The sequence below is a fragment of the Triturus cristatus genome, chromosome 7, assembly GCF_964204655.1.
Source record: "Triturus cristatus chromosome 7, aTriCri1.1, whole genome shotgun sequence".
NCBI classification, from domain to species: Eukaryota; Metazoa; Chordata; class Amphibia; order Caudata; family Salamandridae; genus Triturus; species Triturus cristatus.
The window spans coordinates 1410982299-1411126477 of NC_140590.1; positions in this window are offsets into that span (position 1 = coordinate 1410982299).

The following is a 144179-nucleotide window of genomic DNA, read 5'->3' on the forward strand; positions in this document are numbered from 1 at the left end:
AACTGTTCGATCTGATCGCCTGGGAGCATTTAGCGGCCAATTGCTTTATAGAACTGCGCCAGCACCTCCTGGACAGTAAGCTTACCGACCCTCGGAAGCTGGCCGCTGAGGCTGATCGTTGGGTGAACACCCGGGCCACCCGGGGCCCCGTGGGGGACTACGGCCGCAACAGTCAGGGTCCCCCCCGCCAGAGGGGCGGAGGGAACCACGGCCGACCAAGAGACTTTGCCGGGGGGTCCTCCACCAGCCCCCCCAGCAGCCCACCAGCGGCGGGTTTGGCCCAGTCTCCCGCCAGCACCGGAGCCCCAGGACGACCAGGTCCACGAGCTAGGCTCACCTGCTTCCGCTGCCAGCAGCCCGGGCACTACGCCAATGACCCCCAGTGTCCCCAGTATCAGCGAACCACGACGACCAACCCCACGGCCCGGCAGATGGCCTCCGTGGCTCTGGGGGAAGAAATGGAAGACTCCGAGGAATGGGAACCGGCGGCCATGGCCCTGGTCTCCCTTGGTGATCGTGAAATGGTCCCCGGGACACCCTTGCCCGCCAACACAGAAAAGTACCGACAGCGGGTGACCATCAACGGCCACCGAGTCGAGGGCCTCCGCGACACCGGGGCGAGTGTCACCGCGGTCCACCGCAGCCTAATTTCGGAAGACCAGATCCTGGCCGGGGCCCTCTGTCCGGTCATATCCTCCGACAATTCTGAGAGCCTCTGCCAGATGGCCCTGGTGCCCTTCGAGTGGGGAGGGGTCTCCGGAGAACTGAAGGTAGCGGTCCGGACCTCGCAGCCCGTAGACTGCCTCCTGGGCAACGACCTGGAGAGTTCCCCGTGGGGGCAGGTAGAACGAAGAGCCCACCTGGAGATGATGGGCCTACCAGAGTGGGTCTGCGCCACCACACGCTCCATGACCGCACGATTGCCTCTCTCCAAGGGCGGGGAAGCCCTCTTACCGAACACTGTCCCCGAGAGCAGGGACCCCCTACCAGAAGCAGACCACCCTCCTTCCGAGGGGGAAGGAGACACTAACTCAGGGGAAGGACCGGAACCTTCCGCCCCAGAGGCCCCGCTGGAACTCGAAGAACTACCCGAGTTGGCCCAGTGGCGCTGCGAAGGGGGGCCCTCCCGCGAAGAGTTCTGCCAGGAACAGACCACTTGCCCCTCCCTCGAGGGACTTAGACAACAAGCCGCAGCCCAGGTCGCCGGTGACCAAACCGGAACCCATTGGGTCTATTGGGACAATGGCCTCCTCTACAGCGAGCAGAAGTCCGCAGAGCTAGGCGCAGCACGAGTACTGGTGGTACCCCTGCGGTTCCGGAGCCTCCTCCTGGGCCTGGCCCACGATGTACCCTTGGCCGGACACTTAGGCCAAGACAAGACATACCAGCGATTGGTGACCCACTTCTATTGGCCCAAGATGCGGGCGAATGTAGAAACACACTGCAAGTCCTGCCTCACGTGCCAGGGCAGTGGGAAGAGTGGCGGAAAACGCAAAGCCCCCTTACAACCATTCCCCGTTGTGAGTACCCCGTTCGAGCGGGTCGGCATCGACATAGTGGGACCCCTGGACCCGAAGACCGCCCAGGGCCACAGATTCATCCTTGTCCTGGTGGACCATGCCACCCGCTACCCCGAAGCCATCCCCCTCCGCACCGTGACGGCCCCCGTGGTGGGCCGGGCTCTCATGGGGATCTTCTCCCGTGTCGGATTTCCCCGCGAGGTGGTGAGTGATCGCGGCACGAACTTTATATCCCGCTACATGAAGTCCCTGTGGCAGCAGTGCGGAGTCACGTATAAGTTCACGACCCCCTACCACCCCCAGGGCAACGGCCTGGTGGAACGCTTCAACAGAACTCTAAAGGGAATGATCCTGGGCCTCGAAGAGCCCCTACGCCGGAAGTGGGACATCCTCCTCCCTTGCCTCCTGTTCGCATACCGGGAGGTTCCCCAAAAGTCTCTGGGGTTCAGCCCCTTCGAACTGCTGTACGGACATCCCGTCCGAGGGCCCCTGAGCCTGGTCAAGGAGGGCTGGGAGACAAGCCCCCGGGGGACACCCCCTGATGTGTTCCGCTACATCCTGGCACTCCGCAACCAGACGAGGAAGTTTAGAGAACTTGCAGAGGCTAACCTCGAGGCCAGCCAAGAAGAAATGAAGCGCTGGTATGACCAAAACGCAACCCTGGTCGAGTTCCAGCCGGGCCAGCAGGTTTGGGTCATGGCTCCGGTGAAACCCTGCGCCCTACAAGACAAATGGACTGGTCCCTTCAAGGTGGTCGAACGGAAGAGCCAGGTCACGTATCTGGTCGACGTACAGTCCCCACGGAACCCCCTCCGGGTCCTCCACGTAAACCGTCTCAAGCCCCACTTTGTACGGACAGAATTGAGTTTGCTACTGGCCACCGATGAGGGGGCAGAAGAAGACACCGAACCCCTGCCCGACCTCCTGTGCACGAAAGAGCTGGACGGGTCCGTGGAGGGAGTGAAACTGTCGGCCACCCTCACTCCCCGACAGGCCGACGACTGCCGCCAGCTGCTCGGACAATTCGCAGACCTCTTCTCCCTCATTCCAAGGGTGACCGACTGGTGTGTCCACGACGTGGACACTGGCGACTGCCCGCCTGTGAGACACCGAGCCTACCGGGTGCCTGACCGAGTCCGCACCTGCATCAAGACCGAAGTACAGAAAATGCTCACCCTAGGAGTCATCGAGCCCTCCGACAGCCCCTGGGCCAGCCCGGTGGTTCTGGTCCCGAAGGCGGCCTCCCCAGGGGCCGCCCCCGAACTAAGATTCTGTGTAGACTATCGGGGGCTCAACGCGGTCACCCGCGCAGACGCTCACCCTATTCCCCGAGCCGACGAGCTCATCGACCGCCTGGGGGCCGCCCAGTTCCTCAGCACTTTCGACCTGACCTGCGGATACTGGCAGATCGCTCTCACGGAAGGAGCGAAAGAGCGCTCTGCCTTCTCCACGCCAGATGGCCACTACCGCTTCAGGGTCATGCCGTTCGGAATGAAAAACGCCCCCGCCACGTTCCAGCGGTTGGTGAACAAGGTCCTGGCCGGACTCGAGGAGTTCAGCGCAGCGTACCTTGACGACATCGCCGTGTTCAGCTCTCAATGGCACGAGCATCTCCAGCACCTCCGACAAGTACTAATGGCCCTGCGCAAAGCAGGCCTAACAGTGAAAGCCAGCAAATGCCAGCTCGGGCAAGGCTCCGTGGTCTACCTGGGGCATCAGGTGGGCAGCGGCCAAGTCGCTCCTCTCCAGCCGAAGATCGAGGCCATCAAGTTCTGGGAGGCCCCCACCACGCAGACAGAGGTTCGAGCCTTCCTGGGCCTTACGGGATACTACCGGAGGTTCATTAAAAACTATGGTAGTATCGCAGGGCCCCTCACAGAGTTGACCTCCAAAAAGCTTCCGCAGAAGGTGCAGTGGGCCACCCAGTGCCAGCAGGCGTTCGACGCCTTGAAAACCGCCATGTGCACCGCTCCCGTACTCAAGGCCCCCGACTACTCCCAAGAGTTCGTGGTCCAGACCGACGCATCCGAACACGGCATCGGGGCCGTACTCTCACAGTTCGACGACAAGGGCATTGATCGGCCCATAGCCTTCATCAGCCGAAGGCTGCTGCCGAGGGAGCAGCGTTGGAGTACTATAGAGCGAGAGGCCTTTGCCGTAGTCTGGGCCCTCAAGAAACTGCGGCCCTACTTGTTCGGAACCCATTTTCGAGTACAGACGGACCACCGGCCCTTGCAATGGTTAATGCGGATGAGGGGGGAGAACCCCAAACTACTACGATGGTCCATCTCCCTCCAAGGAATGGATTTCACGGTCGAGCATCGCCCCGGGGCGGGTCATGCCAACGCCGACGGCCTGTCCCGATTCTTCCGCTTCGGCGAGGAGAACCCCCCAGTGGATGGGTAGTTCTCCACGCCTTTCAGCTGGGGGGGACGCGTGTGAGACCGGCCTCACGGCGTTGCCCTCTCCATCATCCAGCCAACCTGCAACCACCCTCAAGACACGACATCTCCGGCTCCGGACGCCCCAGCCACCCCCGCTCCGCGGGCCGGCCAGAGGCCTGACAGACTCAAACACCCTACCACGCATGTCCACCCGAGGGAGCGGGAACCCTCGAGCCAGACCCCGAGGCGCCAGCCCAGTCACACCTCGGGTCGCCTTCCCCGGGAGGACTCGATCGGCCACCAGGCCCCTGGGGAGCAGGCGCCTCCCCTGCCGAGCGTCTGGGGTCCCTCCCAGACCCACCTGAAAAGACTAAAAGACTGAGCGGCAGGAAATCCCGCCGACCCCCCTCCGTCACCCCAGTCCCCCCTCTGCGAGGACTCCGGACTTCAAAGAGCCAGCGGAGTATAACAAGGGGTGCCGGAGGAACGAAGAGCAAGAAAGACCTGGAACCATCTGAGCCTGCAGACGCTGTCGCGGCTCCCGAACGCTGAAATCACCTGGGCCTGCTGAGTGACTCGCGGCCTCTTGCTATTTGAACCATCTGAGCCCTGCGGACGAGGTCGCGGCTCCCGAACACTGAACCACCTAGGCCTGCTGAGTGACTCGCGGCCCCCAGCTACTGAACCATCTGAGCCCTGCTGACGGAATCGCGGCTCCTGAACTCCGACCACCTGTGCCTGCTGAGAGACTCGCGGCGCTCCCCTTGAGGACGACTCGGTAAGAGATCGCCCAGAGACACGACACCCTCCAGCTCGAGGATTGTGAGCTTCCGCAGGGTATTTCGCAGAGACACTATCTTGAAAGACTGTCCCGCTACCCCCATCCCCCACGACTAACTTGTGGTACGTTGTGCCACTGCTGTATCATTTGCCTTTTGGGTCATAAAGATCCCTTGAAATCATCGATAAAGAACCTATCGTCCTACAAAGCATACGTGTGGTGTACCTCTGTTCGCAGTGCCGTTCAGGGTGTGCGCGCCTGGTTCGGCTTACTTGGGAGAGGTGGGTCAAAGGGGTGGGCCAGACGTGTACCGAACCCCCCCTCCGGCGAACGCCTTTCCAACACTTATTCTCTTATAAAAGAGCGAGAAGTCTGAAGGATGCTTTGGTTCATACTCGCCCAAAAGCACTAAACAAAGATCAGCATCTGTCTATCACCAGTGCGTGGGGCCTTCCCCCTATTGTTGGCCACTACCCTTGTGGCTCATGCAGTGTTTGCCATCTGACTTCCCCTTCGAAGTATCTTGAACTTGAACAAGGAAAACAATGGGTGCAGAGAACTCATACCAACTGTAATTCTACAGATGTGGTCTACCTAATTACCTGCCCCTGCGGACTGAGATATGTCGGAATGACAGGCAGGAAAATTAAACAGCGCATCTGCGAACATCGCAGCACTATTCGCTGCCGCAAACTAAGCACAAAGCTGACAGAACATTTTCTAGTGGCCAACCACACAACAAATGACATGAAGTGGTCAATCATTGAGAAACTGAAACCTGGATCGAACACCCAGCAGTTACTCTTCGAGAAAGAACAACGATGGGTCTATCGCCTTTCGACTCACCTCTCTGGTCTAAACGACAATATTCCGTGGAACTCTGTCCTCAAAAACTGAAGTGCGGACCTAAGTTCACCAACCCAGGATAATACCCTGCTGGCCTCCGTGCAGCATAGTCTACAATCTCATTGTATCTCTCTGCCAATCACCCGCAAGATCAGGGGGTGTGTCTCTCTCTGTGTCTTTCACCATGATTATCTCTAAGACAGCTAACATATCGGTGATCTTCTTTTTGACATAAGATCTACTTTTGTTGACTTATGATCAATGAATGCTTTTTTATCACGACATTAACTACAATATACCATCCACAAGCAGATAGTTACTAGCAGCCAAAACGAGTTATCCCACATCGGGTCAGTGGTTTCGCTGTGAAAATGCACCACCCGACTTAATGTTTACGCATTTTTTCACATGCAGCAATCATATGTCACCACAGCCCTTAGTCTCTTTAGAATACGGCTCAGAAATCTAAAGAAAAATGTTCCCTTTCCCTTCACAAGAGCCGATTCCCTATTGACGTAGGCATGGGAGCACGTCCTTTTCAACACACCCCTTCCCATGACATCACACGCTGACGCACGTTGTTTTGATCACGTGACGGAATCCCGCTAGTACTTCTTCCGGGCTCGCTTTACACTCACCAATATCCGGGCCGAGTAGGACTGAACCAGGTATTTCGCGGGAGTGTGCGAGCATGGAAGTAAGTAGAAATCCTTTTCTGCCACATCCCCTTGGTCCCCTTGTAGTTTGCTTAATAGTATCTAGACAGATAGTGTTCTCCTGTTTATCTATCCCCACAGATACTATAGCTCACTACCCCCCTCTCGGACCCATGACGCAAACAGTTCCAACTTTCTGAGTAAGAGGTTCTTTTTTCCATGCTGTTGTTTTTATCATTCTTTTACTGCTAGTCATGCACTGGAGCAACGGCGCCTGGCAAACACTACGTGCGCTCGTTTCAGCATGCATTTCACTTGCACGAGTCTGCTACTCTTACGGCATACATAACGGCTAAATAGCCATTTTCGACTGCACATCGTTTGTCGATCTGTCAATATACTTATTGATTTCTTCGCAGGCACAACTAGTGCGTAGGACCTTAAGGATACATGTTGATATATTTATAGGTCCTCTGTTTCTCATAGAGCACTACACTCCACTGCGGGCGTTTCTTAAACCACAAATTCTTATTTGACACCCACCCCCGCTCCACAGCACGGGACTACCAAATTATGTGTTCACCTGAATCACGTAAAGTATAACAATTCAAGTGACAAAAAGTGTTTGTCTCTATATGTCTTTATGTGTGTTATGTCTGTTTTTCTTTTACAGGCGTTACTAGCCCCTGAATTGTAGGATGGCTTTGCGGTAGAACAGTGAGTTTTACCGCCTAAACACCACTGGTTAGGGTGCACCTTAGCGTGTGCATACCGCCGTGGTGTTCTATATGGTCCTGACAAATGCTTAGCCGACTGGGCATGTTAAGCAGAAACATGTTGACCACCCCTTAATTCGGACGAGCCCTGTCTTACCTAACTGGCCAGCTCCTGTCCAACTCACTTGTTTTTATTCGGTCTTTGGTTTACCAGGATTAAATTTGTTATTGGTTAAAACCATTCACCTTTTAAATTTCACTCCCTTTTCATCCAAAAACCAGCTCCGCTGTAGTTCAGGCGTTGCAGCACACCAGAGAGGCACTCGGCCTCTCTGGTGAGAACCCGATGATGAAGCATGTCACCAACTAGGTTGGTGAGTGAGGGTTCTTTTAACACATTATTTTGGTTTTTGCCCACGCTGTTACTCTTTGTTTGCTCCTTCCCCTGTTCACTCTTTTGTTGTTGATTTATTAAGCCAGGGGGATCAAGAGTGATTTTCCCTCACCCTCTCTTTGTTATCGTGTCAACAAGTCTGACCATCTATTCAGGTGTATCCAGCTACATGTAATGTGTCCCATGGTGATGCGACATGTCTGCAGAGGAACCAAACATCGACAGGGGCAGTGTGCACACATCGTAAACAACTGCCACACCCAATACACTCCTGATGCATCCCTTACCCTAAGGAGACTTCCAAACTTGTCCGTACGTGTAACGCTGAGTCAGCACACGATGACGTGTCCATGAGGAATAGCAGTGCCGCAACAATGCAACCAGCAGACGGCATGCGCAAGTACCTGGGGATGAGAGACACACAAGAAGTCAGCCACAAAAAGCACAGCCACTTGCATGTGCATGTACTCGACACATGTAAGGATGACAACGTGCTAGGTCACAAATATGACTGTGGAAATACACTCATCACTGGCACCATCACTCGAGTGACACATCCACACACACCTCTGACTCACGTGGCATACATGCAGATGGACACACACATGGCAACACATGCCACACGGGGACCAATGCGTGCACACTCAGACACTGGTACTCACCACTAAGCAAAGAAGCCGCGTATGAGCCGACTCCGGATGTCCTCTTGCGGAACCACATCCTCCACATCACTAGCCCCATTGCCAAGCCCTTCGTCCTCCACGGGTGGATGGTCCTGATCATCTTGATCCAGGATGAGTGGCACAGCTTTCTCAACTGCCATGTTGTGCAGCATGCAGCAGACCATGAAGATTTTGCAGACCTTCGCCGGGGCATATGGGAGGGCGCCGCCGTTCTTGTGTAGGCACCTGAATCGGCTCTTCAGGAGGCCAAATGTCCTCTCTATCACTCGCCTTGTCCGGCCATGGGCGGTGTTGTAGCGGAGCTGGGCCGGCGTGCTGGGGTTGCGGAGAGGTGTGATCAGCCATGGCATGTTGGGATAGCCAGCGTCCCCTACATGGAAACCACATGGACATAAGTAGGACAGGAGGAGCGGTCGTGCTGGAAGTCTATGCAAAATACAGGACAGACAGAGTGTACCCACCAACAACACATGCTCGTTCGTTGCTTAGCTGCGTCATCAATTCAGGCACCCTGCTACGCCTCATGATGTAGGCACCGTGTGCTGATCCTGGAAAACGAGCACAGACATGTGAAATCACCATGTTGGACAGACACACCACAAGGGCATTGATGGAGTGGTAGTGTTTGCGATTCCTGTACGCTACCTCCTGTGCCTGTGGTGGTACCAAAGCCACATGTGTCCCATCTATGGACCCAATGACATGGGGCATCCCTCCCAGGGCATAGAATCCATGCTTGACCCCAGTCAACTGTTCAGGAGTTGGGAAATGGATGAACTCATCCAGGTGAAGCAACATGCCCTCTAAGAAATCATGCAGCACACGGCTGAACATGCTCTGGGACATGCCACCAACATGAGCTATGGTATATTGAAAGGTACCCATGGCAAGAAAATGTAGGGCTGCCATTACCTTCAGCTTGGGTGTCAGTGCCGTAGGATACCTGTGCAGCGGTTGCAGGTGTGGTGCCAGCCTTGCCGTCAACTCCTCAATCAACGGTTGTGGGAAGCGGTAGCAGCGTATACAGTCATTCTCCCGCATGTCAGCCAAGTCCGGAATTGGTCGGGGAAGAGGCGGCGCTCTGCAGTAATTTGGAAGTGACAAGGAAGAGTGAGTGCACTTCAACAACAATTTATATGTACTGAGCACATGTTAATCTGTCAATACACATATGCTACATAGGGAGTCAGGTATGTGCTACATGCCCTGGACACGTATGGCTGCCAGGTGACACTCCTACCAAGACCCAGCTACACACGGAGATTGTGAACCTCCACATGCCATGGCATGGGACTAGATGTGTCCCAGTGTAAGTGAACAGCCAGACGCAACACAGGAGTGACATACATCAACATATCAGCAGAAGTAGGATGTTGATTGCAGAGACAGGTAGCGGAACACTGGAGCCACAGGTCACATGACATTACACTAGGACAGCCCACACACCTTGCCATGAAGGTGTACATGTCATGACTGACCACACATACATTGAGAGGATGCAGACAGGTCCTTGTTACGCTACTCCGTGTCCCATGCATACATACACACCTTACATCCGATACCACATGTGGCCTGGTGTGCGTAACAGTGTGCCATGGCCATCTACACACAGACACATGTTGGTTGCTGCAACAGCAGATGCTTTTGAGGGAACACCAACATCAAGCTAATGTGAACACACCACACATACATGACATAGACACATCGTGCACCGTGGGTAGTCACATGTCTGGTGTGGTAACCCCTGTAGCGGGCATCAGGGGACACTTGCGTGTGTTGTTGACTGTGCCATGCCAGTGACGCTCATCCCAAGTGTGTAGTACGACATGCACACATGTCAAAGGAGTTAAGGGCATGTCTGGCACATATTGCACCGTCACACATAACATCTGTACACATCTCATCATACATCTATTGCCTTCACAACTCAGGAGTAATGTGCCACATCACAGCCTTTCACACCTGTGCCCCACACATGTAGTACTGCCCAGACAATGCCTTGATGTCCATCCATGGACAAGTATGTCAGCTCTATTCCTTCCTGTATGCTGCCTGTCACCACTGTTATTTGTGAAAGGCACCGTACATTCGCTCTGAGGGCGTGTGTACGTTCCCTATCACTATGGGAGTGCTGCCGTAGGCCTACCCATAGTGATAGTGAGCGTACAGGCATGTGTACGGTCCGTATCACTATGGGTACGCATACGTGAGCATACCCATAGTGATAGTGAGCGTACAGGCGTGTGTACGGTCCGTATCACTATGGGTACACATACACGAGCACACCCATAGTGATAGTGAGCGTACGCGCGTGTGTACGGTCCGTATCACAATGGGTACGCATACGCGAGCACACCCATAGTGATAGTGAGCGTACGCGCGTGTGTACGGTCCGTATCACTATGGGTACGCATACTCGAGCACACCCATAGTGATAGTGAGCGTACGCGCGTGTGTACGGTCCGTATCACTATGGGTACGCATACGCGATCAAATGTGGACACTCTCAGTGTCTACAGCATAGGTTGTGCTCTGTGCCATTGTCCCCTGGCACCATGTATATTGACGTAAAATGTAGTACAAGTGTCCACTGTACAGCCTGACCTGATTTTCCTTGTTCATACTCACGGTGGGCAGTGCCTGTGTGTCTTGTTACAATCATCTGATGATGCCCATTTGTACATGATTATTTGGACAGGCGCACCTTGGGTATTTTGTGTCCAATCTTGCATTTTTCCAGCCCATGTGTATTTCACCCAGACTAAGAGATGTAAGTGCTTCCTGTGTCTCAACAAATTGTCTCATGTAGGGGGTGGTTGGTGCGGGCAAGGCCTACATGTCAAAACCTGAAATCTCCTTGCTAGGTCTGGCCAGTGTGTGATGTTTGTCTGGACATACACTCAAGGTGCAGTGAGCCAGTCATGGTGGGCATGTTTTCAGTATTACCTATGCAGCATGTGCCTCAAGTTCATGGATATGGTCCCTGCTCATCCCTATTTTCGGCAACGCTGTGTGGTGCAGATGCAGTGCTGGATTGTCCCCAGAGCCTGGCTCCTCTGTCAAAATCCATTTCATGTCATTTGCAATTGTGTCATGCTCTCCATAGTTTTTCAGTGGCATGGTGGGTCAACCAACTGTGTGTTGCAGGGCCTACATATGTACCTTGTATTGTAGATGTTACTCATCTTTCTTTTCAGGCTATGCACTGTAACCTATGTAGATTGGACTCATGTGACATATGTATACAGGTGTATGATTAATTCCTGTCTCTTCACCTTGCCCACAGCATCGTCGGGGGACACGGATGGAGACATCAGCACAGACCGTGCGGAGGGACCGAGCACCAGTGCCAGCAGGGACATCTTGGCTGGCACATCGAGTGGAACTGAGGCGGAGGGGAGTGAGGCGGAGGATCTGTCCAGTGCCACCACAGAATATGAAGCTGACGGGTCCGAGGCTGAGCTCTCCGAGTGGGCGGAGGCTGCACCACCAGCTGACAGCTGCAAAAATAACAATTGATGGACAGAATGTAGAACAATGTCATACATTCACCCCAGTACAGAGATCTGGGCCTAAATCCATCGTTTTTTTGCTCACCATGCCGTTCCAGTTTGAACCCAGCCATATGCAAATCAGTCTTGACCCTGTGCCTCATGGGATCAGTCCAGACCGAACTGCCAAGCCAGGTCCTCCCTGGACTGGAAACAAGCATCCTAGGACCGGTTTCTGGCATTTCAGCCGTCTTCAGCCAGGCTTGCTTGATTTTCAGTGTTATGGAGAGCAAGGGACCCACGTCTGGGCATACCCTTTCCACTCGGGGTGACAAATGCAAAAATAACAATTGATGGACAGAATGTAGAACAATGTCATACATTCACCCCAGTACAGAGATCTGGGCCTAAATCCATCGTTTTTTTGCTCACCATGCCGTTCCAGTTTGAACCCAGCCATATGCAAATCAGTCTTGACCCTGTGCCTCATGGGAACAGTCCAGACCGAACTGCCAAGCCAGGTCCTCCCTGGACTGGAAACAAGCATCCTAGGACCGGTTTCTGGCATTTCAGCCGTCTTCAGCCAGGCTTGCTTGATTTTCAGTGGCATGGAGAGCAAGGGACCCACGTCTGGGCATACCCTTTCCACTCGGGGTGACAAATGCAAAAATAACAATTGATGGACAGAATGTAGAACAATGTCATACATTCACCCCAGTACAGAGATCTGGGCCTAAATCCATCGTTTTTTTGCTCACCATGCCGTTCCAGTTTGAACCCAGCCATATGCAAATCAGTCTTGACCCTGTGCCTCATGGGAACAGTCCAGACCGAACTGCCAAGCCAGGTCCTCCCTGGACTGGAAACAAGCATCCTAGGACCGGTTTCTGGCATTTCAGCCGTCTTCAGCCAGGCTTGCTTGATTTTCAGTGGCATGGAGAGCAAGGGACCCACGTCTGGGCATACCCTTACCACTCGGGGTGACAAATGCAAAAATAACAATTGAGGGACAGAATGTAGAACAATGTCATACATTCACCCCAGTACAGAGATCTGGGCCTAAATCCATCGTTTTTTTGCTCACCATGCCGTTCCAGTTTGAACCCAGCCATATGCAAATCAGTCTTGACCCTGTGCCTCATGGGAACAGTCCAGACCGAACTGCCAAGCCAGGTCCTCCCTGGACTGGAAACAAGCATCCTAGGACCGGTTTCTGGCATTTCAGCCGTCTTCAGCCAGGCTTGCTTGATTTTCAGTGGCATGGAGAGCAAGGGACCCACGTTTGGGCATACCCTTTCCACTCGGGGTGACAAATGCAAAAATAACAATTGGTGGACAGAATGTAGAACAATGTCATACATTCACCCCAGTACAGAGATCTGGGCCTAAATCCATCGTTTTTTTGCTCACCATGCCGTTTCAGTTTGAACCCAGCCATATGCAAATCAGTCTTGACCCTGTGCCTCATGGGAACAGTCCAGACCGAACTGCCAAGCCAGGTCCTCCCTGGACTGGAAACAAGCATCCTAGGACCAGTTTCTGGCATTTCAGCCGTCTTCAGCCAGGCTTGCTTGATTTTCAGTGGCATGGAGAGCAAGGGACCCACGTCTGGGCATACCCTTTCCACTCGGGGTGACAAATGCAAAAATAACAATTGATGGACAGAATGTGGAACAATGTCATACATTCACCCCAGTACAGAGATCTGGGCCTAAATCCATCGTTTGCCGTTCCAGTTTGAACCCAGCCATATGCAAATCAGTCTTGACCCTGTGCCTCATGGGAACTGTCCAGACCGAACTGCCAAGCCAGGTCCTCCCTGGACTGGAAACAAGCATCCTAGGACCGGTTTCTGGCATTTCAGCCGTCTTCAGCCAGGCTTGCTTGATTTTCAGTGGCATGGAGAGCAAGGGACCCACGTCTGGGCATACCCTTTCCACTCGGGGTGACAAATGCAAAAATAACAATTGATGGACAGAATGTAGAACAATGTCATACATTCACCCCAGTACAGAGATCTGGGCCTAAATCCATCGTTTTTTTGCTCACCATGCCGTTCCAGTTTGAACCCAGCCATATGCAAATCAGTCTTGACCCTGTGCCTCATGGGAACAGTCCAGACCGAACTGCCAAGCCAGGTCCTCCCTGGACTGGAAACAAGCATCCTAGGACCGGTTTCTGGCATTTCAGCTGTCTTCAGCCAGGCTTGCTTGATTTTCAGTGGCATGGAGAGCAAGGGACCCACGTCTGGGCATACCCTTTCCACTCGGGGTGACAAATGCAAAAATAACAATTGATGGACAGAATGTAGAACAATGTCATACATTCACCCCAGTACAGAGATCTGGGCCTAAATCCATCGTTTTTTTGCTCACCATGCCGTTCCAGTTTGAACCCAGCCATATGCAAATCAGTCTTGACCCTGTGCCTCATGGGAACAGTCCAGACCGAACTGCCAAGCCAGGTCCTCCCTGGACTGGAAACAAGCATCCTAGGACCGGTTTCTGGCATTTCAGCCGTCTTCAGCCAGGCTTGCTTGATTTTCAGTGGCTTGGAGAGCAAGGGACCCACGTCTGGGCATACCCTTTCCACTCGGGGTGACAAATGCAAAAATAACAATTGAGGGACAGAATGTAGAACAATGTCATACATTCACCCCAGTACAGAGATCTGGGCCTAAATCCATCGTTTTTTTGCTCACCATGCCGTTCCAGTTTGAACCCAGCCATATGCAAATCAGTCTTGACCCTGTGCCTCATGGGAACAGTCCAGACCGAACTGCCAAGCCAGGTCCTCCGTGGACTGGAAACAAGCATCCTAGGACCGGTTTCTGGCATTTCAGCCATCTTCAGCCAGGCTTGCTTGATTTTCAGTGGCATGGAGAGCAAGGGACCCACGTCTGGGCATACCCTTTCCACTCGGGGTGGCAAATGCAAAAATAACAATTGATGGACAGAATGTGGAACAATGTCATACATTCACCCCAGTACAGAGATCTGGGCCTAAATCCATTGTTTGCCGTTCCAGTTTGAACCCAGCCATATGCAAATCAGTCTTGACCCTGTGCCTCATTGGAACAGTCCAGACCGAACTGCCAAGCCAGGTCCTCCCTGGACTGGAAACAAGCATCCTAGGACCGGTTTCTGGCATTTCAGCCGTCTTCAGCCAGGCTTGCTTGATTTTCAGTGGCATGGAGAGCAAGGGACCCACGTCTGGGCATACCCTTTCCACTCGGGGTGACAAATGCAAAAATAACAATTGATGGACAGAATGTAGAACAATGTCATACATTCACCCCAGTACAGAGATCTGGGCCTAAATCCATCGTTTTTTTGCTCACCATGCCGTTCCAGTTTGAACCCAGCCATATGCAAATCAGTCTTGACCCTGTGCCTCATGGGAACAGTCCAGACCGAACTGCCAAGCCAGGTCCTCCCTGGACTGGAAACAAGCATCCTAGGACCGGTTTCTGGCATTTCAGCCGTCTTCAGCCAGGCTTGCTTGATTTTCAGTGGCATGGAGAGCAAGGGACCCACGTCTGGGCATACCCTTTCCACTCGGGGTGACAAATGCAAAAATAACAATTGATGGACAGAATGTAGAACAATGTCATACATTCACCCCAGTACAGAGATCTGGGCCTAAATCCATCGTTTTTTTTGCTCACCATGCCGTTCCAGTTTGAACCCAGCCATATGCAAATCAGTCTTGACCCTGTGCCTCATGGGAACAGTCCAGACCGAACTGCCAAGCCAGGTCCTCCCTGGACTGGAAACAAGCATCCTAGGACCGGTTTCTGGCATTTCAGCCGTCTTCAGCCAGGCTTGCTTGATTTTCAGTGGCATGGAGAGCAAGGGACCCACATCTGGGCATACCCTTACCACTCGGGGTGACAAATGCAAAAATAACAATTGAGGGACAGAATGTAGAACAATGTCATACATTCACCCCAGTACAGAGATCTGGGCCTAAATCCATCGTTTTTTTGCTCACCATGCCGTTCCAGTTTGAACCCAGCCATATGCAAATCAGTCTTGACCCTGTGCCTCATGGGAACAGTCCAGACCGAACTGCCAAGCCAGGTCCTCCCTGGACTGGAAACAAGCATCCTAGGACCGGTTTCTGGCATTTCAGCCGTCTTCAGCCAGGCTTGCTTGATTTTCAGTGGCATGGAGAGCAAGGGACCCACGTCTGGGCATACCCTTTCCTCTCGGGGTGACAAATGCAAAAATAACAATTGATGGACAGAATGTAGAACAATGTCATACATTCACCCCAGTACAGAGATCTGGGCCTAAATCCATCGTTTTTTTGCTCACCATGCCGTTCCAGTTTGAACCCAGCCATATGCAAATCAGTCTTGACCCTGTGTCTCATGGGAACAGTCCAGACCGAACTGCCAAGCCAGGTCCTCCCTGGACTGGAAACAAGCATCCTAGGACCGGTTTCTGGCATTTCAGCCGTCTTCAGCCAGGCTTGCTTGATTTTCAGTGGCATGGAGAGCAAGGGACCCACGTCTGGGCATACCCTTTCCACTCGGGGTGACAAATGCAAAAATAACAATTGGTGGACAGAATGTAGAACAATGTCATACATTCACCCCAGTACAGAGATCTGGGCCTAAATCCATCGTTTTTTTGCTCACCATGCCGTTTCAGTTTGAACCCAGCCATATGCAAATCAGTCTTGACCCTGTGCCTCATGGGATCAGTCCAGACCGAACTGCCAAGCCAGGTCCTCCCTGGACTGGAAACAAGCATCCTAGGACCGGTTTCTGGCATTTCAGCCGTCTTCAGCCAGGCTTGCTTGATTTTCAGTGGCATGGAGAGCAAGGGACCCACGTCTGGGCATACCCTTTCCACTCGGGGTGACAAATGCAAAAATAACAATTGATGGACAGAATGTAGAACAATGTCATACATTCAACCCAGTACAGAGATCTGGGCCTAAATCCATCGTTTTTTTGCTCACCATGCCGTTCCAGTTTGAACCCAGCCATATGCAAATCAGTCTTGACCCTGTGCCTCATGGGAACAGTCCAGACCGAACTGCCAAGCCAGGTCCTCCCTGGACTGGAAACAAGCATCCTAGGACCGGTTTCTGGCATTTCAGCCGTCTTCAGCCAGGCTTGCTTGATTTTCAGTGGCATGGAGAGCAAGGGACCCACATCTGGGCATACCCTTTCCACTCGGGGTGACAAATGCAAAAATAACAATTGATGGACAGAATGTAGAACAATGTCATACATTCACCCCAGTACAGAGATCTGGGCCTAAATCCATCGTTTTTTTGCTCACCATGCCGTTCCAGTTTGAACCCAGCCATATGCAAATCAGTCTTGACCCTGTGCCTCATGGGAACAGTCCAGACCGAACTGCCAAGCCAGGTCCTCCCTGGACTGGAAACAAGCATCCTAGGACCGGTTTCTGGCATTTCAGCCGTCTTCAGCCAGGCTTGCTTGATTTTCAGTGACATGGAGAGCAAGGGACCCACGTCTGGGCATACCCTTTCCACTCGGGGTGACAAATGCAAAAATAACAATTGATGGACAGAATGTAGAACAATGTCATACATTCACCCCAGTACAGAGATCTGGGCCTAAATCTATCGTTTTTTTGCTCACCATGCCGTTCCAGTTTGAACCCAGCCATATGCAAATCAGTCGTGACCCTGTGCCTCATGGGAACAGTCCAGACCGAACTGCCAAGCCAGGTCCTCCCTGGACTGGAAACAAGCATCCTAGGACCGGTTTCTGGCATTTCAGCCGTCTTCAGCCAGGCTTGCTTGATTGAAAAGAACGATGGATTTAACCCAGATCTCTTGACTGGGGGAGAATGTCTGCATTGTCAGCATTCCGTCCATCATTTGTTTGTTGTAACGCTTTTCGCCCTAAGTGGGATGGGTATTCCCAGACGTGGGACCCGTGCTCACTACGCCACTGGAGTCAAGCTATCCTGGCTGATGACGGCTGATAGCCAGAAACCGGTCCTAGGATGCTTGATTCCGGTCCAGGGAAGACATGGCTTGGCAGTTCGGGCTGGACTGTTCCCATGAGGCACAGGGTCAAGACTGATTTGCATATGGCCATGTCTAAACTGGGGTGGTGTAGTGGGCAAAAGAACGATGGATTTAACCCAGATCTCTTGACTGGGGGAGAATGTCTGCATTGTCAGCATTCCGTCCATCATTTGTTTGTTGTAACGCTTTTCGCCCTAAGTGGGATGGGTATTCCCAGACGTGGGACCCGTGCTCACCACGCCACTGGAGTCAAGCTATCCTGGCTGATGACGGCTGATAGCCAGAAACCGGTCCTAGGATGATTGATTCCGGTCCAGGGAAGACATGGCTTGGCAGTTCGGGCTGGACTGTTCCCATGAGGCACAGGGTCAAGACTGATTTGCATATGGCTGTGTCTAAACTGGGGTGGTGTAGTGGGCAAAAGAACGATGGATTTAACCCAGATCTCTTGACTGGGGGAGAATGTCTGCATTGTCAGCATTCCGTCCATCATTTGTTTGTTGTAACGCTTTTCGCCCTAAGTGGGATGGGTATTCCCAGACGTGGGACCCGTGCTCACTACGCCACTGGAGTCAAGCTATCCTGGCTGATGACGGCTGATAGCCAGAAACCGGTCCTAGGATGCTTGATTCCGGTCCAGGGAAGACATGGCTTGGCAGTTCGGGCTGGACTGTTCCCATGAGGCACAGGGTCAAGACTGATTTGCATATGGCCATGTCTAAACTGGGGTGGTGTAGTGGGCAAAAGAACGATGGATTTAACCCAGATCTCTTGACTGGGGGAGAATGTCTGCATTGTCAGCATTCCGTCCATCATTTGTTTGTTGTAACGCTTTTCGCCCTAAGTGGGATGGGTATTCCCAGACGTGGGACCCGTGCTCACCACGCCACTGGAGTCAAGCTATCCTGGCTGATGACGGCTGATAGCCAGAAACCGGTCCTAGGATGATTGATTCCGGTCCAGGGAAGACATGGCTTGGCAGTTCGGGCTGGACTGTTCCCATGAGGCACAGGGTCAAGACTGATTTGCATATGGCTGTGTCTAAACTGGGGTGGTGTAGTGGGCAAAAGAACGATGGATTTAACCCAGATCTCTTGACTGGGGGAGAATGTCTGCATTGTCAGCATTCCGTCCATCATTTGTTTGTTGTAACGCTTTTCGCCCTAAGTGGGATGGGTATTCCCAGACGTGGGACCCGTGCTCACTACGCCACTGGAGTCAAGCTATCCTGGCTGATGACGGCTGATAGCCAGAAACCGGTCCTAGGATGCTTGATTCCGGTCCAGGGAAGACATGGCTTGGCAGTTCGGGCTGGACTGTTCCCATGAGGCACAGGGTCAAGACTGATTTGCATATGGCCATGTCTAAACTGGGGTGGTGTAGTGGGCAAAAGAACGATGGATTTAACCCAGATCTCTTGACTGGGGGAGAATGTCTGCATTGTCAGCATTCCGTCCATCATTTGTTTGTTGTAACGCCACCAGCTGACAGCGGCACAACATCTCTCCCCGCCCCCTCCATTGCCATCAGCCACCTCCCACTTGCTTGTGTCCCTTCCCAGCGGGCCCGGTCACCACATGTCTCCTTCCTGCCAGGCACCGCACCCCCTGCCCCTGTCTCCACTGCTGCCGCCAATGCCGAGTCTGTGGACATCCAGCGGCAGTTGCAGGTTGGTCAGGCTGCGATGCTTAATGTCCTCCATGGCCGCAGCCAAGTGCTAAACAACATGGAGGCATACTTGGAGGGCATTTTCTCATCGCAGGCTGACCAACGCAACTTGCTGAGGTCCATTGACTCGACACTGACTGCAGCAGTGGGTCTCCTGCAGCGCTTTGTCCAACCCCCTACCCCTGACCCATCCACTCTTCCCACTCCCATGCCTGTCCCACGTACACCCAGACGTCAGCATGCACCCACCACAGCAGACACAGGCACCACACCAGCAGGGAAGGTCAAACGCACACCTCCTGGCACGCACACACAGGGTGATGTAGGCACACCCACTGGGTCAGGGGGCAAACGTAAGACACGCAGCCAGAGTGGGAGTCCGCATTCCACAAAATCCACTCCCTCCAAATCCCCTCCCCTCAGCTCTCCTGGCCAAGAGTCGGATACAGGGTCAGTCCTGCCCAGTCTGTCCATCAGCCCCAGTGTGGCACCACCCCGAAAGCGGTGGAGGCAGGACACCGGCAGGGGAGTTGAGGCCCCCCCCTGTCCACACCCTCCCCCAGTGGCGCTGCGACCCATCCCTCCGACCCCCCCCATCCTTGGGGCCTGTGGTTCCTTCGGGTGCAGGGGAGACGCTGGGGACCTTGCTAAGGTGTGCAGCGCCATCCTGACCTCCACCTTTGGCGCTGCCCCACCCCCTGTGGTGGAGTCCTCCGTCCCTGCACCCACGACGCCTACCCTTCGCCCTCATGTCCCTGCGGTGCCTGGTCCTTCCCCCCCACATGATGCCCCCCCCCTCTGGAAGACAAAGGAGTCTGACTGTGCAGGCAAGCTAGGGGACACGCGTCCCACTGTGTCCCCCTTCCGGATTGGAGTCATGGACTGCCCTATGGGCCTTGTATATATTGACATTTATAAGGATTATTAGTTAGATCCTGCTGAATAAAGCATTTATTTATTTTTTATATAGAACACTACTGTTTATCTGGTATTGCTGTTGGTGGACCTGCTCCATTATTTTGGGTGGTGGTAATGTGCTGGGTGTGTGGGAATTGTAGTCTTGTGCTGGTCATAGGGTGGACCCTGGTATCTGTGTGCCATCACAAGCTGTTGGCTACATAACTTTGTTCATGTAAGCAGTTACTGCATGGTGACATCGTCCCAAGGTGTGTTCCTTCCCTGCAGGGTCATTCCAATATGTGGTGCTGAGCTGTGTCTACATTGGCTGGGTGTGTGACGGCCTCGTTAGACTTTGGCCATGCATGCTGAGCGATGTCTCCACCTGCATCATTCGTGGCATCCTTGGTGGTCACTGTACTTGTGTATGTAGACTGTTGACATGACTTCATGTGGACATGTTTTCTTTTCGGCGCTATGCATGTGTATACTCCCAGCCTCGCACACATGTGGTACATGTACTGCAGGATCTTTGTGCACCTGACTGACATTTGTGGCCATTGGATCTGTTGGTGCTCCACCCTTTTCTTTCCGGGGGCACTGCTGTGAGTGTTAGGCACCCACCCCTCCTGTATCTGGGCACTGCTGGGAGGAATCTGCACCCACCCCTCTTATGTCCGGGCACTGCTGGAAGTGTTAGGCACCCACCCCTCCTGTGTCTGGGCAATGCTGGGAGGACTCTGCACCCACCCCTCCTATGTGTGGGCACTGCTGGGAGGAATCTGCACCCACCCCTCCTGTATCTGGGCACTGCTGGGAGGACTCTGCACCCACCCCTCCTGTGTCTGGGCACTGCTGGGAGGAATCTGCACCCACCCCTCCTGCGTCTGGGCACTGCTGGGAGGACTCTGCACCCACCCCTCCTGTGTCTGGGCACTGCTGGGAGGAATCTGCACCCACCCCTCTTATGTCCGGGCACTGCTGGGAGGACTCTGCACCCAACCCTCCTATATCAGGATATGTACGCTTAGAACATACACGGGTGTGGGTTCGCTCCATGCATACGTGGGTGGGGGTACGGTCCGTACGTACACTGTTGGGGTGGGGGGTATGCTCCATACATACGGGGGTGGTGTTACGGTCCGTACATACACTGTTGTGGTGGGGGGTACGCTCCATACATACGGGGGTGGTACGGTCCGTACATACGCTGTTGTGGTGGGGGTTCGCTCCATGCATATGCGGCTGGGGGTACGGTCCGTACATACACAGTTGTGGTGGGGGGTATGCTCCATACATAGGGGGGTGGTACGGTCCGTACATACGCTGTTGTGGTAGGGGTTCGCTCCATGCATACGCGGGTGGGGGTACGGTCCGTACGTACACTGTTGGGGTGGGGGGTACGCTCCATACATACGGGGTGGTGTTACGGTCCGTACGTCCACTGTTGGGGTGGGGGGTATGCTCCATACATACGGGGGTGGTGTTACGGTCCGTACGTCCACTGTTGGGGTGGGGGGTATGCTCCATACATACGGGGGTGGTGTTACGGTCCGTACGTACACTGTTGGGGTGGGGGGTACGCTCCATACATACGGGGGTGGTGTTACGGTCCGTACGTACACTGTTGGGGTGGGGGGTATGCTCCATACATACGGGGGTGGTGTTACGGTCCGTACGTACACTGTTGGGGTGTGGGGTACGCTCCATGCATACGCGGGTGGGGGTACGGTCCGTACATATCCGTACCCACGCTGTGGAATGCTTGTGCGGGCCGTACCCAGGCCATTGCCACATGGGTACGAGCCGTCCCACCATTGTTGGGGTGACGTAGGTGTGGCCGTGGTACGACTCGTACCCATGCTCTTAAGGCGTGGGTACGGGACGCGTCGTCAACCACTTCCGTTGTTGCGGATGCTGGCTTTGCTGGACACGCCCCCACCCCCTCGTAGTGACCAGGGCCTGGGGGTCAGGTATGTCCAGGGCATGTGTGCTGTGTGACTTGGGTGGGGGTTTTGTGGCCTGCCCCTGCTCCCGCCCCCCACCCCACTTTCCCCCCTCCCTTTGTTGTTCTGACCTTCTGCGGCGTCTGCGTCGGAACCTGTAGAGGAGGTCGACTGCTATGAGGGCCGGGATGACACGTAGGTTCGGGTCCATGTCTGTCCGTCGCGTGCAGGTACTCCTTGTTCGCGTCGTCCTGATTTCCCGGCAGTTTTTGGCTGCCAGAAAATATTCTCCGTGCGGGATGACGTCGGTGCGAATCGTACTTCCTGGTTCGTGAAAGGCAGGCTGCGTGCGTCCCGACGTCACGTCGGCGCTTTCCCGGATCACATTTGTATGTATATTTTCGACGGTCGGTGTTTTGTACGAATCGTACGGAAATAGTATTTCCGTGCGAATCGTACTTCCATGTTTGTATATTGTTCCGACCGGGTACGCGTCGGACGGAGAATATGCTCCGTCCGACGGTTCGTACCTGGTTTTTCCAGGATTTTAATCGGCACCTAAGTCTTTTCTTCTTTTCCTGCAATATTGTGTCAAAATAGCCTCCTGCCTCTGTTTACGAAGCTGGTGTTAGAAACTGGCCGAGTACACTAATCCCTGTCTGGTTTTTCTAATCGCTGTCTTAACTATCTGTTGGTTCACACTATTCTCTCCTGATTTTATCTTATCTTCTGGCCTTCACTGTCCTCCGCTCGTACTCTCTCGTTTCACAACCGTCCTCCAAAACACACAAACGTATCTCGCTACCTGCAAGTCAGCTACAGACACGTTAATACCTTAACCTGTGGGAGGGGTGGCAAACATCTTTGGAGAAGAGGCTTCTTCGAGTTACTCGATATCTTTGTTTTTCAATCTTTTCTATTGGACATGTTCTGTTTTTAAACTTACCTTATTGGCTCTCGATGTGTGTAAGAGGTGTGTTTTCTGGTTAATGTATATGTCTTCTATACCAATATAGGATTGTGCGCCACGGAGTGAAGTGGCAGTCTCCTGAGAACATACCATGTGTACTTCTAGGACAACTGTACTAGCTGCAGCTAATAAAATCTGATCTTTTACGCCAACAGAGTGTCCCCGTGTCTCTGTTAGCTGAAGCAGGAGAACCCAGGAGATTAAGGCGTACCCTGCGCGCCAGACCCAAAAGGTTCTGGTTCTTCAACTGGCGCCCAACGTAGGGCGGTTTCAGAGGTAGTGGTTCTGCCTGAAGGTCGTGAGGAACCCCGCAAGAAAATTCTGGAGGAATCGCGAGCCACGTCAAGCGACCCCTCTATGTCAAAAGTGGTCCGAAGGTCTTTTGCAGCGTGGTTACTCCTTCCTGACGGCTACAGACGACTGCTGCCCTGACTGCTGCCCTGACTACCGCCCTGCCTTGGCCCTCTTTTTGATGATGTATGGTAAGGCGAGACGATAGACGGGGCCTCTGTTGGTGTAAGAAGACATCTTAGTTAAGTATTGGTGGGTCGCTCCCACATTGGTTCTTTGGTCCTTTGGTTCTTTGGTTCTTTGGTTCTTTGGTTCTTTGGTCCTTTGGTTCTTTGGTTCTTAGGTTCTTTGATTCGGGTATTGCAATAACCGAAGCTGAGGGGTAAGTACATTTGTGCTGTGTTAAACTGAATTTTAACCCCCTTGATGTTTGTGAACAGTCCAGTGAAATAACGATGCCTGGTCTGACTAAGTTTGAGAAACTTTGTTGTTTTGGTTGTAATAGGGATTCCCAGCTGGAGGACTCTTGTCCGATTCCTTCGGTTGGAACTCCCACTTATGAGCTCTATTCTAAACATGGTGTTGGCCCCATTGCCTTTAACGAGGCATGGATCCGATACACGAAGAATGATGGTGTTTTAAAATGGCCAGAAAATGGTAGCTTTGAGCCTGACATACTAGATAATTTGGCAGCTATTTTATTTAAAAGAAAAGCCCGGCCGGCAATGTTTGACTCTTTCCGCCTTTGGCATAAGGAAGCCAAACAGAGAAAAATTAAGCAAGAAAAACGAGATAGGAAAGCACAGGGTATGACAATTATACAAGCTGCTCAACAATTTAAAGATGATGAAGTTGATAATGCGAAGGAAATTTCAGAGAGACAGCATCGTATGGCAATAGATAAATGCTATCCGATGTTGCCAGCTTCCCCCTCTGATAAAAGAAAGGATTTAGAGGAAGATTCTTTGATGTCTCATCTATTGAGATTGCCTCCGCCCTATGTACAAGGTGCTAATGCACCCCCTTTGTTAGAGCCTGTTCAGCCGCCAGCTGCACCTCCGCTTGCTCCGGCTCTTCCACATTTGCCCCCTCAAGTATTGCCGCCTCTGCCGGCTTTGCCTTCGACTCCTTTGCCTTCATCTTCTTCGCCTTCTGCTCCCCCGGTAATTACCGACTCCTTTTCAATTAGTTCGCCTAATACTTTGTCCCCTATCCTTATGTCCAATTCGCCATCTATGCATAAACGACTCACAGATACGGTTTCTGGTCTTTTATCACCTTTCTTTGAGGCATTAAATGTGTCTCCGACTTTTTCTCGAAGACAGTCTCGCAGTCAGTTCCCAGCTTCCGGAGAACGAGAAATGTTGGACTCTCTCGCTCGTAAATGGATTGAAAAGGGTCCTCGGTATAGTGAACCCGACATTATGCCTACCTTCTCACAGTGGAATGTGCCTACGCAGAGATATGTTTTCAATGTTATATGTGATACTCTTATTAAAGGATGTGAGGATAGGGATTTGGGTTCGGTTCCCCAGGGTCTGTTAGATATTCAGGCTGATTTTGATAAGGGACTCATTGTGGGTTCTAAGGTTGAGTACGCTGTAAAGACACTTGTTTCCTATAGAACCTTATTTACCTCCCAGACTTTTCTAGATTCCGATCCCTCAGTTAGGTTGACACTGCAAAATTATCCAATGAGAGAGGTTCCTCCGGTATGGAGAGAAGAGGTTCCAGCAGCAGGTAATATTCCAGTTATTCCTGCTCACTTCCAGCGTATATGGGTACATGTTCCCTGGAAAACATCTGAAGTTTTGGCTCCTAAACAGTCTCTACCGGATCCTCATAAAAACCCTGCAGGTTATTATAAAGAATTGTCACAAACTGTTGAAGCCTGCATCATGAATTTAGCAGATATTGATATGTTGATGGGGAATGTAGTCCCACAAGCATTATGGGCCAGGATTCGTAAAGAGAATCATGCCCAAGAATTAGGTGGAAATTGGGATGCTATCATTGCCGCAGATAGAAACCAAGTGGGTGGTCAGAAGCCTGACGCTTTGATTTCAGAACTCCCTGGTAGGATTATTACATTAATGAAAACGATGATGCCTGCCTTGAGAGCTAACTGGGACAAACTAACTGCGTGTAAACAGAAGAAAGATGAGAGTGTCTCCGATTTCTTCACTTGTTTTGAAGAGACATTCATTGATCACAGTGGTCAGGACATGACTACAGAGGGTGGACAGCGATTATTGTAGATAAGTTCGTATTTAATTTGCTTCCCGAGCTGTCACATAAGCTGAAAGACTCCGAAAGTTAATGGGATGTTTCTTCTTCAGCTCAGATATTGGCTACTGCTTAATATTATGAAAATAGAGATAAAGAAGAAAAAGATAAGCAAGAGAAAAAGACTAAAGAATTAAAAACTAAAGTTCTCTTGCAACAGGCTTATCCACCTCGTTATGCTCAGTCCCAGTTTCAACAGCCTCCGCAGTTTCAGAGGGTGTATCAAAAGCCTGAGCCATATATTCCACGACCTTTGTTAGGTCCTAATCAATGTGCCTATTGTAGAGAGGAAGGTCATTTTAAGAATAGTTGTCCGGTTTTATTACTGCTTCACGAGGTCGTGCTGGCCTCCAGTCAGCAAACAGAGGTAGGGGTCGAGGTATGTTGACTCAATAACAGCGTTCCCTTCCTCCCTCTAATTCCGTGAACTACTTTGATCAGCAAAACGTTCGGTCTACACAGTATTACAGTGAGGACTATTATGTTGAAGACGGGAATGAAAGTCTTCATGCTAACTAGGACAGCCATGGACAAAGTAAGGGAGTTGTGTCGATTCCAGTAGATCAGAATGGACCTTATGTTAATGTCACTACAATGGGTGTTTCAGAGCCATTTCTTTTAGATACTGGTGCGATGAGAAGTTCTACCATTCATTCAAAACTCCCTGGGGCACCTTTGTCTGGCTTAACGAATGTATCTGTAGGCTTTTCTGGCGCCCCAGTTCGTAATCCGGTTTCTTGCCCTTTGCCTTTTTCAATTGGCCCTTATGATTTAGAAGTTCCGCTTCTCTTAACGAATGGTTGCGGCGAGGATCTATTGGGCTTAGATCTATTGAAAAGATTGCATGCAACAATATATTGTTCTCCTTCTGGTGTATATCTCACTTTAGGACAGAAAATGACTTCTCCAATGTACTTGTCGAAAGATCAATTTCCTCCTGAATTGCTCTCTCTTCCTACAACGCTTTGGGCTACGGGTCCAAATGATGTTGGTTGCCTTGAGATCCCACCGTATGTTGTTACTCTCAAGCCCAATGTTGAATTACCACGTGTTCCTCAATATATAATTTCCACTGATGGTGAAAAAGCGCTTTTGGAAATCATTCATGACTTGATTTGGAAGGATGTGGTTGAGGAAACGAGAGGTAACATATGTAATAGCCCTATTCTTCCTGTTCTCAAATGCACTGATCCTTCTCAGCCTCCTGTTTATCGTTTTGTAATTGATCTTCGGGAGGTAAACAAAATTGTTGTACCACAGTTTCCGGTTGTCCTAGATATCACTGCGCTGTTGACGATTATACCTTCCACAGTGGTTTGGTTTTCTGTAATCGATCTTAAAAATGCTTTCTTTAGTATTCCCATTGCCGAATAAAGTAGGGATATTTTTGGCTTCTCTCTTGGAGGCCGAAGCTTCCGGTTTAAGCGCGCACCCCAGGGCTATTGTGAAAGTCCTTCTATTTACAGTCAAGCTCTGAAATGTCATCTTGATGCTTTTTCCTTGCCGTCTGGTGCTGCTCTCATTCAATACATGGATGACTTGTTGATCGCTGCTGATTCAGAGGAAATATGTAAGAATGTGACGGTTGCATTGTTGCGACACTTGTCCGATCTTAATAATAAGGTTTCACCTTCCAAGCTACAATATGTTCATCGAGAGGTTACCTACTTGGGTCATATCTTGTCAAAAAGGGAAGACGATTAACCCCAGAACGTATCCAAGCTATTGTACAAATGTCTGTGCCAACCACACAGAGAGGTACGTGCCTTCCTGGGCATTACTTCCTATTGTAGGCAGTGGATCCCTAACTTCTCTCTGTTGGCCAAGCCTTTGTTGGCACTCACTTTGAAAGATACGCCTCAGCCCCTTCCATGGACTGACGAGTGTCAGAGGAGTTTTACTGACTTACGTACTGCTATGTGTTCCGCTCAAGTGCTAGGTACTCCCGATTACAGTAAGCCTTTTACGCTCTACGTTCATGAAAGAGAAGGTTGTGCGTTGTCAGTTTTAACGCAGCAATTCGGAGATAAACAGCGGCCATGTGCCTATTTCTCGGCTACGTTAGATCCAGTAACTAAAGCATTGCCTAGTTGTCTTAAAGCGACAGCAGCAGCAGCAATTTCTATTCGACAGTCTGCTGGAGTGGTGCTAGATAATACTCTCATTGTTATGGTGCCACATGCAGTGGATACTTTGCTAAACAGAACAAACACGCAGCATCTTACGAGTGCTCGTTTAACTGGATACGAGCTGACACTTTTGGCTAGTCACGTGCACATCAAACGATGTAATACTTTAAATCCAGCTACTTTATTGCCTCTTCCATAAGAGAAAGGTGTTCAGGAGCAACATGATTGTTTCTTTCGTACTGAGGAAGAGACAAAAGGTAGAATTGACTTAACAGATACGCCATTAGTGAATCCGGATGGAACGCTATGGGTAGATGGTTCTTGTTTTAAGCTTCCTAATGGAGAAGCAACTTCAGCCTATGCTGTTACTACCTTGCATACAGTCGTGGAAACAGCATGCGTCAGACATAACTCAGCTCAGGCAGCTGAACTGATAGCCCTAACCAGAGCGTGTGTGTTATCTAAAGGAAAAAGAGTGAATGTGTACACCGATAGCCAATACGCTTTTGGTGTAGCGTTCAATTTTGGGCGTCTGTGGAAAGAAAGGGGATTCCTTACTTCCCACGGCACTAAGATACAACATGGTCAGTTGGTGACTGATCTTCTTGAGTCACTTGCTTTGCCTACCCAAATAGCAATTGTGAAGTGTAGTGCACACAGGAAGATTACTGACGATGTTGGTCGCGGGAATGCATTTGCGGATGAGGTAGCGAAAAAGACAGCCAGAGATGCTACAAGTCGCATGTATGTTGCGGGCCCTGCAAATTGGGTCAGGGAAAGAGGAATGTATGAGGATACAGTAGAAAGTGTAAAATCAATTCAAGAAGAGGCTACAGAGAAAGAATTGAGCAGGTGGAAAGAAAGTACAGGAATGTTAGATGAGATGGGATGTTGGGTGGAATTGTCCGAGCACCAACGTTGGCTGTTACCAGACGCTTATGTACTACCTGTAGTTACTATGGCGCATGGTCCAGCCCACCTAAGTGCAAAAGGAATATGCAAGCTTCTGGCTCCAGTATGGCAGAATGAGGGAATACCGAAGTGTGCAGATAATGTAGTGAAACATTGCATTGTTTGTTTAATGTACAATCCGGGAAAGGGAACCCCAACTCCAGCAGGTCACTTTGCTCCTCCGACCTATCCATTTGATGTGTTGCAAATCGATTACATTCACATGGAACGATGCAACAATCTCAAGTCCCTTATGAGGCTGTTTTTGGACGCCCAGCTAATATATGGGGAGTCCCTCGCCCTAAAAAGTATTCAGACTTGCCATACCCAATGTTGATTGATTATTTGCATGACCTCACAACTAAATTGCGTGTTCTCCATCAACAGGTTCAGAGCGCTCTACCAGAGGCCTCCACAGACTCAGGTCATTCCATCCGACCAGGTGATTGGGTCTGCGTGAAGAATTTTCAAAGGACGAAGCATTTGGAGCCTCGCTGGAGGGAGCCCCGTCGGGTCCTCCTAGCAACCTGTACAGCAGTGAAGGTTGAAGGAAAGAAGAACTGGATTCACGGTGTACACTGCAAGAAGGTTCCTTTGCCTTTGCCCTTTGATCAGTGGGTCCGTAAGGGTATAAGAGACTCTGAAAGCGAGAAGGTCCCTCGTTTTGTACCCTTTAGTGATGCACGCTTGAATGGAACATTGTCAGAGAAAGAAAGCGACGACATTCTCCAAGAAGCTGTACCACCGCATCTTCGTCTGAACACCACAAATCCACGAACATTGTTTCAGGATCAGACTGTACCTGATAAGACCCATTATGATTTAAGACCCAGACTGACGAAGGAAATCTGAGAATCTCTCTTCTATGTAGTTTCTATCCCGGTTGCCGGGTCACCGTAAGAGTCTTGGTTGTGACCTGAGTAGTGGCAATAGGCCTGCAGGACTTGCAGTGTCATAGGACGGCAGACAATCATGACCAAGTGATTAAGGAAGATTGCCGTGAGCATCCATTTAGAAGATGGAAACTACATTACGCGAAAGAGAGAAAAGAAAAACAAAATGAAGACCCACTGTAAAATAATATATAGTCGTTGTGGTATAACCTTATGTATTTTCATATTATTGTGTATTTTAATGGCGTGTATTGGTTGGATTGTTTATGCTATGCAGCAGAAAGTTGTCCCTTCTTCTATTACTGTGCCTTCTTATTCCACTATCTCTCCGCATCTCTTTCATACACTTCCTCAACATGAACTCGTAAGAAGAATCGAATACTACAATAATTTGTTTATTCAATTATTACATCAACACCAATTAGTGATTAATACAACTGACTGTTGGGTATGTGGACTAATGCCTCATACCACAGAAAAAGGGATGCCATATTTAGTCCTTCCATTCTCTCATGAAGGTTCTGCTTGGGCTTATTTTGTAATTTTCTCTAACGCCTATCAAAGCCGATTCAAATGACCTGTCAGTTCTTATATTGGTGGACCAGATTTTAGTCATAGTTCATTGATAAAGGGAATGGTAGCTATGGCTAAAATCATGGAAAATAGTAAAATTGCTGTCGATGAGAGAAAAGCATACACCAATTGGAATGTCACTCATTATATCACAAGCCTTAGTGATAAAGTTAAACAAGGCAAATCTCCACCAATTTGGACTGTACCTCATCAAGGCAATTTCTGTTTGCAAATCAATGGTCAGACTACTAACCCCGAACAAAGTAAAAGTTTTTGCTCCCATACGTACATTCACTCCTCTCAGAATTCGCCGCCGTTAGTACCATCTCAGGGCACGTATTTCATCTGTCATGATAGAGCCTATACCTAGTTGCCGACTGGTTTTTCTGGAACTTGCTATATAGCTTTTCTTCTTCCCCCTACATACAATGCTTCTTCAAATTTTCATAAGAACAGATATGGCAGAGGAATTATTGATTCCAAAGACACAGCAGGTCAAGAGGGAGGAGACTTCCTAAAAGGATTTCTTCCTTTTTGGGGTCCTATGGCAAATAGCAGGAATATGAGGCAACTGGTTCGTGTCGTAGAGACTACCATAGACATCACTGTAGGAGCTTTAAGTAATATTACAGCGGAACTACAGGCGGATCGTCTTATGACTTTGCAGAACCGAGTTGCCCTAGATGTTATTCTTGCAGATCGTGGTGGAGTCTGCAAATTGATCAAATCGAGTTGCTGTATTTATATACCTGATGACGCTCCGACAGTATACCAGGCCATCTCTAAATTACATATAATCTCTGAGTCGATTCATCTGGACGAAGGAGATTGGTCGTTATTGGGATGGTTTTGGGAGTACTGTCCAAATGGGGTTGGAAAGTGCTAACATTCCTTGGTATGGTTTTAGCCATCGTATTATCTTGTTGTCTTTATATGCACTGTGGTCCCGCCATCTGCGACCTTTGTGCTACTATGTACATCCCAAAACCCAAGGCACAAAGAACAGAGAAAATTAAAATGTTACAGAAACAGCTTGATGACCTCATGGCCATCGACATCGACTCAGATTAACATGAGTCTATGTATCTTGCCTGAGTTCTGGCAAAAGGAGGGTCTGAGGAAATTCGATTTTTGATCTCGATCGTATTGACCCGCCATTTTGTAAATCGCCGCCATTTTGTGTTGCCCTCACTCAGGCAGCACGACGGACGAAGTCTTTTCTGCTTTTCCTGCAATATTGTGTCAAAATAGCCTTCTGCCTCTGTTTACGAAGCTGGTGTTAGAAACTGGCCGAGTACACTAATCCCTGTCTGGTTCTTCTAATCCCTGTCTTAACTATCTGTTGGTTCACACTATTCTCTCCTGATTTTATCTTATCTTCTGGCCTTCGCTGTCCTCTGCTCGTATTCTCTCGTTTCACAACTTTCCTCCAAAACACACAAATGTATCTCGCCACCTGCAAGTCAGCTACAGACACGTTAATACCTTAACCTGTGGGAGGGGTGGCAAACACGGTTGGAGGAGAGGCTTCTTCGAGTTACTCGATATCTTTGTTTTTCAATCTTTTCTATTAGACATGTTCTGTCTTTAAACTTACCTTATTGGCTCTCGATGTGTGTAAGAGGTGTGTTTTCTGGTTAATGTATATGTCTTCTATACCAATATAAGATTGTGCACCACGGAGTGAAGTGGCAGTCTCCTGAGAACATACCGTGTGTACTTCTAGGACAACTGTACTAGCTGCAGCTAATAAAATCTGATCTTTTACGCCGACAGAGTGTCCCCGTGTCTCTGTTAGCTGAAGCAGGAGAACCCAGGAGATTAAGGCGTACCCTGCGCCGCCAGACCCAATAGGTTCTGGTTCTTCAGCACTCTGGTGCAAGGGTGCCTGCATTGGCGCTAAGTTGCTAAACTTAGCGCCATCACAGGGGGAAACGCAGGGCTGCACCACATTCTTGTAAATATGGTGCAGCCTTGTGTTTCAGAAGTGGAGGAGAGAGGCATTAAGCCAGGAATGCTAACACCTCTCTCCTCCACTTCCTTATACATATCCCCCTATGTATGTGGGGCCCATGTGAACTGGCAAGAGAACATTAAAAAAAAAGCCTCTCTGCTTCCCCAGAGCCCGGCGCCAGGTTCTAAGAACTTGCACAAAAAACGGCAATATTTCTTTTTGCTCCCAGCAATGCCTCCGAAAACTTTCCAACTGCATCGGGCCATTTTTTCAAGCATACAATATATCCTTGGCGGCATCGCGCTCATGGGTAACAACATTGGGTGGTTTCACAGCAATGATAGGGGAAAATCTTGGTTCACACTAGGTTCGACATAAAAAAAAGCCAATAGCGGATTGGTATTGTAATTCGAGCTCAGAGAAACCATTGGAAATGCCAAGCTTGGATCTGCATTTCAAATCCACACGAATCTTGTTGCAACTGTCAGCCCCGAGTTGTTTTAAATTACATTGTTATTAGTGAAAACAATTCTCTACTGATGCTATTCTAACTAATACTGTCACCCCAATAAGGGCACATGGGCGTCCTTGGTGCACTGGACAACTATTGAGAAGGAACCGATAAGTAACTGTACTGGTGGTGCCAAACAGCCAACACTACACAGCCACAGAAAGGGTCAGTCAGTGGCTCGTAGCATGTACCAAAAAGTGAACCACTACCCCTTACTGGAGGAAACAGCGCAGTGAGTGTCCAAAAACGGGCAATACAACAAGACCCAAACCTACGCAGCAAAAACCCCCACAAAAAGGCACCAAACCAACAGCCTCCAGGGTGGGTATAACCCAACAGGCTTTTCATCATGGGGTAGACTTGGGCTCCAGTGATGGCAGCGGAGGCCACAAACACCCAACCGTCCTCTTCAAGGGTGACAGTTTAGACGTAACCCTAATCTCTGTTGATCACATCTCTTTTCAGAAATGCATAAAGATACATTTTCATAGGTTAAAAAAAATCCTCCCCCAGACAAGCACCATTTTGGGTGGGACTAGAAAACAGCAACCCCGTCATGGCCAAAGGAGAAATGGGTTAGGGGAATAACATTGAATAATGCAGCACACGGCAGCTGTTTAGGGGCTACTCACAAGCTGACATGTTATAGGGCCCTGTATGGTCTCAGAACCATTTTTCAGCTTCAAATCAGCAGAATTAAATGAAAATCCTCAAGTTGTTATTAACTCTGAATGGTAGCTGCAAAGATGGTCACGTTGTAGACATTAGCATAATTCACCTAGCAACTGTCGGATGCAGTGCACTGATTAGTTGAGATTAATTTTTTTTTTTTTTGCAAGCTCAAATTTAATCACTGTTTCGGTTATGGGAAGTACAATGTTTTCAAATATTAATTTACAAAACACTTTTATGCAACTTTTTTTATTTGTGACTCTCACTGTGAGGCAATGAAACATGAAACAGGTTACTGAAGTCATCTTATCCTGATGTAGTGACGGGCACGGAGCCCCTGTAATCTCAGAAAATAGGAATACAAAGGGTGCCAGGAAGATAGGGAGGGGTTGTCTACAAAGAAAACAAGTTAGGACCGGGTTGCAGCTGCAACATTCTGTGATTGTGGGCAAATCATTTATCTCTCTGTGCCTAACAAAACAACTCCGTTCCGCGGATCCACTGAAAACATCAAGCTCTTGTGTGAAATGATCTTAGAGAAAGGGAAAAGTAGTCCCTAAGCATATGCTAAGATGGGACAAGTGAATGGCTACAAGTAATGGGGCACTGCTCTGTGGGAGTGAAGAACTGAAAAGGAGGGACAAAAAGTAAAGATTGACCACTTGGAAGAAGGCTTTTTTAACAACATTAAAAGAAACCAATGGAAAACAATGGGTGGGCTCTAACCCACAAAGCATACACAAAATGCCTTGAAGAGACAGCACAAGCGCTGTCTAGACTCAACCTAAACAAGCATTTGCAATGCAATCGGTCTCGCCTTTGAGACCTTATAAACTATTAAGCCATGCATCACATTATCCTGGGTGCTGCCACATCTACTGTTCTTTAACATAGCAATGCATTGAGAAATACCTGCAGTTTATGGCAGGCTGTCATTTCTGCCAGAACGGGGTATCAAGGCCATAAACGCAGGCAGGAATGGGGTAAGATCTCCTGTAATCACAAGAAGCGTTTGTCTGTTTGCTGAAATGTTGGATCCTGTTTAAAGCACTGGATGGGACGGAAATCCATTCACGTGCTGAGGCATGCTGGGCAGCAAAAACCGGTTGTGTGCGTATGCACTGCTGGGCCGATACTGAGAAGGCATCCCTGTGTGATGAGGAAGATGTGCCAGGATGGCAGAGTCCATCAGCTGTGCTCACTGGGTGCATCATTCGTGAAAATGTACATCAGTATGTACCACTGTTGCCAACACAGTGAGGCAGGCTACACCCCGCCGTGTGCAACAGAACACCCTGCAAATCTGTGGGAAGACAGTCTGAGCCTGCAATGCAGAGGGCAACAAGAGGCACTTCCGGCATTACCTTAGGCACTCAGATGAAGCTCCCAGGAACTCGTGTAGCAGCTGCAGTGCAGAGCTACCAACTCTCTGAGTGTTGAGATGGTTATAACAACTAGTTTTTATTCATCTATATTTTATTCTTTCTATCAGCGCACAGTGTCAGGTTGTTTCTTGCACGAGAGCCAACCTGTAATGTCCTGAAAATAACATACAAACAAGCATCACATGATGCAAAAAAAGCTATCATATGTGCAGTGTAACTCACTACACGTCCTCCGCTCCACCCCGCCCATCCAGATACCCGAGCCACAACTAAGAGAACCGAAAACGAGAATTTCCCCTAAAAACATCGACATTAAAAAAAATAATAAAAAGTAAACGTGTTGTTTTGCCTCCGCTCCAGATTGTGTTGTATAGTACTGAAACTTCAATTGGATTTATATAGTGTTTACGACCCATGGTGAGGCGTTGTAGCGCTTCAGATGTTGCTCCCTGGTACCTGCAGGGCACCTAATGATTTGACACTGTGCCCCCTAACTCATGTGTCTCTGCGTGAGAATGGCACAGTGTGCTTCAGTGTACAGTGCTCTCAAGTTTTCAGAATTCGCAAGAGTGAAAGCTAATTAGCATGCTTGATGACATCATGGGAAGAAATGTCACAGAGATGTCGACATCAATAACACAGCACTGGACATTAGTTAAATGATAAAACAATCACAATTAATACAACATTAAAAGAACGCCACGATAGCTCACTAAGGTGGGTGGAAGAATAGCTGATGGAAGCTGTGGAGCACAACTCAGATTGTAGTGTCATACACCAATCCATTTGTTAACCATTTAATGTGTCTTATTTCCCATTTATTGTACCACCCTTGTCCTTCTTCCCTGTTCGTATACCTCCTGTGTCTGTGGAAGTGGCATCAGGACGATGCCAAGGGATTCAAAAACACGATGTACTGTCGACAGCTGGGCATCAACAAACTGTACAATACACCTCCCACATACATTCCTCGGTGTAAACATTACACATTACTCAAACCATGCTTCGTCCTTATTCCCACACAACACCAACGCTCACTCACCCAGGCACTGAAAACACATTGTGAAAAGCATCCAATAAAAGCCCTTATCAACAAGCATCATACCTGTTAGTAAAAGGGCTTACTTAGAACTGCTGCTAATTAGTCCTGCTTTGGAACACCTAAAAAAGTGCCTTTCACTGTTTTCAGTTGAACCCTCTCTAAAAACCGAGATATGAGCCAATTATGCCGAAATCTGCCGGGATAGCTGTTGAAAACTGGGACTGCCCCGGCAAATCCGGGAGGCCTGGTCACCCTATGATATTGTAATGCAGGATAGTGCGGGGGCAGCAGTCCTGCCACTCTCCTGCACCATGCCCCCACACATGACTCCTGTTAATGGTGTCTGTTCGCAGGAGGTGAACACCCCTTGTTTATACCGGGGTTGGAGGGTGGGGCGGTTATAATGCGGGGAATATAGTGCCGGGTCAGCAGTTCTGCCAGCCTCCTTGCACTGGTTGCCCCCGCACAACAAATTCAATATGTGAAGCGCTGCAACACTTTCCGGTAATGTCAGCGCTGTAATACATGAAACATGCTAAAAAGTCGGAAGTCTCAAGTAGACTTGACATACTTGGAAATAACACCAAAAAGACGTTGCACAGCCCTGTGCAGAAAATAGTTTTTCTCTGGGATCAAACAACTGTTAACTAAAAAGTACTCGTCACATACATAGAAATTGAATTAACAAAAAACATCACAAACTGATAATGTAAAAGGCAGCAGGTGAGTGCATTGTAATACGTTTCATATAAGATTTAAAATGCAGACTTTCAGGTTAGCGTCTCTCTTGCTGTTGATCTGCGTGGGATAATTCAGGCGGGGAGTCCGGCTACGCTCGCCGGTGAGAGGCCTTTTTCTGGGACGGAGTACTTTAACACAGCGCTCGCATTAGAAAAGTAAATAAACGGAGCGCAGTGTCCCTGAAGTGGGCACCCCGCTCCGAATCAAAGTAATAAAGTGCGGCAAGCTAATAATAAACCTACTGTGTCACGCTGCGGGTAAAAGATCCAATCCCGCTGGGCGTGGCTAAAAGGAGACAGGGTGGCAACAAGCAGCGATTGGCATGCCTTAGGTGCTATCATTGCACTGCCTTTGGCACACTTCGTGACGCATAACGACGCGCACGAATCAAAACTTAAGGCGGAGCTTGGACGAGGCTTCTGGAAACGTATCGATTCCAAAAAGCCTCGTATGACGAGGGCAGCGCATGCGCTGCTTACGTCAGGCTGAGACCTAAAAATAACACAAATACACCAATAACACTTTGTGTCCAATAATAACTTGACAATTAGAAGGGTGATTGAGACATTAATACCCATAATACAATTTGGGTAGAGTGGTATCTCAGGCTTGAATACTACTCTGCCCGTTGTGGCCAGGTGAGAGCCCAGGAGTTTTGCAAGGATTGTTGCTTCCACATTGATTAAAGTTATCGGTCTACAGGAACCTCCACAGTTAGCAAGTTAGCAGGTTTCCCCGGCTTACGAATAACAACAATAGAAGCCAGACATTGGTCTTCCGGCAGGACTCCTTTTTCATAACTTTCATTATACATTTCCCTTAAGTGGGGCACAACATGTGAGGCCGTTGTTTTGAGAAATTCAATAGGGATCCCATTCGGTCTCATCGCCTTCCCTGATTGTATGCTATTTATTGCCCTGCGGATTTCGTCATCCGTGAGATCCTCCTCCATTATGTCCCTCTCTTCAGCAGACAGGGTAGGCATATGAATGTCTGCTAGAAACTGGCTGCAGTCCTCTGCCGTATGACCAATCGAGGCAGTGTAGACCTTCTCCAGGTGATCTGCAAATGCCTCTGCAATATCTTGCGGATCTGAAATCTGCTGTGTTTCGCTAAGAGTTAATCTGGGTACCCAGCGCTCTTCTTTCTCTTTTTTTCCCACTATGCCAGCATTTTTCCAGCCCTATCTCCCACTTCATAAAGCTTGTGCTGTGTGTGAAGCAATCAGGCCCGCATCCGCTCTCCAGCCAGGGTTCTATATTCTAATTGTTTAATGGTTAATTGGTGTGTGGTGGCTTCGCTAGGTGATCGGGTTTGCTCTGTCTCAACCTGCTGGAGTTCCCTTTCAAGCTGTAGTAATTGCTGTTGTTTTTTAATGTACCCCACTTTAAGTGTCAGTGCCTGTCCCTTCAGCATAGCCTTGAAGGCCTCCCATATTATCTGTGCTGAGTCCACTGAGCCGACGTGTTCATTAAAATAATTTTTGGTTTGAGTTAATAAGCTCTCTTTTATATCCGGAATTTTAAGCAGCCAGGGGTTAAGGACTATTGTGGTACCCTGACGCTTATTATAGTAGGTGAGCTCTACCCACACCGGAGAGTTGTCCGAGATGCCCCGTGGTAGGCAGCGTGGGTTCCGAAAGTTGCCAATGTCTGCCAGGTGTGTCAGAAACTAATCTATACGGGATATACTTTTATGTGCATTCGAATAATAGGTCAAATGTGTCAGATCTGGCTGTAGAGAGCGCCAAACATCTGTGAGTCCCATGGCCTTCGTGAACTCGGACATATGTGTACTGGGGCGCATCTGGGGGCTTAATGGTTGTCTATCTATATGGTCGTCCAGGGTCATATTAAAATCCCCACCAAGAACAATGGTTCCTATTGGGAGATTTTCCCTCAGTCTATAAGCTCCTCTTTACCTAGCGCTGGTGGAAGGTATACTGAGATTACATTAAGCGCCTTTCCTTCCCAACTTGCCTCCAGAACAGCAAACCTTCCTTGGGGATCTGCCCATGTACATATTGGAATGAGTGCAAGACTTTTTTTTGACTAGGATACCTGTACCCCTAGATCCTGAGGTATATCCCAGAAGTCTATACCCCATCGCGCTAGGGCCTTACACTTATTTCCCTCCAAATGCATTTCCTGCAACAGGACCAAATCAGGGGCTTGTCTTTTAAGATATTGTAACTTAATGCCCTGTTTGATATTATCCCCCATCCTGTTGACGTTCCAGATCAGGACGGAGAGTGACGTTTCTACCAGACTTTCCACCATGGTTCTTGTAAATAGGTACTACGTGAGCCCTGGGACACACCGTATGAGCAGTGACTTCAAAAACCAATATTTCTCATGAAATTGTAGACGTTAAATGACAGTCAGGCATACAGGTCTTAAATAGCATCGTGACCTAATTCCCTGCAAGTGTGGAGAGAATATACGTGACTAAATCTATTTTTCTGAACTTCGTGACTTGAATACAGAAACAGAACATATCCCCCATCCCCCGTCCAACAACTCCCCCCTCCCTGCCCCCTGCCAGTGGATTTCAAACAACCCACTCCCCAACAAGGCAGAGTGCCTGTCACCCCTCCCCCTATTTGAAAGGTGCTTGGTTTACGGACCCTTGCCCCCCCGCCTAAATCTAAATATTTCAATAGATGAACTATAGTGTGGGGGTAGACCCCAGTCCCCTCTTGTGTTCTAAGCTCATATGTTTGAGCAGGGAAGTATCTTTTTGAGTTCCGTTGTGGCTTTTTCCACCTCTTTAACTCTTGTATCCATTTTTCTAAGGTCCGCCCTGCTGAGAGACACCTCAATGTTTACTGTGTCGTGACGGGATTCCAGAGAAGTTCTTACCCCCGTTATGGCCGCCATGATATCCTTAAGCATTGAGTCCTTTTGCGCCTGGAGGATTTGCATCTTATCTTGGACCTCCTGGTGGGTGACGTCCTGTTCATCTCCAGTATTCGTCCAGGCAAATTTGGCCAGTATATTTTGCACCGTTGTTTTGTTCCCTTTTCCACCTGCCATTGTCGGTCGTCACTGGAAAGACGAGACCCCGAGCAATGAGGGATAAATACCAGTAATCCCCGCTGCCAGCCCAGGGGGTACTTCCCTCCGGTGGCCTATCGAGTTTCCTGGTAGTTTTTCAACTTAGTAATTGCGAGGGTGGAGGACGAGGTGTTTTGTGGGGAGGGTGTGCATATACTTCACTTATTGACTCCTGTGATCTTGTTGTGGTGCCCCGGGTCTCCTCTCAGGTCCCCTTCATGTCTTCAGTAGAGATGGGCTTGGTATTTTAGGCGGTACTTGACGTATGGCAGATCTGCCCTTACAGTAGTCCGAACCCAAAAGCACCTCTTCATCTCTTAAGGATATTGTGCTCTATGAGCTGCCCTTCGACTATGAGCTGTACCAAGGGTCACAGAGCAGTGATTTAGATCAATGTTGTACCGCTGTTTATGTGTGGGCAGCCACTTTCAAGAGTCCCTATCTCCCACTGCATCGGTTAGCTGTGTCTTTCAGCGCTGGACAGCTCGCTCCTCTTCGGGGGTGCACCGCCACCCCCCTTGCACCAGGCCAGCCGCCCCTCTCCAGTCTTATATGCCCTCTCAGGCAATCACTCTCTGTGGTCCTCCCGGGGGGTGCCCCTCTGCTTCCAGCGCTCTGGGCCAGCCGCCCCTCTCCAGCTTTGTGTGCCTGGCCTGGCCGCCCGCCGCAACTATATTCTTCAGGGACCTCGCCTAGGGTTCGGCGATCAGCTGTTTCACTAACCGCCTCACAGCTATAATGGGTTGTTGTTAGCTCCCGGGCCGCCGGTGATAATCTCCTGCTGGGCCCTGCACGCCAGGGCCTCCGTTGTGATGCCAAGCCGGCTCGCTACCTCCCAGTCTGTCAGGCGGAGCCCACCTCCCCCACATAGGAATTCACAGGGTGTCGGCGCCCGATGAGTGCGCTGGTCTGCTTAGCGCCACTGGAGTTCTGCGGACGCCCCCAGATGGTACTGATGGTTACTCTGGTAGCCACACCCCACCGCCGCTTTCTAAGGCCTCATCTTGCAGCACAATACCTCTCTGCCATGTTGTGCAGATCTCCGGCCGCTCGATCCATTCCCCCCTGTCAGTCGCCTCTTCCCGCAGGAGATTGTACGCTTTTTACCACCCTGGAGATCGGGGGCTGGGGTCCCCAGAGTACGGGGTTATTTTTGCTGGATTATGTTTCCTGTCGGCTGCTAGCCACGCCCCCAATGTTCAAATTTAAAACCTGTGCTTTAAAGTTTGATGTCTCCATTTTTTTCTTAACCAAATATAAATCTTTATTTTATTTTTAATTAAAAGCATTCAAATAATTTTCAAAACATTAATTCATGTGTACCAGAATTAATGCTTAGACTGTCTCAAAATATCACATTAAAATTGATAACATTTTAAAAGCAGATAGAGCACAAATGCCATCATGCTAATACTACAGTGAAATAGCCCAAAACAATTTGCACTGAACTTGGTGTAAGGGGATCCAAGTTTAAAGTGATTAGTGCATGGTTCAAAATGTATAATGAACAATTAAATTCTTCCAAGGGTCTCTATTGGTCAGATCTTGCAGTGACTTTGCCCATGAACTTCACAAATGGACAAAAAGTCTACAGTTCTTGCCCTAGAAGCAGTGATCAATTGCATCCTGACAGACACAGACATTCATTTCTCTGAGTAAAGGCTTTAACCAAAATTGCATTTCCCACTCAAAACAAAAGCAGGTTACCAGGGTGTGGGCCAAATATTCCTTAGGAAAGGGAGAAAAGCAACAAGACCTGTCCTCACATGGGTGTTTCCATCTTTGGGCAACTTCCCCAACATATAATAAGCCCATCCTTAGTCTTACAGCCCTGAGCTTGTAGTTTCTTGACAGAGGCAAAAGCAGATAAGGTTGAGACTTGACCTCTATATAGGTTGCAACTGCATGTAGTTTGTAACATTTTGACTGTAGGGACAGATGATCATTTTTTACCCACAACATTTTAGTGCCTTTCGTAATAAAGCGATTCAAAGGCCCCATACATGATATTCAAGTCTCATTGATGGTTGATTTGAAGATCTTCCACCGACTTCCAAATGACCTCCTGTCAAGGCAATGCCGGTAAATTAAACAAGTCTTTACCCAGATTAAATTTAAGGCTTCCAGTTTCAGCCTTCTTTAGTTTAAACAAGAGTTTCAATAAATTGGTCCTCTCTGCCAATGTTTGTTCTATGAGACCAAATTATAGTCTTATCTGGGATTCTCTGGTGGAATTTGGGAGCCTAAATATTGGACGAAAGAGCCTTGATTTAACCAGCACCCAAATGTATCCAGGAAAGCTTTAAGACCATAGACCAATCATAGCAAAAGTTTGGCTTTTATTATTTGCAAGAGTGGTAAAAGTGAGGGTCCTGTAATATTAGTTGCAATTTTGCAAAGTCCTGTATCTATCCTTGCAGCCCGTTTTTTGTAGAAATTCCATGTGAATGCTTGAAGTGCGGGAGGACTGAAACTCAATGCCTAGATATTTGTATGAGTTGAACTTATGGATTTTATGTGCCCCTAATTTTCAGTACCAGGAATATCCTTGTAAAGGTGACTATTTTCATTTTTTCCTGGATTTATTTCTAATCCATTGATTTTATAGCAGGAGGACATATTATATCAATTAATCAATCAATCAGGGAATTATAAGCACGCTACTCACCCATGAGGGTCTCAAGGCGCTGAGGGGGGGCGGTGTACGCAGATTCCGTTCATCCGAAGAGCCAGGTCTTGAAAGTTTTCCTGTAGGTGTTCAGGGAGGGGGCGCGTCTGATGTCTGCCGGTAGCTCGTTCCAGGTTTTGGCTGCAATGTGAGAGAAAGATCTTCCGCCTGCCCTGGCTCTGCGGATACGCAGTGTTACAGCCAGAGCGAGGTTGGACGATTGCAGGTTTCGTTTGGGTACGTGGAAGTTTATTCTGTCGTTGAGGTATTTGGGTATGATGTTGTATAGGCATTTGTAGGGGTGGGTTAGGTTTATGAAGGTGACTCTCTTCTTCACGGGGAGCCAGTGGAGTCTCCGCAGGTGTTGGCTGATGTTCATGCTGGGGGATGCTGAGGACAAGTCTGGCCGCGGTGTTCTGCATTGTTTGGAGTTTGCGGATTAGGGACTTGTTTGATGCCGGCGTAGAGTGCGTTGCCATAGTCTAGTCTGCTGGTGATGAGTGCGTGGGTGACTGTCTTCCTTGACTCGGGGGGGATCCATTTGAAGGTCTTGCGGAGGATGCGGAGGGTGTTGAAACAGCTGGAGGTGACTGATTTGACCTGTCGGTTCATGGCGAGAGATGAGTCGAGTACGATGCTGAGGTTTTTGGTGTGGTCTGAGGGTGTAGGGGGCTTTCAAAGGCGGTGGGCCACCAGGTGTTGTCCCAAGCTGAAGGGGCGGTTCCAAGGAAGAGGACTTCTGTCTTCTCGGCGTTGAGTTTTAGGCAGCTGTTGGTCATCCAGACTCTGACTTCTTGCATTCCTCTCTGGAAGTTGAGTTTTGCAGTGGTGGGGTCTCTGGTGAGGGAAAGGATGAGCTGCGTGTCGTCGGCTTAGGATACGATGTTAAGGCCGTGTTGTCAGACGATGGCTGCGAGGGAAGTCATGTAAATGTTGAAGAGGGTCGGGCTCGATGATGAACCCTGTAGGACTCCGCAGGTGATTTCCGTGGGGGCAGAGAGGAAGGGAAGTGGTCTGATCCTGTGGCTTCTTCCGGTGAGGATTGAGCGGATCCAGTCCAGGGCTGTTCATTGTATGCCGGCGTCGTGTAGTCTGGTGACTAGTGTGCGGTGAGAGACGGTGTCGAAGGCTGCAGACAGGCCAAGGAGGATGAGGGCTGCGTTGTGGCCTTTGTCCAGGAGGATGTGGATGTCATCTGTGGCCGCACGTAGGGTGGTCTCGGTGCTGTGGTTGCTTTGGAATCCGAATTGGGATGGGTCGAGGGTGGTGTGCTCTTCGATGAATCGTGTCAGTTCCCTTTCCACTGTTTTCTCTGCCACTTTGGCAGCGAAGGGGAGAAGCGAGATGGGCCGGTAGTTTTTGAGGTCGGTGGGGTTGGCTGTGGGCTTCTTAAGCAGGGGCCTGACTTCTGCGCGCTTCCAGTCGCCTGGGAAGGTGCCTGTTTTGAAGGTGGTGTTGATGGTGTGTTGCAGTTCGGGTGCAATGGTGTCCACGGCTCTGTGGTAGATGAGGGGGTCAGGGGTTGGTAGGGGTCCCCCAGTGGATGCCTTTCATGGTCTTGGCGGTGTCCTCGGTCGTTATTGGTGTCCAGTTGGAGATGGTGGGTTGGCTGGTGTCTTGGGGAGGCAAGGGGCCGGCTGTGGCGTCTTGTGTGTGGTCAATGAAGTTGTCGTAGTGTGTTCTGATCTTGAGGTAGAAGTAGGTTCCAAGCTTGTCGCAGAGGTCTTGGGACGAGGTGATGTCTGTGGCTTTGCTGCATGGGTTGGTGGATTCCTGTCTGACACTGAAGAGTTCCTTGGCATTGGTGGAGTTTGTGAGGACTTTGTTGTGGATGAAGTTCCTTTTGGTTGTTCTGATTTGGTTTTGGTAGTCTGTCATGGCGTCCTTGTAGGTGGCGTAGTTATCCGTTGTCTTGGTGTTCCTCCAGTTCTTTTCCAGGCATCTGCAGGTGCGCCTGGATTCTTGGAGATTGTTGGTGAACCAGGCGGCTTTCCTGGGGTGTTGTTTGCCGGGTTGCATAGCGGGGCAAGCTCGTCTGCGCAGTTGGATATCCAAGTGTGGCGTCTTCTGGCTGCGGTGTTTGCATCGGGTGCCCAGGTGTGGTTGTCTAGGGTGAAGCTGGTGTCCGAGAAACGAGCCCCGAAGGGACCACAAAGTCACTAGTAATGGGCTACTGGGTCTCCTCCTCTCTAGTGAGAAAGTTCCTGTGATGTGTGACACCTGGCTATCCCAGAGTGTCTCATTCTTGCCCCTTTCAAAATGCCATGACCCTTCCCCGGTCATAGAGAGCAGGGTTGCCCACCCTAGAGGAGTGGCTACCAGTGGGCTACACACCCACAAGAAAACCAGTTTGGACACAGGTTTACCTCCCTTAGCTTTGTCTCCTAATTGTTTGCTGGAACAAAAGGCATCCTGCACAGGGATGTTGTCACAAGTGGCAATTTAAATGTGGCTTCACTTTTAAAGCTTGCCTTTTGGGCTAACATTCTGAGTGTCCATAATGGAAGAGAAGGTGACACCTCGCTCTGCGACACAAGCTTTTTTTCCTGAGCCTAGGATTCTTTCGCACGTCTCCCCAGGTGGTCAGAAATCTGTCTAAGTGCTATGGCCTTTGTGAGACCACTCCACTAGCTGGAGGGCAGGGTAGCAACTTTCCAAAAGTTGCTTAACTGTAATAGTGACTTTAAATCTTTCCTGGGCATTAGGTCGGACTTAATGGCACCATTTATTTGATATTTTACTGAACAGTCCTATTCAGATGTTAGACAGGTTGGGGTTCCAACCATTTTACCCTGTGTTAGCCAATGGGGCGCCTAACCTTTCCACAGCACAACAACAATTAGGAGGTTTTGCTGCTAAGACATATTAGAAATCATATGTCTTACATAAGTATATATAGCTCCCTGCCATAGGGCTTTATAGGCCTTCTTTAGAGAGTACTTACATATATCCTTAAGGAAAGTAGTGGCTTTGCTATTGGGTGTAATCGCAAAGTTGAACAAGCAGTGTAAAATACTGCCCTATGAGTCTGCAGTGGCAGGCTGGGGTCCATTTTGACTCTGTCACATGCAGGGTGGCACAAACAGTGCTACAGCCCTGGGTGACCACTCTGCCTTACATGCCCTAGTTACCTGGGGTACCATGTACTAGGAACTTGTACATAAATCAATACTTGCCAATTGGGTGTGTTCGATTTAACATAACTTTGGTTTAGGGCTATGACACTGGCACTGAGGTCTGGTTACCAGGCCTCAGTGCACCCTCAAAGCCACCATCAGTTTACAGTACAAATGGAAACAAAAATGGGGGGGAAACCTGCAAAAAGCCTGTTTCTTTACAACCAAGGTATGCATCACAGGAATGGAATGCATGGGTTGGCAGAATAGTGTCTGATCTACTTGTGAATGTACCACACAAATCACAGAGGCCCCTTGGGATCTTGAGATGAGCCAAGCTGAACATATGTGTTCAAATTGTATGTGGAGATTCAACATATAGGCCACTACATTCGGTTCTCCAAGATGTAAGACCATGATTTTTCAATAAAAAGGCCATTTTCTTAAGAAATACAATCTTTGCTACAGTTTTAAAATACCACACATTACTTCTTTCTTTTCTTTTCTTTCTTTTCTCCCTTATTTATGTTAACAGGGTTATTTCAGTGGATGGACATTTTGCCTATTGTTTCTTGCTATTTTGTTTTATTTTCTCTCTTGTATTCATGTGGCTCTTGAAATAGATTAGCCTGGAAACCACTGAAAACAAGGACATTTATATTCACATTTTTTATTTCTTTATTTTCATTTTTTTATTTTCTCTCTTTTTGGACCGGTTTTAACGCTTAGAATCCCTAACTAACTAATCACTAACTTCTATTAGTGATCCTTCTTAGTCTGACCTAGTTAAACTGCCAGCGATAGCGACGCAGGAATTTAATTTGCAAAGCATACTTGGCTATCCCTCCATTAATAATGCACTTTTTCCAGTCACTTACTTATTATTTTCTAAGTTGTACCTACAGCTACATAAGAAAAGCAATTGTTAACTCTGAGCAATTACGCATGAAACATCATGTATTTTTATTTTAACTTTTTTATAAACAGAAGGTTCCTGTGCATTAATTAGTTGGCCTTGATTCTAGTGACCCATAACGTATGTACGGCGAGGCTATGCAAATGATGCTTTTCTGATTAACTCATCGAGATTAGTGTGTACCTTGCGTGGAAAAAGCCGGGCTCACATGACATACTTGGTGCCCTTTCATTATGGAAAATTAATGACCTGCTCTTTTTATTTGCACATGGTCAATCAAACTTTGGAAAGAAACATTTTGTGAAGTTCTATTGTTAATTGTTCATGAGCCAGTCACGAGCGCAAACTTTTTACTATGTTTTGGTTTCGGCTGGTTCTTTCTATGATGGTCTGGTCAAACTTCAAAAAGTCCTCACGATTAAATGTCTGGTATTTATTCCAGAAAAGCAAACCGCCACTGAATATTGAAGTCTCTAATAAAAAATCTCTAAATAATGCCCCAATCATAGAGTCAATCTAAGAATGCCATGTATACCACCAGCTGCCCAATCAGTATGGATCTTCATATGGAAGTAAGCAGGGTGTAAGGACAAGAGTGGGGGGAGGAGGAGAGCGAAGAGAAAAGAGAAAGCATGAGGGAAGGAGAGAGGAAGAAATCCGCTGTAACGAAAAAGAAAGGTGAACAAAACATAGGGGAAAGAAGATGAGAAACAGAAACAGTGACAGATTAACAAGGGGTTAAGGAGAGGGATGTAAAAAAGAAAAGAACTTTCAAAATGTAGAGAGAGACATTAAAAATTGAGCAACCATGCAAATAAAATAAGAGCATCTAGTAGAAAGACAGCAAATAAGAAGAAAGGGAGAGATTTTCAAAAAAGGAGATAGACAGGTGGAAGGAGATAAGGGTTATGGAAGAAATGAAGAGGTCTAGGAGATTGAACATAAAGAGAAGGAGGTGTGGAAAGAAAGAGTTGGGGAAAGTTGAAAAGGGCCGAAGAAGTAGAACACATGGGGATGAAGAAAGGAAGGGGAGAAATGAACAAAAGACACATAAAGAGAGGGTGAAAGTGAAAATGAAGTGAATGAAGGCAGGGAAATGGGAGTGCATGGGGATGGAGGAGAGAGGTAATGAGAGATAGTACGAATGAGAAAGAGGGGAAGAAGGGCCAGGAACCGAAAGAAGTTAGAGAAAGGAGAAATGAAGGGAAGGGAAAGGAAAGGAAAGGAGTAAAAAAGGGTTGTAGGAGAGAGAAAGGGGAAGATAACAAACAAAGAAACTGAGAAGGGATATATGGTATGAGCAGAGGAGAGCAGTGTTTTGAGGAAGCGAAGGACGGGAAAAGTCATAGAGAACACTTGCATGGGACATTGCGTTCTGACATGTGGAAACTGAAGAAAGTGAATATATATATTAGTTCTCTGCGAGAAATAGCAATGTGGCTTTCGCAATGTGCTTCAAAGGTCATAATTATGCACTCAAGTACACATGAAAAGGGGGTACTGAAAGTCAGACCGACTTGGAAGCGACAGCTGAATTCAACAGTTATACCTGGTACCCGCCCAACTATTATGTTTGCTTCCAACTGCATCAGGTGCTAAAATGAAGATGAGGGGAGCAGCAGGGGGTTTGGTTTGCACCAGCCACTGCTATCTGACTGACTGATAGTTTCAGTCACTCAAAAACCTGAACACTTGCACAGGCGTATGCTTGAAGGGGTCCCCTTGGAGAAACCTGAGCAGTTTGTGGAGGACCATGGACTGGGCATCTTCCTTTGGTCTGGATTCCTCCTCAGTCTCAGGCATGGCCACTCCTACCCCTAGCCACAGGAGCCAGAGGTGTGCTCCCTCATCAGTCTCAGCCTCCTTCAGTCTGCAAGTATCAACTGAACATCACAGTGTGTTCCACACTGTCAGTCAGTATGGCGAGGTAGGTGATTGGTCATCCAAGCAGGAGGGCGTAGAGTACACCAGGTTATTTGTGAGATGAGAGAACCCTGGGAACACATCTTTTGTGTTACAGGCCTACTTCCTATATGAAACGATGTGGTTCCTCAACCAGGTCATCTGTCTGTTTTTTGTTGATAGGATGCCAAGGACGCCTTTTATCTGTCTTGTAGATTGATTCTTCACCATCTTCTAATTCCCTCCTTCACAAATAGTCAGTAATGAATGGCATGAAATGCCCAGATTGAAATTCACTTTGATCTTCGTGAGCCACTGAGCCCTTGAAGACACGAGGACCAGGCTGGTGAAACGTCTTGGTGTTGCACACTGAGGGTCAGGACGGGGCGAGTGACTGTGACCCACTGTTCTTTCTTCCTTGGCTGCACATAAGAGGCTGTACCACTCTCCTTATGGTACAGGGGCACAGAATATAAACATAAATCTCAAGGTGTTACAGACTGCATGGAGAATTTATGCCCCTGGGCACCCATGGGGCACAAGACCCTGTAAGTGACGCGGCTCGGACCATGCTGACCCCTAAGGAGCTAGGACTACACCATAGGCTGAAATGTGGAATAACAAATTCTGAAGATACATAGTAGGTGGCACCTCTAATTGCATTGGTTACTGGGTTGATTATGTGCAATACCTTGGCAGGTGTTCTGTGCCCTCGGGGTCAACTTCAGTGCACTTTCTGGTTATTTGATTATCTTTGATGGGCCAAAATGTGTATTGAAAAGTTGGGCATAGAGGCCTGCATTAAAGAACATGCTTGCCTGACCAGGGCCGGGGCGCGTCTTCTTGAATGCAGTTGCCAACTGCTACAAGGTCTAAGGGGTCAGCAATTCAAATGCACTCCATAGAATAGGCACAATCAATCAATCAATCAATCAATCAGTGAATTTGTAAAGCGCGCTACATACCCGTGAGGGTCTCAAGGCGCTGAAGGGAGGGGGTGCTGTTACTGCTCGAAGAGCCAGGTCTTGAGGAGCTTCCTGAAGGTGAGTAGGTCCTGGGTCTGCCGCAGGTGGGTGGGGAGGGTGTTCCAGGTCTTGGCGGCGAGGAAGGAGAAGGATCTGCCGCCGGAGGTAGTTCGCTGGATGCGCGGGACGGTGGCGAGGGCGAGGCTGGCGTGGCGGAGCTGGCGGACGGGGGTGTAGAAGTTGAGTTTGTTGTTCAGGTAGGCTGGTCCGGTGTCGTGGAGTGCTTTGTGTGCGTGGCTGAGGAGCTTGAAGGTGATCCTCTTGTTGACGGGGAGCCAGTGCAGGTCTCTTAGGGGGGAGGTGATGTGGCTGCGTCGAGGGATGTTGAGGATCAGGCGGGCGGAGGCGTTCTGGATGCGTTACAGCCGTTGTAGGTGTTTGGCCGGGATTCCTGCGTAGAGTGCGTTGCCGTAGTCCAGCCTGCTGTAATTGGCGAAAATATAGCCCTCATGATATATAGGGTGCACTGTCCCTATTTGCATCATGGTGCACTTGAACTTTTAAATGGGTCCTTCAGGTGTTGACTGGCCAGTTTGCCCTATTACATTTAACACACTGTACCCAGTGCAGCAGCGAGCTCCCACCTGCACTGGGGTAGCCCATTAGTGAAAGGCAGTCTGACAGCTGAATCTGCTGGTCCACCTATCACTGTGCAGGCAAAAACCCTCCTGGAGCTAGGTGAAGTGAGTAACTGCAACTGCCTGCAGAGGGGATGCCAAGGTGTTCCATAGGTTTCCTATAATAATACACAGAGGGTAAGTATTTCCTCACTGGCTTGGGGCAATGCTCGCATGCAAATGAGGGAACATCACTTTGAGATAGCGCGGGCTTACTTGTACTGCCAGCACAATATGTACTCCGGAATAGGCTATTCAAGCTTCAGCTTCTCCTTCTGAAATACCAAAGTGCAACGATGGCACAGAAAGTAGGTCCCAGCACTGGTTGTGACTCTGGGACATCAAGTGCAACATGGTCTTAGATACTCACTGGAAACAAGTATTAATGAGTGGATTTTTTAATCAACGGATCATCGAAAGATATGAGAAAGGGTGTCTATCTGGGACACCTCACCAAAGGAAACAATAACAGGTGACCCAACATCATACAGTTGTGAGAAAACTTCAGAAAACAAAGAGGATGTGGCCTAGCGGCTAGAGAGGTGGACCTCAAAGGTGGGGAACCGGGTTCGAGTTTTGGCAGGGACGCTCAACATCCTGGGATTATGGGCAAATCACATAATATCCCTGTGCCTAGCAAAATGAATGTGTCCGTCTGTAACGCAACTGGTGCTCACGTAAATCGCTCTGATACCTTTGGTCAAGTTTGCTCTATATAAAACTCAAAATAACAATATATGCCACATAGACCGGCCAGGACCGGCAGAGATCCAGAAGTTGGCAATTATTTTGGTGCTATGGGCCAAGACTTACCTGAAACTAACATGTCCAGCAGACTTCTTCCCTTGATGAAAGGGCCCATTGAGTAACAATGCCTCCGTCATCTCTTGTGGTGCCCAGTCGGCTGTCTTTCTCCATTTTGACATTTCAATTATGGAGACAGAGATCTTAAAATTTGAGATACCAAGATGACAAGGGCCTCTCTGATTTAAAAAAGTGATGATCATTCTGTTTGAAAACTTTCCTAAAGCAGAAAGCAGACACCCTGGGGCATATTTACAGGGACATGGTGGAGTTGCGCAAAATTTGGCAGCGCCATATTTACAACAAGAAGGTGGCACCCCTTTGTTTTCCCTAGCACTGGCAATAAAAATAGCTGCCTATTGCCCAAGCAGACACACTTGCACCATAGTGCAATTGTGCCAGCATTGCGGGGAGTGATTGTTTATGTGCAGGAGGGTGTCCCTTCCTGTACATAAACAATCAATAATGGCGATTACATAGAAAAAGCAAAAACATGGAGAAATAAAAGTATTTCTCCTCAGTGCGCCATTCTTATGCCTGCCATTGCATGCTGTTAGTTTTTGACGCTGCCTCAGATTTACAGATTTTTCTAAATCTGGGGCAGCGTCAAAAAGCAATGAGTGTTGTGTTGGAACGCCCATAGCACGCCCCTCTCACACAAAGTTATTAGTGTAAAGGGGACATATTTACAAGGCCGCGTTAAGCCTCTCAAAGGGATTTCGCGCCGCCGATTCCGTAAATAAGGAGAAGGGCATAGCACCACCAGAACGTCCCTTAAAGTGACGCTCTGGTGGTGCTATCCCCTTGTAAATATACCCCCCTGTCCTTATACTGTAAAGAAGAAAAGCGCTGAGATAGACATGAAGTATTTGTTCTTCCTGGCAAAATTAGAACTTATTTTCAGAGACTGCATGCCTATTTTTAGAAAGATGTAACAACCGTGGCTATAGCTAGTTGCTTTTTATGGACATGATTTGAAAATGCATAGCATGACTTTTGAACCTTATCATTCGCTGAGGATAAGCGGGCACCTGAGTGGACTATCACCACCAAATCAGGGATGCCCATCGAGACTCTCAACAATGAGAAGAGATTGTGCTACATTGGTGGAAGTCCCCACTATGTCCCCAAAGGAAGACTTGAATGATCATTTGAAGCAGGTAGGAGGGTGGGTAGAACTACAAGAGGAAACGCCCTGCAGGAATAATGGATATGGTACCCTTCCTTGATGTTGGTTGCCTGATAAGTCTAGAAGGGATGTGTTGCTTTCGGCATCAAGGAGCTTCTTTTTTATACTGTAGGTTAAGTTGCACGACAATGCAGTGCAAACATTTTCTCAAGGCATAATGGAAGGACACAGAAATGATTAAAGCTACTGACTCACCACAAAATTAATTTGTTGGTTAGAATGAAACACTGAAATAACCCAGACTCCTCTCTAAGGGCTAGATATACGAAGAATTATAATAGCAATTACCAAATAGCCACTTTTTGCGAATCGCTATTTGGTAATCGCTATCACTAATTTACAAAAGGGTTATTTAGCCCCTATTCCCTAAACAATTATTTGTGGTGGGTCGCAAATAGACCTACCTCATGAATATTAATGAGGCATGTCGTAATTTGTGACCCACTACGATTCACTGCCATCACAGGGATGGTGGCCTCCCGGGGTCAGCAGAAAACCATGTCTGTGATTGTTTTTAAATAAAGCAATCTTTTTTTTTAATGCTGCTCGTTTTCCTTAAAGGAAAATATCAGTCATTTAAAAAGAAAAAAATTAAACATGTAAGTTTCAATTAAAAAAAAAAAAAAAAAAAAACCAATTCTCAAAGGTGAAGGGGTCCCCTGGAGACCCCTTCCCATTAGCGAATGGGTTACCACAAGCTTAGAGTTGGTGGTAAAGTGCGAATGTTTTGCAACGCATTTCGTCCGCAAATCATTCTTACAAGCTAATGCAAATCAGTGTTTGAAAGGGATGCCCTGAACACACCCCTTCCGAATACCGATTTGCAAACCTAAATTTCGATTTGGTAATAGGTTACTGGATCACAGTTTGTACATTTGGAAATAGCTTTTGAATTTGTAAACGGCCCGATTCTACGAATCAGGCCGTTTTCAACCTTAAAAGGCTTTGTCCTAAATGTGGTGCAGGTCTTTTATGGCCTCTTAGCAATGACATGTAGGAATTGGGGTATTTCTTCTGGGGCATTAACACTATCATGCATCAGTTACTAACTGTTCTGCATATGCTGTATTCAGTGCTAACTTGTGGAACATAGGCTTAGGCATGGTCAAAACTAATCTGACAATTAGCCGGGGGTTCATAGGAAGATCATTGCAATGAAACATGTTTTCTTTCATGAAGACCTGCCTTCTCCAGCTGAGGTTTAAGGTAAAGTGTATTTGTGTTTGGGAAGCATTAACCCCCTGTTAGGTGAGAATTCCCTTATAGATCATGTCCTACAAGGTTTAAATCTCCTGCTTTGAGTTGGGAGTTTATATGTTGTAAATGTTAGGCTGCACTATGCGGATGTGATGGTCAAGTTACTGGGGGTAGGGAGGAGATATGACCACATAGGCTAGAGGTACCAATTTCTGGATATCTAGGTATAAAGAACTGGATATGTTAGCCTGGAATGTCAGGGGACTTGATGATCAGACCAAATGACGGTCAGTGAGTTGTATCTTAAGCGCCATGAAATTCATCCAGGTCTGCTGTAGGATATATACTTGATAAAAGAGGAAAGTGTAAAAATCCATCTGGTTGGAGTGGTCACATCTATCATGTAGAGCATACATCTTACTCCAGGGCAGTGGAAGTATGGGTGATCCTGGGAACCCCGTTACATGTTACACATACCAAGGGGGCCATGGAGTGCAGATATGTCTTGTTTGTAGGACTGCTGAATGGTGAAAGTTGTCTTCTTAATGTAAATGCATGAATATAATTGATGGTTCCTTTGTGCTCAGCATTGGTTGCATTTATTCAACGGGCTGCACACTTTAGTTGTGTAAAGAATAGCCTGAACCACCAAACCATAATAAATAACACTAGTGAATATCAAAGTGGGATGATTAGTTTTGATACACGTAATTTACCCAATATAGCGTCTACAAATAATAATGGGCCCGATTCGCAAAAGTAATCTGAGACAAAATCCTAACTTTACAACTTTCGGTATTCAGAAAGGGCATTTAGGAGTAGTAAAGTTAGAATTCCTAACTTTACTACTCCTAAATGCCCTTTATGAATACCGAAAGTCGCAAAGTTAGGATTTTGTCTCAGATTACCTTTGTGAATCGGGCCCAATAAGAGAAAGCAAAACTGAACTAAGACTGGGCTCAACTTCCAGGCCCACATCCAGGTTGCATAGGCACAAATGGGTATAAATAGCCACAAAAAGAAAGTAACTGCCTTTGAATATGCCTTTTCAGTGGTACATTTGGTCTCAAATTAAGGGGCTGGATACAAATTATGTGATGATTTTTTTTTAAACTGGTGACAGGATATGTAATATAGTTCAGTGTTTTATTAGCATAAGGTGTTACAGTGGCTGAAAAATTTTGATCCAGATAAATAAATTTAAAGGTCGGAACGCAATGGTGAATAATTAAGGTTCTACCTAACTTTATCAATGCAATGCTATGTAGTAGAGGGAGATTAAATACAAATAAAAGTAACAATTACTAAATGGAAATGGATAACAGTAAAGTTATAAACTTATAACTTCACCCTATACTATATCATGCACCATAGTTATGATATTGACTATGTATGGTATCCCACTATGAATATTGAATACCACATGTGGATGAGGTTTGGGTGAGGACAGAAGAAAACCATAACACAGTAATGTTGTATGAAAAATGTGTGCGAAAAAAAATGTATTATTTAAGTTTGTACACCCAGCATGTACCCCAATCCACAAGAGATGCTGCTGACATCATGGGCACAGCTGGGCACTGAGTTTTCCCGGGACTCAGTGGGATGAGCTGGAAGTAGACCAAATCAAGGAGGACATTTTTTGAGCTATTATGGATTTCAAGACTGAAATGGTCACCAAGAAAAAAGCTTCCTGGCTGAGTTAAATTTGGCCTATGGGGGAAGGTATGTAAATCAGCTCCTGCAGCTGTTGGTAAAGGAGGTTGAGATGAATGGAATACTATCCCTAAACATGCTGAGGCTAAGGTTTTAATGGTTCCCGTACCAGAGAATGACCTATAGGACTGTCCACCCTGCTATAATGTGAAATTTCGACACAAAGATGTTTGGCATAAGTCTGGTTAGTAGACTGCTGAATGTGATTCTTAACTTGCTTCATAAAGATCATCATGAACATATACCACCAGGAGAACTATGCTTAATTCAAGCTGTCTCATCTATTAAAACATTGGCCTGTGGTGAAGATTTTGTCTTTATTTCTCCTCAGGATAACTTGGCTCCACACCTTATCAGCTTAGCTTCACAACAGTAAAAACAGATGCTGCCACTACTGCATAGCAGGACCATCCAACACTCTTTGATTGCCCCACTTCTGCAGAACTGAGACAGGCATGGGTGTTTTTCAGTGGAAATTAATGGAATTCTGTCAAATAGGCCACCTAGTCATTAGCAGTAATTTAATCCATCACCTTTACTGAAACTCAGTCTTCTCTTGGCATACATAGGGGTTACTTTCTTCAATATAAAAGAATTTTCAAGGCTGCAAGCAACACATGGGCCTCCTTTCTGCAGGACTCCACTACATACAATGTTCTCTGCGCCATACTATTCCTGATGTCAGATTGCAAACCTATCACCACACTGTACAGGATTGCTTTAGAGCGCTGTACCTACAAAGTCCTCCCAATAAGGAACAAGTCGGTACAGACACATGGGTAGGAAACTGCTGCGAACAAGTGGGACAAGACTTGTGCCCAAGTGAATGAATCCATACAGAGTGTAAGGTTTCATGTTATAGAGTTGAAAATACTCAATCGCATATACATGACCACCAGTGTATTGCATAAAATTTAGCCATGTATGTACAAGATGTTTCCTAAGTGCAGTACCTTGGAGCCAATGTTCTTGCACCTGACCTGCGATTGTCCACGGATTACCTGCATTAGCAGGTGGCCTCTTATCGATACTCTACAAGCATGGGTCACCTGCTGTAACTAACTTCAAAACCATGCTTACTAAGCTTGGCACCTTTCAAAACAAAGAGCACAATAAATAAAAGGGCAGCCTTACTAACAGCACTTCTACTGAAAGGATCAAATGGCTCAGTCAGAAGTGTCTCAATTTAGAAGGTCGGTTCAAGGACTTCAAAGAGATAGTGGATGTTGGCTGAGGGATTACATATGAAAGATATAGTAGTGATGACAAATTAGAGAAGGATCTGATGAACAGTAGATGGTATGTTCATGACTTTCTGCCCCCTTGCCGTGCTGGTGGGTGGAACTACATTGCATACTGAACCAAACTCCTCCATTGGCCCACTGTCTCACCCCTAAGGAGGACTGGTGGCGTCTTGGTGCTGGCCTTCGGGGCACTACCGAACTGAACTATTAATCAATATTTTTGTACCCACCTTGTATTGAACTTGCTGTTTATTGCCTCTGCTCCCTTTGTTTTTGTTTTTCCTTTTTATTTCTTGGCACTCAGTTCTGTGTGATGATTAACGTTTCATGAGGGCACAGCTCTTTGACTGTACTGTAAATATGACTCTTATTGTTCTGCCTTTTGGTTGCTTGTTCTGCTTTTTCTTTGGTCATAAAAAAAACAATAAAGTATATTTTAAAGAGTTCCTTGAAGCCAGTAATTCCTAGTTTCTCTATTTATATTTATTGAAACGTTCACGTTTGACCAGCATGATGGTGGACTTGTTTTTCAACATCAATGACCTATGCAAACTAAGACAGTGTTTCCGCGATGTGTTTAAGCTTTATAAAGGCCATTACTCTTCCACTGCACAATTATCCTGTATCACCAAAAATCACCAGCATTCTCACCTCTCACCAGGCAGGATTTCTTCTGATAAAGGTGAGCTGCACCAGGGACCCTGAAGCAACACTAAGCACAGCAGGGTCCCGGGGGCTCAGTCACAGCCCTAGTAGAGCCGCAACCATGTGTGGGGACATTAGGCAATGAGTACTGCATAGGGGAGAGAGGAGATCTCTTTAGCTTACCACTTGCCACTGAAGCCTTAGACTCATTTATGAGTTTTTTCCGTAGGGCAGTGCCGCAGGCCTTCCTGCAGCACTGTCCTATGGCAAAAGAAAAGAGCAGGAATGCACCGAATCTATCAGCCTTCCTTTCCTTTTCCCCTGCGCTGGTGCACAATGGGCTGCCATGCGCCAATGCAGGCACCTTTGTAGCATGGTACAAGGGTGCCTGCATTGCGAGGATGATTAATTATGTGGAGGAAGGAAAACCTTCCTGCACAAAAACAATCACAAGAGGCTTTTTCATCTTTCTATGTGTGCTGCAGAATGCAGCACACATGGAAATAAGAAAAACGAGGAGAAATAAAGATATTTCTTCTTGTTGTGCCTGCCTTGCGCCTCTCCTGGGGAGACGTAAGTGTTTTGGCGCTGCCTCAGAGTTACGATTTCTCATAAATCTTGGGCAGTGTCAAAAAGCCATGGATGTTGCTGGGAACGCCCGCAGCAACACCCATTGAACGCTCCTTTCACGCAGAAAACGGTGTTAAAGGAAACAAGGCAGTATTAAGCCAAAAAAGGTGACTTATTGCTGCCTGGTACATATGGAGCAGGCTCCTGCGCCAACAGAGCGTCACAAAAAGTGATAAATAAGCCCCTCTGATTGTTTGAAAAGACTACTAGATTCGAACCTGGAGCTAATACAGTCTTCTATTCCACCACAACTATAAACAACGTGTAAGATACAGGTGACCTCTCTGACGGGCAGATTTACAAGCCCCTTGTGCTGCCAGTACGTCACTTAATGTGACACAGCGCATTGTACTGCCCCATATTTACAAGGACAGGAAAAGCCACCCTGCTTGGCTTTTCCTGTCCTTGTAAATACACCCCTTTACGCGCTGCACTTTGCGTGAAAAGGGTGTTCCATGGGTGTTGCTGTAGGTTTTCCCACGCAACACCCATGGAACCAGACACATTTCCAGATTTACGAGGATTCGTAACCCTGGAAATGCATCAGTATGCTATGCCACCCTAGGGGTGGCTTAGCGAGGCACAACAACGGAAAATGTTTTAATTTCTCCTCCTTTTTTTCTTCTTTCAATGTGTGCTGCATTCTACAGCACGCATTGAAAGAGGAACATGCCTGTAGTGAAACAATCTCCCCATGACGCAGGCATCCTTGCACCATGGTGCAAGGGTGCCTGCGCCAGCGCATGGCAGCAGCTTGTGCGCCAGCGCTGGGGAAAGCACAGGAATGCGACATATCATTGTAAATATGTCGCATTCCTGTGCTCAGAAGGTGCCACTGCATGGCGAAACCAAAGGGCTTGCGGTGCCACGCTGTGGCGCCTTCTTGTAAATCTGCCCCCTAATGTTTTTTCTTCAAGACAATACAAAGAAATGTATAATTACATTGTGCAGGCCACAGAGGAGTGGGGCACGTCTTAGGGATGCTGATTGTGGAATCAAAGTGCATCAGAAAAAGTGGATGGCTAATTTCAAACTAAGTGGCTAATTAGGATGGCACCCTAGCGATGCTGGGACCGGCCGCCAGTGGTGCGGCGGTCCCGCACTGGTAATTAGGATGCCACCACCGCCATCCTCTATTCCCAGCATTGTGGCGGGCGGCGCTGTGAGCAACGCCCGCCACAATGCTGGGAATGCACGTCGTGCCTTGGCATGCACAAGGTGACAGGCAACGCGTGGTGCCTGCCACTTTGTCCGTGCCAATGCAGGGGGGCACCATAGGTACCCCCCATGTACCCCCCCACCTCCCCAACATCCTGGGGGCCCGCAACGGACCCTCAACTCAGAAAACCGCATGCCTTTCCGTGGCAGCAACGCCACCACAGAAAGGCTGCTTCCCGCTGCCATCATAATATGGATGGCCGTGTCTAGCAGTCACCGCCACCGTATCAGGCCCCTTTTCTGCCCGGTCACCTGTGTGACCGGCGGAAAACCGGCGGACGGTCTTTCCATCTGCCAGGGCCCCCCCCCCGCCATACTAATATGGCGGGGGGAAAGGTCATGCGGGCGGAGGAGAATGTCAGGCGAATCGCCACTGCCATGCAGGCGGTGGCGATCCGCCCGGCATTCTAATAGACCCCTAAGTTCGCGTCTGCTCATAAAATGTTCTTGTATTCTATTTTAGAAAAATGTACATTTCTGCATTGCACATTGAATTGGATTCAAATGAACCTATTCTTCTTTACAGAAAACAAACTTCAAAATATAGGCCAGAGATTGTGGCACCTGCCTGGATCCCACAAGCAGCGCACGGGTCAGTGTTCTGTAACCCGTGTGTTTGCAGTGGAATGATGTATTGATTGACCTTGTAGTTTTGATTATTTCTGTCTGTGCCCATAGTGATAGAGGTTGTTATTGGTAGCAGGTTATCGAGGGCCATCACTCGCTCTTGCTTCAATCTGCATTAAAAAAAGACAAGAGAGTGTTGGTGCCCTGGTTTGGAGTATAATAGACTAACATCATTGTATGGTCTGCCTTCAATTCAGGGCTTTATGACACTGTCCCTTTGAGAACAAAAACAGACATACAGACATCGATTTGCAATACCTGGGAGAGTAGGCTGTATTCCAAGCTTTGACAAAAAAAGAGTACAATTAAGGACAACATGTTTATTCAGCCAAGCATGGAGTAATCACCTTTCAGTCCTGTCTTGGCTCTTCCTATTAAACTGTTTTCTTTTCTGGGCTCGAACGATTAGAGTAAAGTAAACATACAAAATGTTTAATGCAATTCTTTTTTCTGTAGTGCACTCACTTCTGTATCTGTTTGCATTATCTGGACAAGGTTCTTACAGTGGTAAGGTAGCAAAGGTTTGTTTGTTTGTATTTGAGCAAAGGCTTTCTTTTCCAATAGTCTCTTGTATGTGTAGTTACCCTAATCCGACAGTATGTCTTATTTTTTAATATTTATTAATGTGGGGCATGGCGTCTACGAACAACATTAGGATTCTGTTCGCCACAGGAGAAAATAAACTAAAAACAGACAAAAATCACAAAGAACTCAACCTAAAGCATGCCTGCTCAAACAATTTAGGGGCAGATTTACAAGCCCCGTGCGTGACTTTTGCGCCGCCGTTGCGTCACTTTTGTGACGCAGCTGCGGCTTAAATGTTGCAGCTCATTTACCACGTGACGCATCTAGGGAGATGCATCACGTTGTAAAGCCCTGCGTCACATTATACCTGCGTCAGGTATAATGTATGCAGGGTGGGCGTTTCCATGCAAAAAGCCATGTAGAACTGATGCAGTGAAATCTACAAGATTTCACTGCGTCACGCTACGCCTTCACTGCGTCAAAACCGTAATGCCTGCTCGGACCAGGCGTAAGGAATGACGCTGGGCTTTTTGAATGGGACTCACCCATCTATTGTGGCACATTGCTGGAGTTGTGTCACTTTTATGAGCAACTCCAGCAATGTGTCACTGTTGCGACAGCAGATGCGTCAGAATTTCTGACTCATCTGTTAATCCATGCGCCATGCAGCACTGTATTGTAAATACAGCGCATCCATAGTGGCGCAAGGACATTTGGCGCTAACGCAAGGAAACTGACGCATCTATGCAGATGCGTCAGTTCCTTGCAAATCTACCCCTCAGTTTTTAGGGTGCTTCTATTATATGGTCTGTTTCAGTACTTCATTTGTTAATGGGAGGGTGTCGGTGCCCGAAACTCTGCTCAGAGCTGAATATGACTGCTGGTGCAATTAAGTGGCAGCACTCCCTGACCCTTTTAGTCGCTCTTGGTGGTTCCCACTTTCTGTTTGTGATGGTTTTGTCATCTTTTTCTTCCTCCATCTTAATGGTCTTTGTGTTTTTCCCCCACTTGCACTCAGTAAATATCTTATATGAAAAAATAAGTGCAGGCCCCTAAAAATAAGTGCCCCCGCTGGCAACCACTGGCTAAAACTAAGCACTGGTCTGTCTAACTCTGATTGGGGTCAGGTGGAAGACAGAGGCTACTGGGCCTCCTTCCATGGGCCCTGAGGTGGTTTGCCTGTACAGGCAGTCCATCCTACTATAGCTCTGCAAAGTGGGCCAAGAACAACCCGTTCAGGATTTCAATCTTAGTGGTAGTGATGACAAGCCATCACAGGCTTCTCTCTATGGTCTTGGGGTTCTGGTGGTGTAGATCCTAGCTCGCTACAGTGCTCATTCCCCTCTCTTAATGCACAGTAACGTCTGAGAAGGGGGGAATGGTAAATAGCCATATAGTCGCTCACCCATTCCTACCTCTTGGTTGTGTAGAAATGTCATGGGCCTCCACATGGGGGCAGGCTTACCAGTAGTGCACAGGACCAAGTGCACTACTTCTGTCAGTCCTGCTCGGGTGGGGTGGCTGCAGGCTATGTGGTGAGTCTTCAGATAGTGGCAGCAGGAGCTGCGGTTTCTGCTAAGGGCCCTCGTCTGTGCTCCAGCAGTTTCTCAGTGCTGGTGAGCCCAAATCCTCCAGTGAGTATGCTGTCAGTCACGCTGGAACCGCAAGGTGAAGGCATTTCAACAGTCGCCTTCTCTTGGCACAGGCTTTGTTGACAACAAGGTAGTTTAAGATTCTTTTGAGAGCACAATGTCAGCAGTCCGTTTGAGTGTTGAGGTCTTTAGCACCTCAGTGGCAGGTTCTGGTTCACCAAGTAGTGACAAAACAGCAATTGCCCTGATCTTTGAGAAGCGCAGTCCACTTAGCATCCTTAATGGTCTGTGCCAGGTTTAACCACTCACTAGGGGTATCCTGGGCAGGTACCAAAGGTTTGGAGTCTTCACTTTTGGGGTGGCGGAGACTGTGCAGTACAGAGTTGGCGGTATCATAAGGATAAGTCAAGCCATTCTTCCTCCAGATTGGATCCAGGTGATGTCTGCACACTTCTGAGAAGCTGGCTGACAGGCAAACACAAACGCTGATTGAGCAGTTGCCCTGTGAATACTCTTTGGATCACAACTTCTTTAGTCATAGAGAACTCTGAAATGGAACAAAGAGTGGTTCAACAGATTTCACTTTTATGGAGATTTAGCAGACAGGGGATGTGTATTCTCTTCTTTTGCAGAACAGGTTGGGTCATTTCCCATTTCATGTGTCCTCCACAGGCTAGACTCCAGCCTTAGTCTATGTCTTAAGCAATAATCTGCACAGAAGGCCATCTCCATGTTGGAGCACCCACGTCAGAGGTACAAAGAGGTGTGAGTAGTCTGCACCTGACTATCAATATCGACACTTAATAGTTATCAGAAGGAGAGAAAAAGGGCTGCTTCCCTTCTAAAGCACCCTTCACATTGTGACACAAGAAATTTAGTCACAACGCTCAACCTGCCATCTACCAAATAGCAATCTCAGGAAAACTAATCTTCAACCCTCGGTCTCAGAAAAGACCTAATTGAATTTCGAAGAGGAGGCCTTTTTCCATTTCCCTCCTTCAGTACATGTGTGTACTCCCTCCAGCGTAAGGAATCTAAGCAGTACACTGCAGCCTCAATTCTACCTTCTTTCCAGGCACAGGCCAGGGGCTTACAAAATAGATACAAACAACAACAATGTCTAAAACTTTGCCTGGCTTACTAGAACGCGACCATATGAGGAACGACCAGAATCTGTGTCTGGGCATTCCTATTAATAGGACGGATTCCCATCACTCACCGAGGTGACATGCTTCATCGTCTGGGTCTCCTCCTAGCACCACGCTGGTGACGCCAAGGGCTACAACCCTTCAACTATGAAGTGGAGCTCACGGATGTTTTCAAATTAATGGATCCACTAGATGTGAAGAGGTGTTATTTAGGGAGTGATGGACGCAGTGGATGTGAATAAGAAAGTGAAAGTGATGTCTAAAATGACCACCAGGAGATAAGTTTTATTGGGTATCTCCTAATGTCCAGATTAAAAAACGTGCAACAACAGTTTTAACATAATAACTGTCTGTGTCAAAAAGAAGGTCTACATCTTTCAGCCTAACGGACTAGATGAATCCACGGCTTTCGTCAGGACCAAACACTAAATAAATTGCTACTGCGAATAACATGCCCAAACAAGTGAAAAAATAATGAATAATGACACAGTTGGAACGATCACAACCATGTGACCTGTATTAGTAGGTTTTCCAAATCCTCATCTGTATCAAGGATACTGTGAGTACCTGTAGGAACAAACACAAAAAGGACAATAACCTGTCACTTATCTACTAAGCCATCCAATTCTTGTTAAATTAAACATCAAGTCAAATACTAGTGATATAATAATTATCATCTAGTTGCTGTAATAGCAGGTGTGCCTTACCCGTGTACTGTGAGGAAGACACCTCACTCCTTAGGTTGACCTAAGGAGTTTAAGTGTATAGTACTTTGAGCATCTTTCTGCTCTTTGTATTTCGCACATAGCGGGGCCTCATTATCCTGAGCCATTGCCAGGTGAAGTGTCTTCCTCACAGTACACAGATATACAAAGTTTTCCTTTATGTTGTGGTCTAAAGCTAAAGTACCCATTCCTTCTACTATTTTATTTTCTTTTTTCAAGTTTAAAGTGAAAGTGTATTAAAAATAATTTGCAATGAAAACAGATTAAAAGATCAACAGAGAATCATTGAAAAAATATAGAATCATGAAACTTGAAAATGGAAACATATGATAAACACCAGCAAGAAAACATAGATGAGCATAATAAGGTAACAAGTATGGAATATGCAATGAAGAAATTCAGACAAAAAAGAACATAACATAACATACAGAAATAGAAACAAATATTTTAACAAATAATTACATCAAGGAGGCTTAGGCACTTCTTCAATTCGTGGGTTATGAAAATGTGTGGAAAGAACAGAGTTGTCTAAAAAGGAGGTGATTGGGAGCCATAAGTAATCTCTTTTAATGGCTAACGAAACAGGTTGAACGTAAGCCCTATCAAGCCTATGGTGATAACATACACCATGCCACCATGCTTGAAAGGATAATTGGAAAGAATCCTTCCAGGATTTAGTAATCTGCTGGAAAGCTATTGCTAGAAGTAAATCAATGATGTAAAAATTATCAGATTGAGATGACCAATATTCTGAAGCACTACCCAGAAAAAGATTAACAAAATTAAAAGGGGAGTGAGAGTTAAAAATTGAATTAATTTGTTTCCAGACTGTTAACCAAAAGTCATAAATAAGGGAGCATTCAAATAACATATGTTTAAGGTCTGCAAAAGGGTGAGCACAAGACCAGCATTTGAGAGAGAGTGTCGGATTTAATTTATGGAGCCTAACAGGTATAATAAATAATCTATTTTATATAAAAAATAATATTTGAGTTGTGTTAGCTGCTCTGGAGAACTTTCTTATTTTAGACCAAGTCATATCCCACAGGGAAGTAGGAAAGGTAGATTGAAGATCAATTTCCCAGCAAATTTCAACATCGGTTTTGTCTCTATCTACTGGTACTAGAGTTATATGCTTATAAATGTGTGACGCAGAGGGCAAAGTGTCTAATAAATTGGGAAGAGGAGAAGGAGAAAAAGTCGAAATTTGTTCGGAAGAGAGGTTGTGATAAGACTTTTGTATCGCTAGAATAAGTAGGTTATAATTATTTTCATATGAGGCCGGAAAAGAAAAGACTGATTGAGCATCTGAAAAGGAGAGACTGGTGCCATCCTGGTATAATTGAGATACATGTTTTAAACCCTTAGAATGCCAGTCTTTCCAAAAAAATAACTCTGTTTTTTATTTAAATCAGAACATTATACCAAACAGAGGAGGCTAAAATTTCTCTCTAGATGATTTGAATGACATAAAACCGGGAGAAAGAATCCTGCATGTATTCTTGAAAGTTGGAGGAGATAAGAAAGATGGTTTAGAAGAAAAAGATAAACATTCTAGCAAAGAGAAGGGGTTGAAAAAAGATATCTCCAGATCAGCCCAAAAGGCTATTGGAGTATCTTCATTATTTTGTAATAAAAAGGCCGACTGCTTAAGACAAAAGGCCTGATGGTATTTGATGAAGTCCGGAAAATTAACATCTCCCAGAGATTTTGGTTTTTTAAGTTTATGTAAAGACATCCTAGATTTTTTCCCATTCTATACAAATTTAGATAAAATTGAGTAGATGTTTTTAAAATAATGTTTGGGGATATTAACAGGCATGTTAGCGATATAAAATAATACGACAGGAACAAGCATCATCTTAATGGAATCAGGACGACCCCACCATGATAAGAATAGGGGATTCCATCGAGAAGTAAGGTCATGTAGGGTTGTAGATAGGGAATTCAAGTTCAGAGTGATATCATTTTTAACAGAATCAGAAACCAATAAGCCAAGATATTTAATCTGATTTGGATTCCAATGAAAGGAAGATGCCATGAAATCAGCGTGGAAACAGAACTTATTTAATGGAGGAATTTTGCATTTATCCGTATTTAACTTGTACCCTGAGACCCTTGCTAAGCTATCTACTTCTGACAAAAAGGCTGGTAAAGAAGATTGAGGATGTGACACAAAGAGCAAAATATCATCAGCGTAATCTGAGACTTTAAGCCGAGAATTCCCATAAGAAAAAACAGTAATTTGGGGGATTGGAACTTATTCTGATTAAGAAAGGTTCCAAGGCAAGAATAAATAATAAGGGGGACAAAGGGCATCCCTGACGTACACCTCTACATAAAGGAAAGAAGGGAGATATGAGACCATTAGCAAAAATAGAAGATTTGGGAGAGGAATAAAGTAAAGACACATTTGGATGAATTTGGGACTACACCCTAACCAAGAAAGAGTAGCAAAAATAAAGGACCAATTAACCCTATCGAATGCCTTTTCTGCATCCAAGGCAATCACTGCAAGAGAGGATTTATAGGATTTGGACTTACTAATAACATTAAAAAATAGACATATATCGTCTGAAAGAAGTCTACCTTTATTGAACCCACACTGTTCTCTGCCAATTAAATGTGGTAAAAAAATCTCCAAACATAGAGCTAAACTTTTTGCTAAAATTTTATAAACTAAATTAATCAGGGAAATAGGACGGTAGTTAATACATAATTTAGGATCTTTTCCCTCTTTTGGAAGAAGGCAAATTAGTGCCTCTTGAAAGGAACCACAGGATGATTTATTTGAAATAAAGTAAAGAAAAAGTTGATTTAATTAAGTACAAGGAAAGAAGAGAAGAATGAGTAGAACTCATTAGAGAAACCATCGGGACCAGGAGCTTTACCTTGTTTAATAGAGCAGATGGCAGTAGAAATATCTTGAATCCGAATATCTTGCTCTAATAATGAAAAATCTAAGTCAGAGTGTGAGGGTGGTGGAATGGAAGATAAATAAATAGAGGCATCATGTGTGTCCGATTGGACTTCTGGTGAATAAAGAGTTTGGTAAAATTTAGTAAATTCTGAAAGAATATCCTCACTTTTATGAAAGGTTTGCTTGGGGGAGATAGAATGGAATCAATCACAGTACGTTCTTTTTTGATTTTAAGATAATTTGCAAGAAGTTTGCCTGATGTATTCTGATCACCATAGTAATTCGAATTTGCTTGAGGAGAAAAGAGTTAGCATTCTCAGTAGAAGTCCGATTAAATTCAAACTTGGCCTTTAACAAATCATTTAAAACGCTTGAAGAATGGGAATTCTAATAAGAATATTCTAGTTTCTTAATTTGTAAAGTAAGGATTTTTAATTTACTAGCAGCAGACTTCCGCTTTTGAGAGACAAAGTTAATAATAAAGTCCCTAGAGGTGGCTTTAAAAGAGTCCCAAACAATTTGAGGAGTAATCCCAGGGGTTTCATTTTCCTTGAAAAATGTTTGAGCAAACTGTTCAAATGAGCGAGTAAAATGTGGATCTGATAGAAGAGTGTTATTAAACCTCCATGGTCGAGGACCATGGAGAGGGGGAAGGAGTTCTAAATCTAAAATTACCGGAGCGGAGAACATGGCGGCAGTCGGCTGACTCGCTGCGGGGCTCCGCGACCAAGCTCCCGTTGTTCGGCACCGATCCCCTGCAACTCGAAGCAATGAATAACTTAGGGACCTGAGATTCTCCCCGTACCTTGAAAGGATCCCTTTAGTCCGGGCTTTGTGGCTTTTTAATCGAGAACGAACAAAACCGAAGGGAAAAGGAAAACGGCGTTTTTTTTTTTTTTTCTCTCTCGGACATACGCGGCAGCTTGCTAGTTTGTTTATCCTCAATGACGGGAACCCTGGGCATCGAATCAGGCGGTTTCAGCAGCGGAGGCAGAGGCGGCTGGAAGGTTGTACGCCCTATTGGCCCTATTGACCCTGAATCAAGCCTGCAGGACGAAGGAACACATTACGGAGTACCGGCCGGTCTCTGGCTTTGGTCTGTTGCCGCCCTGGAGCTGCGACGTGGGAGAAAGGCACGCTGTCGAGCCTTCACTGTATGTAATGTGCTAGTCAACTCCCAAGCAGCTAATCTTGGGCTTGATCCACGGTGTGCGGTGGAAGGTCAAGAGGCAGGTCAAGAGGCAGATCAGTGCCCTATGGGCACAAAGCAAGCGGAAATTTGCTTAGAGGAACCTTCGGAGAAGTCAGAGGAGGAGGGTTCGCAGCCGCATTTAAGGCCCCTCAAACCCAAAAACAAAGGCAAAGGCAAAGGGGGTAGTAGAAAAGCCAGAGGCTCGGAGAGGGAGCCCACTTGTCATACTCCGCCCGAGGTAACCCAGGTCAGGCTGGTGGGAGGCCTTCTTAAAGGTAAGAAAGCCTCTTCTTACTTGTCTACAGAAGTGAAAGCAAAGGGCATAAGTGCAAACGGAGCCAGACGTAAGGTGAGAATTAAAAGGGATTTGAGTACAGAGTTGGGCAGTAAAATAACACCGTCCCTGCGTTCTTACTTCAAAGCAATACCCCAGGTACTTTGTTTACAAGACGCTCAAGACATGTCTGCCTCTCTGTCAATTCCAGACTCAGGGGAGGGGAGAATGCCTGTTTCCATTGTTCCCATCATTCCGGATGTTATAGATCCGCATTTCTCAGCTGTGAATTGTACTTCTGCCCCCTCCTCTGCTCCCTCTCCTGTCCCCTGTTCTGCCCCTTGCCCCCCCATAGGAGGCGACTCGGGGGCACTGCCTGCCTCTGTGAACCTCTCTCCTACGGGGGAGTTAGTTATATCTAGGGGCGATCCCTTGCCCGGAGGTATGCCTGCGCCGTTAACATATGAATGTCAGGGAGGCGGTGCAGAGCTGGAGCCTGCTGTCACAATTGGAGCAGGGTTGGTTGTTCCCCCACATTTTGCTCAACAACAAGCCTCCGCTTCTTACCATGAGATTGAGGGTTCAGTTTCCGCTGCCTCCCTACTAGCAATGTTTTCTTCCCTCTCTCAAGATATCAAAAAGGGTTTTGAAGAATCCTCCGCTAACCAGATGGACATCCGCACCTATTGTGAGTCCCTGGATAAAAAGATCGATGGTTTAACTTCCAGGACTGGAGAGTTAGAAGACACAGTCACTGTGTTGTCCACGCACCTCGATAAGGCTGAGGAGGAAATTGTCAAGCTGCGGAAGGTCGACCAGACCCTTTTAGACAGGATGGAACTTTTAGAGAACAATGCCAGGAGATCTAATATCCGTATACTCAATGTACCAGAGGGCTCTGAGGGTTCGGATGTTAAAACTTATGTGGTACAGCTATTGAAGGAGTCGCTGGCTCTGGATCAGTCAGCAGAAGAACTGGCCGCTGACATTCAAAGGGTCATAGGGACCCGTTTAGGCGCAACCAGCAAAGGGCTAAGCCTCGCAAAATCCTCGTCAACTTCCACACCTATGCCCTTAAAGAGCAAATCCTTAACTTAGCCTTGAAGCAAAAATCTCTGCCTGGGAAGGGATTCACTTTCCTTATTAGGTCAGATTTATCCAGGGCCACGTTAGAAAAACAGTGGGAGTTTGGAAGGCGGCTTGAGGCTTTCAAAAAGTTGGGAGCTACTGCCCAGTTGGTTTTCCCTGCTGTCTTGAGGGTGATGTTTAACAACAAAATGTCTAATATAAGTACAGTGCAAGCAGCTGATGAGCTCCTCTTAGAGCTAGGCAATAAGACAACGGGTTAAGTTAGAGTTGAGGAAGGATTTGATATTTTGAAGGCTAGGTTCACCCATTTGAATGTTGTTATTTGATAAGGGGAGTTAATTGATAAGGAAGGAAGGAGGGAAGGAAGGAAGGGAAAAAAAAAAATAAAAAAAAAAAACATTTTATACTGTTATAATTAAAAAAAAAAAAAAAAAAAAAAAGAAAAAAAGGATGAAAAAAAAAAAACATTTAAATAATAAAAAATAAAAAAAAGAGGGTTGAGAAGAAATTTCTCTGTGTATTCTCCCAACTACTTTCCTATCCACCTTCCGCTTATATAAATGGTTACTTCAAAATCTTTTCAAACTTTTTCTTCTTGATTGTAACTTAGTTCAGGGGTGCGTGTGAAACAAGGGAGCTTGTGTTGGGGGTGCCATCTGCTGGATTTAATCCGGTTAGATACACCACGGGTTCTCCAGGGGGGGGTGGAGGGGGTGTGGGGTTGGGGGTTGGGAGGGTCACGGGGTAAAATGATTAAAAATTTCCTCTTGTGCCATCTTACTGTTCTATTATCTTTTGCTTTGGATATGAAAATTTTAGATATGTTGTTGTCTGCTATAAAGTTAGCTCAGATAAATGTGGGCACTTACGCGAGGTTTTGTACTTTTAGGGTCAGCTATCTAACATCATGGCTTTGGCTAATTTAAAGATATTATCGTGGAATGTAAATGGTCTACGTACTAAACCCAGGGCTAGGAAACTATTGCAATATCTTAGAGACTCAGAGGCACAGGTCATTTTATTACAGGAGACGCACTTGACTCAGGATGAAATGGACGCAGTAGTCAAAAGTAATAAGTGGATCGACTTTGCAATTTCTACTTCCCAGTCTTTGACTTGTAGAGGAGTATCGATTATTTTTAAAAAGTATCTTAGAGCTAGGGTATTGGATTTCAAAGTCGATCCTGCAGGCAGGTGGGTAATTGCAGCACTCTCCATCTTGGGTACCCAGATAACTCTGGTGGGGTATTACGGTCCCAATCAGGACGACCCGTCTTCATTAGAGATAATTTTATCTCATCTTTTGACTTTTCCAGAACCTGTAGTTTTTGCGGGTGACTTTAATATTGTCCTGAACCCCTCCCTGGACAAATCTTGCAATAGTCGATCGCTAACTTCATCTAAATCAAGGTCTGTTTTGTTAAACGCTATGAAGCAGTTTGGATATGTAGATATTTGGAGGTTAAGGGCAGGGGAAAAACAGGGTATCTCCTACAGAAATCACAAGTATAACCATCAATCTAGAATTGATTTCATACTAATTAGCCATTCTTTAGTAGATCTTGTTAAAGATATTAAATACCTTCCAATCCACCTGTCAGACCATTCGGCCATAGCTTTGGATCTTACATCACTATTGAGGGCGCCGGTGAGGAGTTGGTCCTTCGATCGCTCCTTACTCTCCCACTCAGAAGACGTTCTCTATTTAAGGTCTGAAGTGAGCCTCTTCTTAAGGGTAAATATTGACTCGGCAGACATTGGAATTGTATGGGACTCTCTGAAAGCATTTCTGAGAGGGCTTATTACAAATAAAGCGGCTTTCAGGAGGAAGGAATATAGGGAGGCCGTTATGTCAGCCGAAGCAAATATTGTTAAGATCCAGACCCAACTAGACGAAGGGAATAATTATAATACAGCAGCGGTCCGTTCTTCTCTGTCTGAGAGTTTACTCTCCTCAAAGGGCCACCTAGCTTCGATTTTAAATCAGAGGGTTCAAGAAAGGTGGGAGGCTAGCAAGCTTGCACACTTTCAATATGGAGAAGGAGCGGGGAAACTATTGGCCTGGAAAACCAAAACTGACCAAGTACGGAATAACATCGATGCGATTAGAGTCAATGGTTCTCCGCTCTCCCGCGATGATGACATTAGATCTGCCTTTAGAGACTTTTTTCAAATTATTTATCGTGAAGATAAAAATATTAGTTTAAATACCATCAATTCCTGGCTTAGCAAGATCACTCTTCCAGCACTTTCTGCTGAGCAGAGCGAAACATTAGAATGTGAAATCTCGGAGGAGGAAGTCATCAAAGCCCTGCATGATGCCAAAAAGGGGAAGGCGTCTGGTACAGATGGCCTCCCGGCCGAAATATATAAGGTGCTTGAGCGGGAACTTGCCTCTTTTCTGGTTCAACTATTTAATAACATCCTATTGGCTGGCGGGTCCCCTCCTAAGTCCTGGGACAGTGCGTCTATCACTGTAATTTTAAAACCGGGGAAACCATCAACGGCATGTAGCTCATATAGGCCTATTTCCATTCTGAATTCAGATTACAAACTATTTGCTTCAATTTTGGCAAATAGGCTAGCTCTTGTTGCACCCAAAATATTACATTCCGATCAGAAAGGGTTTGTCATGGGGCGCCAGTTATATGAACTGACGTATGACCTAATTGGGGCAATAGATCTTGCAGTTCTGGAGTCGTCCCCCTTGGCGGTCCTCACCCTGGATGCTGCCAAGGCCTTCGACAGAGTGAATTGGTCGTATCTGTCGGAGGCCCTGGCGAAGTTTGGAGTGGGACCAGTGTTTCGGCGGACAATTGCCCTTTTATATCGGAACCCAAGTGCTCGTGTATTGGTGAACGGAGGTTTGTCCGATCCCTTTAACATCTCGAGAGGCACTAGGCAGGGCTGCCCTCTCTCTCCGCTCCTATTTGACCTTTATGTCGAACCGTTTGCACAAACTCTGAGGGATAATGTTAACATCAAGGAGTTTGCGTGTAGGGGCTGGGAGAGAAAAGTGGCCCTATATGCGGACGACATCATTATTTATACCTCCGATCCCCATATGGCGCTTTCAGAAATACTCAAGCTAGCCTCAGCCTTTGGAGAAGTATCAGGATATGAGATCAATACCACCAAAACTGAGATGATGACTTGGGGTGTGGATCAGTGCACGAGCATTGCCGGTATTCAACCAGGAAAGAAGTTAAGATATCTGGGCCTTGACATTGTTGAGGATTTAGACCAGATTGTCAAGACCAACTTTTTAAAGATCGTCAAGGACTGTCGAAAGTTACTTCAGTCCTGGTCTTGTCTCCCTCTGTCGTTACTGGGGCGGTCAAATCTGGTCAAGATGACGGTTCTGCCAAAGTTCTCCTTTTTATTTAGTACTATTCCCCTGTACTTTGATCCAATTCCTATTAAAGCATTCCAGGCCGAGATCAATACATTTATTTGGAATAAACATCTTCCAAGAATCTCGTGGAAAAAGATAAGGAGGCGTAGGGAAAAGGGGGGCTTTGCTGCTCCGGACATCCAGTTGTATGCATGGGCGTTCCAGCTTTCCCATGCCAGAATGCTGTTAAAAAAGCCATCAGAGTCTGGTGTAGGAATATTATATGCGACCCTGCTAGATGGAGAGGGGGTTAGTCAGTCCGGATTCCTCTTGAAATTTGGAGATCCGAAATACTTCAAAAAGATCAGGCTGAAGATCCTACTGGGGACGGCAAGGACTTGGGTCCAGGTCCTAAAAGCCACCAAAATAGGGTACTATAGTAGTAGGACTCCCTTATGGGATCTCCCCGATCCCCCGGCCTGGTTGTGTGATCTGCTTGCACTACCCATTAGAGAGGCAGGGTTGGAGTGTTGGGGAGACCTATTTGTTGAGGGTGAATTGCTTTCTTGGGATTGTCTGAGGGAGAGGATTGGTTCTGGCCTATCTAGGCTAAAATATCTGCAAATGGCCAGTTGGTATAGATCTTATATAACACAGCCCTCTCAGAAAAGCAAGCCCCCATTAGGCGGCTATAGCACTTTCATAAATTTGTTGATCGACAAACCCCCGGCCAGGAAAGAGATCTCTTTATGGTACAATTTGATTTTGGAGGAGTTAGACGGGGAATTCCAGCTACCTGAGGAGCTTTGGGGGTCAGATATAAGTAGTACCAGTCTGCAAGAGGTATGGGGGAAATCATGTAGAATGTTGTGGGATGTCGTGAAGCCGGCATGGTTGCGCAGGAACCACCTCTATACTATCCACAGAGCGTACTATTCTCCCCTTCGCCTGTCCAAATTTACTCAAGGGAACACGGTGAAGTGTGCTAGATGTGGTCTCCTGGCTGCCTCGGACATCCACATGTTCTATGAGTGTCCATCTTTGTTGCAGTTCTGGGAATCTATTTGTAAGATTCTGTCAATGTCTGTCGATTTCAACATTGTATTGGATTCTCAGTTAGTGATCTTTGGAATCCTAGAGGGGGTTTCCAGTATGGCGAAAAAGCTTGTCTTCTATGCAATATTGCTTGCTAGAAGGGAGATATGTAAGAAGTGGAAGGACTGTTCACCTCCCTCAGTCATAGAATGGTTTGCTTCCACCCTGCAAGTCTCCAAGCTCGATTTGGTCAGAATAGGGAATCCTGAGAAAAGGTCTTTTTGGAACCTCCTAAGATGGGATCATTGAGAGTCTGGGGTTTTTTTTTTTTTTTTTTTTTTCTTTCCCCAGGTCCAATGATTAAGCCATCTATACTCTGTCTGGGTATGTGTATTGCCTGGACAGTCTCGTTCAGCATTTTGGTGGATCTTCAAAATCCTCTATAAGGTTATGCTATGTCGATCGTGGGAATGTCAAGCTATACTGCTACGGGACGAGGCTCTCGTTCACCGTTTGGTCCCCTCCAGTCGCCGACTGAGCTAGCATTTTGTTTGCTAACCTACCGATCACGCATATAGAACCTTGGTGGCGCATGAGGACAAAAAAAAAAAAAAAAAACAAAAAAAAAAAAATTACCGGAGCATGGTCTAAAATCAATATAGAACCTATATCAGAATTGATAACTCTCTGAGCAAGTTTATTGGAAATAAAAATATAATCTAACCTAGATTGCGAGAAATGGGGGGGGTGAAAGTATATTCTTGGAGGGTGGGATTACATAGTACCCATCCATCAACAAGCGATCTTTGGGAAAAGGTTGATGTAAATTGAGAATGTATATGAGATGGTATAAATTTTGTTTTAGATTGTCTTTCTAGGATAGGGTAAAAAAACATTTTTCAATCCCCACCCACAATTAAATAGTCATCAGAGTAGGTCATCAACTTAGATGAAACTCTAGGCCAAAACTACTTATCAGGTGTGGTAGGAGAATACAAATTAACTATAGTTACAGGAATTTTATCAACAAGTAAAGAAACAGAAACCCATCTGCCATCACAGTCCACATCTTGGGTAAGCAATTGTACATTAAGACGTTTATGACATAAAATAGCCACCCCATTATGTTTTCCTGACCCTGGGGAGGCAAGCCCACTGATGTTTTAATTTAGCAATTTCTTTATCAACAATATGTATTTCTTGCAACAGAACAATATCCCCTTTTAAAGAGGAGAGATGAGACAGAACCCTTTGGCGTTTTATAGGAGAACCTAAACCTTTAACATTCCATGAAATGATTCTTAAAGTCATTTATCATATAACAGGGAAATAAGAACATTACCATAGACAAGAAAAGCAATAACTGGTGCATTATGAGAAACAATAGAAGAAGTAGAAAAAGAGAAAACGTTGAAACAATGAAAGCAAGATTGAAAAAACTTGTAAATAGGAAAAAGAAAAAAGATAAAGAGTAAAAGAGAAAAAAGATGAGAAAAGAACAACTAGATTTAAAAGGCATCGGATTGAGAGCATGATATAAAGAATTGCAAATAGAATGTGAGTCAAAAACAGAAGATAAGAGAACAATAGGAAATGAGAAATAAAGCAATAGGCAGAATTAGTGTTGAAAAGCAGTAAACCAGATAAAAGAGAGAAGAAAGTTGAATAAATGTTTGATGAAAAGCCTTGTGAGAAATGAGAAAGAGATAGAAAGAAACAAAAAGTACAAGAAAAAGAACCATGTAAAAGGAAAAATACCAAAATCATGGATAAGATACAAAAAATGACATACCAAGAAAAACACACAAAGGGATCGAGGGTGGTGGATCCACAAAAGGAGATGCAACATCACCTTGAGCACTCGTGACAAGCACAGGAGGGAGACAAAATAGCATCAGACGAACGGGCAATCACATAAACGGGTATGAGAGGGTTGAACCTAAGGAGAAAAGAAAATAGAGCATGTTATAGAGACAATAACAAGAACACTACACCAACAAACAATAAGGGCATTCCAATAAACCAAAGAGAAACAATAAAGTTCAAACACTGGATCTTGAAACATCTATGTCTTCCTGTCTGCAACTCTACAAAAAAGTAGACGAGGATCTTCATAGGCTGTAGTTTTATTTTTTATACGTGACTTTAAAAAGGCATGGGTGGAGAAGAACGAATCTGGCATTAGTATTCCGTAGTGCCGGTCTCATGTACAAAAATTGTTTTCTTCTATCAGCCGTTGCTTTGGCATAATCCTGTGAAAAGAAAAGAGTAGTGCCCTGCCAAGAGATTTTGCCTTTGACTCTAGCAGCCTGTAAAACTTTCAACAAATCTGTGTACTTTAAAAAACACAATATTACTCCTCTTGGTTTAGTTGATGAAGACGTTGAATTTGAGATATGACCCAAGCGATGAGTTTGTTGAATGTTCAAAAGTAGAGAGTTCGGGATGTCCAAAAGTTTCGGAAGAAAAGATTGAAAGAAGGCGAGAGGATTGGATCCCTCAAGTCCCTCTATTAAACCATAAATGCGTAGGTTATTGCGTCTGTTGCGATTTTCAAGATTCTCAACTTGTTTTTGAAGACTTGAAATCTGAGACTGCATAGAGGGAACCTGCACCATAGTAATATGAAAAGATTCCACTTTATTTTCCAACTGGACAACCCTACTCTCCATATGGGACCATTTGTCGTCTAATTGTTGAAGACGGATATTAGTTACCTCCATATAGGGTTAAAGAGCTCGAATTTCTTCCAGAATTAACTCCATTGAGATTGAGGGAGGATATATTGTTGGAGAAGGAGGGTCTTGTTTGATCCTCTTCACAGAAATTTGTGTCAACGTACCAGGCAGCTTTGATAAAGGCTTAGAAGTAGGTAATGAAACATTAGTCATAGGAGCGCTCAACGAAACCTCTACTGAATCAGTCATATTATCCTAAAGAACACTGAAAGGATTATTATACACCATAGAAGTAGAAGACATTGCCTTGGAAAGTTGAGCTGATTTTGTTCTCCCCCTACATGAAAGTCACAAGATAGCAGGAATAACAATATTGAGGAGATGTACAGCAGGACAGTGTATATTTCTATCAGAAAATGGCAAAAGAGTCAGAAGATAAATGAGTACACCTCAAAAATCATTCAGGAGATGTAAAATAAGCTCTTCCAAAATAAGCCAGCATTACAAGTTTGAAAGTTCATGTCCCCATGCTTCTAAGAGCGTGTTGCTGTGTTGTGCAATGAAAAACAGAAGGTTAAGGAGAAGTACAACAGGACAATATAATCCTTTTGTCAAAAAATGCCACAAGGTGTCAGAGAATAAATGAGCCCACCTCAAAAATCATGTAGGTGATGTAAAATAGGCACTCCAAAAGAAAGCAACGCTGAAAACTTGAAGTTAGAGTAGTGAAATGTGTGTCCTATGCCTCTAAAAGAGTGCTGCTTCGCTCTGTGGTAAAAAAAATGGCATTTGCGGTAAAACAAAACAAATTGGGGACGCGAGTCTCAATTCACCCGCGTCCGCACACAAAAGATAAAAACTCCGCCCGCTTACCGCTGGGACCTCCTGGAGCATGGTATATTAATGCCACCAAGTTCATTCATGTTGCGACTTCATTTCAAGCCGTTCATTGCGGCTCCATCTGTCGAAAAAACTGAAGAAAGCTCCCGCGCTGCCACGGAGCTCATGGGAGAACATCCATTCCTGTCGGCGCCTAAGCTATGCCCCTACTATTTTATTTTCTACTTTTTGTAAATTCCCAACAGTTCGTTTTTTAGGTGCATCAGTTTTATTTGTCACATTATTTCATCTACTCTCTACTAAATCTATAACTTTCTTCTCAGCTCTCCCTATTTCACATGTTAGGTTATTTCTATGTGCATAAGCCATGTCCAAAGATTAAGTCAGTCTAAATAGATAGCCCATAGTTTCAAAAAGCGAAGCTTCAGGATGTGGGTTTAAGATTTTACTACAGGAAGTTCAAAAATATAGTATCTTGATAAATAATAATACTGTAAGCAATCAGCACCATAAAACAATTAGTCAATATCCTGCAAGAAATTCCATATGTTAATGGTAGATTATAGTAAGTAACACCTTCGGCAAGTGATGCAGGTATTGCATGCACAAGTAGCATTCACTGGCATTCATTGTGTCAATGTATTCATTTAGTAACTTATCGAGGCATTTATTGAACATTCAGTTTTTTGAGGAATCAAGATGTAAAACCTTGTCATTAAAAGTAATACATTCAGTGCTGCTATTAGTTTTAGCAGTTTTGCAAATACTGGTAAACTTGGGATCTTTAGTGGGTACATAATGTGGTAAATTTAAAATAATAAGCAGTGCTAGTACTTTCAAGGAAATAACAGAAATAATTACTGCATATACACATTTGCATCTAAGAGAGATTTATGTATTAGACATCATATCTTCTCACAATGCAGACCATTAAACTAAAAAATAAATTTGAAAATAGCAAAAATAGAAGTAAGTGATTCTCATATATACTCACATATACGAGTGACTATTATGTACCTTTTATATCATGTATTTAGTGTGATTGTATCACCTTCTAAAAACATTTTATATAATATGCTTTCATGATTCTTAAGATCAATAGATCCTATAGTTCGATTAAGCTAACTAACATAACCAAGATATTCTGTGTCATCATTTTGCATAAGATGCAGGCATAGATCTACAAAAAACATTGTTAATCAGAAATCAGATCCGAGGAGGTTACAGGAAAGGGGTTTCAAATAGGGTATCTTGAAAGGTTTTGAGACTCTGGACAGAGTAAAACTGAGGGCAAAACTACAAAACACAGCCAACGGACCCTTGCTGTGATATTGGAAACTCTAGGTACTTATAGTTAGGACCAAAGTATCAATAGGAAAAGCTTTTATTGTTTTGCCAATAACTTTGGCGCCACTTGATGAATTTTCCCCAAACTTTCATAAAACGTTCCCTTTTAGGTTCAGCTGCCATGTTGAACGTTTTGGGGCAATCTGTCAAGCGAGGGATGAGAAAAAGGGGGTCCCAAAATGAGTTTTCCCCATGTTATGGGATTTTCATATTTTGAACACGACTACAACCCTAACCGCTGAACGGATTTGCACCAAATTTGGAAGAAAGCTAGATGTTGTTCCACCCTCTAATGCTGGGGACCACCACCTTCCTGGGACTTAATTGCAAATTATATCAGGGGGGCCTTCTGGACCCCCCTACAGCCCAGGGACCGCCACCTCCACTGGGCAAATATGAACAAAGGCGGAGGGCTGCATGGCCCCACTCCTAGAGCCCCGGGGTCCACCACCTCTCCGGGGCAAATATATACAAAGGAGAGGGGCTACTCAGCCCCCCTCCTGGAGCTTTAGATGTCCCTGGTGTCCGCCACCGCCTCAGGGCCGGCTCTAGCAATGTCCCGGGGTGCCCACCCCGGGGACATTGCAGTTTGCTATAGCTTCCCCCACCAAGCCATAGCAAACTCCGCTCAACTTCTAGTAAAGGAGAGCAGAAAATGCTCTCACTTACTACAAGCAGAACAGAATTGCTTTTGGGCAAGGGGAGGTGCATGTTAGTAGCTCCCTCTGTTCAAAAGCAATGCTGGGTCCCGCAGGATGTAGGGAGCTGGTAGGTTCCTCCGCGGTCCCCAATTTGAAAACCTCATTGCCCTGGGTGGGACCAGGGCACCCAGTAATGTGGCCAGGCGCCAAGGGAGGCGGTCCCTGAGGCCAAAATCGGTCCAAGACGGGGGCCCCTCAGCCCCCTCCCATGTTTAAAAAAACAAAAATAATAATTTTTAAAAAAGGGCAGGCCCAGGGATATTGGAGTCCCCAGGGTCAAAATCACCCCAGGGAAGGAGATGCCACGTGGCCCCCTTCCCTTATTAAAAAAATATTTTTAAAAGGAAAAGCTGGGCCCTAGGGGATGGGGTCCCTGGGACCGTAATTGTCCCTAAGAGGAGAGCCGTGTAGCCATCTACTCATTTCATAAAAGACTGGCTCTGGGGGAATGGGTTAAGCACCAGGAGGCACATTTGCAGAGTGATGGAGAAAGGGGGTGTGGCCTCTGACAGTCTTTCAGCAATCCTGCTGTGTGAGACATACTGGGGGTAACAGGAGGGGTAGTTGGCCCCCAAGGATATCCTCGGGGCCAACTACCCCTCCTGTTACCTGCAGTAGGTCCTACTCAGTGGGATTGTTAAGAGGTCTTCAGAGGCCATGCCCCCTTTCTCCACCTTGCTCCACCTCCTGGCACACTACTAGTTGGGATATGAAGTCCACTTTACTCCTGGTGGACCTTGGTGGCCAAGAAGCCCTCCCGGTACCTCCTGTAAGTCCTACAAAGAGGGATTCCTGAGAGGGCCAGTCCCCTTTCTCCACCAGTCTGCAAATTCGACTACTACTTAAAAAAACACAGAAATTCACTGAAAAAAAACAAAGGTTACAGGAACAATTTAATTAGGAATTTGCATTTAAAAAAGCCTTAGATATTCACTGAAAAAGCAAAGGTTATAGGGACGTTATAGTTTAGATATGGAATTTTAAAAACTTAGAAATTCATTGAAAGAATCAAAGGATACAAGGACATTATAGTTAGGCTCAGGTTTCACTCCTACAAAACCAGTGAAATTCATCAGTTAAAGTTTGCTGAGCTACCTAGAACTCATGCCCCTGCAATGCACCGCTTATTACCTCATATGTTACATCACTCATGACATGGTCAGTGACATCACTGATGAGATCTCAAATGACATCACTGATGACATCATCCACAGCATCACTGACACACCCACTCATACCCTCATAGAACCTTTCATAAACCCACTCCCACACAAGCATTCACAAACCCATTCACAGACCGATTCAAGCACCTACACACCCACTCACTGATTCATAGATCTACACACATCCACTCACTCACCCATACAGCCACTCATACACCCACTCAGTCACTAATACAGCCATTGACATATCCACTCTTTACACACATACAGTCACTTCAACACTGAGTCAGTCACACATAGAACTACTCACTCAACTAGTCACTCAGCCATACAGTCAATCACACATCCACTTACTCACCCATATAGATATGCACACACTCCCACACACTTATCATACAGATAATAACATATACTCACTTACCTATACAGTCACTCACACAAGCACACACTCACCCATACAGTCACTCTCACATTCACTCACTCACCCATACAGTCACTCATATACCCCTCCCCTCACCTATACTGCCTTTCACATAGCCAGTTACTTGCCAAAATACCTCTGACACATCTACTTACTCACCCTCACAGACATACTCACACTCACTCACCCATACAGCCATTGACTCACACACTCACTCATCCATAAAGGGAGTCACACATCTCCTCACCCACCCACACAGAAACTCAGACAACCATATATGTACTCAGACAACCAATCACTCACCAATACAGCCACACACACACACACCCATACAACCACTTAGGCACCAACTGACAGACTTATATAATCATTCACACAACCAGTCACTCATCAATACATCATACACTTAAACACAGAATCACATACTTATACAGACAGTCACACACCCACGGAATCATCCATACAGGCACTCACACACCCACTGATTCACCAATACACCTTGGTGTATATATATTTAACACTCATAAACTTTTTAAAAACACTCACAGTCACCATATGATGTCATCAGTAGGCCTGGGCAAAAATTTCGTTCCGTTCGCGGAAATTGCGATAATTTGACATTTTTGCGTTCCGCGGAGAGCGCGAAAATGTCAAAAATTCCGGTTTCCGCAGCTTGGCGATAATTTGTTTCTTGCTCGCGCTGTAAAATGATACATTCTCGCGCGCGCGCGATCGCCTTACCTGAATCCCTGCGTTCGCCGACAAGTTTTCTTGATCCGGTCGCGTTCTCCATGAGATGTTGTATTGTTTTTAGCCATTTGCGCTGTCTCGCGACAGTTCGCGCCCGCAGTGACGTCATGCGTCGCGCGATCACGTCTTTCTTCTCGCGATCATGCACCGCGAGAACAACTCAAAACAAGATGGCCGCGCCCGCAAGCAACCACATGGGTAAGTTGGCGACCCGCAACCATGCAGAAAATCTCGCGAACATGCCGGAAAAAAACTTCCGCATCTTCGCGATATTTCTGCTTGTTTGCGATAATTTTAAACATTCTCGCGATAATTTGCGAAGGTTAATTCCGCAAATTCCGCCCACCCCTAGTCATCAGTGATGTCATTTGAGATGTCATGAGTGATGTCATCAGTGATGTCACTGACCATGTCATGAGTGATGTAATATGTGAGGTCATAAGCAGTGCATTGCAGGGATTGCAAGTTATAGTTTAACCTCTGCCTTTCTCAGTGAATATATATATATATAAAGATATATATATATATATAATATATATATGTATATATCCATATATCTATATATCGCCTTGTCTCTGTGAACAGTCGTCGTTTTCGCTGTCATAAAGCAGAGTGCAGACCACAAGAATTGTATTACCATCTAAGATTTAATCAGCCACAGCAAACACAGTCGGCATGACGCGTTTCGATCCCAGAAGGACCTTGATCACATGACGCGCCCAGACATCTCACGGTACTTTATATTGCATTTTTTTACTTTTGACTTAAAGTGACATGCACGCAAAAATTCAGTTGGGTAATAGACACAGATGAAACCTTAAAATGCAGACCGGTTTCATATTTTTACTACATAAATGTGCAAAATAGCAAATGTTAAAAATTGTTTTACAATGCTAAATTATATTTACATCCAATTGATATATATACATGAATGTGAAGTATATAAGTGTTGTCCCCTAGCGATCAGACATGATTAAAAAGCAACCTCATTTCAATAAATAAGATTAAAATTAACCAATAAATATCTCTGATTTGTTAAAAGGAAATCTTATACTGACATCTGTCAGATGTAACATCCAGGTATAAATACCCTGTTGTTGAGTCTCAATAGGTTAACTGTTATGGGCGTTGCAGTGGATTCAATGCAGTTTTACAAAATTGTGTCTGCCAACGTTTGACTCGATAAGTGCATGTAGAATTGTGCAAGTGAAAACAAACTTTTTTTGTTAAAGTGCTTAGTGCGAATGGATACTACCTTGTTCCAAAATTTTAAGAAATTTCTAAAAAACTCGTGATGTATGTGAATAGATTGAGAATAAAATATATACACAGCGGCATATGGAAATACAGAATATGGACATAGTATTCCATTAAATATTCTGTGCTTTTTAAGTTTTCCATGTAGAGTATGTAAATTTACATGTTTAACAAATGACAAAGTGTAAGTAACGCTGTGGTTACCTTAAAGTCTAAATGAAAGAGGGAGAGGCAAGGAGACCAGATGAGATTTCATAGACAGGTGTATAGGTCTTCAGTTTGATTTAGGCCGTTAGGATGCTTAGTATCCAAGTTTAGGATATACCTGGTCTCTAATTGCCTAAGTGCTCTCACGCGATCTCCTCCTCTTTTCTTGTGAGGGATACTGTCTATCAGAAAATATTTTAGAAGAGTGGGGTCAGATTTGTGGCAATCCTCAAAGTGTCTTGCAACTGGATAAGACGGATCCTTGTTTTTGATTGCTCTCATGTGCTGGAGTACCCTCTTGTGTCCCTGGAGGATGGTACTTCCTACATATCTAAGTCCACAGGGGCACTCCAGCACATAGATGGCATGATCCGTTTTGCAAGTTAAGTGTTTGGTAATCGGGATTTCATGTTGGTTGAAAGGTTTTCTGAATGCAATGGTATTGGCGCCCTGTTGGCATGCTTTACATGATTTACACCTATGAAATCCTTTTCTTTGGCTGAGCCAAGTGACTTGTGGTTGATTTTCCAAGTCATTTCTGACTAGAGCATCGCGCATGGATGGAGCTCTGCTAAATGTTATAGCAGCTCTTTTAGGGAGTAGATGACCAATAATTGGATCGCCTAGTACAATAGGCCAATTTTTGTTGATTAGATTTTTGAGGGTTTTGCCCTCTTTGCTGAAATTCAAAATAAATCTAAATTGGTCCTCCGTTGTTTTAGGTTTTTCTTTATTTTGAAACAGAGTTACTCTATCTAACTCGTTGCTCTTCCTGATGGCATTATCAATAATCTTCGGAGAGTATCCCCTTGCCAGAAATCTTTTTCTACTGGAATCTTGCACTAGTTTGAGATCAATGGGATTGCTGCATATGCGTTTAAGACGCAGCATCTCTCCATAAGGGATACTGTTTATAAGATGTTGCGGGTGTGCGCTGCTGGCATGAAGTATTGAATTACCAGCTGTTGATTTCCTATGTAGTGTGGTATGTATCTGACCTTCATTGATATAGACTTGTACGTCTAAAAAATTAACTGATATCGGACTGATATCTGCTGTAAATTTGAGGTTCAGATTGTTCTGATTGAGATTTTCCACAAATACATTTGCTTCATTAATGTCACCACACCAAATAATAAACAGATCGTCAATGTATCTAATCCATTTGACAATGTTGTTGTTTAGTTGTGTAGGGTAATGTCTAGCGAGGACCAGCTCCTCCCACCAGCCCATATGCAGACATGCATAGCTGGGAGAGAAGCTGGCCCCCATCGCGACACCCCGTTGCTGTTGGTACAGTGCATTTTCAAAAAGAAACACGTTGTTAGTTAAACAAAATTCAACCATGTTAATCAACATATTGTTATGATCTGCAAACAATGTACCCCTATGAGCAAGGAAATGTTTCAAGGCACGCAATCCATCTTTGTGGTTGATTGACGTATAGAGAGATGTTACATCTAAAGTCATTAGCAAGTATTCATTGTGCCAAACACAGTCCCTTATTTTTAACAGGAAGTCACTAGTGTCCCGGATGTATGAGGGCAAGCTCTGCACATGGAGTTGGAGAAAAAAGTCCACATATCTTGAAGTTTTTTCAAGGAGACTGTTGCGAGCTGATATGATAGGTCTCCCTGGTGGCTTTAAAGGATTTTTGTGCACTTTGGGTATGAAGTACATGATCGGAGTAGTGGGATTGTCATTGCGCATATATTTGTATTCATTGTCTGTTAGTAGCCCCGCATTTTTCCAGGCTATCAACTTCATGCCAAAGACATTATGCATAGTTTTTAGTGCTAGATGATCACATCGCGTATAACAATCTCGATCCTTTAATTGGGACATAGCTTCTTCCACATAATCTTTTTTGTTGAGTAGCACAATGTTGCCACCCTTGTCAGAGTTTCGGATAATTACCTCCTTGTTTTTGTTTAGTTTGCTCATGAGTTGTTGATATTGCAATTTCTTAGTGTCCCTCCTGATGTTATTGTTAACAGTATAGTTGAGTTTCTTGATGCCATTGACCACTTGTTCATTAAAGATATCAATTGAATCTCTTATGGTAATCGGATTAAATGTAGACCGAGGTTTAAACGGTGTACATGTCATCTTAGTTTGCATATGGGTGCATTCTTGTGAAATGTTGTCAGATCTTGTAGTGCCTGTAGCGTTTGTAAGTCATTGGGATTAAGCCCCATTAGTAGAGATGCTGGGGGTTGTGTATCCACAATTGGCTTTTTAATACTGCTGTGTTCCAAAAGGAGAAAGTGCTTCTTGAGTTTCAGTTTTCGTATGCTTTTGAAAACGTCCATTCTCGTAGAGGCATAATTAAATGTACTTTCCGGGCAGTATGATAGACCTAGCGCTAGGAGTTGTTTTTCAGCTTCATTTAGTGTGGTGTCGGATAGGTTGATGACTGTTTGGTTGGTTGATAGTTGTATTTCATCTACCTTCTCCAATTGCGCCTGGGTTGTTTCCTCTGCGGTTGTTTTTGCTGCGGACCGTCGTTGTTTTGCTTGTCTTCTCTCTCTCCTTTTCCTTGAGGAGTTCCTGCTTGTTTGTTTTTGATTCTAGTTTAACCTCTGCCTTTCTCAGTGAATATATATATATATGTATATATCCATATATCTATATATATGTATATATATATTTATGTGATCAAGGGCTCCTGAGGCCTGAAACGCGTCGTGCTTGGGTTGTGATTTAAGAATAAACATCTTGCCAAAAGTTTTGCAGGGTCTGAGTCTCCTTCTTCGCCGCCGCCGTGAGGAGGTTGGAAGTAGCGGGAGTTGGAACTCTTCATGTGTATTACCTACTGGCGGTCGCCAGTAGGTAGTTATAGTTAGGAACACGTTTCCATAGGAAATCCGCAACATTCTATTTTGAATAACTTTGGCGCAGGTCGACGAATCCTCGCGTATTTTTCAAAATAGGTGGGGCGCTACGCTCCGCTCCTTCCCTGAAAGTCTCGGGGGGATTCGTCAAGCGGGGGCTGAGATAAAAGGGGGGTCTCAAAACGCGTTTTTCCCATGCATTTTTTCATAGGACCTTTAGACAGGGCTACAGCCCGAACGGCTGAACAGAATTACTAGAAATTTGGCAGAGAGGTAGTCCTCAGGTCAAGGAAGTGCCTTTTGTAGGTTTGGTGTAAATCTGTTCAGTAGATCCTGAGAAAATAGCCTTTAAATCAATATATATATCTGAGCCAGCGAGATTCTGATTGGCTCTTAGATCTTAGTAAACATTCGAATCGGCCGAAACCAGGAAGCGGCGGCCGCCATTTTCTCTCTCGCACTGAGAGTGATGTTTAAAATATAAAGCACAAAAACATGTAAAGGGGCTGTTTAGACAGCTCCCACACACATAGCAATGTTGAGGGAGTCCCCAAAGATCCCCCAAGGCCAAAAACTGAATTTTTATTTTTTCGCTAATTTAGCCGATTACGCTTACCGTACGCGTACGGTAAAAAATTATTTAAAAAAAAAAATTATCCACACTCTCCCCATCCCGTGTGCAATTAGTGCCCGAAGGGCACCAATTGTGCATGGCGTATTAAAGATGAGTTAAACTAAAATATAAAAAAAAAAAATAATAAAAAAAAAAATTATCCACACTCTCTCCACCCCGTGTGCAAATGGTGCCCAAAGGGCACCATTTGTGCATGGCTTATAACATATACAAAAAATTAAAATATTACCTTTCAAAACGAAGTGCATCATATGTCCTCCATGTGCGCACGGTGCGCGAAGCGCATCGTGCGTACATGGCCCATCTAGCGTAATGTGGGCACGCGGTGCGCGTAGCGCACCGCGTGCCCACCGTGCGTGCACGGCACTAGCTGCGTAAAGTGGGCACGCGGTGCGCGAAGCGCACCGCGTGCTCACTGTGCGCGCACGGTGCCCGAAGCGCACCGTGCGCGCACGGAACGAACTGCGTTAAGTGGGCGCGCACGCCACGAATGGCGTAAAGTAACTTAGCATTTAAAAAACCGTACAAATTCACTGAAAAAACCATAGGTTTCACACACGTTATAGTTAGGAATTAGCATTTAAAAAACCTTGCAAATTCACTGAAAAAACCATAGGTTTCACACATGTTATAGTTAGCGGAAATTTTACTGATAAAAAACCAATGAAATTCCCCCATTATAGTTAGTGCAGGCAACTATAACTCACGCGACCGCAATCTTCTGCTGATGACATATGTGTCTTTATGAAAAAAAAATATTTGTAATATATGTATAGCTAAAAATGTATGGAAGAAGACATGGGCAAATAAGTGTCTAAATACAGTATTAGCATCAGCAGAGGATTGCGGTCGCGTGAGTTATAGTTGCCTGCACTAACTATAACGGGGGAATTTCATTGGTTTTTTATCAGTAAAATTTCCGCTAACTATAACATGTGTGAAACCTATGGTTTTTTCAGTGAATATATATATATATATATATCCGAGGTAACCTTTTTCCAACAGATTCTAATAGCAGGCGAATCGGAAAGCAGGAACGGACACCTCTTGTATGGTGCAGAATTTTTATTATTTAATGCGCTAAGCCGCCATGACGCGTTTCGGTCTCCCAAGACCTTGATCATATGTATATATATATATATATACTAAAAATGCAAAGGTTGCAGGGACGTTATAGTTAGGCTCAGAATTCACTCATACAAAAACAGTGAAATTCAGCAGTTATAGTTACCTGAGCTAACTATAAATTACGACCCCGCAATGCACTGCTTATGACTTCACATATTACATCACTCATGACTTGGTCAGTGACATCACTCATGACATCGAGGAGGGCGGCAACGCCGAAACGCTTCTGTTGGTGCGGAGGAAGGTTACGCACAAATAAATCACAAGACAAAAATTTCCGTGAGTGCTGTGCTGTGTTCGAATCGATTTGGAATGTTCTCCATTTTGGTAACATATCTATATATCTATCTATCTATATATATTTATATATATATCTATATATGCAGGCTCCAACCCCATTACATACAGGTTACGCCGAACTCTTCAGGCGGGTGCCATAATCTTCGTGAGGATGGGACTCACGTTTAAATGAAGGCTCAAACACATGCGTTTGAGCCTTTATTTAAACGTGAGTCTCATCCTCACAAAGATTACGGATGCGTTTGAGCCTTCATTTAAACGTGAGTCCCATCCTCACGAAGATTATGGCACCTGTCTTAAGAGTTCGGCGTAACCTGTATGTGACGGGGTTGGAGTCTGGATTGTTTGCAGAAGCCAAAACCGTCTCTGCATGATGACGCTGTCGACCGGAAAAGGTCGTGAATTATTGAATTCAGGGTTTGTGGTAATTCTACTGCCGCCTGCGAACTTATCATGAGGAAACCAGAGGCTTGGTGAGGGGACTGAGTTGCACGGCATTGTGTTGGTGGTGAATGCTCATGTTTGGGGTAAAACATCGAAAATAGGAATGGACTGATTCTTTACAAAAGTACATCGGAATAATAAGAACTCTTTGAAAATAGAAATATTTATTTGAGATGAATGTCGATATGGCTAAAAGAGACATTATAACATTTTCTTATTCATACAGATGTCAGAAGGAGTAAATATTGATGGAGTCATTCCTCACTTACCACCACTTAGAAGCTCCAATCTGGAAAGACTATTCTTTAATTTAAATGCGCGCCGTGCATTTGTCACTGTTACACTTTTTCAAAAGCACTGATGAAAGCTGTTTGCTGAAACGCGTCTGCTTATTAATGAAAGTGGATTGCAGTCCCCGTGAGTGCCTATGCGTGCTAAATTTATCGCATGCGTTTGAGCCGTCATATATATATATATATATATATATATATATATATATATATATATACATACATATATATATATATATATACTAAAATTGCAAAGGTTACAGGGACGTTATAGTTAGGCTCAGATTTCACTCGTACAAAACCAGTGAAATTCAGCCGTTATAGTTACCTGAGCTAACTATAAATGATGCCCCCGCAATGCACTGCTTATGACTTCACATATTACATCACTCATGACATGGTTAGTGACATCACTCATGACATCACTCATGACATCTCAAATGACATCAATGATGACGATATCCACAGAACTACTCACACACCCACTAACAACGCATTTAACCTCTCATAGGCCCACACACACACCCACACAACCACTCACATACTCATTCAGAGACCCATACAAGTCCTCATACACCCACTCACTCCTCCATAAGGCACTCACACACACACTCCTTCACTTGTACAGCCACTCACACAACCATTCACTCATCAATATAGCCACTCATACAACCAGTCACTCACCCATAAAGCCACTCATAGCCATACAGCTATTCACACACCCACTTATTAACCTACGCAGTCACTCACACACCCACTCACTCACCCATACAACTTCTCAAAACAGCCACACACTCACCCATACAAACACTCCCACACTCACTCACACACCCACAGAACCACTTAGATACCCATTCAAACATCCATACAAGCACTCTCCTGGGAAGGTGTATCTTTTTGGCATATCCCCAGGTATACCAGTTCTTGTAAATCTGGGAATGTGTCAAAAACCATGGGAGTTGCATGGGAAGACTCATGCAATGTCAGTGGAACACTTAGCCAAGACAGAGCAAGGCAATTAAGTGACTTGCGCTGCGTTTTCTTACTCCAGATTTATGGACCCACTCAGGTCCACGCAAAAATCACGTGTAAGGTTTGCACCACTCATGCACCATGTGCACAAACGATACAAACCGTCTCATAACTAGGCTCCTTTTTTTATATTTTTATTTAAACCACAGTATCAAAAGTCCATACATATACAAAAGGAGAGAGAGAAAAAAAGACATGATAATATGGTACAATACGGTCATGCTACCCCCCGATATGGTCAATCATGGCTTTCCAAACTGAAAGACCACATTTCTGCCTACTAGGTCTTTTAACAAAATATAGACTAACTTCTAAATTAAAAATATTATAAAACTTTGCACACCATAATTCAAAGGGAGGTGCCTCAGCCTGCAACCAAGAGGCAGCTATACAAAGTCGAGCAACTGCTGTCGCAATAAAGATTAAATAACGAAATTTGAACAAGGGCTGACCATCACTTAATTCCTCCCCTATCCCTAATAACATCATAGTAGCTGAAATTCTAACAGGATTTCCGGTAACTTGTGACAAAAATCTTTCAATGTGGCCCAAAAACTGACACAACTTAGGACATAAAAAGAATATATGCAAAATATCAGCATTGTCTGTCCTACAGCGAACACATTTCCCATTGTTTAAGCTTTTCCGCACACCACCCCATTTCATCATTACGGCTGGAGTACGATAGAGGTTAAAAACCGTTTTGTAATGCTGCGCCCTCAATGACGCTGCTAGACAAACTTTCCGTGCAGTCTTTATCGGTCAGTGGACATTCTATCTCCTGAGGCGCAGCCGGGAGAACGCTTGCAATTATTTTTAAAAACTTGTTGTGATACTGTGTTTTACTTTTAACTCCCCCTCCCCCCCCGGGCACTCACTCTTGTTCACCTCGCTCTGGGCATCCCCGCGCTGCCGATATTCTCGCTGCCGCGGGCTACATTCTTGACGCCATTTCCCTGATCCCACAGGCCACGCCCACTGCCGTCAGGCCACGCCCCCCCGCCGATGGTATTTAAAGCGCGCTGACTACTAGCGCGAGTCAGTGGACATTCTATCTCCTGAGGCGCAGCCGTGTGAACGCTTGCAATTATTTTTAAAAACTTGTTGTGATACTGTGTTTTACTTTTAACTCCCCCCCGGGCACTCACTCTTGTTCACCTCGCTCTGGGCATCCCCGCGCAGCCGATATTCTCGCTGCCGCGGGCTACATTCTTGACGCAATTTCCCTGATCCCACAGGCCACGCCCACTGCCATCAGGCCACGCCGCCCGCCGATGGTATTTAAAGCACGCTGACTACTAGGGCGAGTCAGTGGACATTCTATCTCCTGAGGCGCAGCCGGGAGAACGCTTGCAATTATTTTTAAAAACTTGTTGTGATACTGTGTTTTACTTTTAACTCCCCCCCCCTTCCCCGGGCACTCACTCTTGTTCACCTCGCTCTGGGCATCCCCGCGCAGCCGATATTCTCACTGCCGCAGGCTACATTCTTGACGCCATTTCCCTGATCCCACAGGCCACGCCCACTGCCGTCAGGCCACACCCCCCGCCGATGGTATTTAAAGCGCGCTGACTACTAGCGCGAGTCAGTGGACATTCTATCTCCTGAGGCGCAGCCGGGAGAACGCTTGCAATTATTTTTAAAAACTTGTTGTGATACTGTGTTTTACTTTTAACTCCCCCCCCCCCCGGGCACTCACTCTTGTTCACCTCGCTCTGGGCATCCCCGCGCAGCCGATATTCTCGCTGCCGCGGGCTACATTCTTGACGCCATGTCCCTGATCCCACAGGCCACGCCTACTGCCGTCAGGCCACGCCCCCGCCTCCCTTTCCGATATATAATGTGCATTTCCCGGCCGCACAGCGGACGAGCACAGCGGGCGCGCCGCCAGTGCGCCGAAGGCGCGCCTAAGGCAAGCCCGTCTGCGCCCGTCCGCGACCGGCCGGGACCAGGGGCCACGCACCCTGCACCTGCTCCTGTCTACACCCCAGCTCAACTGCTGTCCTTTAATTCGATCCAGTCCATCGCCCCTCCCCTGCTTCAGCATATAGCCGCTCTGGGCATCTCTGCCCCTTCGCCCCCTTCGTCTGGTTCTGCTTCTCTTGCCCCCTTGCTATACGCTCCTTCTCCCCCTGCCCCACCTCCCCCTCCTCCACCCACTGTGGCTACTGCCTACCTTCTAAACACTTGATCAGCAGGCAGGCATCAGCTTGAGCTTTTCAATCTACTGGACACTGAAGCACCTGATTTTCTGTTCCTTACAGACTTGGTTTTCAGCTGACTCCCTCCCCGATCTTTTAGCCACCCTCCCCGACTCTTACTACGCCCTTCGGGCGCACCGCCCTGATGGTAAAACCGGTGGGGGTGTGGCTATGATCACCCGCTCCAGTTTTCAGTTTCAGCCTCTTCCTCATCCTCCCATGCTTGGCGTTGATTTCTTAGTTGCCCGTTCAGTTAATCTTTTGGTTCCCCTTACAATAGTTCTTGTGTATCGCCCCCCACAGAAAATGCCCTCCTTTGTCCCTGCTTTGCAGGAACTCCTGGCTACGCTTGTGGTCAATAATTCGTCTGTGCTCCTCTTGGGCGACTTTAATTATTGGCCGGGCGACCCCAGAGAAGACCAGTTCTCTAAGGATTTCTCGGCCACTCTTCAGTGCCTTAACTTCCTTCCTCATGTTCACTCCCCTACCCACGTTCATGGTCATATTTTAGATCAAATATGGTCAGCCAGCCGCACTATTCTTTCCCCTACCATTCTCCCATGCACATGGTCCGATCATTCTCTGATCTCCTTTTCCATTGAGCTCAGCGTACCAGAGAAACTCCTCCTACCCAAGAATATGTCTGCTCGTAATTGGAACCGGGTGGATTTTAATTCTCTCCGTGCTTCCCTCACCTCCTCTCCTCCTGATCTCTCTAACCTCCCCCTTGATCTTCAAGTTGACGCCGTGAATCATTGGCTGTCCTCCTCTTGTGACCTGGTTGCCCCTCTCAGAAAAGTCAAGGCCTGTCGCCCCCATGATGCCCAAAAGTGGTTCACGGACAAGCTGAAAACTCTTAAATTGGACCTTAGGCGTTCCGAACGCCTCTGGAGGCGCAAATACTGTCCTCTCTTGTGAGCTAAATACAAGTCTCTCTTAGCTAACTACAAGAAGGCTATTCTTTCAGCCAAAACCATCTACTTTTCGGATAAAATCACATCATCCGCCAATAAGCCCAAAGATATTTTCTCTATAGTTCGCAATTTAGTTGCTTCTGACAGGGCCAACCCTAATCTCATCCCGTCCCAAGCTCTCTGTTCATCCCTGAATGACTTCTTTATAGAGAAGATTGCGAAGATCAAATCCAACATCCCTTCAGCTTCTTCGCCATCTCTTCCCCCTGTCTTTTCTCCGCCCTCTTCCTTTCTTGACCAGTTCTCCCCTATCTCTTTGGATTCCTTTCTTGCTCTACTCCAGAAAGTGAAGTCAGGCTCTCCAGCTGACTGCGTTCCAGCTCGCATTCTGAGAGAGCTCTTCATTCACTGCCCTGACCCTCCCCTCTCCCTCCTCAATGCCTCTATTTCTTCAGGCCTAGTCCCGAAATTTTTCAAATCGGACATAGTTTTCCCCATTTTAAAGAAACCTGGGTTAGACCCCTCCCTTCCATCTAACTTTCGACCCATTTCACTTCTTCCATACCTAGGGAAGATCTTGGAGAGTCACATCACTTCTTGTCTCTCCACTTTCATTGAGGACAACCGTTGTTTGGCCTCCCACCAAGCGGGATTCCGCCCGGCCCACTGAGTCAGTGGTCCTGTCCGTCCTAGATGAGCTAAAGAGTAAAGCCGATTCCAACCTTCCCCAAGCCTTGGTGCTCCTTGACTTGTCCGCTGTGTTTGACACGGTCTGTCACTCCATCCTTCTTGGCCGTGTCAGCGCAGCGGGCGTGCGGGGCACTGCCCTCTCTTGGCTCGCCTCCTTTCTTAAAGAACGGACTCAGGCGGTCCATCTCTCTGGCTTTTCTGCCCCCACCCGCTTGGTTTCATGTGGGGTCCCCCAGGGTTCTTCCCTATCCCCTCTTCTTTTTAATCTTTACATTTATCCCCTTATTCTTTCTCTTCTTGACATGGGGGTCTCCGCATATAATTATGCGGATGACCTCAAGTTGGTCTTTGATCTTTCCTCTCCCTTGGACTCCCTGCCTAAATTCCACTCTACCCTAGTTTTCATCTCCGAGCGGATGAACACCAACCAACTTAAACTTAATCTTGACAAGACGGAGTTAGTCCTGACTGGCCCCTCCATTTCCCCTTGGTCTGCCGCCTTTTGGCCTCCCACCTTCGGCCCCTCGACAGTATCGGCGGCCTCTGCAAAGACCCTGGGCATTAAAGTCAGTCGGGACCTCTCCATGCATGCCCAGATTAGCTCAGTTGTTTCCTCTTGTTTTCTTTCCCTCCGGAATTATTTGGAAAGTGTCCCGTTTTTTTCCCCCTGATGCTCTCAAGCTTATTATTTTGGCAATGATTCTCTCCCGTCTCGATTACGGGAATAGACTCTATGCGGGCATTCCGGCCTACGAACTACGCCGTCTTCAGTCTATTCAGAATCAGGCCGCCCGACTTATTTATCACCTTCCCAAGTCCCCCCACATCACCCCTGTCCTGAAGTCCCTTCACTGGCTCCCCATTTGCCAGAGATCCCTTTTCAAGCTGGGATGTCTGGCTTTCATGGCCCGTGCCCGCACTGCTCCGGCTTTCATTAACTCCTACACTCCCAGTCGTGCCCTCCGCTCCTCCAATCAGGCTCTTCTCACTGTCCCTCGCTTCCGCAGATCTAAGACCGGCGGGACTAGATTCTCTGTATTAGCCCCCCGCTTTTGGAACAGTCTTCCACTGTCCATTAGATCGACTCCAGACTACTTACACTTCCGCAAGGCCCTTAAGACCTTCCTGTTTTCCCAAGCGTACTCCTACTGATTCTCTTATCGGCAGACTTCTATGCTCCTCAGTCCTCTACTCTAGCGCCAGGAAGCCGCTTGGTCACAGTGCGCTCTACCAAGTACTTTTTAACTAACTAACTATCGAACTTTAAACAGAAACCATATTGTCTCCCAGGGTCTCCCTCCACCTAAGATTAACTTTACCCAGATCATCAGCCCTACTTAATAACAATACTTGATACAAAGACCCAATCCTTTCCTTACGGCTAACAGCTTCGACTATTCTATAAGGGGTTAAAGCAGGAGCATGTTTCTTTAGGAAATCGCGAATCTGTAAAAACTTGAAGAACTGTGTAGTCGGTAGTTTATATTTATTCCTTAGATTAGAAAAAGAAACACAAACCCCATCTGATGAAAAAAAATCCCCCAATCGAGTAATACCTTTCAATCTCCAATCCAAGACAATATGGTCCCATAATATAGAGGGCAATATTTGATCCGCCGACATTGGTGTATAAAAAGACACCCTAGGAATCTGAAAAGATCTTCTGACGATGTTCCATACCCCATAAGCTGCCCCCAATACTTTAAAACGAGTCCTATTATAATAGCTACCATCAAGCCTACTGAACAGACAGTTATAGGTTACAGGGCCTAGAACCATCTGATAAATAGAAGGTGCCTCCTCCCGGTTTCTAACAGTAAAACATGCATGTTGGCCAACATAGAGGCTATATGATATAAAAAAAAGTCTGGTACTGCCCATCCACCACTTTCCAAAGGAAGAGTCATAAATCGAACGGCTCTCCGAGGTTTCCCCGGAGCCCAGAGAAACCTAGCACAGAGTGATTGAAGGTATTGAATCTGAGGCTTGGGTATCCCTAGGGGGACTGCTCTGAGGAAATACATCACCCTGGGCAGAATAACCATTTTCAGAAGATTAGATCTCCCAACTATCTGCTTTAGCCTTGCCCACAATAAGATCCCAGTTGACCTGGACTAGCTCCTTTAAGCATGGTCTAATTTTAATGCCCAGATAAGTAGCTTCTTCCACTACTCTATCATCTCTGACCCATGTACAATTGGTGCACACAATTTGAGTTTTAGTTGTATTTAGCTTATAGCCTGACACAGCTCCAAATTTACCGGCTAGATATTCAGTTTCAGGCAGAGCTGTATCCGGGTTAGCTGTTAATACCGCAATGTCATCAGCATAAGCCAAGACGGAAAAATGTTCCTGGTGAACCATGAAAGGTGGAATATGCTGACTTAGCTCTAACATATTTATAAAATGATTAATATATAAAGCGAACAGGAGCGGAGAACAAGGGCTCCCCTGTCGCGTGCCTCTAGAAATCATGATATCCTTAGAACTACGGCCCATTGCACAGATCTTGGCAGTGGGAGACTGGTAGAGAACCTTCAGGGCCCGGACGAACCCCTGGCCAAATCCCATAGGTTGTAAAAACCCCCATTAGAAGTTCCAGGCCATGCGGTCGAATGCCTTCTCGGCATCGAGCAGGACAAGTCCCAAAGCCCTAGACTCGACCTGCGCGATGTCGAGAAGGGCCACAGCTCTATTAATATTGTTAACCGTCCCCCGCCCTGGAATAAAGCCATGTTGGCAAATCGAAACCAGGGGAGACACAACCTTCGAACACAGGTACCTAGAAGGCAGGAACATGGTGAAACTAATATGCCATTAACATAAACTTATGAAATTAATCAAAAACTATTTAGAACTTAGAAGTTGTGAAAGAACCTTGAAGGAAGTAAGGAAAAATTATGAATAATATGCATAACAGTACAATTAGATATGTAAAGTAAATGTTTTAAAACAGTACAAACAACAACACAATAATACAAATATTGAGAATAATAATAATACACAATAATAATAATAATAATAGCACTAATAATAACGACAATACTACTACTACTAATAATAATAATATTGATAATAGTAATGCTGATGGCAATGCAAATAATAATCATAATAATAGTAATAATAATAATCATCATAACAAGCTGATGAAAATGAAAAATCCTGTTACCTGCGAATTATAAATGTTTAACTTAAAATGAAAATGCAAATTCATATTTTGATTAATCAATTTTTTGTATAAGTTAATGGGACAGCTGCAGCCAACTTTTGTGATTACATGTGCCAGACCACCTCATTCCAAAAGGTAAAAGATAGGCAAAGTGCCAGACAAAGGGCCTGATTGTACCTTGTGCACACCTAGAAGTGGAAATTGCCTGTCTAAAAATAATGACTCTCGCCCACAACCATGCTCCTCAAACTGAATATGTTGAATTAATCCAACAAAATTTGGAATAACAATACTTCTTCAGTTTTTCTGGGTGAAACTGCACAGTTTAAGAGGAGATGAACACTCCCATTTATTACGTGTTCTGGTATCTTGATTTTTGGGGAGAGTGGGGGAGAAACATGAAGAGGAGTTGTCAAATGTATTGGCAATCTTACAACAAGGAGGGTTGACCATTAAGTTAGAGAAATATAATATTGGTGGAAAGGGTGTTGAATATCTTGGGCACTGGTTAGATGAAGAGGGAATTTCGCCAAAGTTGAAGCTGGTAAATGCCATTGCAGATGCTCTGTCACCAAGTGACATAGAGCAGCAAAGGTCCTCCTTTGGATTAGGTCAATATTACTCACAATTCATTTGTATGTTTGCAGACAAAACTAAACGTTTTCATAAATTGAGGTTGCTGAATGCCAGACTTGACTGGTGTGTGGAGCGTGAACGAGAATTTAAACAGCTCAAAACAGAGATTGTGTCTTCTCCGGTGCTCAAACCTTTTATAAAAGCATTGTATACACAGATGCTAGCGCCATGGGTCTGGATGCAGTGACAAAGCTCAGACAAAGGAAGGAAGTCAACATAGCATATGCTTCAAGACCATTGAGAGGTGTGGTGCAGACATACTTCACCATCAAAAGAGGGGCTTTGGCATGTTGGTGGGGAGTAAACCACTTTAATAAATTTGAGTGGGAAAAGGATATTCTGATTTGTATGGATCACTGTCCTTTGGTTGATGTCTTCACTAATCAATGGACTTGCCAGGCTTTGTCCAGAATTTTGCATTGGGTGGTGACGATGATGGAATTTTCATATACCCTGAAGCATATGCCGGGTATGAAAAACGTGGTGGCGGACTGACTGTCAAGGTTGCCGGTGAAGGACTCTACTTTTCACAATGACATTGGAAGTGAATAAATGGTTGCAAACATGTGCATAATTGCAGATGGGCATATATCCTATGAGGAGTGTGTGCAGGCTGTCTTGGATGATTAAGTGTTTCAGGAAGTAGTAAGATGCATACCTGTGGTGTGGCTCGCTAAAGGAAAGACTTCAGAAAAGGTAGAGACGTTTCGAAATATAAGCATGGAACTGTCCATGGAAGGCAACATTTGATAGGGGGTGAATTGTTGGTTTCACTTGAGAGCTAAGGGAACTCATCTTTTCATTAGGCATGATGGACATTGTAAAAGACACACAATTGATGGACGGAATGCAGAACAAATCAAAACATTCACCCTCAGTCTTGAAATGCATGTGATTTTAACATCGCGGCGGGTGCTGCTGTCAGCAGCACCCGCTGCAATGTTAAAATGAAGAATGCGACCGCCATGGTGACGGTCGCATCCTAATTTGTGTTGTGGGACCGCCGCAGGCATGGCAGATGGTCTTGGTTTACAACAGGATGGCGGACGGACTCCAGTCCGTCTGCCATCCTAATGAGCCCCTAAGAAAGTGATGAAGAAATGTTTGTTGGGCGGGAAACGATGTGAAAAGGAAACCTATAATGATAGTGATTTTGAGCATGTGGAGACTGGTCAAGGAAGAATGCGTCACATTCTTAAATGGTTTGATAATTCTGTAATCAAACATTAGTGGGGTAGGAGGAAAAAATGTAATTTGACATTTCTATTCAGATATGCCATTGTATTACATAGGATGATTACATCAGAGGTAATTATTTAGTGTTTTACTGTCAGATTATCTTTTAAAGTGTCACATAGGATGTTTTGGTTCACTGACAAAATATTGAGTACAAAATATCTACTTACAAAAAAATAGGGGTCGATTAGGATATAGGGCGGTTCGCCACCGCCCGCATGGTGGTGGCGATCCACCCTGCATCCTTCCCCACCCACCACCCATTTCCCCCCACCATATTAGTATGGCGGGGGGACCCCGGCGGACGGAAAGACTGTCCGCCGGTTTTCCACCAGTCGACCGGTCGACCGGGCGGAAAAGGGGCTATATATGGTGGCGGTGTTCTGCTAGACACCGCCATCCATATTAGCATGGGCAGCGGAGCATGGCTTTCCATGGCGGAGACCCCGCCATGGAAAGCCATGCGGAGTCTGCTTTCGGGGGCCTTTGCAGGCCCCCTGGGTATTGGAGGAGTGGGGGGTGCCTGCATTGTCATGGACATGGTGGCAGTGCATTGGCATGGACATGGTGGCAGTGCATTCCCAGCATTGTGGCGGGCGGTGCTATGAGCACCGCCCACCTCAATGCTCGGAATGGAGGAGGCCACCACCATGGTGGCATCCTGATTGCAGGTGCCGGACTGCCGAACCACTGGCGGCCGGTCCCAGCACCACTAGTGTTGCGGGCGGATCCTAATCGGCCCCATAGAGTCAAAAATATTGATTTAAAAAATATAGACTCCCTATACAAAAATATACCCCCAAAAATTGTTTTCACTAATATAAATATGATTAAAATATCGATTTTTAAATATATATAAATTTAAGTGAAAAACATTAATTAAATTAAATATTAATATCAATATAATCAAAATAGAATATATTTAAAAATTTGTTTGAAAAATATAACAATTATTATTAATTCAAACATTTAAACAAACATATAATAATATTTATATTTTGATTTACATTTATCTAATTTAAAATATTATTACGTTCTTTTTTTTAATATACTTTTTTTAAAGCAATAATATAAAAAATATAGATACATATATCCAATAACATAAAGAGGCCTGTTTTAATTCCGAACGGCTGATAAAGATGCAGCCGATCAGAACTGAATCCAGACAGTCATTCGGCTGGCTTCCGATGGGCTCAAGGAACCCGTCGGCCAGTCGAAACCCACTTGTAATCCCAAAAGGCAGGTCTTTCCGCCCTTGGTATTGCAATGCATGGTTTCCATGCCGGCCTGTCTGACATGGAAACCATGTCAGAAAGTGTGTTCGGGGGCCCCCAGCAGGGTTGGGGACCGAGGCGGCACCCATGGTTCCCACCTGTTGATCCCTGCACCCCGTGGCAGGCACCCCAAGGTACAGAGAAGAACTACACCTCCCTTTTCCCTATGGGAGCATGCATTGCGGCTGGATAACGTCCGTAATGCATCCTGCCATAGGGAAGTGTAAGAATGCGACCGAAAAGGGTTCAAACGCATCCTAATTTGGTGGTTGGGACTGCCGACCGGGTGTCGGGCGGAAGCAATTCCACCCGAAATCAGCCCCAAAATATTTAATAAACAAACCCTTTTAATTACAAATAGAAAACTCAAACAAAATAAAAAAATTGAATTAACTAAAAAATATATAATAATAAAAACATTAATAATTATAAATATCATAATATTAAATAACCAAAAGCATATTACTATAAATGTAAGCAATATAAAGTAAACTACAACATTTTACAACTTATAAATGGTACACTATGGCCCTAATTACGGTGTCGGTCGGATACATCGCTATGGATTGGGAACTGACCGACCTCAGGTCGGTGGTTCTGACCCCGCAAGTAGGATGCAACCACATATGGTGCCTTCGCAAACCTCCATTTTTCAATGGGAGCTTGTGTGGCGGGCCAAAACAGCCCGCAGCACGAGATCCCATTGAAAAAATGCAAGTTTTTAAACATCCCTGCATCATGTGGTAGGCACCTTAGGAATGCAGGGATGTTAAGGGGGCTCCATAGGGCCCCACAGAGCCACATGCGATTGGCCAGGGCCAAGGTGGACCTGCTAGAGGCCCCCAAAGTTGCTTTCTGACAGCCTTTCTATGTCGGCCTTTCTGACATAGAAAGGCTGTCGGAAACCGACATTATAATCCTAATGGCGGAAACTCCATCCTTAAGGAATCAGGAGGAGCTTCCGACCAACCAACGGCCTCCATGAGCCCATCGGATTGTGCTGGACGGCCCTTCAAACTGCTGCCTCCGACTGCACCCACCCTTATGCGTCGGTCAGACCGCAGCAGTAGATGTGGTTCGGATCACAACCAACAAACTGTTGGTTGTGGTCCGAACTACATTGCATGAGGCTTAAAGTGTCGATCTCAGGAGGTGTCAAATTTACAAGTCCCACTACAGACAATGCAACAGTAGGAAAAGTGTTGGATTGCGGAGGGTAAAATGTACTATTCCCACTCCAATGAATGCAAAAGTAGGCCAAAGTGTTGGATTACGAAGGGGTAAAATTTACTATTCCCACTCCAGTCAGGACAACAGTAGGGACAGGTGCGGCCGGTACAGTTAAGAGGGGCGAGTCATCAGATGAAGCGATAGGTAAAATTAAATAAAAAAAAAAATAAAACCACTTACCAAATGCGATATAGCGCGCGCAACGAAATTCGTTTTATTTATTTATATGCTAACTTACCTCTAATCGGCCGTAATCCGTAGTTTACGATCCCCCACCCCACATCAGCGCCCGGCAGCACTCCCACCACGGGTCGCTACTACCACTCAGTACTACAGTAGGGAAAGTGTTTGATTGCAGAGAGATCAAATTTACTATTCCAACTCCAATGTGTGCAACAGTAAGGAAAATGATGGATTACGGAGGGGTAAAATATACTATTCCCACTCCCATCTAGGTAAGTGCAACAGTAGGAAAAATGTTGGATTGTGGAGGGGTAAAATTCACCACGGCCACTGCGCTCTATGTGGCATTAGAAACAGACTATAACACTTCAAGTAAAATAAATAATTTCAAAACTATAGGAAATAACATAAAATAAAAATATTTAAATATAATAAATCTATGTTTTTTTAAATTTACACATTTCATATTTAATACAATGTGTAATATGTGATTATAAATTAATACAATTTTTTTTAGGCAAATCTATTGTCAAAATAATAACAATCAATAAATAGAATATTATTTACAATTAAAAAACATACCACAATTAACACATACAATAGGAATTTAGAGTAAATGAAAAATTGTTTACTCTTTTTAGTGTTGTTATTACTTACATAACTTTTTACCCTATACCTCTACAAGCTACACACCACACATCTAAAATGTATATTTAAATTTATATTCACATATTGTACATCATTAAATATCTATTAAAATATTAATACTAATTAACTACTAATAAAACAATTACATGTAATTACCTTTCCACCCTTTATCCATAAAAAACTAAACAACCCACACCTAGGTGCCGATTACGATCCTGTAAAAACCGGGTACGAACCGTCGGACGGAGCATATTCTCCGTCCGACGCGTACCCGGTCGTACAAAATTACAAACATGGAATTAAGATTCGCACGGGAACACCATTTCCGTACGAATCGTAAAAAACCCCGACCGAACAAAATAAACATACATATGCGAACCGGGAAAGCGCCGACCTGACGTCGGGACGCACGCAGCCTGCCATTCACGAACCAGGAATTACGATTCGCACCGACGTCATCCCGCACGGTGAATATTTTCCGGCTGCCAAAAACTGCCGGGAAATCAGGACGACGCGAGCAAGGACTACCAGTACGCGACGGACAGACAGGACGACGCGAACAAGGAGGACCAGTACGCGACGGACAGACAGGACGACGCAAACAAGGAGGACCAGTACGCGACAGGACGACGCGAACAAGGAGGACCAGTACGTGACGGACAGACAGGACGACGCGAACAAGTAGGACCAGTACGCGACAGGACGACGCGAACAAGGAGGACCAGTACGCGACGGACAGACATGGACCCGAACCTACGAGTCATCCCGGCCCTTATAGCAGTCGACCTCCTCTACAGGTTCCGACGCAGACGCCGCAGAAGGTCAGAACAACTAAGGGAGGGGGAATGTGGGGTGGGGTGGGGGTGGCAGGACCAGGGCAGGCCACAAACCCCCCACCAAAGTCACACAGCACACATGCCCTGGACATACCTGACTCCCATGCCCTGGTCACTACGAGGGGGTGGGGGCGTGTCCAGATAAGCCAGCGACCGCCACAACGGAAGTCCGTCACGACGCGAACAGGCAACACAACCAGACAGGTACGTCCCGTACCCACGCCTGAAGAGCGTGGGTACGAGTCGAACCACGCCCACACCCACGTCACTCCAACAATGGCGGGACGGCTCGTACCCACGTGGCAAAGGCCTGGGTACGGCCCGCACAAGCATCACATAGCGTGGGGACGGAAATGTACGGACCCTACCCCCACCCGTATGCATGGAGCGTACCCCCACCCCAACAGTGTAAGTACGACCCGTACCCACCTGCGTACGTATGGAGCGTACCCCCACCCCAACAGCGTAAGTACGACCCGTACCCACACCCGCATACGTATGGAGCGTACCCCCACCCCAACAGCGTAAGTACGACCCGTACCCACACCCGCGTACATATGGAGCGTACCCCCACCCCAACAGTGTAAGTACGACCCGTACCCACCCGCGTACGTATGGAGCGTACCCCCACCCCAACAGCGTAAGTACGACCCGTACCCACACCCGCGTACGTATGTAGCGTACCCCCACCCCAACAGCGTAAGTACGACCCGTACCCACACCCGCGTATGTATGTAGCGTACCCCCACCCCAACAGTGTAAGTACGACCCGTACCCACACCCGCGTACGTATGGAGCGTACCCCCACCCCAACAGTGTAAGTACGACCCGTACCCACACCCGCGTACGTATGGAGCGTACCCCCACCCCAACAGTGTAAGTACGACCCGTACCCACACCCGTGTACGTATGGAGCGTACCCCCACCCCAACAGTGTAAGTACGACACGTACGCCCACCTCGAATGCATGGAGCGTAGCCCCACCCCAACAGTGTAAGTAAGACACGTACCCTCACCTCGAATGCATGGAGCGTAGCCCCACCACAACAGTGTAAGTACGACACGTACCCCCACCTCGAATGCATGGAGCGTACCCACATCCGTGTATGTCATGAGCGCACATATTGTGAAATTGGAGAGGTGGGTGCAGAGTCCTCCCAGCAGTGCCCTGAGACAGGAGGGGTGGGGGCCTATCACTCCCAGCAGTGCCCTGAGACAGGAGGGGTGGGTGCAGAGTCCTCCCAGCAGTGCCCTGAGACAGGAGGGGTGGGTGCCTATCACTCCCAGCAGTGCCCTGAGACAGGAGGGGTGGGTGCAGAGTCATCCCAGCAGTGCCCTGAGACAGGAGGGGTGGGGGCCTATCACTCCCAGCAGTGCCCTGAGACAGGAGGGGTGGGTGCAGAGTCCTCCCAGCAGTGCCCTGAGACAGGAGGGGTGGGTGCCTATCACTCCCAGCAGTGCCCTGAGACAGGAGGGGTGGGTGCAGAGTCCTCCCAGCAGTGCCCTGAGACAGGAGGGGTGGGGGCCTATCACTCCCAGCAGTGCCCTGAGACAGGAGGGGTGGGTGCAGAGTCCTCCCAGCAGTGCCCTGAGACAGGAGGGGTGGGTGCCTCTCACTCCCAGCAGTGCCCTGAGACAGGAGGGGTGCGTGCAGAGTCCTCCCAGCAGTGCCCAGAGACAGGAGGGGTGTGTGCCTATCACTCCCAGCAGTGCCCAGAGACAGGAGGGGTGTGTGCAGAGTCCTCCCAGCAGTGCCCTGAGACAGGAGGGGTGGGTGCCTATCACTGCCAGCAGTGCCCTGAGACAGGAGGGGTGGGTGCCTATCGCTCCCAGCAGTGCCCAGACACAGGAGTCCCAACTGGATGGGGGACACAGTGGGACGCGTGTCCCCTAGCTTGCCTGCACAGTCACAATCCGTCGTCTTCCACAGGGGTCAGGGCATCATGTGGGGGGGAAGAAACAGGCACCGCAGGGACAGGAGGGTGAAGGGTAGGTGTCGTGGGTGCAGGGATGGAGGACTCCACCACAGTGGGTGGGGCAGGGCCAAAGGCGGAGGCCAGGATTTCGCTGCACACCTTAGCAAGGTCCTCCAGGGACTCCCCTGCACCCGAAGGAACCACAGGCCCCAAGGAGGGGGGGGTCAGAGGGATGGGTCGCAGCGCCACTGTGGGAGGGTGTGGACAGGGGGGGGGGAATCAAGCACCATGACCGGGGACCTCCTTGACCGCTTGCGGGGTGGTGTCACTGTGGGGCTCAGGGACAGAGCGGCCATGAAGGAGTCTTTGGGGGAGATGTGGCCAGGAGAGCTGAGGGGAGGGGATTTGGAGGGAGTGGATTGGGTGGAATGCGGACTCCCACTCTGGCTGCGTGTCACACATTTGCCCCCCGACCCAGTGGGTGTGCCTACTGCACCCTGTGTGTGCGTGTCAGGAGGTGTGCGGCGGACCTTCCCTGCTGGTGTGGTGCCTGTGTCTGTTGTGGTGGTTGCATGCTTACGTCTGGGTGTATGTTGGACAGGCATGGGAGTGGGAAGTGTGGAAGGAGCAGGGGTAGGGGGTGGGACGTAGCGCTGCAGGAGACCCACTGCTGCAGTCAGTGTGGAGTCTATGGACCTCAGCAAGTTGCGTTGGTCAGCCTGCGATGAATGAATGCCCTCCAAGTATGCCTCCATGTTGTTGAGGACCTGGCTGTGGCCATGGAGGACATTAAGGATCGCAGTCTGACCAATCTGCAACTGCCGCTGGATGTCCACAGACTCAGCATTGGCGGCAGCAGTGGAGACAGGGGCAGGGGGTGCGGTGCCTGGCAGGAAGGAGACATGTGGTGACCGGGCACGTTGGGAAGGGACACGAGCACGTGGGAGGCGGCTGATGCCAATGGAGGGGGCGGTGCCAGATGTAGGGCTGCTGTCAGATGGTGGTGCAGCCACCGCCCACTCGGAGTGATCATCCTCGGACCCGTCCGCTTCATAGTCTGTTGTGCCAGTCGACAGGTCCCCGGGGTCACTCTCCACCGCCTCTGTCCCACTCAAAGTGCCAGCCCCGATGTCACCGCTGGCACTGGTGCTCGGTCCCTCCGCGCCGTCTGTGTCCATGTCTCCCACCGTGTCCCCCGACGATGCTGTGGGCAGGGTGAAGAGACAGAAAGTAATCATACACCTGTATACATATGTCACATGAGTACAATCTACGTAGGTTACAGTGCATAGCCTGAAACAAAGGATGAGTTACAACTACAAAACAAGGTACATACGTAGGGCCTGCAAGACACAGTTGTGTGACCCACCATGGCATGAAAAAACTATGGAGAGCATGACACAATAGCAAATGAGATGACATGGCATTCTGACTGAGGAGCAAGGCCCTGGGGACAATACAGCACTGCATCTGCACCACACAGCGTGGCAGGAAATTGGGAGGAGCAGGGACCAAATCCAGGAACTAGAGGCACATGCAGCATAGGTAATACTGAGAACATGCCCACCCTGACTGCCACGCTGCACCTTGAGTGTATGTCCAGACAAACATCACACTCTGGCCAGTCCGAGCAAGGAGATGACAGGTCTTGACATGTAGGCCATGGCCGCCCCACCCACCCCCTACATGAGACACATCTGTGGAGACACAGGAAGCACTTACATCTCTTAGTCTGGGTGAAATACACATGGGATGCAATAATTCAAGATTGCACACAAAATACCCAAGGTGCGGCTGTCCAAAGAATCATGTACAAATGGCCATCATCAGATGATTGCTACGAGACACACAGGCAATGGCCACCGTGAGTATGAACTTGGAAAATCATGTCAGGCTGGACAGTGGACACTTGTAATACATCTCACGTCAATAAACATGGTGCCAGGGGACAATGGCACAGAGCACAAGCGATGCTGTAGACACAGAGATTGTCGACATTCTCGGATTACACACATGATACCTAGGAAAAGATGCCCCTGGGGACAGTAGTGGCCACACAACTCCATGCTCCTGAATGGAAATGACTGCAACACACGCTAACATCCCTGCACTATGCGTAACGCACACTCATGCACATCATGTCACAGGCCACCACATGGGACATGCCTGCTGGAAGGCCTCGCACTCAAGAGATTAACTCCCATGTCTGAAATCAGCATTAGTGCCAACTGACATGGAACCCACAAGTCCAGAACTGGACAGGGCACAGGCAAGGTCACTAAACCTCTTACACACCACCCCCACACATGACGCTGCAGGCATTGTACACTTGGAGAAGGTGTCAGGCTACATTACTTTGTGATGGAGTGACTACACAGAGACCAGGGAACACATTGCAAGGTTGGGAAGGGAGGCAGGTGAGGCCTGCAACACTGTGGGTAACAGGATCGTCACAACACCATAAACCCTGGAAGTGTATCCATGGAACAGTGCACTTACAAATGCTGGTGAAACACAACAAACACACACATGTACCTACCCCCTTCCGGCTGCTGCATGTCCTGTAGACGCCTGTCCAAGTCAGGAAAGACCACCGCCAGCACACGTTTCTGGATGTGGGAGAGACGGCGCCGCCCGCGGTTCTTGTGGCTCTCAGGTGAGTCCCCCAGCAGGAGCCGTGCGATCCTCCACGTCCAGCACCGGATATCCTGCCAGCGTTTCCTCACCTGGGACAGGTGCCGCCTCCGACCATCCGCACTCCTCACGGCGCTGACGGCGTCCAGCCATATCTGCTCCTTGGCAGAGGCGTCTACCTGTGAGGATGAACAAGTGACACTACATCAATACACCTTGCACATGTCACGGGGACACAGATTAGAACACATTTGCAGTCTACAACAAGGCATAGTATGCATCCAACGCATTGCACCTTTGTTATAGGGACATGATCCTCTGGGGGAAGGCCAAAAGCAGTACGTGCCATTGGAAGGACACAGGTGGAATGAGGGCAACTACACAATCAATGATCCTGGCTCACACTGTGCATCACACCCACCCCTCCTGTCTCAGGGCACTGCTGGGAGGACTCTGCACCCACCCCTCCTGTCTCAGGGCACTGCTGGAGGACTCTGCACCCACCCCTCCTGTCTCAGGGCACTGCTGGGAGGACTCTGCACCCACCCCTCCTGTCTCAGGGCACTGCTGGGAGGACTCTGCACACACCCCTCCTGTCTCAGGGCACTGCTGGGAGGACTCTGCACACACCCCTCCTGTCTCAGGGCACTGCTGGGAGGACTCTGCATACACCCCTCCTGTCTCAGGGCACTGCTGGGAGGACTCTGCACACACCCCTCCTGTCTCAGGGCACTGCTGGGAGGACTCTGCACACACCCCTCCTGTCTCAGGGCACTGCTGGGAGGACTCTGCACACACCCCTCCTGTCTCAGGGCACTGCTGGGAGGACTCTGCACCCACCCCTCCTGTCTCAGGGCACTGCTGGGAGTGATAGGCCCCCACCCCTCCTGTCTCAGGGCACTGCTGGGAGTGATAGGCCCCCACCCCTCCTGTCTCAGGGCACTGCTGGGAGACATCAGGCATTCCCCCCCCTGGGACCCCCCCTGCAGTACAAAGCATGTGTGTCACACCTGGACACAATGGCAGACGTCACAGTCACTAAAAAGGGACACAGTCTGTGCCAGTGGACACTGAACTCACCTGATAACCTGGTCGCCCATACAGCATGGGGTACCGTGGGAGGATCACATCCACCAAAGCCATGTTCTCCTCTAGGGTGAATGGCTGTGACCTCTCCACAGCCCTTGACATGGTTCCAGGGAATCAGTAGCAGCAGCTGGGTCGTGGAATACAGAGATGTGCAGGCAAGTGCTCCCTCATGGGACCTGGCTGCCTTATATCTGCCTTGCTGGCCCATCTCATGCACAGGAGTACAGAGTGATTGGTCACTCACATTTGCATCCTATGTTTCCTCCAATCCCTTCAAACCTAGCAGTCTGTGGGTTCTCTATCGGTTTCATTCTCCAGCATGATGTCAGCCCCACAAACACATTGCAACAAAGTAGAAGAATTCCAACTGACTACTGCTGTGCACCTTCCAGAACACATTCAAATTTTGAACTTGGTCTCCATGACAACCAGCATGCATGTAGGCCTCAATACTTGTCCCTCATGTGTCCCCTATGTAATTTGGTGCTCCACACACAGGTACGGTGCGTTCCGGGGCCCTAGGGCACCCCAAATGCATTGCAACGGACCGTACACGCGTGCCTACGTTCACTATCACTATGGGTGTCCTCGCGTATGCGTAGTCGTAGTGGTACGGGCCGTACACACGCCTGTACGCTCCCTATCACTACGAGTACGCATACGCGAGGCCACCCATAGTGATAGGGAGCGTACAGGTGTGTGTACGGCCCGTACCACTACGAGTACGCATACGCGAGGCCACCCATAGTGATAGGGAGCGTACAGGCGTGTGTACGGCCCGTACCACTATGGGTGTTCTTGCGTATGCCTACTCGTAGTGGTACGGGCCATACACATGCCTGTACACTCGCCATCACGATGGGTACACATACGGCAGCACTCCCATAGTGATATGGGAACGTACACAGGCCCTCTTCGCAGCAGTACAGCGGTTTTCACACATCACAGTGGTGTCAGGCGGCACACAGGTAGGGATAGGGCGGACATACTTGTCCATGGATGGACATACTTGTCCATGGATGGACATACTTGTCCATGAATGGACATACTTGTCCATTAATTGACATCAAGGCATCGTCTGTGCATTACTACATGTGTGGGGCACAGGTGTGACGGCCTGTGATGTGGAATATTACTCCTGAGTCGAGAAGGCACCAGATGTATGATGAGATGTGTACAGATGTACTGTGTGATGGTGCAATGTGTGCCAGGCATGCCCTTGACTCCTTTGACATGTGTGCATGTCGTACTGCACACTTGGGGTGAGCGTCACTGGCATGGCACGGACACCAACACACGGAAGTGTCCCCTGATGCCCGGTACAGGGGTTATCACACCTGACTTGTCACTACCCACGGTGCACAATGTGACTATGTCATGTATGTGTGGGGGCTTCCCATCAGGTTGATGTTGGAGCACCCTCAAAAGCTGCAGCCGTTGCAGCAACCAACATGTGTCTGTGTGTAGATTGTCATTGCACACTGTTCCGCACACCATGCCACATGTGGTATCGGATGTGAGGTGCACATGTATGCATGGGACACGGAGTAGCGTGACAAGGACATGTCAGCATCCTCACAAGGAATGTGTGGTGAGTCATGACATGTGCACCTTCATGGCAAGGTGTGTGGGCTGTCCTAGTGTAATGTCATGTGACCTGTGGCTCCAGTGTTCCGCTACCAGTCTCTGCAATCGGCATCCTACTGCTGCTGATGTGTGGGCGTATGTCACTCCTGTCTTGTGTCTGGCTGTTCACTTGCACTGGGACACAGCTATTCCCATGGCGTGGCATGGGGAGGTTCTCAATCTCCGTGTGTAGCTGGGTCTTGGTAGGAGTGTCACCTTGCATCCATACGTGTCCTGGGCATGTAGCACATACCTGACTCCCTATGTAGCATATGTGTATTGACAGATTAACATATGCTCAGTACACATGATTTGTTGTCGTAGTGCACTCACTCTTCCTTGTCACTTCCAAATTACTGCAGAGCGCCGCCTCTTGCCCGACCAATTCCGGACTTGGCTGCCATGCAGGAGAATGACAGCATCCGGCTCTACCGCTTCACCCAACCGTTGATTCTGGAGTTGACGGCGAGACTGGCACCACACCTGCAACCGCAGCACAGGTATCCTACGGCACTGACACCCCAGCTGAAGGTAATGGCTGCCCTACATTTTCTTGCCACGGGTACCTTTCAATATACCATAGCTAATGTTGGTGGCATGTCCCAGAGCATGTTCTGCCATGTGCTGCATGATTTCTTAGAGGCCATGTTGATTCACCTGGATGACTTCATCAAGTTCCCAACCCCTGAACAGATGACTGCGGTCAAGCGTGGATTCTATGCCCTGGGAGGGATGCCCCATGTAATTGGGTCCATAGATGGGACACATGTAGCTTTGGTACCACCACACGCACGGGAGGTGGCGTACCGCAATCGAAAGCACTACCACTCCATCAATGCCCTTGTGGTGTGTCAGTCCAACATGGTGATTTCACATGTCTGTGCTCGTTTTCCAGGATCAGCACACGATGCCTACATCATGAGGCGTAGCGGGATGGCTGAAATGATGATGCAGCTGCGCAACGAACGGGCATGTGTTGTTGGTGGGTACAGTCTGTCTGTCCTGTATTTTGCATAGCCTACCAGCACGACCGCTTCACCACTTCTAAGGATGTCCATGTGCTTCCCATGTAGGGGACGCTGGCTATCCCAACATGCCTTGGCTGCTCACACCTCTCCGCAACCCCATCATGCCGGCCCAGCTCCGCTACAACACCGCCCATGGCCGGACAAGGCGAGTGATAGAGAGGACGTTTGGCCTGCTGAAGAGCCGATTCAGGTGCCTCCACAAGACCGGCGGCGCGCTCCCATATGCCCCGGCGAAGGTCTGCAAGATCTTCATGGTCTGCTGCATGCTGCACAACATGGCAGTTGAAAGAGCTGTGCCACTCATCCTGGATCAACGTGACGAGGACCATCCACCCGTGGAGGACGAAGGGCTTGGCAATGGGGCTAGTGATGTGGAGGATGTGGAGCCGCAAGAGGACATCCGGACTCGGCTCATACGCGACTTCTTTGCTTAGTGGTGCGTACCAGTGTCTGAGTGTGCACGCATTGGTCCCCGTGTGGCATGTGTTGTGATGTGTGTCTCCACCTGCATGTATGGCACGTGAGTCAGAGGTGTGTGTGGGTGTGTCACTGGAGTGATGGTGGCAGTGATGGTTGTATTTCCCCAGTCATATTTGTGACCTAGCATGTTGTGATCCATACATGTGTCGAGTAAATGCACATGCAAGTGGCTGTGCTTTTTGTGGCTGACTTCTTGTGTGTCTCTCTTCCCCAGGTACTTGCACATGCCGTCTGCTGCTTACATTGTTGTGGCACTGCTATTCCTCATGGACATGACATCGTGGGCTGACTCAGCGTTACAGGCACGGACACGTTTGGAAGTCTCCATAGGGTAAGGGATGCATCTGGGGTGTATTGGGTGTGGCAGTTGTTCACGATGTATGCACACTGCCCCTGTCGATGTTTGGTTCCTCTGCAGCCATGTAGCATCACCATGGGACACGACATGCAGCTGTGTACACCTGAATAGATGGTCTGCCTGGTTGACAGTCATCAGTGATGGGATAGGGGATTGTGATGATGGCATCAATGTGTGTGACACTGCCCTCGGACACATACAGTTAGCATTGGCTTGACATGGTGTGGGACTTCCACATCAGCGGATCTATGGTGTATGGCAGGCTCTCCGTGAGCAGCTGTGGGTGTTTAGCTGTTAGCCGACGCTTGTGTGCCAGTTCCATGGCGAACACGCATTTGTGCTGCAGAAGGGGGGTGCCAGTGTTGGACCCACATGTTACTCCACATGATGTGTTCATGTGTACTTCAAGTTGCCTCTGCAATCCCGAAAACATGACTAATAAAGGTGTCCCTATGCCTCCAAGGTGCCTCTTCTCAGTCAATGCTGGTGTGTTGCCACGGTGCATCCAGCATGTCTGGCATGGTATTCCCTGATTGTGGCTATGTGTCAATGTGTCGAGTAGCAAGATGCAAGCTGTGTGTGTGGGCTGAGACTGTGTATTGGGCATGATGTCCATGACTGTGTGGGTATTGTGACATGTGCCATCCCCATGCATCCAACGTTGTCCAGGCCCCCATTCTCTGCATCCACCGGACTCAAGCTTGCAGGACATGGTTCTGCCACCTGTCTACACATACCTGGGTGCCCCCCAGGACACTGGACTGGATCCCTGACCTCTGCGCATGACTGTTGCTGTACTCAATGTGTCTGTCAGCACGGTTGTTCGGCCACCCCCTCAGCTGGTTGGGCCCATCACGGGTGTGTATGGTGCCCCATGTCTGTCTTGCCTAATACACTGTGACCCATGTGTCCTGTGCCAGACTCAGGCCCCAGGGTGTGGATGGTTGAAGACAAAAGATGACTCAGGCATGTTTAGACTTTACATGACACATGTTAGGTAATAATGCTACCAGCAGGCATCTACTCTTCATAGTGTGATTTATTATTGGGGGGGGGGGGGGGGACAAAGTGAGGGGCTTTCCGGGATTTTGGAATCCAAAGTTCAGTAGGGGAGTTGGTGTCCTTGCCATTTGAAATCCTCAGAGTCCATGCCACAGTCTTTGTCAACATTGGTCAGCCAGTGACCAGCAGGGCCATGTGGCAGAGAATGTCGCTTGATGCTGTGATGCTGTTGCTCCAGTGGGCCAGGTGCCAGGCCAGGTGTCCTGGGAGATGGTGATGTAGCGCCGACCCTCACGGTCCTTTCCGTGGACGACCCGGCCTCCTGCGGGGACCCTCAGGAGCAGGCCGTGACGACGTCTGGGATGCTCCATCGGATGTTTCCTCCTCCTCCTCCTGATCCCTCCCTGTGGGTGGTGATGTTCTCCGCTTCTGGCACAGGGAGGGCCGGCCATGTTGTCGGCCATCCGACGGAGAATATCGTGAATCCCGTGGAACGCCGTCACTTGCTCAGCCTGTCTGTCCTCCATCCTCCGTTGGTGTCGCAGTAGACAGGCATGTAGCTCCGCATGTTGCTGGGCCTGCTGGGCCTTGATCCCCTCGAGGACGGACACAACCTGGGCCATGCCCGTGGTGTCCTGCCGGTATGAGTCCAGGATGTTACGGACATGGGAAAATACCGGTTCCCCAGCCAACTGGTCAGGCTCGTGCCTCCGCCGTCCTCCACTCCCACCACCCCTGCCCACTTGCACCTGGCCTGCCCTTGTGGGCACATCGGGTCTCCGGGACCCCTGAGGGGTGGCATTGGCGTTGTCTCCTGCCTCCTCCTGGGTGCCCGGGACACCGTGTCCCTCCTGGCCAGCCTGGCTGCATTGTGGTGTTGGGGCAGGGATCCTGGGTGTCTCCTGGGATGTGGCAGGAGTGGGGGTGGTGGTTGGCACAGTTGTACCTGACGCAGGTGCTGCAGGTGGTTGGACACCAGAGGGGCCAGGTCGGTCGGGGTCGTCCACAGAGTGGTGAGAGTGGTCGCTGCCGGTGGGATCGGGCTCCTGCAGATCCGGGTCCTGTGAGTCTTCCCCCCAGTGTTGGGGGGTGAACCACGACGTTGACCTGTGTGTGAGAGAGACAATGTTAGTTTTGGTCCATGCAACATCCATGTTTCATCAGTTTCAAAGTTGGGACATTTCCTCTTGGAATTGGGATCTGTCTTGCAGTCCACTCACAGTGCACTTGTGCATGGGTGTGTCCCTTGGGCACCACTTTGGCCCCTTTAACTATGTGTGGCACGGTCTTACTTGCTGCGTCAAGTGTGACTGCAGTCAGCAGTGGAGTGGGCAGGTGTGGCGAGCCATGCATTGGCGCCTTCCGTGTAGCACTGTACATGTGCACATGGAGTGGATCCACACACTTATATGATCCAGGTAGCTGTCGTTGTGATCGTGAACAGGTTGTGACATGGCCCTGTGTTTTGCCATGGGGAAGAGGGGGGGTTCTGGGACTGGCCACCCTTGTCTACATGCACGCAGTCTACCTGCTGACTAGCAGACATTCGCACACGCCACACGCCACACAGCTGATTTGCTCTCCCTGTGTCTCGCTCCCTCTCTGTCCCCCTCTCCCTCCCTCCGTGTGTCAGCCTCCTCCCTCTGTCCGTCTCCCTGTGTCTCCCTCCCTCTGTGTCCCCCTCTCCCTCCATCTGTGTGTCAGCCTCCTCCCTCTGTCCGTCTCCCTGTGTCTCCCTCCCTCTCCGTCCCCCTCTCCCTCCCTCTGTGTGTCACCCTCTGTCACCTCAGCCCAGCTTCCTGGGCACACACTGTTAGCAGATCTTTGAGTGGCCCTTGGCTTGTTGATGTGAGTTTGTTTCTGATCTCCAGGCACCCATTGGGTGTGATGTGTGTCTGTGCGCTGCTGCTGTGGTGGTGTGTGCTGCCACTCTTTCACAATGTTGGCTGTTCATTAGCTGCTGTCATGTGCAAAACAGTGCCTTCACCCCCATGTGTTGATGCAAGGCGTCCGCCATTTGCTGGCAAGTCATTCCTGTGTTGGGGCACACTGTTTGTCTGGCTGTGACCTAGGCCATATGGGCAGAGGGCATTGTTGTCTGCTTCGGAGTTGCACTATGTGATTTTTGGGGCCCAGCCTCCCGCCATCCGGGTTACCGTGTCATGTGTTGGTGTCTTCTGTGGCCTGTGACTTGACATTGTCCAGCTGGGTGCATGGGGCATGGTGGCAGCAGTGGCATGTGCGTGCTCATGGAGTGTGGTTGAGTCATGCAATGGCTTGGGGTGGTTGCGTGCCTGTTAGTGATTTTGGTTGTGGATGCCATTCCCCCCATGTGAGGTGCGTTGTTTGTGTACTCACCCGGGTCTCGGAGTCCTTCTAATCCTTCGACTGCCTCCACCGGCAGTATGGCCATCACCCTCTCCTCCCAGGGCTGGTAGTGTACGGGTCTGCGGGAGGGCCCTCCTCCTGTGGCGTTGGCCTGGTTGTGTTCCTCCTGCCTCTTGGCTCGGACCCTCCTCCGCAGATCGTACCACCTGTTCTGGCATTCCTGCCTGGTCCTTCTGGTGTCCGCAACAGCATTCACAGCATCGACGATGGTCTGCCACATGGCTGTTTTTGCTGCAATGCTGGTCTGTCTGACCAATGTTCCAAAGAGCTGTGGCTCGACTCTGAGGATTTCATCAACAAGGACCTCCAACTCTCGGTTACTGAACTTTGGATTCTTGGTAGTGGGCATGGTGAGGGGTGTGGGTGTGGATGGTGGGGGGGTGTGTGGATGGTTGTGGGTGTGTGGGTGTGGTTGTGCAGGTGTGTGTGTGTGAATGTGATGAGGGGGTGTTTGTGAAGGTGGTTGTGTGAAGGTGTGCAAGTGTAAGGTGTGGTGAAGCTTGTAGTATGGTTCTGTGGTGTCTGGCAGCAGTGAGTCTGTTGCAAAGGCTCATGGTTTCTGTGTGTGGGCCCTTTTTATTGGTCCATTGGTGGGTGTGGCTGTGTTTGAAGTTTGGGTGGGTGTGTTATAAGGAGTGGTGGTGTTTTGGGCCTCTGTTTGTTTTTGGCAGTTGCAGGTCAGTGAAGGTGTTTTTGTAGTGTTTGTTGGCCATGTTTAGTGGCTTTGTGCCATTCGTATAGTGTATTCTAGTGTTGTTTTGTTTTGTCCTGGTTGTGTACGTGCGTTTTGAGCGTGTGTACGGTGTGTACATGGGCCATTTGGTTGTACGGTGCTGTCCTTGTGTGTGGCTTGGTACGACTCGTACATGCGGTTGTGATGTTGGGGCCTGGGGTGCGCTCCGTACTTAGGAGGTTGTGTTGGGGGTGCGACTCGAACGTACTGGGGTGTACTTAGACGGTGGTACGACACGTACAGAGGTGGGGGTACGACTCGAACGTACTGGGGTGTAGTTAGACGGTGGTACGACACGTACAGGGGTGGGGGTACGACTCGAACGTACTGGGGCGTGGGTACACGGTGGTACGACACGTACAGGGGTGGGGGTACGACTCGAACGTACTGGGGTGTACTTAGATGGTGGTACGACACGTACAGGGGTGGGGGTACGACTCGAACGTACTGGGGTGTACTTAGACGGTGGTACGACACGTACAGAGGTGGGGGTACGACTCGAACATACTGGGGTGTACTTAGACGGTGGTACGACACGTACAGGGGTGGGGGTACGACTCGAACGTACTGGGGTGTACTTAGACGGTGGTACGACACGTACAGAGGTGGGGGTACGACTCGAACGTACTGGGGTGTGGGTACACGGTGGTACGACACGTACAGGGGTGGGGGCACGACTCGAATGTACTGGGGTGTAGGTACACGGGGGTATGACACGTACAGGGGTGGGGGTACGACTCGAACGTACTGGGGTGTGGGTACACGGTGGTACGACACGTACAGGGGTGGGGGTACGACTCGAACGTACTGGGGTGTGGGTACACGGTGGTACGACACGTACAGGGGTGGGGGTACGACTCGAACGTACTGGGGTGTAGGTACACGGGGGTATGACACGTACAGGGGTGGGGGTACGACTCGAACGTACTGGGGTGTACTTAGACGGTGGTACGACACGTACAGGGGTGGGGGTACGACTCGAACGTACTGGGGTGTACTTAGACGGTGGTACGACACGTACAGGGGTGGGGGTACGACTCGAACGTACTGGGGCGTGGGTACACGGTGGTACGACACGTACAGGGGTGGGGGTACGACTCGAACGTACTGGGGTGTAGGTACACGGGGGTATGACACGTACAGGGGTGGGGGTACGACTCGAACGTACTGGGGTGTACTTAGACGGTGGTACGACACGTACAGGGGTGGGGGTACGACTCGAACGTACTGGGGTGTACTTAGACGGTGGTACGACACGTACAGAGGTGGGGGTACGACTCGAACGTACTGGGGTGTACTTAGACGGTGGTACGACACGTACAGGGGTGGGGGTACGACTCGAACGTACTGGGGTGTAGGTACACGGGGGTATGACACGTACAGGGGTGGGGGTACGACTCGAATGTACTGGGGTGTGGGTACACGGTGGTACGACACGTACAGGGGTGGGAGGTGCGACTCGAACGTACTGGGGTGTAGGTACACGGGGGTTTGACACGTACAGGGGTGGGGGTACGACTCGAACGTACTGGGGTGTGGGTACACGGAGGTACGACACGTACAGGGGTGGGGGTACGACTCGAACGTACTGGGGTGTGGGTACACGGTGGTACGACACGTACAGGGGTGGGGGTACGACTCGAACGTACTGGGGTGTGGGTACACGGTGGTACGACACGTACAGGGGTGGGGGTACGACTCGAACGTACTGGGGTGTACTTAGACGGTGGTACGACACATACAGGGGTGGGGGTACGACTCGAACGTACTGGGGTGTAGGTACACGGTGGTACGACACGTACAGGGGTGGGGGTGCGACTCGCACGTACTGGGGTGTACATACACGGGTGGGGGTTCGACACGTACACGGGTGTACATACAGGGGGGGTGTACATTAACGGGGAGTACGACTCGAACGTATGGGTGCTGGGCGGAGTGTTTGGCGCGAATGCGGCACATATCTCCATGGTTGCAATGGGAGTTCGGTGCGGACGGTGTTTTAACCATACAGTTGTGAGTTCGGACGCACAGGTGGGATCGTGATTCCTCGGTCGGACTTGACTTTTCACGTTTGTACGGTAAATCGTCCGAGGACGTGTCGGACACATTTTCCGACCCGAGGACGTGTGGGGAATGATTCCAAATGCGGTTCGTATGGACTTTTTACCATGCAAATCGTGATTGCCAGTTCGTACGGAACTTGTACGATTCGTACGGTAAAAAGACCGGATACGAGTCGCACGGGGATTTTTTCTACCGGATCGTAATCGGCACCTCAATATATCTAAATAAAAACATGAATTAACCTCTTCAGCGCTGCGCGGATTCCCGCGCGGTGCTGAAAGTTCTGAGCGCGGGCGGGGCCATGACGGAACGGTTCCGTCATAAGCACAGCCCAACCGACGTGCATGACGGAACCGTTCCATCCTCGGCGTCGAAGAGGTTAAAGAATGTACATAATTAATAATCAACTAAACAATTAATATTACTAAATAACTAAGAATAAATTAATTATATTTAATTAACTTCCCACCCTCTACCCCATAAGTACAACTCATACATATAACCATAAAATGTATTATACATTTACATAATTAATTATCACTAAACAATTATTTAAAATTGACAATAATTATTAATTATTATAATTTCCTACACATCCTTTACCCATACAAAAACCACAAAACATCCCCCAGAAAAATATATAATATACTATTTACATAATTATCAATCAATTATTTGTAGTAATAAATAATTTGTAAATAATTATAATGAATTTACTTCTCACCCTATACCCATACAAAACCCATGACCGGCAAGTTAAATTTCACTTAAACAAAATAATGTACTATTAACATAAATAATTATCAATTAAATAATTATAAGTAATAAAACATTAATTAATAATAAATTACAATTAATTAACTTGCCACCCTATATCCCTACAAAACACAGAACCCACACCTCAAACTTGAACAAATTAATTAATGACACTGTTTGAATAAATAATTATCATTTAAATAATTAATAATAATTAAAATTAATTATAAATTAATTATGATTAATTTACTTCCCACCCTACATCCCTACAAAACCCACACCTAAAACGTCAAAACAAAATATATTAATTACACATTTTTCATAACTAGTTATCAATTAAATAACTGGTATTATTTTAAAAATATGTATTAATTAATTATAATTAATTTGCTTCCCATCCTATACCCCTACGAATCCTACAACCCACAACTAAAACTTAACTAAAAAAAATATTAATTATACAATCAACATAATTAATTATCAATTAAATAATTCATATTAATGTAAAAAGTGTATTAATTATTTTTTAATTATTTTATATAATTTACTTCCCACCCTATTTCCCTATAAACTCCACAGCCTGCTACAGTACTAAAAATAGCAAACAACTATTCCATCAAATTTAAAAACTACTGTTAATTTACAAACCATATTAAAAAACTAACTATATTTCAACAGTCTAAAACATATACAATTAACAACATATTAAAATACACGAAAATAATTAAACATCGATATTTTTAACAATATTTTTAACATCGATATTACTTATCTTCAAATTAAAATTCTTGTCCACGATATTCTTGTTCACGATATTTCTGTGTCACGCTATTTTCAACTCGATATTTGTGTCAGTCGATATTATTGACTCGATATTTTGTCTGACCACCCTTTCTTTTATGATTGAATTTTATGGGGATGTTTTTAGTATATATGATTTTTAGCATTGTTACATATAAATTATCATTTAAAATTATTATGTAGACTGTAAGTTTCTTGTAATGGGTTGGTTCAAGAAAATTCTCTTGGTGTCTTTTGAGGGAGGGATATGTGTTGCATTGTCTCGTGTTAAGGATACAGCTTGCATTCTAGAAGGTAGGTTGCTGGGGGTAAGGTGGAATGTAATATATATGATTGATGGCAGTGGTTAACAAAAACACAGTCAGCACCTCTGTTGCACACGTATATAACAACCTGTAATCTGGCGTGCTCAATGTCAACACTGTGCCATCCACAGTGTCACTCAGTGCAGGGAGAAAAAACTTACTCCATGCACGTCAATTCTAGTAATACAAAAAACAGAGCACAGCACCACAAAAGTAACAAATGACCATCAAAAGTCAGTAATGTATTTAATTTCAAAAGTACATCATTGGTTAAATCAGTCCATACGGCAAGAATAATCAGAATTGTAAATAAGATTTCAGAAATGTTGACACGCCGATAGTAGTTCAAAAACAGCCGACACGTGTTTCGACTTTCTCAAGGCTGTTGAAAAACAAATGCAACAGATTGATTGATTTATAAAAACAAAACAAGAGGGAATTCTTGCTATATCCTGCAGCTGTTCAACACAGGTTTGACACCAAGAACCACCAGTGCAAAAGTAGGAAACAAATTTCACGAAAAGTGCCAAAAGGGGAGAAGTAAGAACCAAATAACCAAGTGAAAAAATATATAATAAGTTAAAGTGAAAGAGCAGATGGATCAACTTGGAAAGCAGCGCCCTTGGCCCATTCAAATAAAAATGTGTGAATTTAAGAAAAGATGTGCAGTAGAGAACCCAGCGGAGATGAACACTATCATGTCACATCCCCACACAAATTCAATCATCTAAACACGTATATGTTAGAGAGAGGAAAAAGCCATCTAATTAAAGAAAAGACATGTGGTCTGTGTGTACCTTAAAGGCTCTAACTGTATGTCGTAAGGTCCACCAAACAAAACTTAGTTCCCGATCGAAGTTTTCTCAATAGTGCTTGAATATCTAAATGAATCCTTATGCGGAAGAAAGACCTGGTGGTGATAATACAAGAATAAAAATGGGGCTGCTAAGTAACACAACCTAAAAATATCACTTGTTAACTGCACGTTACCCAGTATGAACTAAGTATACCTTCAAGAAGTGTCTGTAAACCGGGAGTCCCACACGCACGCCCTTTCCATTCAAGGTATCACAGGAATGTTTAAAATATCTGTATAAATCCGTGGGCACAGGATCTAGAAATGATCATTCAAGATGACAGAAAGTAAAATAAAAACCATTCAGTATTGCCGTTATCAATAACCCCTTACTACTAACTGTTCTAAATTTGAATATATTAACTAAGGCGGTCATAGATACTAACAGAGTTCCTCGATACCAAAAAGGACATACCCTCTAATATCTGGGGCCCTTTTCCTCAAATTGAAGCAATTTTAGTCTCGGTAATACATGATATTTAATTCTGGCTCAGTAGTGGTATAGGAAAAACGATAAGAACATGTACACTCAACACTTAAAACGTAATTTAGACACTCCCAAACTTATGTCAAAGTTAGAGATATGATGAAAAGCATGAGTAAACTGACCAAATACGTCCATTCCAAACTGTCAGAAGCGATGCGGCCTGCTTGAAGTGCACTTTCTTTCAAACAAAAAATAATATATAAAGTCATCTCACTTAGCTAGGTCACGTGAGGTTAAAGGTCACCGTTATAGTAGATGGTTAGGAGCCAGCATCGAGGGCTTCTAGAGAGATTATCGATCTTACACCGATATCTACAAATATAATTGTAAAAGCACAACAATAAGTCAAATTTAACATGTACCACACGACCCATCTGAGTCTAAAAGCAATTCATTATCACCCTTCCCTTGAAACTTACCCGTGGAGTGTAAGTACGGCTCACGACGTATAAGATAGGTGCAACCGTTTGTTACGAAAACGCCATATATGTGGCGGGATGCATTTAACAAGTGTCAATGGCGTGACGACGCATTTACGACGTCAGATGCAAGTCGCCCCAGCGTAATGGCCATAATTGTAGTTTCATATTGTTAAAATGAACTGCAAATTCCGTATGATGACAGCCAGCAATATACTCTATAAAATTGTACACAAACATTGGCACGTCCTACGATTGGATCCAGACATTAACAAAGTTATAAGCGAGAAACCTAACATCATTTACCAGGCGAGGCCAAACTCTGAGGAACATTCTCAGTCCGAGCTTTTAAATCCCAAGCATCACAGAAGGGGCACAACATGGTTAGGTACATCACCACTTGAATTTTATAAATGTGGGCATTGTTCTGTCTGCCCACATGCATTGGACAGGACTAAGATTTTCAAACACAACACACCAGCAGAGTATAGGATTAAATCCTTCATGAATTGCAACATCAAATTTATGATATATTGTACTGTCTGTGTATGTAAGGAAATCTATGTGGGCAGTACAATTAGACCGGTGAAAGAAAGGATACAGGACACCTACGGGCCATTAGAAATGGAAATACAAGTTATCCAACATTTCTGAAAACTAATTTACAATTCTGCTTATTCTTGCCATATGTACTGATTTAATCAATGATGTACTTTTAAAATTAAATACATTACTGACTTTTGATGGTCAGTTTGTTACTTTTGTGGTGCTGTGCTCTGTTTTTTGTATTAGTAAGGTGGAATGTGAGGGTGAGAAAAAGACAGTTACAGAGCTGGCTGACAGTCCTCTCCTAGTGTTGCTATTTTACTTGGAATAAATGAATATGTCATTCACCCACATGTTGTGAGTGTCCCTGTTTCAGTGGGTCAAACCTTTGCATGAGAAAGAGTAGAGGAAATTACAATGCTTTGAGAAAACAAACTGCTGAAACTCAGACAAACAAAATGCTCAGTACATTCACCTGGCTGTCCAAATGAGGCAAGGACGTTCTTGCACCAAGTGTTACCAACCTGAGGTGTGTAGTCGTTGAAAATATATCATTATTGTAAGTTTCCATACACCCAAGGGATGATAACATGTGGCAAAAGGTACCTACCCTAAACCAACATTTTGCTTTCTGTTACTATTTAAATGACCTCAATGCCACGCGCCCAGTTTATCTCCTATGAGCACCTCACATGCATTAACAAATCACATGTACCTGATACACTTGCACTCAGAAGATGCTGGTAAAAGCAGATGTGGGTCAAGCCTTGGCTGGGATATGTTCAAGTTGTGAAGTGGACTTAAAATAACTATTGTATTCTGAGATATAGTTGCTGAAAGTCTGATAAACGTCATATTCAATGCATTCTCCAAATTAGCCAATCAGGTCAGTGATGCTGATGCTAGATTACGCAAAATTGGAAAGTATATAATTTTTATCCTTTTCAAACAGTGATGACTTGATATCTGTCATCAAATCAACCCTACATCATATAGGCAATGTTTCTGCCATAATGTGGACATCTGCACTAATCTTGTATAAGTGATTGGTCAGACCATATTCCCTATGAACACACACGTACATGTTTTTATTTATGTTCAGCGTTCAGACATTTGTGGCAACATTAGACTTTTCAGCACTGAGGAAATTATGTTTGTCTATTTGAGCGACACAACGATATATTAAGCAAATGTGTTAAAATTGTACAGAATCCCAACATTTCATTATGTCTTCAGGGTGTGATGAGATATTGATATAGTGGTTGCCCTAAGACATAGAACAGACTGTTCTGAAAAGAAGCATACAGTTTGTATGGGTGCCCAAAAACAAAAAAAGGTACTTTCTGTTATTAATGCCTGTAGGAAAATAAACGACAGCGTAATAAATGTGCATTAAGTATGCAAGGATGTGTGATGTTAAAAGTAGATGATGTAATGGGATTTATATTTCAGCGGACGGATTATCCGTCACAGTTGTGACGGAGTAACCCGTCCTCCGAGATCTAAATCAGGCCCTGCATTTTTATTTGTGTTTTTTAATACTTTTTTTTCTAATGGGGCATCACAATATCCCCTTCTGCTGGCATTTTTCTTCCCGCCCAAAGCATTGGACTGGTAATCAGTGGCGGCTCCCCCATTGGGGCTTGGGGGCATTGCCCCACTGCTTTCTCGCAGTGCGAGAAGGCAGAAACATCAATGGTAATAACTACCATTTTATGTTTCTGCCTTCTTGCACGGTGAGAAAGTAGAAGTGCCTGGTTGGGGGTGGGCGGTCCTGATCGAGGGCAGGGGGGGAGTGGCTTGAGCCCACAATTGTGCATATTGACTGTTTGGTCAGCCCTGGGGCCAACCAAACAGTCAGTATGCACAACAGTGGGCAAGCCACTCCCCCCCCGACCTCGAGCAAGCCCCCCACTCTCCCTTTTTCCCTATGTAGGCTACATAGAGAAAATGGCCCGGGTGGGGCGCGCTCCGCTGCGCCTCACCAATCACAACGCTGCCATTGCAGTGTTGTGATTGGCGGAGGGGAGGGAGGGAGGCTGCCTTTCCTGGCTGGTGACGATGCAGGAATTCAATTCGGAAATGGCAGGATGGTAGGATGGCAGGACGGCGGGAGTCGGACGGTGGACCCATCCAGAAGCTGAGGTGGCAGCAGCGCAGGATGGTAAGTTAAGTTTTAAATTATTTTATATATTTTTTTAATTAAACAAACCCCTCCCGCCTCCCCCCATCCCCCCGGGACGACCCCATTTCCAACCCCTCTCCCCACAACCGCCTGTCATGCCGGCCGCGACTGTCTGGGAATATACGGTCCTCTGGCTGCTGTGGTTGACAAGGCACCACCATGTTAAAACAGCGACTCTGTGCCCCTAATTTAGACTGCAAGGCCCAGGTTAACACGAAGATCCTCTGTGTTACGATATTATTTCCAGATTCACACAGTTTTATGTTGGCACATTAGTAAGTGCCGTCCCCTCTTGCCCTGGTGAATCCATTTACTGTCTCTCACAAGGCGCAATGTTTCCCATTTGCTAATGTCCCCTGTTGGCCCACTGCCCCCAGCTCTTACTGCTCATACAGTCGCTTACAAGCTGTTTAATCCTATGTGTGTTGTGTGAATCCAGGGGCCACCGCTGGGCGCTGGTGTGCCTCAGGACCAGAGTGCCAATCGAAATGTGTGTTTGTTTGTGATGCAAAAGAGCGTGGGCTGCTTCACACACAAACACACATTCAGACAAGGCAAGCTGCAGCAGGGCAATAGGCGGACTGGGCATGTATCCTTTCTTTGGGCCCAGGGCCTCTTTGGCGATGGTAGGTGTTCACTGGCGATACGTCCTCCTCTGTCTGAATCTGAAAGCTCGGCCCTCAAGAGTGAGCAAGCCAGAAGGCTCCGGAAACAACCACCGTCCATAAACTGGGGTGAGCTGACCTCTAGATTTGAGGGATTCTCTAAAGCCCCCTTATATTTTTATTATATGCACCGGAAGTGGCACAACCAACCAAGAACACAATCATATTCCTAATCAAATACTACAGTGGCATAATCACTCCATCACCACAGCGAGTCTCCGCTCTCCCATCATTACGAGTCATTAAATGCACGCTACTCAACAGAACTGCCAAGTGATCCCTCTCGTGATTTATATGGCTCTCTTGTTCTCCTAAAGTTTGTTATTATTCGCACTTGCTGTTGCCGATGGCTTAAATATTCTGTTGTTGCTGTAATGTTGTTTGTAACCTGCCATTGCGATCAGTAATTAAGCAATTACTGTAATTACAGTTCTGTAAATATGGAGTATTTTTAATCTTTCAATATTCCATGTCTACACTGTCACAATTGCTTTATAAACCATCTTGCTTCGTCAAATGTACTTTAAAATGCACTATTATCCAACTTATTTTCAAAATTCTCGCGACTAAACACTCATCAACAACTTTTACGCCCTACCACTTTCAAATGTCACCAGCTGCCACTGCTGGTAATAAAACTGCTGTGTGTCTGAAAAATATAATCTGCAGCCGACAGAGGTCTTTGAAATCTAAAGAAGTCATTGAAGATGGCAGAGAGTCCAAGAGCATTAAGGCAGGACATGTTTTTAATCAATTCTGTAGATACGAATTCTCGTTTCCTATCCTAAAGTTTGCTGATTCCATTTTATACTCTACAAATACCAGGCGTGTTTTATGTTTTTTAAACTGAGTCGCCTTTGGTTTGCTAGAGCGAATTTTACAGCAGTGTTATTGTGTATCAAAGCGAAAGAGGCCCGAAAAGACGCAGGGGGAGGGGGTCTATAACTGACACCTCTGTAAATATGCTGTTTGTCACCTCGGCAGCAACACCCTGTGTGTAATAACGGCACTTCCTCCCTGCACCCCACGAGCTCCTTTGTATTGGCCGTTGCCATTTGTCCATTTACGACGTGATAATAAAAACCTTCAGTTTTACTGGATGTTATCCTTTCCCCCCCTGACACCGGGCACCAAATGTTCTAGTAGTGAAATCCGCATACAGTTCTCATTAAAGATTACACGTTTTCATGCCTGGCTGTAATAAACTGTCGTTTACGAGAAAAGCAGGGTGGCTTCATTCTGACCCCCAAGTAGCCAGTGTGTGTTTTTTAACAGAACGAACAACTAGGTGGCCACTGCGCATGCGCGGCAACCTTTGCGCTCATTTTGGAAGTATTTTTCTGTCCTGTTCTTTAAGCTCGGACTTCACCCAACCGTGGTTCAGCGCGCTGTATTGAGAAGATGTGAAACATAAGTTCACAGTGTAATTAATCACTCTTGGTTCTGTAAATGAAACTAAATTAAAATTTCTCAGGTTAGGCTGGCATTAAGCCCACTCAAAAACGGATTATTTTAATTTAAACACAATTATCATTTTATATATGTTATAGGCTAATTTCAACATCACACTAAGACTGAGGGAACCCCTTATCTGCACCACCTGTTACAAATGTGAGGAACTGCGAAAAATCATAGACATGGGTATAAAATTCACATTAATACCTATAGCACTGAAACCCATGAATTAAATGGTGCATTGTTACTGACACATTAGGAGTGAATTGAAGACCGGGGAAACTGCTAACGCGGTTCACGTTCATAGGACGAATAAACCCAATAGAAATTAACAATTTGCCTCAATGTGTATTTCTGTTTCATATCAGGATCGGACTGTGCAGAAAATAGATCCGGCACCAAAATAAAAGCGACCCCCCTCCGTTAGGAATCATATAGGTACAAAAATGACCCACATTTGCAAATCGGGTCAGGTTTGAACTTGTAAATACCTACTATATAGGTGTTTTTCAAGGTACGGTAGACTGTGTGTTTGCTGAGGGCACTGTTTGTGGTAATATCAGAGAAAGCAACAGTAAATACGACCCAACAGATCATAAAATAGGCTACAAACGGCCAAAATTGACCTGCCAGACGAGGTCTTTGGCACTGATCCCACCCTAGGCCTGTCCGACCCTATTTCATATTCGTTTTCACTATCATATTAGTGTTTCCCAGCAAGGGCAATTTGTATTGATGTGAGAAGAACTATTTCATATGACCTGCAAAAAGACTTGGGTTAGCTGCAAAAATGTATGCATTACTTTGCTATGTGGTGGCAGGGCAGACCAGATTGTGAAAATGTATTATATATTGCAGCCTCCTTAGAATATTGCCCTAGACTTGTTTATCCAGAAATTGTTAGCAACATGGATTATAGCCTATTGGAGACCACTGTGGAGCCAAATGGGTTAAAATGATAACTATTTAAGTCTGGACACCCTAAAGTTTTCAATAAAATTAGTTATCAGAAATGTCATACGAAGTTTTGCCTGACCCTTGCGCGTCGCAAAGGCGACACAAAGCCATGTTAAATATTCCTAGCTGTTTGCACAATGCACAGATGCACCATGGGGCAGCTGTGAGTATGCCAATGTGTACAGGAAGCATACTCCAGTACAATTTTGTATACATAGACAGTCAGATGCTTCTCACTCACGGGATGTGTATTGTGCACTGCAGCACACATGGAGTGTATTTTGTTTTAAGAGAAATTAACACATTTACCTTTGCTTACACCTGCTTCAATATGCAGTAATTTTTGACACAAAGAATACTACTTGTCTAATTCTATATCGACTTTGCATCCAAACCTGTGGGTGCTCAAAATTACCTGGGGCGGCAACATAAATGGATTCTTTTTGTTTTACTTTGGCCATCGAGGAGGCTGTGCAGCATGGCTAAAAATATTTTCTTTTCTGGGGAATTTTATATAGCACAAACTCAACCAGAATGTATCAGAGAGCTTTACATTTGCACCAGGTGCATACAGGTAGTCTTATTAATATTTTTAGGCACAGGGAGATGAAGTATTTTGCCCAGAATCACAGGTTGTTGAGCGTCCCTGCTGAGAATCAAACCTGGTTCCCCAGCTTCGAGGTCGACCACCCCTAGCTGTTAAGCCACATCATCTTCCCTCATTGGCAAAGCCAATATGTCACAAAAGTGAAACCTATTGGCGTTAACAATGCCTGTTTAAATATCTGCAGCTCAGGAATAGGCTATAGGCTACTATATATGTTAGAATTTTACGAGGTGATGTTGAGTCCAGGCCGATTAATCAATCTTTTTAAAAAGAAGACAATCAGCAGAGTTTATGAAATTGTTCTACACAGCTCAATTGATTTTTCCCTGTTTTTGGAAATTCAAGGAAAATGGCAAATATTTACTCTTGAAGTTTGAATATTTGACATCTACTTTATTACACTTATAACTATTCTCTACCTCATGTAAGGTTTACTTATGAGGTCTAACGGCTAGAGCAGTCAACCTCGAAGCTGGTTCGGGTCTTGGCAGGGAGGCTCAAAATCCTGTGATTCTGGGCAAATCATTAATCTCCCCATACTGCACAAAATGAAAGGGTCCATCTGTAATGCAACTGGTGCTCATGTAAAGCGCTCTGATGCCATTGGGTTGAGTTTGCACTAAACCCTGAAAAAAAAACCTCACCTCCCAATTCTCTTACCCCGTCCTTAACCCTAAAAACACCATCTCCACCCAAATCTCTTACCCATACCTTAACCCTAAAAAAACTCTTACCACACAATTCTCTCAGCCAGCCCTAGACCCCAAAAAACTCTTACTTTAATCTGATAAATAAACACACATACACTGACCTGGGCACTGGGCACATTTCCTTGTAAAAGCATGTGTGGTAAAGGTATATGCGTAGTAAAAACATGCGTGGTAAAGGCAATGTGTGGTAAAGGCATTGCATTGTAATTGATGCCTTGTAAAGGCATTACGTTGTAATGCCTCCATGGTAAAGGCTGTGTCCCACTCATTCACCATTGTATTGTGACATCCTAAAATATTTGATCCTGGGAACGCCACTAAAGATTGTGAGAGAGAAGTAAACTGTTAAAGCTGTGAAAAGACCTGGCTGGTGCTAGTTCACTATATTACTTTGGGAGCTCTTGTCATGAAAAGTAATACCAACTCCCAGCACACACAGCTAAATTCAGCATCATTAATGCATAAAGCGCAGTTAGCTTAGTGCTGCCATTTTTAATTCAATCAGTAAAAGCAGCCCTTAGCTGGAGAAGAATGAGTAATGCAGATTATAAAAGAACAATAGCTTGCTGTTCAAATATGACTTCACACTTCTGCTCTAGTAAATATCTAATGTTAATACTACTCAATTTAATGGTACTCAATTTACCCATCTTGGACGAGGAATGACACAATTGGCCTTGACGCATCTCGGACATCTGATCTTTAGTATAGAACCAATGTCAGTGATAAGCATTAACTCACTGATCCATTTTACTAGCTTCTAATTGTCCAATTGTCATGCAATCCACTAGTAATGGCTACAAAGTGCTTCACTGTTCATTGTAATTGTGTTATAACTGAGAGATGGTGGAATTAGGCTCCTGTTGGAAGTATCTAGGTTAGGATGTGTTAGTCTGAAAGATGGTTACTCTTAAAAAACACCATTCACATGGAATTCCGGAAAATCCTAATATTCAGATATCAGAAAACTAAGGGCCTCATTTGTATTTCGGTCGGTCGGAAAAGCCTCTGACCTAAGGTCGGAGGCTTTCCGACCGACATCCAAGGTTTGACTTCTGACCGCCTAATAACAATGTAGGCAGTCGGAAGTCAGACCGACCAGTCATTATGGCTGGCTTCCGACAGGCTCTAGGAGCCCATAGGCCAGTCGAAACGGCACGTAATCCCTTAAGGACAGCGTTTACGCCATCAGGATTAAGATGCCGGTGTCCCACAGGCTTTTTATGCCGGGCTTTTCGACATGAAATGCCTGCCGGTAAGCGACTTTGGGGGCCCCCAACAGGGCCCCATGCCTCTGCAGCCTCCGGTTGGGAGCCTGTGAGGGGCACCCATGCTGCCCCCCTGTAAATCCCTGCACTGTGTAGCAAGCACCTGCAGGTGGAAACCACCCACGCCACACCTCCCATACAGAAATGGGAATTTTATTGTAATTAGGTGGTCGGAACTGTTGACCTACGGTTGGTCGATTCCATCCCCGAAACGGTGTTTGCCATCATCATAAGGCCCAATGTGTTGGTTCCTGATTTCAATGAGAATCACCCATTTTGCATGTGAAAACTGTGTAGTGCTCAATGAGTCAACCTCCGAATAAATATGAAGGAGTGGTTGTAAACCCACCTTCTGCATATCCATTTGCTGCCACAAAACACGTGTTGTGCGGATAAGGTCAGGAGCACTGCCCAACAAAGGACACAGGAAGCAGGCAGAGAAAGCTGGCCTTCATTATGATTAGTCTCTAGTGGTATCCTATTTGAGGATTGCATGAGGATACCACCATGGGCCATTATGAGTAGCCTGGTGTCTCTGGGCACAGAATTACCACATCTATAAATTGTGGAGCTAATAATTTCGTGTCCAGAGACACCAGGGCCATTTTCACTGGGTGCAAATGCATGCTGAGTAAAAACGCTGCAGGGATAGAGCAGGGACAGGGGCTGGGGAAAGGGGCAAGCCTAACCCCATGCTGACAACTAAAGGATACAACAGCTGTTTTATCAGCCCTAGGCTTACCCTACCCTTCCACCCCCTTCTCCACCAGTCCTGCAAGTGCTCACCTTGTCTCATCCAGAGGCCAGGCAGGGAGAAGTGTCCCAGGAAAGGCAGGACCACCATCTCTCCTGCTGAAATTTCATGCCTGCTCCTAACAGGCAAGAAATATCAGAGTATGTGCTGCCATAGTCCGTGTTTGTATTCCCCATTCCGAGGATATATCTCCTAATTGGCCACTTTTGGTGTCATCTGTCAAACTTATAATGAAACCTGGATGCCACATGTTTTTAACTTGTAGAATCCTTATGGTGCTAAAGGTGAAGGGACACAGAATTGGTGCACAACTGCAACACATTACTCTGTGAATCTGAGATATGCTGCCACTTGGAAGGCCACTTACAACTAGGCCTGGGCGGTAAATTCCATTCCGCTCGCGGAATTTGCGGAATTTGGGCAATTTCGCGTTCCGCGGAGAACGCGGAATTGCCAAACATTCCGCGGCCTTGCAGAATTTTTTGCTTGTTCGCGCTTTCAAAATGCGTGTTCACAAGATATTTTCCCCCGGGCACGCAAACAGTGTTCGCGAACAGGAAAAAAGCATCGCGAACGGGCGGAATAAGCAATGCAGCGTGTTCGCGGAACTTTGCATTCTCACAAGATTTTTTACAGTTTCTCAGAGCTTCGTGTAGCGCGACTACGCAAATTCCGCCCACCCCTACTTACAATCTTACTATTGTCTGTAAGTGAGAACTCAGGAAACAGCTCACTTTTGTGTGCATATCCGCTTGTATACTCAAAGGAGCCTTTCTGAAGTCCACAGTTTTCTATGTTGTGAAAATTCTCTTTTCCACTACCACATGTTTTATTCTGTAACTCATATTAAATATGTGTACCGTACAATAATATCTCAAGCACGAAGGTAAGTGGTGGCTATTTTTGAGAGTTGAATGCAAATAACTTATTTTAGGAGAGCCAAAGCAATTTTAACATTTAATCTGTAACTGTTCTGTTAGATATATATACAACACTATAAAAGTAGATATTAGTGTATGTCTAGACAAGTATTACCGGAAACATGGTGCAATGAGAATCAGACAAAGCCTAGCCTACTAGAAAGTTCTCAATCAACGATAGATTAGCACTATGGAAATAAATTGCCTAATAACTTAAGGGCCCATTAGGATGTCAGGCGGATCACCCCCGCCGGGCCGGTAGTAGCCACCGCTGGACCATCGCGGGCGATCCGCCCGCCATCCATGCCTGAATGACCCTCCACCATATTAGTATGGCTGAGGGGTCCGCGGTGGACGGAAAGACCGTCTGCCGCTTTTTTGCCGCTCGACTCGTCGACCGGGCGGAAAAGGGGCATAATATGGTGGCGGTGTCTGCAAGACACCGCCATCCATATTATGGTGCAGGCGGAGATATGCCGGGGTGTTGGAGGGTGGGGGGGGCACTTGGGGGGTACCATTTGCATGCACACAGTGGCAGGCACCACGCAGTGCCTGTCACGTTGCATTTTTCAAATTCTTTACATTGCGGCGGGTGCTGCTTACAGCAATGTAAAAAATACTGGATGCTAACGCCATGGTGGCGGTCGCATCCTGATTGGCATGGCTGGACCGCCGCACCTATGGCGGGTGGTCCCTTTCGCCGTTGCGGTGGCAGGAAGACTGTGTCTGCCTGCAATCGTAATGATGCCCATAGTGTCGACCTCGCCATCTTCCTAAAAGACACATTTTACAGTTTTAAGAAAAGAATACGTTTGACCTCAGTGTACAGAGGCAGCAGAAAATAGTTACAAACCGTAGGTGCCGCCAAGAAGTCTGTATTCCCAATTGCAGACATTTTTAAGACCATTTCTCCATTTAGAGACCAAAATCAGAACAAATACTTTCAACTGCAAATGGTGTTGCACCCTTGATCTAGAGTATAAACGACCAGGACCATAATATATTCAGTCGATATAATGTACGCAGGGGTCAGTTGGGGCTCAGAGGCCCTCATTACACGTTTAGAGATCAATTATAATTCTTGTACAAATATTTGGCAATCAATTAATTGTTTTTCCACACCTTCCCAGTTTTCCACTGATAGATTATGGCAGGTCAAATATATTGAAATTTATAGGGAGATTGGGTCTGTAGAAAAAGAAAAAACATGCAGAATTTGTTATGTTAATTGCCGATTCCACTTGTTATGCCTCATATACAAGTTGAAACCTCAGATTAGGAGGTTCATACCATATTTGGTAATATCTCACCCCAGGCAAATGATATTTATCAGTTGTGGTAAATACCTCATCCTATTTTGCCTTAGTTGTATTAAGGGCCTAATAAATAAACCTACTAAGGCTAGACATAATCTATTTAGGGCATATCACAAATATTAGTCCTGTAAATACATTCTAGAACTTCTCATATCTAAGGAGTTGCTAAAATGGACACAAATTAGATGCCGTTGTAGTAGATTAACGTGTCAGCTGTAGCTGTTTTCCAAAAATCTTCATGGAGAACAAAGGGTGATATGTGCCCAGTGGGAAAAGATGTATACACTTCTCTAAAGAAGATTTGACTACAGCACAAACTCAAGGTGCCAGAGAAAGTCTGAGATCATGCAGGAAATACAAAACCTGATAAATGTGTTGGACAAGAGATATTTTTAACACTGGCATCGATCATGCGTCAAGTGGTTCATTATTTTGGCTCAAAGTCGGCTCCCCATGTGTCCGCGAAACATAATTCTCAAAGGAAGCTGTTGGATGTACTGTGTGGCAAGGTGGAAATTTTATGTGGTATGTCTGTGGAGCCTTACCATGTGATAATAGCAACATACTCTGAAGAAGGCCTCGGATTCGCACTAGTAAACCTTAGCTCAGTCCTGGTAGAGTGGCAAAAAGTAGTTAGGCTTACTTAGAGGAATATGTGTTAAGCATTTCAGAGTACCAACATGGATGATAAGTAACTGACACAACTCGAGAGAAATCCGACACCAATCTATAAAAATAGAGCGTATTTTTATTTAAACTTGGACACCAAAATGAAGTAAATCCAGTTTGTATAACCGGAGTTATTGGTTTTATAGTGAGAATTAAATCAGTATTTAGCAGAGCTGTAAAACTTTACCACTGCGGTCAATGGAAAAAACACAAGGGGGCACTTTGTCACTTGCAGGATGAGTTCCATGGAACCCACTGGGAGTTAAGGTCTTGCGGGTCCACAAACCAAGCCTCAACAGTCAGAACAATTTACCTTGCTCAGGGAGTCTTGGTGCAGAGGTGACTTGGCTGTCCTTGGTGCTGAACGGGTGGCACAGTTTCTGAAAAAGCACACTTGTGACACTCGGTCACTTTGCAGGGTGAGTTCAGGGGAGCCCCTAGGGGGTGAAGCTTGGAGTGACCCCAGGACCAGGAATCACCAGGCAGAACATCTCTACCTAGCTCGGGCGTCTCAGGTGCAGAGGTGTGCCTGGCTGTCTGTGGTGCTGAATAGGACCTGCAGGGGCTGTTTTCTACCAGGCAAAACAACACAGGCAGGTCTGGGATGCAAATACTCGACAACTATGCCACAGAAGCATAGGGATGAGGATGCAGGATACTTTCCTCTTTTTGGAGCATTGAGTAAAGTAGTCAGTAGTCAGCCAGATTAACAACAAACTTCGTGCCCGGCAAATGAAGCGAATGGCAAATCTTATGCCACTGGTCCGGGGAACACTGTAGGAGGCTGATACACAATGAGGTTCAGGACTACGCTTCCCAGAAAGCACCTGACCAGTTACTTTTGGGCTGATCCTCGACAGAGCCTGGTGGCAGCCCTTCTTTGGTCCTTGGGAGTGCAGTTTGTGCCTGCAGACTGCAGGAGACTAGTACCTCTAGTCCTGTGGTGTTCTGGTGATGTCTATCGGTTGCAGAGGGGTTCACCTTTCATTCGGAACTGGTCTCCGGTCCGGGATGAGCCGTTGTCCAGTGGGTTCAGGGGGGCTGCCGCAGGTGCAGAACTTCACACTTGTCTTTGTGGAGTCCTGCATTGTGCAGACACGGGCTGCTTTTTCATACTTTTCTTCTTCAGAACATATCTGAAGTTCTGGTGTCAGGGGTCCCTCTTAAATCCTAGATGTAGGTGGTGTTAGGGGTGTCAGGGTCAGTTACCAATGGGCTACTGGACCTGCAGCTAATTCGCCCTTTAAGTAACCACATTTGGTGGGTGTAGGGCACTTTCATACCCAGAACCCACTACCCATTTTCGGCTGTACAGTCGAGGTAGCCCATCCAAGAGATGTGGCTAGCATTTAGGGAGGGTACTCCTCCTGACTTTGCTGATTTCGTGCCTGCTCGCAAACGAGTCCACGAGGCAGGGGTTGTCTTTGTCCGAGCTGGGAAACAAGTTACTTGCATATCAGAAACGGTATAGCCTTTGAATCTCACCACCTCAATGCGCCATTCACTAGCCAACCTGGGAGGGCAGAGGTGTGACCTCTTTCCAGCCCAGGCTTTTTGTTTGCCTCCTCTGGGAGTGATAGAACTTCCCAGTAGGAGCCAGACTTCTATCTTGGCGGCAATCGGCTTGAAAAGCCTGCCAAGGCACACGAAGACTGAGGCATCTTGGTGGCAACCTCTAAGGGTACCACCTGCATACATGCTAGTTCCTCCATGACACAAGAATCATGTCATGGGTGAAAATGTATGGTGATTGTTACCAAATACAACAGAATTTGGTGATACCATAAAGGAGCTGGCTATCTCGGGGTCGCCTGGTACCCAGTCCATGTTATCCTATGGACCGCTGTTCACTTATAGTAATGTTGAATGGCAATGTTACTGTTCAGTCTTATATGCTTGCACATACATATCTGCAACATTAATACACTGCATCCTGCCTCCTGGGCAATAGGAGGCCTATTTCAGGGGTGACATGTATATAAATGGTAGTGAGGAGACCGTGCCACATGTAGTGTGTGCAGTGTCGAGCTCGAACAGGACAGCTGCTCATGCAAGCTGTGATGGCACACCTACAGGCTTTTACTTTAACTTGGGTCACTAAGAGTGGCACAAATAGCGCCGCAGTCCTAGTGACCCTATACCACCCTTGTGCTGGGTACCCCTGGTAACATATCTTTGGGACTTACAAGGGGGAGGGTAAAGCATCTTGCCAATTGGTTGTACCAGTTCACATTACCTTTTTAGGATAGAGCACTGGCACTGAGACATGGTTAGCAGGTTCCAGTGCACTTTCAGATTCATTACCACAGCATCCAGAGCAAAAGGTTGTGGGGTGAGCATCCAAAAAGGGCACTTTCCTACATACTGCAATGGGGACCCTTTGAAAATCTGTTACCTCCTCCTTTGAGGAGCAGGCAGTATATACATTTTTTGTGGCCACAATTGCAGCGATAAACCATTGATACACCTTATTGTGACTTATGATTATGAGAGGACTCATTGCAAACCTTTCAAATTGGGATTCGGAATAAGTGACAAAACACAGTTTGTGATTTGGAAAGGATTTTGTGAACCAGAAAAGGGGTTTACTAAATACTAAAATGTCATTTTGTAGTTTCAAAGCCTGTGATTTTGTGAATTGTGACTGCAAACTATTTTAGTACAACTGGACCTTTGAATGTTAGCACAAAAACTTCTACCTGAAATATATTTTGTTTCTTTACTTTTTATAGCAATAAGCAGTTGCCTTTATTAACGTGTTTTTCTGTTTAAATGTTGAATTGTTTTTGAAAGTCCCCACATCTTTTATTCCACCTGGGATGTCCGACCCAATTAAAATAAGTGAGATCATACTTGGACTCTTGCTGTGAACTATGCAGTTGTGGGATACTATGACCAGGGGGCATATGTATCAACCGAATTTTTAATCGCAAACGCTGCGATTCGCAAAAAACAGCGTTTGCGATTAAAAATTCGCAAAACGGGATGTATGAGGCAAATCCTCATCGCAAATTTAAGGAATCGCTAATATAGCGATTTCTTAAGTTTGCGTAAGCATTTAAGAAATCGCAATTTGCGATTTCTTAAATGATATGTACCACGCACCAAAGCATTGCGACTAATCCTTAAGAAATCGCAAATTACTACCAACTTCTAGTTGGTGGTAATTTGCGATTTCTGTTAAAAATGCACTTTTTGTAATTTTACAAAGTGCCACGTGGCGCACATACATGCCCTTAGGGTATGTATGTGCGCCATATGCACACACATGCTCATTTCAGGGGTGCATCAGGGTGTCATCATGACACCCTTGCACCTTTGAAATTATTCTCAAATTGCGATTAGCAAATTGCGAATCGCAATTTGAGAATTACTTCCCATTCATTCCTATGTGTCTCCTGGCCCATAGAAATGAATGGGAAGGTATTCCTTAATTGCGATTTCGCAATTTGCTAATCGCAATTAAGGAATTTTAAGAAATCGCTAAAGTTTTGCGATTTTTTAAATACATCCCGTTTTGCAATTCTCAAATAGCGATTCTTTAAAAATCGCTATTTGAGAATCGCAATTGGAGATGTTGATACATATGCCCCTAGGTCATGGTTGAGAAATTTCACAAAAAGGCATTGTAGTCTCATTTCGTTCACATTAGTTCACAGACAGGGTTGTTTCTTTCAATATAATTGGCATGTTTGTGCTAGCCTCTCAAAACATTTCTAATAGGAGAATCCATGTGTGCAGGCATTCAGTGCAGCAGCATTAGACTATTGCATCTTATCCCTCCATCGGGATAGCGATCTGGTAATAAAATATTGTGATTAAAAATCAATCATGTAAAAGAAGTGTATGTGATGTGTCATAACCTAGACAGAGCCTTCATGGCACATAGCTGAGCACAACTGGATTTAAATCTGCTAATGAACACACAAAAAGGATTTGAGTCTTCTGCAGGACAAGTGCATTTCTATAACATCTTTGAGTGCACATCTTTTGTTCTGAAATTCTAATTATATTGGGACTATAAATCGAATGGGGCTTTTGAGTGGTTGCATTATCTTCAACCCCTCATAAAGATCAATTTCTTTCCTCTGTTAAACATCTGAGGTTGTATAACGTAGGAATAAAAACAGGATGATGAGAAACATGTAGGCGTTGCCATCTAGAGACTAGGAAATTGCACTAACATCAGCCATCCCAGACCTGCCTTAAAAAGATTCTTGCCTCATGAGCCTCCATTTTGAGTTATGGATGAATACCACATCGGTATTTTTGTACCAGGTATTGCTGATGCCATGGGCATCTGTAATTCTAGTATTTGTATTACCACAATATGTTGTTTTTTTCTTAACTGACTGCGCAATCACAACAACATCAGTTCTTCTGCACTGATTTCTGCGAGTAATTCCAGAATTCCAGGGGATTTTCTTTGCACATATTCTTTCACGTTATACACAACGGGGCATATTATCTACAAACTGCGATAAATATTGCACAGCGCGCTTAGCAGGTTTTACATTATCACCCTCTATCGCTGAATTGCATTGCCGTGTTAGCGGCGTATTAGCTACGTTTTGCTAACAGGCAAAGTACAATCCAGCGATAGACTGAGATAATCCTCATTAGCGTGTGAAATCCAGCGATGATCTCACAGAGCTATTGAAAAGCTTGATAATAGGGGAGTGTGTACTTAACCATACAATCCACCTCCCATAGGCAATAATGGTAAGTCAGGTTTTATTCAGGCGTTAGGATCATGCATTAATGGAGACTTAGTGTGGTGCTTCTGGTAATTAGAAGTTGGTGGATTTGTGAATATATATATATATATATATATATCCAATATACCAAAGTTCCGTACGCTCTCAGGCAAGTAAACAGCACATCCAACAAATGATGGTGACCAGGTTTATTTCATTACGAGTTTTGACTGCGTCCGCAGCCTTGCTCACATGGACGGGGTCGAGGCAGAGGTCGAGGGGACGGAGAAACAGACGTCAACGAATCAGACAACGCTGGCAGAAGAGGCAGAGGAAGGGGCCGCATGGGAAGCAACAAGACGCGCTCCAAACGAACATACTAATGGACTCTAGCATGGTTAATAAAACTATTATTAATCTTTCTAAGAGACATTTGAGTGATGTGGAAAAGCACACGCTATGCTTAGGCCTTTCCTTTTGTCCCTCATCCAATTTTAACTACGTTGAAACTAGGATAGATCTGTTTAAGTATGTAAGAAAACTTAAGCTCAAAAAATGGCATATATTACGCCGCCAACAACCCAGAGTGGGTACTAACATAGACACACAGGAAGAACGAAATGACAACCTGGTAATAGGGGATTTAGATACCCTGACTACCTTATTTGAACTCAATAACGATACTGATTTTGACATGACAACCAGGGATGAAAAAGAGATTTTGAATGAGATGGATATTACTTATGATTCAGCCACTACCACACGTTTCAGACCCCCTTCGACATTTCTACCGACCCTACCACACGATGGTATAGACACCTTCCACGATAACGTTACAAAGGCCCTCATTGAGTTAAGAAACAAAACACACTATAAACAGAAATCTAACAATAATTTGTCTTTTAATCAAAGACAAATTCTGAAATCACTGGCCGAAGATAAGGATATAATCATACGCCCCGCAGACAAAGGCGGGAATGTGGTCATACAAGATAAGGAACAATACATCACTGAGGCCCTTAGACAATTGGGTGACACCGATTCCTATATGCAAATTACTAGAGAAGTCTATAATGAGAGTGTCATCACCATATGGGACAAACTGACGACCTGGAGGGACAAAGGGATTCTTGAGTGGGAGGAGTACTGCTATCTTAAAAGGGATTTTCCCAAGATACCAGTACTGTACCTTCTACCAAAGGTCCACAAAAATGCAGAGACTCCACCTGGACGCCCTATAGTGTCTTCTATAGGGAGCGTAGCAGAACACATCTCCAAATATGTGGATCATTTTCTCAGAGAACACGTTATCAAACTCCCTAGCTATGTTAGGGATACTAAGGACTTTCTGAGTAAATTGGAAAACATGAAATGGGAAACAGGCTTGCTTCTCATCACCCTCGATGTACACTCATTGTACACCATAATTGATCACCAGCAGGGACTAACCGCATGCAATCATTTTCTCAAATCTAGACAGATGAAATATTGGGAACACAACTGCATGATTTTTGAGATGATACATTTCTGTCTCACGAATAACATCTTTATTTTCAATGGTACCATCTATAAGCAACTGATTGGTACCGCGATGGGTTCATGTCTTGCCCCTAGCTTTGCGAACCTGTTCATGGGCCTCTGGGAGGAAGAGATATTCTCGGAAAAAATTACCATCAGAGATCTCAACAAGGTAGAACTTTGGCTTAGGTATATCGACGACCTTTTCATTATATGGAAAGGGAGCCACTTAGAGGCTCAGGCATTCATTGAAGAACTGAATAGCAATGATCGCAACATACAACTTACAGGTAACATCAGCGCCAACATGGTCGAATATCTAGATGTCAAAGTTGAGGTCAAGGACAACACACTACACACCTCTCTTTTCCGCAAAACCACGGCAGGTAACAGCATCCTACATGCCCTCAGCAGTCACCCTGACACCCTCAAATGGAGTATTCCTTTTGGCGAACTGCTGAGGGCAAAAAGGAACTGCAGTAGCATTGAAGCTTTCAACAAGGAAAGTGCAGAGATGATCGAGAGATTTAAGCTCCGAGGTTACCCCACTTGGGTACTCAAGAAAGCCATCAGCAGAGTAGAACGGGTGGACAGGCAAGAGACACTGAGAGAAGACTCTACCAGAGTGGAGGAAACTAGTGAAACAGAGACCAGAGTGATCCTGACCTATAATGCAGAATCTGACAGCATTAAGCACATTCTTTCCAGAAATTGGAATACACTTAGGAACGACAACAGCATAGGTCACACGTTCAAGAACAGACCAAACATCACTTACAGGCGAGGTAGAAATCTGAGGGACATATTGGTACGTAATGACATCACCTTAACACCAGAGAGAGGGATTCAGAACCTTAGGGGATTTTTTCCTTGCGGTCATTGCAAAGCGTGCTCCGCTAGCACCTCTCGCAAAGAATACAAACAAGGCTTTAACCGCAGAGAAATAACCCAATTCCTCACATGTAGTACCACGTTCGCTATATATGCGATCGAATGTCCCTGCAACCTATATTATATAGGCAGTACCACCCTTATGGCCAAGAAAAGGATATTAGAACACAAGCGGGCTAATAACAACAAAGACCCCAAATATCCTGTAGCACGTCATTTCCAAGAGAGACACTATTCAGATTCCTCACTTCTTAAGTACTTCATTCTGGAACAAGTCCAAAGTGATCACAGAGGAGGTAATAGGACATTAAAACTCAGACGAAAGAGTCCAGATATAGCATAGATCTGCAGACCAAAGCTCCAGGGGGGATGAACCAAAATGAGGAACTGTCGATCCATTTGAAAAAAGAATAACTTTTCATCGTTTACCGATGTTTGAGGATTGATTAGGTTCCTAGTAGGCTCACTCACTTTTTTAAAGATCGGGCCCGGAGTATTGAAGTTCCTATTTCTGTGACCCTATCTCTATTACTTAATGATTATCCTTTCATGTTTTTATCTCCTCTATCTAATTTTCTGTTTCTTTGCTTAACACCAATAGATTTTTTAAATTTTTTAACCTTAGTCACACTGTGGACTTGCAATATTGTATTTTCGTATTCTAATTCTTGCATACTATGGTTTTTTACAGGAGAGAAGGAAGGTACCTACTCACTTCACAGGCTGCCTAACCTTTTCTTCAATGTCACTCTATCACCACCACGACAGTATTGGGCACTGTATTGCGACTGGATACTTCTAAGATTGGCACCATGAATAACAGGATAAGTGATTTTGGGCTATATCACGTATTATTGACATTATAAACCCCTCCCCCCTTTTTGTACTATTTTCCGGAGTAATGTTTCTCAGATAAATTGGATCGTTACGAGCACTATGCCGAGACTTGTACATACATTTTATGTATTATTGATATTATGCTATCTTCTTACATACTTCCGGAGAACTGTCTTACAGATGTAACATATCTGCACGAGCACTATTCTTTGACGTGCATTTACATTACATTCTGTTAGTATTTCAGCCCAGCCTCTGCCTCTTGCATATTCATTCATAGTTCTGGCTGACGCATTATCTGGGTTGGTGAGCATAATGTGAGGTCACTGCATTAGCCACTGCGCTAGACGAGACAGGCACATTCGGCCACGCGGTAAGCTGCAATTAGTACAGACACACCGTTATTTTATTTTTATTTTATTTTATTTCTACATAGCACAGATCTATGTCAGAGGTCTCGACATCCTGTGTCATTCTGCGAATCTACTGCAAACCAACCCCAGAGAGGCACTTACTTACTTTATGTATCTACCTTTATTGACAATTGTCTTGTGTCTGAAGCACTTATCTGAATTATAGCAACGCAGCCAAGAAATGTTTTCACCCTTTGTATTTGCATTGAAATGAATTATGCGTAACAATATGCTGTTCCGAGCATGTATCTTTTCACGGGTCATGTTTATCACTTTATTTGGCTATATGCAATATGTTTTCATTCTATGACCTATGCAAGATGGCGGCCACTCTCAGTAACTTAGTCCTGTTTCTACTCCTACATTTTGAGTGCCGTACCTGATGTATATAGTCGCATTGTGTGCTATGATGCACGGTTTTCATGTGAGCAAGGCTGCGGACGCAGTCGAAACGCGTAATGAAATAAACCTGGTCACCATCATTTGTTGGATGTGCTGTTTACTTGCCTGAGAGCGTACGGAACTTTGGTATATTGGATATTTATTGCCAGTTGCTTCGCTGGCGTGTACGCCACTTTCCATGGGGCTAGCTGTCCAGAAGGAGCAGATTTAACTTGTATATATATATATATATATATATATATATGTGTGTGTGTATATATTATCTACTGGCGGTCGCCAGTAGATAGTTATAGTTAGGACCGTGTTCCCATAGGAAATCCGCAACATTCTATTTGGAATAACTTTGGCGCCGATTGATGAATCCTCGCGAAATTTTCAAAATAGGTGGGGCGCTCTGCTCCGCTCCTACCCTGAAAGTCTCGGGGGGATTCGTCAAGCGGGGGCTGAGAAAAAAGGGGGGTCCCAAAACACGTTTTTCCCATGCAATTTTCCATAGGGACCTTTAATCCAAGGTACAGCCCAAACGACTGAACAGAATTACTTGAAATTTGTCAAAGAGGTAGTCCTCAGGTCAGAGATGTGCCTTTTGCATATCTGGAGTCAATCTGTTCATTAGTTCCTGAGAAAATTGCAATTAAATTTACATACATATCTATAGGCGCGCACCGTGCGCGAGCGCAATTCTGATTGGTTGTTAGATGTCAGTAAACATTCAAATAGGTCGAATTCAGGAAGTGTCGACAGCCATTTTGTCTCTCGCAGTCTGAGGCAGTGAAAAACAAAGGTGGAGAACGTGAAAAGGGGGCAGGGTGGACAGTTCCTGACCCCCTAGCCTTTGTCAGGGGGTCATTGAAGGCCCCCAAGGATGAAAAAAACATTTTTGTTTTTTTCGAAAAAGCGCGGGGTGCGCGCACTGTGCGCACACGGCAAGCACAACGCATCGTGGGCGCTCGGTGTGCGAAGTGCACCGCGCGCCCACAGCACGCGCACGGTGAAGAACCTGAAAAAAAAAAAAATTAATAAATACATAACTTAGCATTTAAAAAACCGTACAAATTCACTTAAAAAACCATAGGTTTCACACACGTTATAGTTAGGAATTAGCATTTAAAAAACCTTGCAAATTCACTTAAAAAACTATAGGTTTCACACATGTTATAGTTAGCTGGACATTTCCCTCGTAAAAAACTAATGAAATTCCCCCGTTATAGTTAGTGCAGGCAACTATAAATCACACGACCGCAATCCTCTGCTGATGACGTCAGATATTACATCACTGATTACATATGTGTCTTTCTGAAAAATAAATATTTGAAATATATGTATAGCTAAAGATTAATGGAAGAAGACATGGGTAAATAGGTGTCTAAATACAGTGATGTAATATCTGACGTCATCAGCAGAGGATTGCGGTCGCGTGAGTTATAGTTGCCTGCACTAACTATAACGGGGGAATTTCATTGGTTTTTTACGAGGGAAATGTCCAGCTAACTATAACATGTGTGAAACCTATGGTTTTTTAAGTGAATTTGCAAGGTTTTTTAAATGCTAATTCCTAACTATAACGTGTGTGAAACCTATGGTTTTTTAAGTGAATATATATATACATATGTATATAAATTACCTACCAGTAGGTAGTTATAGTTACGCGGGTCCGGGGCAGCGTTGCTAATACAGCGAAGGGGTTTTTGCGACGTTTTTCAAGGAAGTAATTGTAAGGAACGCCTACTTTGCATCTCATTAGCGATGTATATTGCTAAGATGCGTAGCGTTAGGAAATTGGCGGCTAACATGCGCTGATGCATGTTAGCGCCACCTTGTTATTAGGGTGATAAGAATATTGCCGCTTTAGCGGCAAAAAATGCCGCTAAAGCAGCGATACTGCCCTTGATAATATGCCCCAGAAAGCTGTGCTTTCATTGGGCAGGTACTGTCCAGTACTGAGTACCTGCTCTTCTTTAATATGAAAAGAAGAGTTCCTCAACTTCACTCCACTGCTACAATGTATTTAATAGGAGAGTACCGGCCCTTTTAAGGTACTCTCGCTAGTCAGTACTAGGACGTCTCCATTTCCATTTAATGCACTGGTAGAGAGTATATCCTGGCAAACCCAGCAGCAGCTTCTACCTGACCCGGGTGACGGGGCGGGGCAGGAGCAGGGGGTGTGGGGGGGAATGAAATAGTTGTGATTGGCCTGAAAGCTGTGGATCGTGATCAGCCAGGAAATGTGGGCCTGGGCATGTTCTCCACGCAGGCTGTAATGCAGCCTGCATGGAGAAGATGTGAAGTGCACATGAATGTTTGGCCGACCCGAGAGGGCAGTCCAAATAGTCATGTGCACTTAAGAGTAGGCAAACCACTCCTCTCCTGCTCCTCTGTAGTCAGAGCAGGCCTACCCGCCCCGAAAGCTGCCGCAGCAGAAGGTAACATAAAATGATAATAACGCAAGTTATTATCAACTTATGTTTCCTTTACTTCACTGCTGTGAAGCCGCCTTAGTGGAGGAGCTGCCGCTGGGCAAACCTGGCAAAATTACTGCATTTCCTGGAATGTATATTCAGCTGACCACTGCAGCTCGCAAC